Raw genomic sequence first — 142855 nt, forward strand, 5'->3', positions numbered from 1 at the left:
TACGGCCACCACGGGTCTTCCAATTCCAAAGTCAAGGTGGAGACGTCCAGGAGGAGGCGGGCCTTCAGCTCGTTGCCTGCCACCACCATTAGGACTTCGATTAATCCTCCTCGAGACACGTACTTACTCACAATAAAGTTTCCCTCTCTCTCCTGTTGTAAAAGGGTGAGTGCCGCTGAGATGGGCCGTGCGGTCATGCTGAAGATGAATCGCTCGACTCGGCGCGCAGACTCTCTGCCACAGAGATTTATACACACCATTCAACAACCCCCCCCCCCCCCTCCACCAGGAGAACTTCGACGCACCCCCAAAAAATTCCACAACCACGAGCACCCCACCCAGGGATTTATATATCCACCCCCCCCCCCCCCCGCAAAAGAATCGAAATTCTGGATAAACCCCTGTCCTGGCATCTTTAACCGTATCTGCACTAGATAAAAACCAAAATCGGCCAGTCCTAGCCGTTCTAATACCTTCCGGGAAATCTCCTAATATGCGCCAGCACAAGCACACTTTGAACCCCAACGTTTATATCATATAGCCTGTATGCAATAGCGAGGCACGCATGCAGGCCAACAGGCAACAATGTGAGTGCGCCGTCACTGGTTACGTCAGGCTCCGCGGGATGACGGTACTTGTCCGTGCTAAGCGCATGATATGGGTTGGACATTCCAAGCTCTAGCCCGCCGAACGCAAAGTAATGCCTCGACCCCAACGTGAGTGCGATTAATAACAACTCTGCTGACACCACCGTTGAGAATTGGGTTGAAACGGAGCCGACGACGCACGCCCGTGTTATTCTTCGGCGTGCAGCCGCAGTGGCACAAGCCGCGCCATGTCCGTGGCGCTTCGGCCATGTCCGTGGCCAATTCAGTATTGCCAAAAGAATAAATTGACAGCCAAACTTTCCTATGAATACCACCTACATGAGCTACATGTAACGTGCTGTGCGGTGCGTAATACGACCATGATTCAGCTGGGAAGAACACCGCCGTTTATTCCAAAACTGTGCACCTTGGGTGCAGCTCTCCCTATCCCGGGTGCCAACCTACATTTTAACATTGGCTGTTTATGGACACCACATCATCCCCTCAGGGAATAAAAGAAAATGTTACACAAAATCTCAAGTTCAGATGCACAGGTCGTTGATTGCCCTCATAAAAATCTTTACCGAGATTTAAAAAACTTGTTATAGATATTACTCAAAAGAACCCTATAAACATTTTGTCAACATTCTATAGAATATTTCTATTGAGTTTCCATTACAAATTGGCCACCGCGTTTCAATTAAAAGTCTATAGAGCCAAGTCAGTAAGCCTTATCGGTTCTGAATGTAGTTTCTTATGAGTTTCTTATGGGGTTTTTATAAAATATATTCAATAGGTTTTCTATGCTATTCTTACTGAGTACAGTCGCAACAGCCTGTTGCGTGGAAATCAGGTTTGAATACAGTTTCTGACGGATTTTTATAAATTTATGGCAATTAATGTTTTATAAAATTCCTATTGAGTATAGTCGTAACATCGTGTTGCGTGTAAATAAAGTTTGAATAGAATTTTTCATGAGTTTTTATTAAATTTGCCTGGATTCGCTTTTTTAGAATTATTATTGAGTATGGTCGTATCAACCTGTTGCGTTTGAGTCAGCTTTGTATACAGTTTCTGGCGGGTTTCTATTAAATTTATCTGAATTAAATTTCTATAAAATTCTTATTGTGCCCAGTCATCAAAACCTGTTGCATATGAGCTGGGTCTGAACAGAATGTCTGATGAGTTTTTATTAAGTTTCTCTCTATTACCTTTCTATAAAATTCTTATTGAGTATAGTCGTATTATCCTGTTGCCTGTCAGTTAGGTTTTCTGGCAAGTTTTAACAGAGGAGCTTTGCAGGGGCTCGGACTGTCCGGTGGTGATGTCCGCCATCCCAGGCGCAACCGCTACCTAGTGCTCCCAAGACGAAGTGATGGGACGTCCATCGCGCGATCTCGCTTGATGAGGCGGGGCAGGCGGCGCTATAGCACCCTACATATATGCACCGATAAGCTACCAGACCTCTGTGGGTGGGCTATAGAAACGCAATACAGAGTCTATTGCAACTCAACATAATGAAGGTAATAAGATTCTTGCTGCGTGTTCATTATAAAAAGTTTATTGCCTGTCTAATGACCACAGACCACACATTCGGAGTTTAAACGACTTTATAGAAAGGCAGTACAAAGTTTGTTAAAACTCAATATAGTGAAGGCAATAAAATTCATGTTGCATTTTTGCAATAAAAAGTTCATTGATTTTATATTGGCCGCAGTTTTTGAGATGGGAGATTTGGTTTACTCTATAAAAACGCAATATGAAGTGTATTAAAACTCAATATCTTGAGAGCAATAAAATGTTGGTTGAGGTTCTGCAATACAAAGTTTGTTGACTTTTTAACGAGCTCAGTCTATAAACGATGAGTTTTAATTGACTTTTTATTGACTCTATAGAAACACAATAGGGGGTCTATTAAAACTCAACGTCCATTTTCATGAGGGTGTTTCGTTGAGGGTACCGTCTTGAGACAGTCTTTGGAGTTGGCGACAGGGCTGGGCGGCTGCTGCTGTGGCAGCTGCACTGTGGCCTACAAGGTATGTCACTGTTACCTGGCACAGCTTCATCACCCAGATCTGGCATGTCGACCTGGTCTTGTTGTTCTGCCTGAACGGTTCTTGCATCTTTGAAAATTGCTAATCCATTGGGCTTTGCCCGCGTGGGTTCGAATCCCATCCTCGTCGCCATTGTAACGTGTTGTGCGGTGCGTATTACGACCATGATGCAGCTGGGAAGAACACCGCCGTTTATTCCAAAACTATACAGCCATATTGGGTGTGGCCCTGCCGATCCCGGATGCCAACCTATATTTTAACATTGGCTGTTAAAATGTAGCGTGTACATGATGTAGTGTGTACACACTACATGTGCCTACACACCAACATGGTTTACATTCAGGCAAATTAACTCAGGTACAAGTTCAGCACGGCCCGGCCCGCCTTGAGAACGGCTCATGTATTGTATCAGTCCGCCGAAGCGATGGACCCAAGTGCGCGTGAGAAACGAGGTTGCGCTTAATGCGAAACATCTTCCTTTTCACCCCTAGTTTTTTTTTTTTGTTGGCGCCGCAGGAATTTATAAGCAGAATAAGTGCGAGTAATTAGTGAAACGACTCGTGTCGCGTTAAAAATACTCGCAGTAAGGCATGCTTTTTGCGCCTCGCGGAGTAGCAGCCGGCTGCGGGGATGAGGCGCAGGGGCAACTTAATTCCGTGGCGCCGCGGGTGCGCTTGATGTTGGCTGGTTTACCATCATCATTGTCACTTGTGCGGCGCGACTCAGGCACGCGCCGCCTCGTGCGCTTTCGGTGCGTTCCAACCGTTCCAGCGCCGGTCGCCGGAGCCCACGGTTTTAAGCAGCCGCAACGCAGTCTATCCCGGCCTGATCCGTAAGTAAACATTTTTTACTGCTTATAAGCAATCTTTTGCATAAACTGAACGCTAGTGAGAAGGAATATGACCGGCTGATTGTTCGATTTCGATAGCTGCTTCCCACTGAAGTATCGCAGGGGGGAATCGATCATCGAACGCGCCGCACTTATGCCATCGAGCGTGTTTTTTGCAACTGAGCGTCTGTTGCTGTTTTCCTTTCATACCGGGGCGACCGCTAGGGGGCCGAAGCGAGCAGACGTGTGTCACGTTGACTCCGTGACATGCCCATTGTCTCTGGCGGAAAATAATGTGCTCCTAAAAAAGTGCTGTGAGTGTGTTCCGGACGTGCTAAGGAACCTGTGGATACCATTTCAAGCCTGTAAGTGGACTTTGAAGGATTTTATCGCGTATTTGTGTTCGACCAAGCCGGACGCCTCGCTAAGCCTAAAATTAGGCCTGGCACGGCGGCCGAAGGGCCCAGCATTGGCTCACGGGAAGTCTCTGGCGGCACCCTGACGATGGAAGTGAGCGTAATCCGGCAGAACTGGAAAGCTCGGACTGGGTGACGAAAGTTTCGAAACCTGTCGCGGAGCTTCAGCAGAAGCAAAAACGGGCGCGCCAGGATGGCGCGGCAAAGACGACGACCCTCAGCGGTGGAGATAGGGAAGCCGGCAAGATGGCATCGGCTGGCTACAATGGCAACAACTATGGCGTCAGCGGGGGACGCTCGCTGAAAGTGAAAGGAAGAAAGCTCGCGGATCACTCGGTGGCGTCGCACCTGCCTCGCCTTCCAAGCGCGGATCACAAGAAATGTTATCAGGCCCAGGGAAGGGCTGACCCTCACCAAGCTCTCGGTGCCCGTGGTTGGGGGAGCAATAAGGATGGCGGCGGCCATTCCGTGGCGAAAAGGTCAAGAGGACGACAGGATCGTTGTGAACGATAGGCAGGGAACACTAATATACAGCACGCCAAACGCGGATGATGCCAAGAAAATGTTGGCGTTGAAGTCCGTAAAGCTTGACGGGAAGGAGTACGAGGTGTCCACCTACATGGCGGCACCAGAAAGCTGTGGCAAGGGAGTAGCGCACGGACTCGATCCGAGGCTGTCTGAGAAAGAACTGGAATTGGCCTTCTCACACCGGCAGAATCCTCCCATTCTTGGTGTGCGGAGGATGGGCAACTCAAACTCAGTGATCATCACTTTTGCTGGCGACTGTGCTGAGATGGATGATCTGTTTCGGGGAGCCGATGAAGTGTTTTCTCTACAAGAAGAGATATGAAGTGTGTTATAAATGTGGTCAGCTGGGACACCGTTCCGACGTGTGCGACAGTCCGCATGAAAAGTGCAGAAGATGTGGGGAGACCTCCCCGACGAATAAACACACGTGTGTCCCGAAGTGCCGACTGTGTGGCAAGGATCACGTAACCGGAGACAAGAAATGCAAGTCACTTTTCCGAATGCCCTACATTGTGAAGAAGCGACAGTGGGAAATGAAGCTGGAAGAGGAAGCAAGGAAGCAAGAAGAAGGTTTCAAGGCCGACGCGGAAAATCAACGGCGCAGCAGAAAGGACTGGTTTCGAGATCGTTCGTCGAGTAAATCCAAGAATCGCAGCCATTCGAGAGGGCGTTCGGAATCCTTCCCTCGACTGCCATTGCTTGAGACACAGTGGGTCCACAGCAAGGAACCCCAGGACAGTGGTTGCGGCACCCAAGTAAAGCCGAAGTCTGTTGGATCAAAGGTGGGTTGGGTAGATAAGGTCTCCCAGGATGCCAATGCAGAAATGATTAATGCTCTTAAAGAGCAAAACAGAATTCTACAAGAGCAAAATGCGGAATTACACAAACAACTTGATGAGATTAAAACACAACTAGCAAGTAAAGCCGAGCCGGAACCGACAACACCCCGGGCAAGTAGCCATCCACCCTCAAAGAAGAAGAGGGCGAAGGAAACAGCAGACGGGGAAAATCACGGAGCGAGAAATGTAGCGCTGGAGGCTGAAACACACTCGTTGCATGGAATGCTTCAGACGGTACTTGAACAGCTGAAACAAGTAGGCAATGTTATTGAGCAGATGAGGGGTGAATTTGACTTTAGGGACAAGCAGATACAATGGCTTTACGAAGAGGCTCATAAACGCAAACAAGATGGCTCTGCACCACTGTAACAACACTGTTTGGCAGTGGAACTGTAGAGGTTTCTCACGTAAACGGGCGGTTCTACAGTCCTTTTTGAACAATGGCGATTGACCGGAATCTATTGCGGTCCAGGAGTGCGGGAAAAATGCTAAATTAGCGGGTTGCAAATACTATACGGGGTCAACTAACGGTACCCAAGTGGCAACCTTTGTAAAGAGAAACATTACAACGCTGCAGCACGAGACGGGGAATGCATAGATCGATCATGTTTTGGTAGAACTCATACCTCGCAAGCGCAAAGACAAGAATCTCTTCATCCTAAACGTGTATAGTTCACCCAAACAGCGTAAATGTGACTTTGGCGATATTTTTTACGAAAACCAAGGTAATTACAAAAAACAGTCCGCTTTTGATGGTGGGCGATTTTAATACGCACCATCCGGCATGGGGTTATAAATTCGCGCAGGTTAAGGGCAGAAATCTATGGAATACAATTCAACAGCATGGACTAATCCTCATTACAGACCCGATGAAGCCGTCGAGTCAGGGAAATAGCGTATCCGCAGACACGACACCAGATCTAACCTTTGTCGGTAGTGGCATCAAGGCCACGTGGTGCTTTGGATTCTAGAGGTCATAGTTGAGAATGGCCCACCGGTGGTCAGTAAGAGGAGATTCAAGGCCACAAATTGGAATACATTTAGAAGAATAAGGACGGCACAGGACCCGATAAATAATATTAACGATTGGAGTAAGGGGGTTATTCAATCTGTTCAGGACGCCACCGAAGAGATTGAACTTGAAGATGATCAGGACGTGGTTGATAGCCATCTTGTGAGTTTATGGAAGAAAAAGAAAGAGTTGGAGCAAAAGATCAGCAAGAAAAGACGTGACCGGAATCTCCGAGAACCTTACTCGAGAACCTTAGCGTGCTAAACGTAGGCGTGAAGACGTATAACTACGTAAGGGATTTTCTCTCCAATCGGACTGCAACCATCAGTTTGGGAGGAGAGTCGTCCGAAAATATTAAATTGGGGAATAGAGGGACACCGCAAAGGTCTGTCCTCTCTCCGACCTTGTTTAATGTAGCGATGATCGGGCTTCCAGGGCGGCTGGATGAAATAACAAACCTGAATTACACCATATATGCGGACGATTTGACGCTGTGGGTGAACAGGGGTAACGACGGTCAAATTGAAAGTACACTTCAGAAGGCCATAGATACAATAAAGAAATATCTTGAGCCGATCGGAATGAAATGCTCGGCAGAAAAATCAGAGGCTCTTTTTCTACCATCTCCAAAGAGGAAAAGGAACAGTGCCCCTTGCAAGAGCTACGACATTGCTTTACGAGTGAATGGAAATGCCATTCCGACCGTAGGCAGTATTAGAGGGCTGCGCATACAAACAAATGGCAAAAACACTAAAACTATCAGGAGACTTGAAGCGAGTACCAGCCACACGTGCCGGTTACTTAAGCGCATTTCTAACAAGCATGTGGGGATGAAGGAGGCCAAACTCTTGAGATTGGTTCAGGCTTTCGTCATAAGTCGTGTACTATTCGTTGCACCCTATCTGAAACTTTGTAAAACAGAGAAAGATAAAATTGAAATCATACTCAGGAAAGGGATCAAAACCGCACTAGGTCTTCCTCCGAACACCCCGACGGTAAAGCTTCTAAGACTAGGTGTATCAAACACTCTGGATGAGCTCATAGAAGCCGCCACGGTGTCTCAGCATCAAAGAATTTTGAGAAGTAAAACTGGAAGGAACATCATGGAGCGCCTGGGATTCGAACCGTCTCAGTGTTCCAAGCAGACTGATATCATACCTAGATCAACTAGGAATAGACTCATGATTATACCGCTGCCTAAAAACATGCACCCGGTATTTCATGAAGGCAGACGAAAACGAAAAAATAGAGCTATCGCCTTGCAGGCTAAATTTGAAGGGAGGTCTGATGTGCTGTACACGGACGTTACCGCATACGACACAAACAAGACCGCACACACAGCGGTAGTAGTACGGGAGAGTGGAGACCCGGTCTCGTGCTGAGAAGAAGTTGCTGAGGCAGAAGAAGTTGCTATTGCTCTAGCAATAGCACAAACCGGTACAAGGTTGGTTTTTAGTGACTCTAAGGCAGCCATTAAGAATTATGATATGGGCAGGGTCTCTGCTGCAGCCGCCAAAATTCTCAGAGAAGGTCAAGTATCAGCAGATCAAATTTCACTGATATGGTGCCCAGCCCACCAGGGTCTGCGGGGGAACGAAAAGGCGCATGCGACCGCCAGAGGCCTCACTTACCGGTCGATCGCAGCTGACTCCCCGCCTCCACGCGAGGAACCCCTTCCTTCAGGTGACGAACTAAGGACATTCCATGAAATAATGTCTCATTATAAGCTCGGTCGTAAGACCTATCCAGCGGCGGATAAACAGCTCAGCAAAAAAGGGAAGTTATGTGGAGGAAATTGCGAACCGGGGTGTTTCCGAACCCTCAACTATACTGCAAATGGCATCCGGAAGTCTTTACTCCTAAGTGCACTCACTGCAATAGCATTGCGGACCTAGTCCACATGGTCTGGACATGCCCTTTCTATAACGACCCGAACAGAAATGTGGATCCTGGGAGACCTTATTACTCAACCATAAAGCAGAAGAGCAACGCGAAGTCATCGCTGTGGCCCTGACCACCGCCGAATCTCAAGGGATTCGGCGGGTCTAGGCTAATTCCCTCTCCCTCGTCATTTTAGACAGGTGCAAATAAAAGATAATTCTCTCTCTCTCTTTCTCTCTCTCCTTTCATACCATGCTGACTTGTTGTGGCTAATTGTATTGGTAATTTAGTTTGTTTCTGTCGCCTTTCCCGCGCGGCGTGCGCCGCTCCAGCATGTAAAGGCGGGTGCGCTTGATGTGGGGGAAATTTTCACAAATCAAAAGTTAAATCCAGGTCTTCCCACTGTGAAATGTGTGTACGTGGTTCTCTTGTGTCGGCTCGAACGTAAACGGGCGCTCTTCTGAGAACGGCAGCGCTGTCGCCGCACAATTCTACGGATCACGTAAAGAAATGGAAGGCTCCCTCCCCTCTCCCTTCCCTAGCGTGAATTGAATGAAGAACCCGCTGCGAGACCATTGAGGTTTTTTGGTCGTACCCGTGTGTGACGCACGATTTACAGCAGCCGGACGAAAAGGCTCGACCTACAACAGCTCCACTTTTGATAGGCCCGTTCTTCTGGCCCTGTACATAAGATTCACGTGGCAACAACGTGTTCAATTGCATGCACGTACCAACGCACATGGTGACAGCTCAGGCATGCGGACCGAACGTCAATGTTTTGCTCAACCGTGGGCACAACGCTTGGGCAGCCATGGCAGTGTATGCACGCACTATAAAAGCACTTATACAGCACTTGCGCAGATTCACCGACCGTGTAGAGGGATACCGGGAGAGCGTGAACCCAACACGCATGGAGCGTTTTCTGCTCGCGAAAACGCGCCGCGCACGCCACAGGCGCGCTGCCGCTGCCGCGGAGCCACCCGCACGCTGCGCGCGGCGCGGCAGGCGGTGGAAACATGGCGGCGGCTTCGGCCGCGTAGTGGCGTCGGGAGCTCGAGCGACCGCTTCTGAGCGCTCACTAAAATGCCGCTCAAGACACGCACGAAGTTGGTTGAGCGGTAAAGGAGCTTATAATGTGGGTGAAAACGGTACTATAAAACATCATCCGCGCCGCTTCTGAATGCGCCCAAGCAATATCTGCCGGGGTGGTAAGCCTAAAGATCCCCGGCGGAGCCAGCCGGCTGTCTCGAGTGCTTTGAAACCGCCGCCATGAGGCGCGCGCCTCCCCATTGGCGCAAGTCGCCAGGCTCCTCCCACTGCTGCGCGCGACGCGCGCCAAAATCTAGCCAAGGCAGATGCTGCCGCGGGCGCGGAATCGTCGACGCGGGCGTCGAAAAAACGCACGCGCAATGCCGACGCGCGCAAATCGCGTGAAAAAACGCTCCATGATGACCGTCACCTCACTTTAAGCGCGCACCTCTACACTCGTCTGTACAGCGCTGTCTGGGGTTACAAATAGACTCCCTCAAACTGCCCTCATGCCGCGATTTTAAAAACATTCCACGATTTATAAATAAAATACGAGAATTGAGAAACTCTGTCCATAGCTTTTGGATGCAAAACTCCTGTTTGTGTTCTTGACGCTTATTTCATTGCCGCTCGTGCTCCTAAAACTCTTGGGGTCAACCACATGCTCTATACGTCGTTCTATGCTCGCGGCTAACAAGCATGCATCTCATGGTTTACTGAGACCACCTCCAAATCCCACGTGAGCACGTGAGTGCTGTTTTTCTAGCAGGGGGAACAATAGGGCGAGTTAATCTAAGCGAGTAACAGGGCTATTTTGTTGCTCAAACCATTGAATGGTAAAATGGCTTTCATTGCAAGTGCATGATTGCTTCCCCGAATGGGTTACAACACAATTGCGATACAGAGTAAATGTGCGCTGGGACCCGGTGGAACCAGCTGATAATTCAACCGTACACCAGTTGGTCCCAGCTCACATTTAGCTCTTATGGAATGTCCGAGGTATACGCTGAAACGACAAAAATGACAAAAATTCGGTCCCACTACTGGCCATCCCAAAGTGAATTTTTCTAAGGGCGACAGTACTTGCATGCAGGCCGAAGAGTAGCAGTGACCCCTGTCGGGAGAAGGAGATTTTGTGAAATGGACTTGTGCCCTTTCTTGCAGATTCTGCTGTAGCCATGGCCTCCAGTTCCGGACATGTGTTGAAACTTCCAGACAAGCCCAAAAGGTCGAATAGGTCAGTAACTCCTATGACCATGCAGGCAGTTGCATGCTGTAATTAAAGTGCCTTCATCTGCCGATCGAGGGACAGTGAACACGAAAAGGAGACATTGTTTTACTGGCGTGTAACCAGTACCTTAACCGTAAGAACACTGGGTGTCGTCTGACACATTTGCCCTGTAATGGTGGGGTGCCTGTTCCCTGTCCTCAGGCGTAGGAAGCGCGGAAGCGGCCTGGTCCCACTAAAGCCGATGACCCTGGCTTCATACTCGAACTGGTTGGTGCACGTTGACCCATCCGAGATGCTGTCAGCCGATAATCTACAGCTAGACATGCGCTCCCTGCGCACTCCTTTCACCCATCGCTACTTCAGGTTTCCTCTCAACTGTGCTACGGTAAGTTGAGGTGCTTCGATTCTCACACGCTTGCTCTCTGACATGGTGCTGCCCGTACACCAAAGCAAGACACAAGACAGGAGAGGAAGCTTTTTGCTTCCTATAGGGCGGCCACCTAACGTCACAAGCGCTCGCGTTAACGGATGGATCCCTCTATGCTAAAACTCTCTATTATAGAGAGTTTTGGCATAGCGGGCTCCGTCCGCTAGCGCTACGGCGGCGGGTAGCGGGGCCCAACTGGGCAGGCGCAAATTCGTTCCGGTAGGGGGATTAGTTCCGCGAGCCAGCCTTCGCACTGCCCGCGCATTCCTCCTCATCCTCCTCTGCCTCCTCACCCTCCCCGCGCGCGCATGCGCAGTAGGGTCCCCCTATCCCGCCGCCGTAGTGTGAGCCTCCGCTAGCCGCTATGCTAACACTCTCTACTCTCTAATGCCAGAGTAGCGCGCGCCGTCATGCGTTCGCTGATGACGCGTTCACTAACTGGGACAAAGGAAGTGCTTTGTCTGCTGCTGCACCTAAACGAGCTGCCCCAGCAGATGCTCAGCGCCACTTGAACCAGAATCCAGAGGTGCGGGCCGCCGAAACAGCAGCTATGTGCCGTCGCCGAAAAGACCCTGCAGTTCACGCCGCACTCGAACTTCGCATTAGGGAGTTGAAAAAAAAAAAAAAAAACGCAGGAAATATTGAAAAACATCAATATTTATAAGTGACATAATATGAGCAGGAGTGACATATATAATTAGTCATATTTAGAGGAACAATAGACAAAACATTGTTGGTCGTAAAACTGTAATCTTTACATTTTCCAATATATGAACCATGGTGAATGCAACAAGAGAAGCAGTTTTTTGATGCACCGCTTGGAACTAAATTTACAGCTCATTAAACTTTGGTGCTTGAAATGGGCACTCAAAATGGTTCCTTGCCACTGGTGCCACCAAAGTTTAATGAGCTGTAAAATTAGTGCCTAGCGGTGCATGAAAAAAACCAATTCTCTTATTGCATTCGCCAACGTTCATAGTATTGGAAAATGTAAAGATTACAGTTTTTTGACTAACACTGTTTTGTCTATTGTTCCTCCAAAAATGGCTAATCATCTCCAAATATCTTGGGAACTAATTGACCAACGGAAAAAATAATGGTATATATTTGAAATCAGTGGAGGAAAAGCAGCAAGACTGACAAGTATCACACAGTTTACTTAAATATTAAAGGAAGTTGTTTTGAGACCAAACTTATTTTGTCCTTGCTCCTCCGCAGTGTCTGGCTCGGCCCCCCCAAACCTGCCGAGTCATCCTGGACCAGCTGGCGGACTTGAACGAGTGGTTCTGGCTGCTCGCGACCGAGATCCGAGAGGTGGAGCCGGGTCTGCTGGCCTTCACCGACCTCGACGAAGAGGAGATGTACGGGGGGGACCCGGGCCTGTTGCGCCTGGCCACCGTCCTGCTTCACTGCCTGCTAACCCGTCACCGCTGCCTCAAGGTGGGTGGCAGCCAGCATTCAACGTGACAGCTTCTCAAAAAAATCTCTGCAGATTGCATAACCTAACCTGAAGTAGCAGCAGGCACATCCGCCGACTGTCTGTCTTGCAGCGTGAGCCCATACGTTCTCTGGCAAAAAAATTCTTCAGGGCATTTAAGTCTGCTTGCGTGCTATAAAGGCAAAAGCCCGGGCATACTAAACTGCTACATGGTATTTGTGTCTCTGTCTTTGCTTTTGTTTCGTTGCCTTACGGCGCAAATCAAGAAAGCAGATTGGCAGATGCAAGTTTCCCTAGAGTCAGGGTTTTGCGTGGCTGGTGTGCTCCTGTTTTACTCATGTGCCAGCACGCTCAGCTGTCACGCAACACGCGCTATTCTTCGAGAGAATTTCCTGGACACAATAGCCCCAGGAACTTTAATTTTAAGGCCTCTAACACTGCCTGGTAATCGCAAAGACCACTTTCCCATCTATGAGAGACACATACATCCCTACGTCCCTGAAAAGCCAAAAAGGACTTTAAAGCCGCTAGTTCCACGCCTATGAAATCTGCTGAAACAGCAGAGATGATTTCGACATGCTGGCGGCCACATCTTGCAGAGGCAGGGGTTGATCGCCGCGGTATGTACGTACTCAAAGCTGACCCATGGAGGAAGTTAATCGGTGCATATACAGCGGCTCTGGTGCAAGAGCCAAGATTGCGCACTGGACGGTGGTCGAGGCGGTGACACATGAGGCGTCACAGACCAACGTGTTTCTTTGTTAAGCTTCCCACACAGAAATGCGTACGCATTAAAAAAAATGCTATAAAAACCGTTCGGTTTTTAAGAACTTAAAGCAGGTGTGTTTTTTGGAATAAATAAAATGTAAATGGAATAACCGTCAAGTCAGGTGTGTCCGGTGGCTACAAAAAGTAAAATAAAAAATTATTCTAAAGACAGAAATTTTAAACAAATGTAAGAACAAGTAACTATCATTATGAAGAGACCTAAAAGGCCATTTTTACATACGTTCCTCTTCTGAAAGGAACATGAAAATACTACTTTTATGGTTCCTCTTCCCTCAATTTTTAATGACAGGGAGAAATTTGCTCTTAGAAAAAAATGTGAGCAGTTTGCCAGGGCGTTCTTTTCCACTATAATACAATCATAAAACTGGTTTGAACAACTCTACAAAATAAACCACGACTACATTCCTGACACACATCCTTGTTGCCATCGTATGATAGTAGCACTAAATTTTTTTCTTTAAAAAAATGGCGCAGCTTGCACTACTGGTGCAAGGCTGGAGGAACAGCGGAGCTGGAAGCCCCTGTCCTTTCGTAGGAGAACCGGCTGTTGTACCTCACATTTATTTACATACTTGCCGCTGAAAGTTCCCCATGACTTGCAGGCCTGGGTCGTTTTGTCCGCAGCATTGGCCAAATCGTTGGCGGAAAAGCAGCAAGCCACTCTGGCAACACTGTGCACCCGCTGCGCCGCCATTAGAAAGAAAGCGAAAAGGCTGCGAGCACAGAGTTTCTATGGAGTAGCTACCGTCCACCGTCCACGTAATTGCATATTCGTCGTGGGGAAACAGACTCGTGAAGCCGTGGGCGAAAACGTGCAACCGCAACGGCGTTGCTACGACCTTACGACCTGCTACCTTTCTAATGGCGTCGTCGCGTTCACCACCAGTGTTACCACCGCTGAATTCTCAGTGCTGTCCGCCTTTTTGCAAAGGGTCTATAGAGCCCACGGCAACCGGCTCCACAAATTCGGCATCTTTGGTGCGAACTCGGAGTCTGTGCTCCCCACGTCAGGCACAAATATGCGTGAACTGACGAGGAGAACATCACGTGAGAGATCACGCCACGAACGCAAACGCATAGAAGCTGGTTTCAAATGCGAGGAACCGAGGCTAGATTCTGGCCTATGAATTTTTTTTTTCCTGATCCGTCCGTTTGTTTTATACTGCAGCAATCTTTAATTGTTTTTGTTGTGCCTAATTTGGTGGGTTAGGTTGTCGTTTTTTATTATTTTATTACTTATTTCCAACCTGCCAAACACGTGTGCATTTATTTGCCTTCCCGTCTCATAATGAAACGGCCTGGGAAGGCAAGATGGCATGGGCACCTAAATCTATTGTTAGGTTTAATTATTTTTTTTCTGTTTCAGAATTAACCCATTTGGCTCTAATACTTGTTAAAATATTTATCTGGCCTTCTTTCCCTGTAGGTGTTTGTGCCAACACAACCTTTTTTTTTTCTTTCCAATTGGCTGCATATGTTATTGTCTCCCGCCGCTGCTAACCCCATACCCCTCAAGCTTTTAGGTTGGCCCCGTGGTTAAGTTGCCGGTTCAGCGACGTAAAGGTTCCGGGTTGGACTCCCAGGACCACCCTAACCACATTTGTTTCCCGAGGCATGCACTCCCAACACCTCCTCGTGGGCTCCCTGCCTCCTCGTCACTTTTCCCTCACACTTTGAGGCTTTTTGGTGCGACGAATGGATAACGCTTATGGTCTACACAGCTCTGCTGTTAAAAGTTTACAGAGCGTAACAGAAAAGCCGCGCAACTCCCTGGCAAATTTAGAAGCCCACCGACGGCGGATTTGTTGTCTTTGTCCGGCAAGACTCAAGTGCGTGTAAGCACCACAATTGTTGCATGGCTGTCCAAGCAGGCAGCTAAGATAGCTGGAAGGTGGAAGAGGCAAGGATTTGGTATGTCAGGGGCGCACTGAAGAAGCCGAGACTTTTATGCAGGTTGCTGATTGGTTGATTATGCAGGTGTCGACTGTTGATTGGTGGCCGCTCCCTCACGCGCAGGTCCTTGCTGGCCTGCGCAATGTGCTGCCCCGCGAGCACAGGCTGCTTTGTGATGGAATCCGGCACAGCACCACACTGACCGCGCTCCGGCTGAAAGGCTGCCAGCTCCAAAGCCACCAGGTCCGCGGTCTCGTCACTGCAATCAGGCGCATGGGCCGTCTTGAGGAGTTCTCCTGGGACCATTGCACCTTCAAGGGCACTCTGCGTTCCGCCCAAGATGCCTTTGCTGCCTACATCACCAGCACCACTTCACTGAGCACTTTCCGGATGACATACGTCCCACTGTTCGCCAACCCGCGCACCCTTATCGGTGCCCTGGACAAAAACGAAAGCATCCGTGCGCTGCACCTGGACTCGTCATACATGTCGGTTGGAGTGGGGGAAGCCTTCCACAAGTACCTCAGGAAGAACAAGACGGTTGCTGAGCTGACGCTGGTGAGGGACGTGTTCCAGTGGTCGCCCAACGTCGACGAACTCTTCCGCTCCCTCATGGTGAACGTGATGCTCGAGAGGCTCTCCCTCGAGCACTTTGAGATGGATGCGGTAACTGCCATGAAGTTTGCCAGGGTGTTCCACAGGCCGGGCAGCCGGCTGCGGGAGGCCAGCTTCCTCTTTTGTGACTACTGGGACTTCGTGCAGCTGAGCAGTGCCCAGAAGCTCGAGCAGCACTGGGAGATCCACAGCCTGGTGTCGCAAATGGGGCCCGCCTGGCGCACCCTCCCCTTCATGAGGGCTGCGGGAGGCCGCAGCCGCCTCACGAGGCTCACTCTGCACGCGAGCCCGAATGACGTGGAGAGCTGGCGGCTGCTGGCCGCAGCCGACCAAACCCGCTGTGTGGAGCAACTCCGCTTCGACGCGGTTTCGGAGGACGCGCTGAAGCCAGTCGATGCGGGCCACGAGGCCGGCATGTCGGTAAAGGTGTCGCTTGACGAAGGCGACAGGGCATCTGTGTATTTCCTGGCCACCCATTGGGATCGCTACGGCCTGGACGGCAGGGTGGAACACGAGGGCAACTACCGCTTCTACGACACGAACACGCTGACGTTCCGGGAAGTCTGCATGGTGCTGCCGAGGTACGACATCATCACGACGCTGCAGCTGCAGGTCGATGCGTGGAAGGACAACTGCTTCAAGGACAGCGCGACAACCATCGCCCACTTTGCGTCTCACACAAAGCAGCTGAAGGAGCTGTGCCTGCAGTTCAGCGTCTGCGAGCAGTCGGCGCACATCATAATACAGGGGCTCAGCAACAACATGACGATAGAAAAGCTCTGCATCGAGAACTGGTCCGTGAGCAACGAAGACATCGATGTACTGTGCAGGTGGGTGGCAGCCAGCAAGACCGTCTACCATCTCGTCTACAACTGCAACAGCTACAGGTCCAGCCAGGCTCTCCTGGAACGTGCGGAAGAGTTCCTCTCCCACAGCTACGGCTTGACCTACATGCACATCATGGACTACGGGCCCTTCTTCAAGTCCTGGCTGAATGTAAAAAATTTCTTACGCCGCAACAAGGCACTAGTCGACTGCGCTGCCCACTGTGTACTGGGCACGCACGTGAAGCGGGCGGCAGCGGCGCTCGAACGTGTATCGTGGCATCCGCAGCTGGCGTACTCGCTCAAGAATATGACTTCGCTGAGCATGTCGGAGGTCAAGCAAAAGATCAAGACAAGCCTGAAGCAAGTGCAGATGAGTTTCTGGCAGATGAGTGGTGTCGTGAAGGAAGAGTTGACCTGCTACGAACGGCACGACGGTCAGAAGCAAATCGACAATTTGGGTATCGATGTCTGGCTGCTCATCCGCTCGTATCTCAACGTTGGGGATGTGCTCGACTCAAAGGTGCCAAAGAAAAGGCCTCGCAAGAGGAGGCGATGCTGACTTCGTAAAGTTCTGGGGGGAAAATTGTTTTACTGGCCTGTGTTTTTCCCCTTCCTCTTATTCTCTTCGTGTGGCTTCATGCAATAAAGGTTTGTTTACCATGGCTAGCTTCGAGCAACTTCACCTTTTCTTCACCCATGATGGCCACTCTACTGGAAAAGGCTGGCAACCACCGCATACAAAAAAAAAAAAAAAAGCCCACAGACTGCTAACACAGTGAACACTTTTTTCCCGGTTTTTCCCTGGGCCCCTTCGAATCTTAAAGATGGGGACATTCCGTTTCGGTGTAAGTACAAGCCCGGAACTTCTGGCACAATTCAGAAAGCAAAAGTGGTTATAGCTACAGGCTGTGCAGCACACCTAAGCCGACCCAAAGGAATTCATCAAACTCAAAACACCCTTATTTACGAAAATACCGTGTTGAATCGAGCGAAGAAAAAATTATTACAAAAAACTATCTCCCTTCCCTCCAAAAACGGGTGCACGTGAAGCTTGATCTAAGTGAAAATGAAAACGGCCAAAATAGAAATGCAATGACCGCAAAACAAAAACACTCCTGCCAAAATCGAAAGGCAATGACTTAAAACACAACCATCGATTGACTCAAATGAAATTCTTTCATTTCACTGAGCTTTACCCAAACGTAAATGTTTGGTATGTGTTATTGTCGATCATTTTTTTGAAATTATAAGGTGCCTTTACATTCTTCAATAGCTACCCGCTCTTCCATAGAGTGAACCACGTGTGGCCTACCCACGCCGCCCCAGAAGGTAAGCTGCCAGACAAGAGCGAGTGACTACACCTGCGCTGTGGCGTGATGTGAGCGCGACACTGATTGGCTTCCATTGTGGCGTGATATAGCGCGACACTTGTGCACATGCGTCCACGCCAGCTGCGAATGGCGAGTGAGAGCCGCGTCTGAGAAGGGGAATTACTGGGACGGTTTCAGTCTATAATTCAATCTATAAGCTGCAACGGGGCATAAGTCAGCCAGTACAAGCTTCGCTTGAAAAATTGAAACCATTTGGATTTGAATGCAGGCTGTTAGCATTACAACCTTGCGACACTGCCCTGGAGCCACAAGAAGGAACGACGGCTTTATTTTAGCTGCTGCTCAACAGAATAGCGCGAGTGTTCAAAGCGAGCCAGTAGATGGTGCTAGCTGTATGCAGGAAGCATCTCACTTGTACCCACAAGGGACGTCTCACTTGTACCCACAAGAGAAAGAATGTGGCCTTAAAGAAATACCCCAAAAAGGGGGCCACACAAGTGCAGTACTAGGTAGATCAAAACAGTGCTTTTCACTAGAATGCAATTCGAGAAAATTTGTCCAAACAATTACCACCAAAAACCGCAACACATCTGGTAACACCGTTATGGAGTTTCACGGTGTCTCACATTAGACAAATTGAAAAAATATGTGCCGCTATGTCTAGTGCAGAGATACTTCCAGCAGAGCATTCTAGCACCACTACTGTATGTGTTACAACAAGCATGCCTAGGACACTGGTGTGGCACCTATAGAGCCCCGAGGCCCCGTCACTTATTTATTGCGCTGACTGGCACTTGGTTAACACGTTACACTTGATTGTACAAGGTTGAAGTACAGCCAGCACCGCCGTCCATCAAGGGGAGAAGTGCAGTGCACTACATGCACTGCGTGAACCTGTTCAGTGAACTTAGCTGCAATATTGGGAAACGTTACCCTGATCATGAATAAGGATACCAGACATCTCTATGTCAGGCAGACCAGTCCTGCTGCTTTTACTGTGTTGGTCCTAGTCACGAACGTTCCCCCCTCTCCTTCTCCTCCACAATGCAGCGGGTTTTCCCTCCTCAAGACAAAATCCTGCCAACGCTCATTGTCCTAGTGCCCTGCATTTGCTCGTGCATGTCTTTTGTACTGCTTTTGCTGCTGTGTCCATGAAGGAGGGGCCATGGTAAAAGCAGACAAGCCAACTGCAGCTTCGTCTCTGTCTTCATTCATTTATCTTTCTCATGTTGTTTGCAAAAAACACTGGGGTTATGGCTAGCACTATTATGGGCCATAGCTCCATGCTATTCCTGGCTGTCTCCAAGCCCAACGTACCCACCGAGGCAGATTGACCAGTGTCGATGACAGCAGCTGTCAGAATTTTATGTCCATGCGATTCACCAATTTCCATTTAACGAACATCAACATACCCGCTCGGCACAAATCACAAGTACCCACTCAAGGGGATGGGTCAATGACAATGTCAGTTGCCGTGAGGTGCTCACGGTCAACTAACGATTGTTAGTTTGGCAACCAAGTCTACATACCAACCCCAATTTACCATACTCAGTGGCCAGTGGCAGGCCCACAACTCAACAAGAAGTGATGCTAATGCATTCCGATGCCACAAGAGAACACCTGGGTGCCCCTGTAACTATTTTCTTTTTAATTGCATGATGTAAGTTGTGCGACAGGTGTTTGCGCCAGTGTCAGTTCTGGTAGAAGAGGTCGCATGCTTTCTGAACGCTGCTTTTGGGGACACCAGCTGCGCACGTGCTTTTGCCAACCCAGCAGAGTAACGCGCTTGCGTTAAAACTGATTTCAGTCGTACAAAGCCTTTTCGCGTCAATGTTTTGTCTATCTGTTCATCCATTGCGAGAGCACACGGCCTCTTCAACCGCATGCACCCTATAGCACTGAAGTGTGCTAAGTCATCACTAGACATTCTCCCATTTCATTCAATTGTTGCCACCTTCCTGAAACCCTGCTCTCAGCCAATCAGAAGGGTTCTTTTTAACACCATCTTGGTGTGCTGGCGTTAAGCTAAATCCGACCAGAAAGCCACGCACCTTATGGGCAGGGCTTACCATCGGCTACGCTTTCCCCTGATCATCACCCAGGACGTGCTGATACCAGGCAGCAGGTGTTGAAAACACACATGCAGTTCTACGGCCATGTTGGAGCGCGTTTGCAGGGTCTTCACAAGAGGCCTTGTTCCTGCCTGCATAGGGTAACCAGATGCCCAGTCTTTTTGTCCCTATAAACAATTATGTCCTGCTTTCGCAGGACTGCAGTTTCAAAACTGGCGCCAAGCAATTTTATCAAACCAAAAGTGTGCCGACCCGTTACAAGCACATTTTTGAAATATGATGTTGAGTACTTTAAAATGGTTACCAAGAGTGTACAATTTAGATCTCCTCTTACCAAACAACGGCACGAAGTTTCTTGCCGAAGGCAAGTTTGATGAGGCATTATTTTGACCACTGTCAAAAAAACGCCGAAAAGAAGCTAGAAGATTAAAACTCCAAGTATTTCAGTCTATGAGGGATGCAAGTCTTTAAAAAAATGACAACAGGATGTACGCTGCGCTGCGATTTCATGCGTCGCAAAACTGGCCCTGTATTTTCCTGGAACCACGGCTGTAGTGGAGCGCATGTTTTTTTTTTTCCATTGTGAACTCAGCGTGGACATCAACCTTCTGTAGGCATTGCGTGCTGCGTTTCTTGTGCGGTGGAACTTTCCGTACTTGCAAAGAGAATTTTGCAACCTAGTGTTGCGGGATAAAATCTTGCCTAAAGAAGTTCAGTCAGCTAAGTACACCAACAAAGGACCTGAAGCGGCACCTTCGAAATAAATGCATGCAATTGAACCGTTGGTGAAATTGTTCCCTCGGCCTGAAATGGGGCGTAGTGCAAAATGTAACATTTTAAACAAGAGCAGTTCTCGCATTAAAATGTTTTTCCCGAATCTAAACCTTTCGTTTCTTGGACGCCCCTCCAACACCCTTTCCACTGAAGTGCCCCGTTTTCTACCTCCAGGAATATGGCCACCCTATGCCTGTGGCATTATGAAACCTTCAGGAAGCGCAACACTGAAAAAACGCGAGAAGAAGAAAGGGAACACAGGACGAGCGCGTACTCACAACTAAAGTTTAATCAGAAAAGACGAAGAACACACCCTCCCAGTTGTCAGACCACGCATGCGTCTCCTATAATCAGATGGGAACACAAAAACCACAAACAACAATAAAAAACCCACAAAACAAAACCAAACACCTACATCATCAACTGCACAGGGTGTACAACTCAATGACTACCAAGAAGCGCAATCTCTTTCTCGTGTAAAGATGCCTAACACAATCATCCCCTCTCTGGGTTATCTGGAACGCTTCAGCTACTTGCCTCATCAACTGCTGCACATGCCTGAACACAATCTTTGTATCGCAGAAAAGCGGCCTGCAACCACCACGATGCCGGCATTTGCTGCAATGTTCCGCAAGATGCGACGATATAGCCCCTTTCAGGGACGGTTCATGCTCTCCGAGGTGCCTGTGAGGTGCCTGTGGCTGCTGCAACGAGCTGGCGCTACGGGCCCACCCTAACCCAATTGACACGCGTTTCCCCTTTCGTCCAATTTCAAGTATTAATTGTGCTAATAACATCAACTGCTTTTGCCATTGGCTGTTTCATACATAGCAGTATGCGCTAGTGGCCAGTAGGTACGGTAGGCTCTCGTACTCACCCACATGAAGGCATCTTTTGACAACGTTGGTACGCAAGATGTAACCTTTCAATGAAATAGAAACTGAAACAAAGCTGGACTGAAGCATCGCACTTTATAATGCTTACTAGCCGAGGTTTGAGTCTTTTTAAAACCGCGAGACCATAAAAAGTTCCCGCATAGATTTATTTTACATTTGCATATCCTTGCTACCTCAGTGTTTGTTTTAGAAAAACACCCAGGCAAACTCCCCCGATCCTGTTTCAACACCCACTCACAATTTGTGATGTCACAAATTGTAGTGCAGGAAAGTGTGCGAGGCGCTGTCACCTGTTTTTTTCTCGTGGCATTTTTTGTGCTAATAAGCAACTGCTACTGCTGCGTGCGTATATTTGCATTCACAACACTAATACATTGATATAAGCCTACTTGCTTTTACACTATGGGTACCTTTAAGGTAAAGTTAACAGAACGCTCGCTGGTGTCCCTGCCACGATTTAAAATACCATGACCTTTTTAAAACCGCTCAACTGAAAAAAATTCTTTGTATTTTCTCCCCACTTTTTTCCCTCCTGCCTAATTCCTGGAGAGTAGCGATGTTGGCGTAGGCATGCTGGCAGAGATGTCTGTTCCTCTTCAAAAAAAGGAACTCTTTCTCTAGGGATGAATTTCTCTCGGTAGTTTTTATTCTTCCAGGATATATAAAATAAATACTGTCGTATTGCCCCGATAAATTATGAAAAGGGTGTTTATTTGAGCCAGTCTAAGCAGTACAAGCAAAAATAGGAGGATGACAAATTCACTCGTGTCCCTTTAAATATCAATCTAGAGCAACTTCCTTCAGTGTCGTTTAAACTACTTTGAGTTCATCAGCGTAGTTTATGACAAATTGTGAAAGAACCCCGCCCCACTCGCGAAGGCAGGAAGTGTTCACTGGGCATAAGCGGCTGTTTAACGATGTCCATACCGCATGACATAGCACTGAGACCAGGCAGGTTTACGGAGAAGTTACAGAACCTAATTATTGCAACCGAGTTACATAACCACTTGACGCACACAGAATGAACTCTCAAGATTGTGCATTTAGCTTCAAATTATCAGTTGCAAGTCATTAAGGGGAAAGCCTATGTCTCATGCGAAGGTGCCCTTGAACGCTTTTGAAAACGTTGGGCCGAAAGTTGAACTGAAACTGGGGCCCTGAAACATACTGAAAATACCACGTGACTGCAAGAGCCATGCACAAGATTTATTAATCACATTGTGCCCCAGACACCCGCCCCCGGCTGACAGAACGCCCGCGGCATCTTTCTCTTGAAGAACTGCTAGAACAAGCTTTCCCCGGAGTCTTCCTGTTAGGGTACATGCACATCCCCGTTTTGACCTTAGCCACCCCAATCAGGCCTGGCAGTGCATACATGTCAAGGCTTCCGCCCTTGCATCTCCTGCACGATACCCGAGGACACCTGGGAGTTTTTCAGAACTGTGTATTGCAGTGCGGTGCAATTTTGCAAAATGAGCAAGACAAGAATGCAGACATCGCATTCGGTTTCACTTTTATTGTTACTATAGCACAGGAAATGCACGCCCACATGGTTCACTGCCACATAGGTGGCACCAAAACAGCGCTGATTATATAACTGATATACAAGGCCAGGGTAATTTCACAATATACCGATCAGTTAAAAAAAAAAAAAGGTTTGCTGCATCAAAAAGCCCTTGTATAAAATTTGCTATCTATAAAAATGCTATACAAAGTTGTTTCTACCAAAAAAAAACACATATTGCTCAAAATTGGAACAGTTTTCTTTTACTATGTGTGTCACCCGCTCCGCCAGTCTCGAGGCAAAAATGACCCGAGACCGGAGCGTGAGGTCATACAAAATCTCGCAAACTGCCTGTTCCTAGACAAGGCACACACGGGGGTGGTTAAAAATTTTCAAGGGAATGCAGCATCTGCACTGCTCATGAACCTGAGATCACCGCCAAGAAACTCTTGCACGCTTCGCAAAGCCCACAAGAGCACCCACATGAACAGACGGCATACTGCACATTTGGGGCACTTGTGGGTAGGTACTATCGAGACGAGACGCACCAGGTAGGGAGAGTATTTTAAATATTGGAAGCCCATGTGCCCCCTCTTTTCTTTGGTTCTTTTCTCTTTTGTACGTAGTAATATTGCAGCTTTCCGAACAACAATATTCAAGCGCAGGTACAGGCTTTTGCGTGAGCAACAGTACTCTTGGCACCTGTGTACAGGAAGATGGTTGACCACGCTCTCCCTCTGGAAAAGGTGTTGCACTCTAACAGTTACACCTCCGCTATTGCAACTTGGAAGAATCTGCATTCCTCCAATATCAATTCTATGGCACACGGAACAGGACTAGCTGTTACTTAAATAGTTAATATTTTCTTTTGATCTTCTGAACTGCACTACTAGAGTAAAATGTAGCGCAAAAAACGGTATCACAAGACTGCCTCCCCGAACGTTTGATTGTCACGCAGCGTAGGGGGATAAGTAGTGGACGCCACAGTAACTATTTTAAACGAGAGCAGAGAATGGGTCACACTGCTCGCTCCAATCACAGACGGGGCTGCACTCTGAGCCATTAACAGGAACACTGATCATCACAGACGGCACATTGCACCCCAAATACAACTTTGGATACATGAGAGAAAAATGGGGAAGGGGGGGATAAATATAGGTTCTGCGGGCAAAACTTCCACCACATACATAACTTGGTGTCCTCGTAATGCCCGCTGCCAAAGCAATCATAAGAAAAAGCTGCTACAAGCTTGGCATTACCGAATGCCACATCACCACCCCGAGCCTGGTCGGTGCAGATTCTTCCTCCTTCAGGTACTCTGGGCGAACCATTAGTTTGGTCTGCTGAATTCTGTAAATCTCAGTTCTTTGGGGTAGACATGAGTGAGCCGACGCGTCGTCTCGCACTTAGCATGTTTACAGCTGGGTCGTGCTAAACTAACATTTCACGTTGGCACTACCGAAGGCAACTCAGGCTACCACCTTTTTAAGTATCTCTGCAAACACGTGGGAACTGATGATGAGCTGACAGGTACTCAGCGGCACTACACAAGCTGGACAATGCTCCCAAAAATCCAGAATGTGGCTGCACAACATGAAACGACAAAAATGTTCAGAAAATTTCTGGGAGGAGGACAATTGCGGGTTAAAGTCAGTTGCTGAGCATTTGGAAACACCAGACCGCTTGCACACGATGTTGAAACGGGCAATAGAAAAAAGGCATAAAAAAAAGTGACCGCTTTTGTTGCGCAGGGAAGGAACGTACTGGGAAGGACAGTGAGCGCACCAGCTCCGGCATCACCGATGGTTAATACTGATACATTTTGTACACGCCACAAGTGCCGCGAAGCTGTGCGTGAAATAAATTAAAGTTGGTATGGAGAGGTGGTGTGCCGCTTGCTACATCAACAGCTGCGCTGTTCGGCAGTCCTCCAGCACTGTAGAACTGCGCGAAGTGAAGATGACGGGAACAGAGAAATTAGAGCCCTAGCTAGCATAAGGACTGAAGAATTGTATCCTGAAAAAACTCGACACCAATTGTTCTCAATGGTGCAGTTGCAAGGTGCTAACTTGGGGGGAGTTACCCAGCAAAAACTCTGAAAAGTTGCTCTCGCTACGTGTATGAGCTACTGTCATATTGATACAAAGCAGAGCTTGCCAGGGTAGTAGCTACTACACCTTGTTAAGGTACTGGCCCCCGTGCAAGTTGCATGACACTTGACGGGTTGTGCACCTGAAAGTTTGCAAGGCCGTGACACTTGTGGACGTGAGAAAGAAAAAAAAAGGGGGGGTGGGGAGGGGGAAGGATAGAGATGAGCGAAGAGGACAGATTGAGCATCTCGATGTCGTAACAAGAGTAATGCCACAAGAGGGCCTTGCCAGAAGAAATAGAGCCAACCAGAGAAAGGAAGAAACGCCTATGCTGACAGATAGGAGACAGGTAAAAGGAAGTGGCCAGTGAGGATAACAAGAAAGACTGCCAGTTGGAATCCACAACAGGCCGCAATCTGGCACTCAGTTGCTGTTTCCAGACACAAGAAGCATGGCTCTGGAGAGAGAAAGCAGAAAACACCCAGAGTAGTGGGAAGCAGAGAGAGAGGGAAGAGTGCTGAAATCTGGGGGCGCAGAGTGTTCACGGCGCTGAGTGGCGGCACTGCTGCCGCTGCCAGTCGGGGGTGCCAGGAGGGGGGGAGGCCACGGAGGAAACGGCCACGTCAGGGGCACTGAGAGCGAACGGCGGCAGGCGTGGGTGGCGTGCCGAAGAGACAGTCACGCCAACTGGCCCCGGGGTGGCCGCCACGTTTGGCAGGCTCGCAGAGTTCGGCGTGGCCAGCAGGGAGATCCCGTTCACCACCTGCGCACGCCAAAACGCACCACACGGGTGGGTCTCTTACCGTTTGTCTTCTCACCATAGACAATGATGTGTGCCCTTCTTGAAGAAAAAATGATTCCGCACTAGTGTACGTCACGGCATCCAACTGCAATCACCATTACTTTACTCACCACAGTAGAAGGAACCCCCCAAAAGAGGAGGAGGAGGCTTTTTCTGAATTGTAAGCACCCTGCATTATGTTTTACAGTTCGAGGTTCTAAAGCTACGAGCGATGTTTGAGGAGAGGCCAAGTGAATGCTGAACAGTACAGCAGGGCACAAGAGCAGTGAGAAGGAAGAAAAACCTCCCACCAGCTTCTCATAAGGTGTGTGCGGACAGGCATCTGCATGCACAAAAATAACATTTCATGATACAGTGGAATCTCGGTGATACGATTTCAGTTGATGTGAATTTCGTTGCGATGCGAATTTTCAAAATTCCCCTACAAAAATACATTGCATATGATGTAAAAAAAATTCGGATGATCTATACACATTTATCACTCCGGTGCAGGTGATACGAACATGCGAGCCGTGAACAGCCGACCGCGGCATGTATGGGAGACAGGAGTTTTGGTGCAGCCTTGCGGCCTTGGTTGCGCGTGGGCACACAAAAGCATCAATGCTCCCCCGCCAGCGGTATCCCTCCTTATGGGGTGCTTACAAGAGCAGCAGAAGAGGTGCTGATGATTGATTGTAGGGTTTGACGCGCCGACGCAACGCAGGCGATGAGGCGCGCCGTAGTGGAGGGCTCCGGATTAATTTCGACCACCTGGGGATCCTTTACGTGCGCCGAAATCTCGTACACACGGGCGTTTTTGCTTTTCGCCTCCATCAGAAAAGCGGCCGCCGCGGCCGGGAATCGAACCCGCGACCTCGTGCTCAGCAGCGCAACGCCTTAGCCACTGAGCCACCGCGGCGGGTAGAAGAGGTGCTGCTCCGAACAAACAGAAAATTTCACCCTCTCTACTCCTGTTCTTTATCCCTTGTGAAAAAAAATTACTCGAGAGGATGCTCTCTCCAATGAGAAGCAGAGGGCAAGAAAATGTACTCCAGGGTACACCCTGCGCACTGCAACATTTATTCCTGTATAATGCTGCCACCACTAAAGGGAAATCAGAGCATCAAAACAAAATGTTTAAGCATCAGCCAGTAAGTAGCTCTTCACAATAGATAGGATGGCCCCACATTTAATGCATCGAAGCTTGCTCTTAGTGCCTTGAAGCTCGCCCCGCGGGCAGCCCAATGTCAAGCACATAAGCCGCCCGGCACAAAAATAATGCATCTTCCTTCTTCAGTGTTCACTTTCTGCTATGCCTCTGCTCAACATTCTTGGTGTCGATGCCCCGGACCTGCTCAGAGCATCCAAGCAGCTGAGCCACCATAAAGAAGCCCAAGAGCCACCATAAAGAAGTCCAGGATGGCATCAAGACGGGCACAGAACACCACGATAACCAGCGAGGCAAGTGCCGCCACGATGGGCATCTCACAACGGGTGACCAGCTAGACTTTTTACGAGGCGCAAGGAGAACAACAAGCCACACAGAATCAACAAAGATCCCCAGACTTACAACCAGGATCTAGGGGCACCTAAGGCCGAACACAAAGCAACATGCGTACTTGCTGAGCTGAAAGAGAAAGAGCCACTGGCTATCCCAGGCAGCAAGCATGCTAGAACCTGCAACGAACGTCATGCCCCCCGCTATGATGCGCAGCAGGGGCAGTGCGGAGTAATACCCACCCTGGGCACAGTCCTCAAGGGAGAGGAGGGCGTCGGGGGGCGCGGTATAGCGCCGTTGACGAGGCCCGAGCTCCCGTGGGCGGCGGGCGAGCTGCGCCGGCGGTGGTGAGCCCCCCGGGGGGTGGAAGAGTGCGGGTGGTGGTGGCGAGCCCGGAAGGGCACTGGAGTGGGGGGAAAGGGCCTCGGTCCGGGCGCCGGCAGAAGCGGCGGGAGGGCTAGAGCAGGAGCTGGCCCCCGGGGAGCAAGCTCCCTTGGTCCCTGCCGCACACACGGGGCAAGAGAGGAGGGAGGGGATTACAACCAGCCCGTTTCAATCAAAGGGGACACAAGACACACTACAACGCTGTTCAATTCGAACCAACTAGCTTTCTTTGGTAGCTCACTCAGGTCCATTCCAGCCACAAAAGATACTTTTTAAACTGGGAAAAAAAAGAAAAAGAAAGCAGGTAGTATTGAAACATTTTCAAATTTTGTGACAATATGGGCAGGAGTGATAACATTTTTATAACTGCATGATCGTATTCAAGTGATATGATCAAACGGAACTAGAGACCCCACTACAATTGCCCAGTCATGTTTCTTGGCGGTGTTTTACACGCACATTCACCAATTGTACAAACAAGATTCCGCGGATTCGTTAGAAAATTGCCGTAAAGTGGCTCGAGTCGCCACTGCCTCACATGTTTTCTTTAATATTTCAGTTACTTGTTTGAAGTTAATGATAAAATGGTAATTGTGAGAAAGCAGTCCTTTTAGTGAACCAAGCTCTGAATTCCTGCAATCTGAACTAGTACTACGCAAGAATGAGTTTTGTTGAGTAATTTCTAGCAGGTACACACAACATGCGCCTGACATGCCTGCACGCTACACTCTAAAAGGAAGCTTTGTCTTCGGGACACTACAGCGGCCCAACTGTGGAGATGGACGAGTTCTGCGCTTTTCTGATGGAGGCGAAAAGCAGAGACGCCCGTGTGTTCGAGATTTCGGCGCACGTTAAAGGTCCCCAGGTGGTCAAAATTAATCCGGAGCCCTCCACTATGGCGTGCCGCATAACCTGCGTAGTTTTGGCGCATTAAAACCCCACAACAAATCAATGGACGACTTCCGCAGCTGGTTGCCAGAGTACCCGATCTGTTTGGTGGCCTGCTAAAAGTTTGAAAGCCTCAAGTGAGATGCGTGGTCATAATCACAATATGGTCGTACATACCAACTAATACATAAAACCATAAGCGCAAATTGAAACACAGACGAGGAAGGAAGGCGACACTGGCTTCCTACCTTGCCTGTGTTTCTGTTCGCGCTTAATTTTCAACGATGAATGTACACCAAGTCTCCATTTTACTTCATAAAATGATACTGAATGCTGCTTTATTCTGGGTAGTAGTGCTGCAAGTCCTCTTTAACTCTTCTAGGGTCAATGACGTACACGTACGTCCCCTGCAAACACCTCCAAAATGGTCAATGACGTACATGTACGCCATCACTTGTATGTTTAAAAAGCGCGCCTTTTTCAATCATTTCTCTCAGTTGGCATATGCTGCCACACTGCGGAAATGTGCGAAATTTCCTTCTTGCACCGATGCCTCTTTTTTTATGCTTTACTACAGCAGTGCGCCAGCTATCACTTGCACATCTGGTCACGTGCGGGCGCACAGCGGCTAGTTTCGGTTTCGTCCTCGGGCTTACCACTTCTTGCGCCTCTCCCCCTTCTTGTGCTCACGAAACTTTTCTTGAATTTTTCTTGTGTTACTCATGAATGAACCATGTGTACGTAACAACACAAACGATTTTCTGTCACTTGATGGTCACCGTAAAAAAATTACAATTTTTTCTCGAAATAAATTCGCCCAAAAAATATAATTCAGCAATAAAAAAAAATCGACCCTGGCGGGTCACATTTGGTGAAAAAAAAATTTGACCCTCAAAGGTTTCTTATTGTACACTTGTATCTGGGTTTTTTCAACCAAACTTCTCATCTCGCGCCGAATATAGCATGGTGCAGCCCCCAGAATCAGGTGTTACCATTCTGAGGACGTGCACCAAGGGTAGCTTACGCACCATGCGGCAACGGCAGAGACAGCCCTGGAAAATTGGGGGCTTAAAACCTCAACACAGCTGCTCTGTCCACATATCCTCAACACATTGACCTCTTTCATAGTCATTTTTCTGTACGCCTCATGGATTCATACAACCCAAGCTGGGAAACGGCTGCTGGACCGGTTTACTTGGTAAAGACGCCAACAGGCTATCGTGCAGCTTCTTGGGTAACTTTAACGATGCTGCCTACATCATCGTCACCTCAACCAAAAACACAGAGGACACAAAGGCAAGCCTTGCTGCAGCAATTCGTCTAGACCAAAGCGATAGATGCTAAATTTTGACTGCTAGAATAACTAAGACTAGATGACTAAATTACAACTAAGCATATTTATAACAATTCAAAACTTTTCAAACTGACTACACTGTTAAGCATACAAGCACACACAGCACTTCAACAAGCACGTGCATAAACACACACACACATGTACACCAACACACTGGCCCATTGATGGTGCTAGTGGGACCTCAAAATTCTCTACACCTTTGCAGTTGAAGAGGGAAGCAAAGGAATAATTCTGCATTCGAAGAAAAAATGTGGTTGATCCTTCTTGCATAGGAATCGGTAAAGCACGAAAGTGAAATGTGCCTTCACAGGAGCATTTGAATGTTTAATGTGCATCGATATGAACTTGCACATCGCTATTTATATTTCGCTGGTATGGCACTGTTAGGCACATCAACATTAGACACTGGATTACACGCACCGGAGCACTCCGTAAATCCGACTGAAACCACGGCCCCTGGAAAACCGTGCGAACGGAACCGGACCGAAACCGAAAGCAGTAGGTGGCGGAGGGTGCCTCAATTCACCCGCGTCCCGCATACATGAAGACGCTGGCATCGAGGCGCCAACTGTTCGTGCTCATTAGTGTCATGATGAATTACTTCGTTTTGCCTCTCCTAGGCGGCAGCAACATCTGAATAAAGAAAGTAGTGGGAAAGATACAAGGCGCGTTCGTAGGCCTACTTGCGCTTGAATCCATAGTGCATTCGAAAGAGCGCTGCGTACCTCCCGTTGCGGCGACAGAGGTCGTAGCTCGAATCCAGGCGCCACCGCTTCATTGGAACTTTTTCTGGCGATGTCATTTCCGTGACATATGACGCTGGCGAGATCTTGGTTTACCCGAGCATAAAACACTTTCGTGTTAAAAAGGAAGCATCACGTCTGTACACGGCAGACGACAGAAATGAGCTCGCTCCAGTCAAACTCAGACGGTTGCAATACAGCCACAGTACCAAAAATGGCCCTTGAAGGATAGACTTATGGACACTCACGAAGACAACTAGGTGGATGGGAAAACTACACGCTCGACACAAAAATAACCACTGGAGTCAGAGCGATTGCATTCATGCGACAATATCAGTGAGAGTGACCCAAACACAAAACAGTGCTGCACCAGATATGGTAGAACATCCCACGAAGCCAGAGCTTTCCCAGAAAACACATGCAGCTTTGACAGACCAGCTGTCTGTGTGTTACTGATTAGTCCACACCACAAAACGAGAACAGACCCTGAAACTAACAAACCAGGGGAGGTAGGCAGTGTTACTGATTAGTCCACACCACAAAACAAGAGAGCCTGAAACTTACAAACCAGGGGAGGCAGGCCAGAGGGCACTTGTCACAATCAAGAGAACAATGACATAAGGTCTGTAACGGTCACACACGTTACGTTTCACTGATGAACAAGGCCCAAAACATGACAGCCAAGCCAAACTACTTCAAGCCCATGCTAACAGGCAGGAATGTCCAGATTTTAAGGAATTTGGACCCACTGCAGAAGCTTTACTGAAACAAAGAGGACAACAGACAAATAAGAGGACGGTTGCAAAACCGGCACCGCGGTCCACACAGGATGGTAGAAACTGAGGACTGACACGGCATACTGAACAATTACACTCAATACAGTGGAGACGACGACAACGATGACGACGACAACGACGACGAACCGTGCGGGAGGGGCCCTGAAGGGCTTGACTCACAGAAACTGCTCAACGACGTCGATGTGGAGGCCAGGAAGGAGGAAGGCGTCGGAGAAGTCCCGCCACCGTCGTCTTGCTTGCGGGCCAGCACAGCCAGGCTGGCGGCACCTACCTCAGAGCCGGTCTCCACGATGGCCGGGTCGTGGTACTCCTGGCCCTCCACACTGGGCACCTGGTTCAGGCCGGGGTTCATTACGGCAGGGTAGAAGTAGGCGGGCTGGCTGGCAGCAGGGTGGCTGGCAGCCTGCAGGGCGTGTCAGTGTGGGAACGCCGTGCTCTCTGAAGAAACGCATTCATCCTCGACTGAGCTGTAGCCCCTGTCCCCCCTCTTACACGCTGCGTGTTGAAGAAAATGGGGACTACTGCTTAGGCTTACTGGGTGAACAACCGCGGTATGTTTCTCTCCAGACTGACAGTCCGTTGGCACAATACTTGGTGCGTGCAAATATTGCAATTTTCTCACGAATTCGTGAATACGAATAGAGCACAAAACTGTCTTTGAATATCGAATATATGTGCAGTATTAAAAAGATACAGAACAAGAGGCAACAGCAGTTTTAGTACCCTCTTAAAATAGGTTGCTGAAACAGCAGTTTAGGACATTGCAGCAAGTTACTAATTAGGCTTGTAGCTACACACCCATTGCAAATTATAATGGAGAATAAAAAATCAACTGCTCGACACATGTTCAGAAAGTACGCACTCCGTAAGCACCGTAACATTTACGCCAAAAGAAAGAAAAAGAGAAGTGCAACAGCTTTCACAGGACAAGCCGTTTACAGGTGCAAGTTGTGACACGGTACGGCCGCCTTTACATGGCTGCGACAGGAGTGCAGCGAACCCAGATTCTATCGAGTCTTTATGAAGAGCACACGGCGCTTGGAAGACGCAATAGAGTCACAGGGTCCGCAGGCTTGAACCTGCAATCTCTCCACTGCGCTAGCTCGCTGCGATGCACTTCCGCGCAATGCAGCCATGTAAATATGGTCTACGGCAAACCATGCATTAGGGCTGTCCTTCAAAATTGAAGTCTCCAAAACTCGGAAAAATAGAAACAATCGGTGAGAGGCCGCCATGGGGCAGCAATCCTTTTACCTGTAGAAAGGGGTACACTGCCCGGTACTAGCTGTTCTTTATAATTCGTCTGGGAGAAGCAGGGGCTCTCCTATCTGCAGGCCGTCTTTATCTTTTACGTCGCAAGGACCTAGGGAGTCTCCACCCTGGCTGCACACGACCATTGCACGTTGCAGATGACATGCCAGCACCAACGTGGAAGATCTTTTGTGGCGCATCTTTGTTGGTGCGAGCGTACATGGGTGGGTGCACACACCTTGGCACTGCTGCAATGCACAATACCTTGCATGCAGTACATTCATTCGTCGTAAAAAGATAACATTGGTGGCAATTTTTGCCATTTTTTAAGGCTGCTGCAGGCTGCGTATTCTTCAACGCATTGCTCACACAAACAGGCAATCATGGTTGCGCCGTAACTCTGATAGTGATGAGCAACCTAGCTTTGTTACAGCTGGTACTCCGTTCAAACGCACATGCGATTATGGTGCGTACCTTCCGAGAGAGGAGAAAAAAAAAAAAAAAAAGAAAGGAATAAAGAGCCTTAAAATAAATTACACATATGCTCAGCAGAATGCATGCCACACATATAACAGATTACTTGCTCGACATTGCCAAAATATTTGGACGTGGCACAATATTCTGGAATTTCAAATATGCATTTCCCGCATCAAATACGCCTAGAATAAAAAGCATATTTGATTCGTATTCGAAATTTCAAACATCCTCACACCCCTACACAATACCCAACCTCTAGCTTCTGAAATCATGATGGCAACCGATAGTCTGGCCCAGAAAGCTATAAAGATCACAACTCTCCACTCTCTCCTTGCTTCACAAGGGACGGTGTCGGCGATAACTGCTTTCTCCACTATTTTGGTCAAAAGAAAGGGGGGGAGGGGTGACTTCCTCCCTACAGAGTAGAACTTAACTTGTATTCCAAGGGTAGTAGTACAACTATTGTACCGGGCAGACTGCCAGACACGCTTCCCTCAGCTGGAAAGACAGACTAACTCCTTTTGGCCTCGTGTGACCAGCAAGGTCACCTTAATACCCAATCCTTCTCCCAATGCCCTAGGATCTACACAGGCGGTGTCATCTCTGCTTTGGCTCGAAGTTTTCTGCATTTTGCTACTTGCACCTGCAGCCTTTCAGCCCAAACGAGCCTCTGACCTCACTCCCCGTACGACTAGTTTAGGCCACCACTTATGCCGCCACATTCCAGAGCACTGGAACTGTACGGAAGATTTTACTGGTCACACGCTCTTTTTTTTTATTTTACTGGTCACACGCTCGTGCCTCCCTCCACTCGGGACCTTGGAAGGTTAATGACAATAAAGTAGCCCACTGGCAGGAAGGAAGAGAGAGAGAGAGAAGAGCAGAAGGAGTTCAGACCTGCGAAGTGCGTCCAGTGGTCCCGTAGAGTGATCAAAAGAGGGCAACAGAGCAGTGCTAGGAAATGAAGCACCAAGGGCAGCAGAAGTGGCACCGGTGCAGAGGGAGAGAGAAATCAGTGGGGTGGACAGAGAGGATGAAAAGGGGCCAGGAAAAGAGAGAGACAGAGAAAGAGAGGAAGAACGGAGGGAGGGAGGGAGGGAGGAAGAGCGCAGACACCGTCTCTGCTCAGAAGGTTCGGTCCCGCACCAGGTAAGGCTGTGGCGGCGTTGAGTGCACCACACCCTCGGGCTCCACAGGCGAGGTCGACGGAGCCAGCGCACAGGGCGAAGGGGGCGTCCCACCACTGCCACCCTACAAGCCGGCAACGGCTGGGTAAGCTTACTACGGGGGCCACAAAAACCCCGCATCAACTTCGTCCACACTAAAGCAAAGAAAGTGCAGCTCTCCAAAAACCAAGTCCCATTTGAATCCATCAAACGACTCCCCAAAGTGGTGAACAAGCGATGCTTTCATCATCAGACTGCCGAGAGTCAGTGCCACGACCATGTGTGAACTGTTGCTACGAATGGAGCATATAACGTATGCAGTACCTAACTGCTGTGCATTTTTTATTTCTTGTACTTCTCACTGACTAGACAAATGTTTAGCGAAGTGCGCGACTTTTAAATTGTTCCCGTACTGTAAAATATGTCACTACTTTGCAGGTCTCGCGGCTGGCTCAAATACCCTGTAAATTTGATGACCAGGAGGGCTTTTTCTTTCCCACAATAAAGGCAGTCAACCTGCATTCGCAGTGTTCCGAGCAACTTGTTGAAACATACGTAGCATGGCAGAATATATTCAAGGCCAATGGAGAAGAACTTGCGATACGGCTTTGTAGCCTGCCTGAAAAAAATCTGACCTCACAAAAATGCTGCAAGCCCTCGCACGCAGTGTATTTCAAAGTGATGTTTTGCCGACAAGAGCCACAACTGAGCGGTACAAAGACGATGCAACTACTCACAGGTGGGGCCCACCTCCACTGCCCGTTGGGTGCACTCCACTGTAATGTAAGCATACAAAAAAGAAGAGCAGCGTTTTTAGTGGCTAGCCCCCAGCAAGGACACCGCATGCAGCCACATCCTCAAAGGCTACCGATGAAAGCACAGGGGACAACAGTCTTGCAGCTGCCAACACACTAGAACACCATCTTGTTTCCCTCGCACACCCAGCAATGAACGAATCCACACTATGGTCTCTACGCTCCTGTTTGCTTTTCCTTCGCTGCAGACTGTACGTATTATGAGCAAGAAGAAGCACTCCACATGCTCACAACTCTGAATGAATTCGCAATAAACTGCAGTTTCATGCACTTGAGTTACACGTGGCACAAATCAGTCGAAAGCTACGGAGTAACTTATGTGTGCGTGTGACGATGTGAATTCACAATCTATTTCGCAACTTTCACTTATTATTAGAAACTGGAGATTACAATTTTTTGCATTCCAAAAACTTCAAAACGCAAACTGGTTCAGAGATGTTTGTTCCACTCCGCTCTTCAAGATAAACGACCTAGCGAGAACTGGGCGAATACAGGCAACAGAGCAATACTAAATGTCTCCATACCGCATTAGGGTACTGGAAGGCTTGCTGTGGGTAATATGGCTGGTACAGAATGGGGTAGCCAGTTGTCGTAGCTGCTGGAGAGCTGGTGGTTGCCACGGCAGCACTCGAAGCCTGCAAGTTCTGCACAGCACGTCAAACAATACGCTGGCACCTTTACAAGGGCAGAACCCCAAAAAGCATTTCAAAAACTGGGCAGCCAAATGTAGGCTTTACGGCAGTCAAACGATGAGTTTACAACTCCCCAATTTTTTCAATAACACAGCAGCACACAGCTCAAGTGATACCTTTGCAAGTTCTTTGAAAAGGTGCGTCGAATCCTTCAGAGCTTGTTTTGAGCAATTAAAGACGACAAAAATCCACAAATATTTCTAGTTTACAAAAAGACATCCCTGTGTACTTAGTCCACAAATGGTTACAGTTAAGATGTTTTCAATACTTTTTTTAACCAAATTTTTGCTTGCTGAGGTTGAGCTTGAGTGAACATTTTAAAACGTGGCACAGTCAAAATACAACCTTTACTCTCAAGTGAACTGGGTGCCAAGTGCGAAACCAAGGCCCATTGGTTAAAAATTGGTCAAACAGGTTCTCTAGGTCTGTATGATTAAAAGCACCTGGTTTCAAATGATAAGCTCAATTCAATTTTGTGCAAAATGCCTGTACAAAAAGAGAGAGAGAGAGAGAGAGAGAGAGAGAGAGAGAGAGAGAGAGAGAGAGAGAGAGAGAGAGAGAGAGAGAGAGAGAGAGAGAGAGAGAGAGAGAGAGAGAGAGAGAGAGAGAGAGAGAGAGAGAGAGAGAGAGAGAACCTGGTTGCCCAATAAATGAGAAAATGAAGTGAAACGTAGTGTACAAGGCCCAGACACTCGGCAGGAGCAGGGACAAATTAAATAGGAACATTAACGAAGCTCTGGCTGTAACATGCTCCTTCAACCCTTTGCCTATCGTAGACTAGCTGAGCACGTCCACACAGGTTGTACCACTCCCACCGAAGACTAGCTACATTAATCCACGCTAAAACGAGCGTTTGCGCGCTACCACAGTCGAGTTACCCTACCTGCAAATATGTCAGTCTACCACGTTAGTTATGTTCAGCACGTTGTTTATCATGTTAGTTTATTTTGAACCGGTTTTATTCATTATACACTTGTTTTTTTGACCATCATTTGACAGCTTAACGACAGCCCAAGTTCCTAAGGTGCTTCGCCCCAAGAAAACGTCGTTTAACCTTTTCACTCCTGTTGATGAGTATAGTAGTGATGAGATTTTGTACCGAAATGACCGATGACGAATACAGTCGTCATCCGTCAGGATGACTACACTCGTCATCGGTCATTTTGGAGTCCTGGTGGCGCTTTATTGCCAGACACTATGGCCATGTGGTGAAGCGACTTTCGAGCAATCATTTTTTACACAATTAAAGAAATAAAGGAACGTCATTTCATCGAAACAATGGTGCCGTGTGAAGCCACCTTAGAGCAATCTTTTTTTGCAGAGTTAGCGAAATAAAGGAACATTATTGAAATAATGGTGCCACTTCATTCAGAAGAAAGCTCTACAAATTGAGCAAAAACCTTTTTTCGGTAAATTCGGTACTTCTTTTTACTTTTTTACGGTACAAGAAGGGTTAACTTTTCATTTACCATTAGTGGCCTCGCTAATGCTTTTAGCAGGCAACGCAAAACAGCGGTGGCAGGTTTCCCAGCATAGGCAACAGCATTGTGGTCGCATGACCAGCTGCACCTGCCAAGACTTGGGCGCATCAGCAGGACATGCAAACATGCTGCTGCTTCAGAGCTAAATGCTCTTGCAGCTCGCTACTCACCTGGGCAGCAGCCTGCGGGGCGTACTGGTAGAATGTGTCCGGGTGGTGGAAGAAAGCGGTGCCATTGTGGTACATGTAGGGCACCCCGTTCTGGTGGTACACCACAGTCCCAGTCGGCGTCGCCTGCTGCACCGACTCTGCGTGGTGGGGTGCTATTTGGGATCCCACAATGTGTCAGTTAGTCTGGAAGCTAACCAGTTGGGCCACCGGTTAGAGGGACACTGAACCGGTTATCTCACCAGTTATAGGGACACCGAAGTGATTTGTGAACATCCGTGAACAAAGCACCCGTACGGGAGCCGAAACGTCTTTCTTTGGATTTTAAACATTCTTGGTCGGTGCCAGTTTTTATTGTCATGTGTTTTCCTGACCAGACAAGTTTCCGTCCAACCCTCAATTTCATTTGATTTGTGAACACTGCACGATTACTAGTGCAAATTGTTGTCTGGAGCATCCAGGCTATGTTTCGCCCACCCTCGCTGCGTTTACGCAACTTTATTCAGTAGAAAAATGAATTCGAAAATGCTGTCCTCCTCTCTGCCTCCTCCTTGCCGACTTCTGTGACGTTTCGTATGACGTCAAAACAAGACGGCTTGGCTTGACCGTGCTACTGCACAGCTCACCGACCCTCTGACAGAATCGGTCAGCCAGGCGTTTAGTCGGCCGGCCGCCGGCAGGTCCTCCCAATTCGTTTGCTCTCACTTGAAACTAAGCCACGACATGTTTGTGCCTGGAAAAACGTGCTTTTAGCTTGTTACTTTGTAAACTGTATCAAGCTCAAGTCCAAGTCGCTCCACACAAGCGCACATGCAACGCTTTGCTGACTGGTACGAGCTAGCGTCACTAAATAAGCTACGCTTAAGAGTACCGCCACTTCGTGCACCCGGAAGCGTCTCGGGGCCATTTTGTTTATGGCTTACAGTGTTGCCATCTCTCCCAACGAAACCACCGCCGGTTATGACGGGCGCAGTGCGACCGGCCGCTCTAGCGTCCGCGCAGCAGAGAGAGAGAGAAGAGGCGCCCAAAAACAAAATGGCTGCGCCCATATGTAAACAAATATCACGTGGTGCCGACCGACCAATGAAAATCCTGGCGGCACATAACAATGAGAGAAAAGAGTGTCGATACTCTAAAAGCCTTTATTTAGTGACGCTAGTACGAGCGTAAGTTGAAAAGGGGGCGTGGCCGCGTCTTCGCCGCGCCGCGGCACTCGCCACCCATGCATCAGATATTCCGCGGCAGCGTGGCACAAGCGATAAAACACGCAAATTGAGTCTAGCAGCCAGCTCTAAACTGACAAGGGTAAGACAAAAACCAACTATTTGATTATTGTTAACTTACTAATATTAGGTAGGGGTGTGCGAATACTCAAATATTCGAATACGAATCGAATAGTACCTCCGCGAATAATTCGATTCGCGAATCGAATATCCACTATTCGATTTTTTGAATAGTCGAGTGGAGTTTCCGAACGTTCCCTATCTTTGCGAAAGCGAGAGATGTCGGCGCACGCTAACGCACTGCTGCTACACCGTCTACCCGGCAAGTTTCATCGTAACCGCGCTTTCGACGAGCGCGCCTTGCAGAGGCAGTAAATTTTATCCCGCTGCATGGAGTAATCTGCGCTTGCGTCGATAAGATATTTTTTTCGAGCCGTCGCCGTCGACTCTGGCCGCCATTTTGAATCGTGCGACCGGATGTTTACATGTTAGGGCAGCTTCCAATAAAGACCGCCGCCGTTCTGACAGTGCTTCCACTAATTTAAATTGAAAAAAAAAAAAAAAAAAGCAGTTCTGGCTGTTTTTAGTGTAGTTGGTGTACGGTTACTGCGTGTTTACTTGTTTTATAGACCACAGTGGATAGCGCAGGCTTGTCCACGGCGACTGTAGCGCGAGCTTTCCTTCTACTACATATTATTCACGCTTCCCAAGAAGTGCCTTATCGTGGTCCATGATTGCTTTCGCGTCCCATTGTTCATGCCTGCAAAGTGCTCGCTTCTGAGTTACGAGGCTCTGAATAGTCATTGCCTATGATTGCAGTACAGCAACTCCAATGCAAGTCTTTTTTTTTTTCTCCCCCAAATGCGTATTGTGCCCGCTCCGGATTCCTGGAGTACCGCCAATGCGAGTTGAAAAGTGCGTTCTCCAGGTTGAAAAAGAATGCCACGTCTCCCGAACATGCGAAGTAGCTTCTGCTTTTGCAGAAAAACCTATAAAAAATCGAGGCCTGTAAAAAAAAAAAAAAAAAAAAAAAAAAACATTCGATATTCGATTCGATATTCGCACACCCCTAATATTAGGCCCCTGAATATAAAATTAGGCAGCGATCACGCGCAGTCTGTTTTTGCACTCTGCAACAGTTTCACATTGGTTTTTTATATATACATTTTTTAAATATGCCAATGTCTATACACACGCAGTACACCTGAGAAGCTCCTTACTTCCTCGCCTGACACATTATCTACACAGGTGGTGCCCCGCATAAATATCCGCAGCATAAATACAATTTCATAAATGGTTCAGCCACAAGGTTGTTGCTGGTTGGAATGCATGTCACGATAGCTTTTTTCTCGCGGTTTTTTAATAAAGGCAGTCTTGGAAAATCGTAGGCTCGCAAGTCAATCTGCTAAGTCCACTATATTTTTGTTTTCGTAAAATCATTTTTATATTTTTGCATTTTTAAATTCCATTCGACCAATTATCTCCCTTTATGCTATATTACTGCAAAAAATTCTGTTGATGTTTTTCTGCAAATGCAGGGCACCGTTGATCCGTCTTCAGGAGGTGTTTTCAAGAAAAAACAGAAGCTTCTGCCATGGCTCACCACTTTGCGGTGACTGACAGAAACCGTCTATGGAGCAACTTACAAAATACTCGATGCTTTTTGCACACTATTGACCCAGAATTAAAGTTGCGACTCCCGACACAGCTTCGTGACCTGGAAACGTTGTACCATCGTCTACGCCTGAACCGTGCCTTCACAAATAGCTATCTATTTAGCCTTCGAGCGACGCCAAATCCGCACTGCGACAATTGTGCTTGTGTCGAAACAATTGAACACATTTTATTAGAAGGTGCGGCCTACATGGAACCGAGATCCCGCTTCCTTCAAAGCCTGGAACGTCTAGAACAGGGACCAATTACTCTCCGAATTATTTCAGGACCATGCATTCATCCGTCAAAGCAGCGCCAAGCTCTACGGAGTTTATTCTCTTATTTGGATGAAATTGGCCTAATTTCAAAATTTTAAATTATGTGGCCCAAGCTCAGAACAAAAATTTGCATGCAAGTCCGCTAACGTGCCAAGTCCACGACAGTTTTTTTTTTTCTTTTTCTTTTCTGCCCAGCTCTTCTTTGGGCCTTTTCTTCCCCCATCCCCAACCCACAGCAGAGAAGCATGTAGGTGTCTGTAAATGCCGGTAAACCTCTCTGCTTTTCCAATAAAGAGCCTTCTCTCTCTCTCTCTGTTCGTATTTCCGTGGTTAATGATTTTCAGGGCTTTTTTTTAGGGGGGGGGGGGCTTCGTTTTGTGCGGAAATGTACAGGATGCCTATTTTTGATTTCGTAACTTTACTTTCATAAAATTTCCATTTCCTAGGTTCTGTTCAAGGATGGTTCAGAAATCGGAGTTGTCTTTGAACCTTCCTGACAATGCTCCACATATCAACGACCAGTGCCTATGTGAAAACTCAGACCGTGCCTGCAGCTAACTGGAACAGGAACTCTAAACGATTACGTCATGTGATTATTTGTAATATGGGTCTTCCCCTTTCCTTTTCCCCTAACCCACACCAGGGCCTCAGGCCTCTTCCTAAACAAGGTCATTCATTCATTCATTCTAGGTTCTGTATTTTTTTCTTTTTTTAAGATTCCGTTCGACCAATCATCTCTATTTATGCAATTATGACAATTAAATTTGTTAAATCCGCAATTATATATATTTCTGTGCGAATGCAGGGTGCCACACCGTTGATCCGTTTTTCACAATTCTTTTATTCGCATTTGTGTCATTCTTTTTGTGGCTGCTATTTTTGTCTTTGTTTTGCGGACGAACTGTATCCCATGCGTATTTGTGATTCCGTTAGTTCACTTCTCTACTTTCTGCAGTTTGCTTTTTAAAATTACACCCGACGAATTATCTATAATAATTGTAGCAATTAGTTATGCAAACTTCGTCAGGTATGCATTTCTGTGGAAATTCAGGGCGTTACTGTACTGTTTTGGCCGTAGAAGAACTCGCGAAATACAGCTACGCATTAAAAGCCCAAACATTCTGAGATGTCCTAGCTGTGTACATCCGCTCTGGGAGCAAACAAGCACAATAGGCTGCTTTCTTTTAATTGCGATTTTATGCCTTATGGCATAAAACGTGTATTACAGGTGTATGCTGGCTCTTGTTTCATGGAGAAATGCAAAAAGAGTGGTGATGGGGCCCCCCATATCCACCGATGTAAAAGAGGGGGAGGGGGCAGTGCCTCGAAGGTGTCAAGTTCTCGCCTCTTCCTATGAAGGGCATGCCCATAACAGGTGTTCTGAATCAGCACCGTCAACAATGTACGGCAAACAAACTTTTCATAAATACACTCATGGCAAGATGAGAAAAACGGCAGCATAGGTATGCCGCAAAACGCCGCATACACAGCAGCCCAAGAGGCTGGACGTTGCATTAATGCACAAGTGCGCACTGCCACCTTGTGGAGTCTGAAGGAACCAGTGCGCTTGTGTTTTGCTGGGGCGCACAGCGATTGGGACAGCCGGAGCAAAACACGCACAGGGTGATCTCTGAGGCCATGAACTATGTTTAATTTGCGTTGAATTTTCTTGGCCTCTGCCAATTGTAACGAGCTGCCCATGACATTACACAAGTTCAGTGTAGAAAAAGCAGCTCGGGTTTCGCATGCCTATTCTCTGTTTTCCTCATTATATAGCTTATTTGAGTGAAGTGTGCGTTAAAAGCGGTCAGTGTTATTCTAACAAGACAATCTTTCGAACGAACCAAACGTGCATGTTGTCTTTATAGCCCATTTAATCTAGTTGGTGATTGATTGATTGTAGGGTTTAACGCGCTAACGCAACGCAGGCGATGAGGCGCGCCGTAGTGGAGAGCTCCGGGTTAATTTTGACCACCTGGGGATCTTTATCGTGCGCCGAAATCTCGTACACACGGGCGTTTTTGCTTTTCGCCTCCATCAGAAAAGCGGCCGCCGCGGCCGGGAATCGAATCCGCGACCTTGTGCTCAGCAGCGCAACGCCTTAGCCACTGAGCCACCGCGGCGGATTTTAATCTAGTTGGTGTGTGACAGATATGTTCTGAAGCTTCAGTGCTCTGTTTTGCTACTGTTGACTGCACCTCTGTTGCTGTGCGGTTATAATGTAATCCACCTCTCTTAACATTCTATCTGCACCATGCAAACACAACATTGAAACATAAAAAGAACCAATTCACACGCACCAAGAAAAGCAAGCATAGGAAAAAAAAAAAAAAAACTCGCATGCATGTTATAAAGGCAAGATTTATCCTAACCTACTGCAGACTGAATTCACAGTCTTTAGTTTTGAATTTCAATAATTAAAAATTTACTAGCAAAACGCACATCTCTTTGGTTTGCACACGTCAGACAAAATTGTTGATTGTGTAAAGTCAGTGGTGGCCAACAGTCTGCAGTTAAAGAGAGGTGCAGCGACGGCAGACATACTTATGCATGCACAAGCACTATACTCAGAGATACACGTCACAGAATCCGACTCACCATATGCCCTGGAGGTGAATGGCTGGAAAAGGAAAGTAGGGCACAAATAAACACTTCGCATATATTACGCACGGCCAAGCGAGGGGCAGGGTAATATACCTGCTTCTTGATGGCAGGTGCTACGTTGAGTCTCCTGTCCCGCAGCATCAAATTGTTGTTCCCCTGAAGAGAGATCGAGATCGGAAAAACTTTGAAACTTTGAAAGAACAGCAAATAAAAGCTGTGGAAAAGAGCCCCCCAAATTTCCGTCAGTGGCTATGCACCGCACCTGATGTTTTGACAAAAGCAAGAGAGAAGCCCCTTATACTCACAAAAATGTCCATCCCCCACAGAAGCTTGCGTACACAGACAAAAAAATCAAGGAAAGTGTTAGCCACGCAGTTTTCTAATCCTTGTAGCCACACCAGTTTCTACAAGTATTAAGACCCCTCTTTATATGACAAACAACACTTTAAGCCCGCAACACATTAGCTGTTTTAAAAATGCTGATACAGATGTTTATAACAGGATTCAACCTTGCAATGGCAGCAATACCAACTCCTGGTTACTAAAAGAACAACACTTCTCAGTGACACTTTATAAAATAACACTCCCCATATTCAAGGTTAATGAATAGTGCTTATGATAATGAACAAAGTTAAGGGAGCGGCGCACGCATTGCTCGCATGTTCCTCCGTCTTCATACCTGCTCCTTTGCACTACGACTACTCCCTCATTATGGATCCCCAACGAGCCAGTACCGTTGCAGTGCACACGACACATACTAAGAAAATTATGGAAAATCGTTACACAAATATGTTTCGCATGCCTATGTTCATGACACTGCGTAATATTAGACGAGAACTCGGCCCACCACCCTCGCATGATGTTGACTTCTACCGAACTGCACAAGTGCTTGCACCACCAGTTGGGAGCCCAGCCAAGTGTGCGTTCACACAAAACCTGTCAGCCAATCAGCATTGAAAGTTTAGGCCGTGTTGTCTTCAGCTTCAGCTTAACGAATTATTGGACAAGCAGCCTAAAAACTCTCCACGTTAAAATTTACAAAAGCAATGAGCCAATGCATGAGGCAGCGAACAAAAGCTGCCTGATTCTGCCGCCAGCCTCTGGAATGTTTACAACCTGGCAATGTTTTCAACTTTTGCAACATTTTCAACCCTGCGATGTCCTTTACCTTTGTGCGATGAATTTTCGCAACAGTTAAGCTGTACACCACTCATCGGAGCAGGTTTATTACAAAGCAGCACAGTTTTACTAGGCACAAATCGCAAGCAAAGGCAAAGCCGGGAAAGTCCACTCACCGCTGCCTGTGCCCTCTGAGCCCCTTCGGGAGTATCGAAGGTGACAAAGCCGTACCTGTACAGGGAGAAAGGAAGCTGGGTTATAGTCATGAAAAAAAAAAAGCTTTTTTTTACAGTTTTGTGTCAACACAACCCCGCTCTATACAGCTCGGTCTAGGCATGTTCTCTGTCTAGGCAGCTCTGGCTAGCCATGCAGTGCACATAGAAATGCACACTGGTTTATTTAATCGTACTGTTTTCAGTTTTTCAGTGCTCTTCCCTTTCGGCTGAGTGTTTTCTCGAATAAGAATTGAAAGGACCACTACGAGCAAACGCACGTTCATACAGGATCTGCGGGCAGTGTTAGGGACAGTAGAAGAGTAGAGCTTCTCGTTTAGTGAACTCTTCCCGGTACCACAAACCAGATGAAGTGTACGACTTGGGGAAATAAGCTTGAACCAGACGATGTGACTGGGCAGGTATGCGTTTGTGGCTTGTGGCAGAGAGGAAGCTCAGCCATCAATGTGCTCAGATGCTCATGCTCAACACTGAAAACACAAACAGTAGCTGTGGCATTACTATCAAGCACCACTGCAGAATGCACACCCCTTGGAAACAGAAAAAAAAAAAGTACAAAATCAACGTGCATCCCCTTACCAATACCTGAACTTGGGCCAGTTTTATTTTTTGTCAGAGTGCGCGGCTACGCTATCAGCACTCAAGTGAAGAAGTGTGGGCAATTGAGTAACACCCTCCAAATATCATTCCTACCAACTACTTTAAAAGAGGAATAAACCGCAATTTTTTTTTTACCCTGTGTGTCCAGGCTGTGTGACTAGCACTTGACATTAGGCTAGCTTATGATTACCATGAACTAAATTTTCAGCCCATAACTTTGCTAGTACACATCCAAGAGGTGGTGCCAAATTAAAGTTATGGCAGAAACCAGGCCGTTTGCACATAAACCTAATGCTTCAAACAAAGCTTACACAAGGCTTGACTTCCTGTAAGGTACTTAACAAGCACCGGCTTTACTTGTTCTTTTTTAAGCAACAAGCAAACCTTTTCGGCATCCTCAACAGCCTTGGTTTAGTATACATGCAACAAAGCCTAGAAAACAACCATTTCACACAATGTTTTGTCGCGGAGCTGTTTTAGTCAGTACAATAATTTTAATAGAGAATGCAACCTTCTCTTGCGCTTACCCTTTGGATACACCAGCTCTGTCAACGATTATCTTTGTGTTCGTGACGTGTCCATAGAGTGAAAAGAGTTCCTGGAGCTCTGCTTCTGTGGTCTGGAGATAAAAGACAGGGTGGAATAATTCAGTGGAAATTCCATGTTGTTCACACAGCACTGAAAAAAAGAAATTTAGGCATCGTGCACATGCAACTCCAGCCCTGACACACAAGTGCATGTTTGGCGACAGAAAGCACCATTACCGCAGAGGAGGCAGTAGCAGACGGTTTTCTGCAAAGTCGGCCAGGTGGCTTATGTGAAGCCATCTATAGTGACCCGGTTGTTTTTACACTAGCGCCAAACATATACAGTGAAACCTCATTAATTCGACCCCCGTTAGTTCGGAAAATCGGTTAATTTGACCTGCACACACCGTCCCTACAATTATATACATGAGTCTATGGAGCGGAACTCTCATTAATTCAGCAAAATTTTAGTGTGCATCGGTGAATTCAAACTAGCATAGCAGCCTGCGAGCTCACCCAGTCAATGCACAGAAAACAAAAACAAAACAAAAAAAAAAGCCTAGAGCAACGCTACTGAACAGTTGAAAAAAAAAAAAAAAATCGCGATAATTCACCCTGTGAATGTGGTTGGAAAGCAAAGCTGTAAACGGCACCCACAATGTTTACCCATGCGACGTCACGTAAATTCACTCACGTCGCTCTACAAATAGGGAAACCAGAGAGAAGGGAAATGCACTTCAAGCCTTTATTACTTCAGAGAGATATTCTTGGTCAGGTTAAATCAAGGTATGATGCATGAAGGGTGGTTAGTTGAACTGTATTGGTGTAGCACATGAGTGGAAACTCGTTTTATAAAATTAAAGGAAGCTCAAACCCGGTGTTGGACGATCTCACTTCTCCGTCTCCGCCGCCGGGGACGGAGGCGACGAGATCGGCCGCTAAAACGGAAGAGGAGGAGCGGGAGGAAGAGGGGGAGGAGGAGAGGGATGAGGACGAGGAGGAAATACTTCTATTCAGTTTTTTTAATGGCCCAGAGTGCGGCCCGGGGGAGTGGTTCCTTCTTCACTGGAGCCCATATGCAGCCCGCGCTGCCTGTGCTGTGTCCACCAGCTGAAGCAGGGTAGGCAGAGGGTGGCTGGAAAGCAGAATCTCCCATTGCTTTTGTTGGGTGCTTGACGGAAAGAGAGGAGGGTGATCAGGGCTGAAGTCGCACACCCGCTTATGTGGCGGATTGTTCCTACTTCAGAGCAAAATGTATACATTCAGCGTCGTAGCGATTCGGGTGCAATAAGTGAAGACGCGACCGGTATGGGAATGCGCCAGATTGTATGAGCCGTAGGGTAGTTTGTTGTTCTCTGGAAAGGCCAGGGTAAGGAGGATGTAGGGTCTGTCTCTGAAGGCGATAATGCTGGGTTATGTCCCTGAACGAGACAACCGGGTGACTGTCCTCGTGCAGTTCCATAACATGGGGGCCCAAGCGCGCGCTTGTTGGTGGGCGTATTCGTTGCCCTTCATGGAGGAGTGAGCGGGTGTCCAGATGGCTGAATGGAACCATTTTGGTCGTGGGTTTTCAACAGACGCAGTGCCGGTCGGGAAATCCAACCCGACTGGTAATTCCGGTAGGCTTGTTGGGAATCGGTGACTACCTTCCGAACCCCTGGTTGAGAGAGAGCCAAGGCTATGGCTGCCTCTTCTGCTGCCGTTATGTCTTCGGTCTTGAGTGAGGCACACGCAAGAAGGTTGGTTCTGGAGGTAGCCACAATGATGGCGTACTGCTGCCCTCGACGTTGGGAAGTGTGTCGATAACTGCGTGATCACCACCGAGGGTGGTGATGAGCTCTTGAGCCCGTGCTTTTCGGCAGCCCTCGTTGTGTGAGGAGTTCATATTTATCAGCAAAGGGAGCATCTTTAGTTCTTGTCGCCAAGAATCCGGGAGTACATCAAGCGGGGTGACATTCTGTGCGGCCCAGCCAATCTGGTGAAGGATGCGGCGACCCACCGCAGTTCTGCTCAGTCGCAGCTTCTGGTTAGAAATATGCCCCTCCATCAGCTCTTCCACCGTGTTGTGGAGCCCCGGGCTAAGCAGATTCACTGTTGACGCACTCATGAGAAGACCAATGGCCTGTTCGACCGCCTTTCTAATCATTATATAAAGCATCTTTATGTCCTCTTTGCCGAGAAGAAGACAGGGGTTGACGTATAAGTGATTTTCAAGAGGACAAAAGCTTGACTTAATCGAAAGGTATCGGATTCCTTGAGGCCTCGCTTCTTGGTGGCAACTCGCCTGATCATGTGTATGTATGATTTGATTGATACTGTGTTTGAGGCGCTGCAAGGAATCGTCACTCCTGGTGTTGGCCTGGAGATGTAGGGCCAAGATATTGATGATGGGGCTTGGAATGATGGCCTGGCCATCAAGGAGTATTTGAATGTGTTACTTGGTGTGGCGTTTGGCGTGAGGTCGGACGACAAAGCACTGTGATTTTTTCCGCGTGAGCACTGGAGGCCACAGGGTTTAGCACATTGGCATACTAGAAGTGAGATGCCATGGATGCGTTGCTGTGGGCTTCCTTTAATTTTTGTAACTCCTAGCACACGCGCAAGGCTCGCACAGGGCTGCTAGACGTGCCGTGGGCGGAGCGCACTGCGGCGTGAGAAATTGCGTGACTCTATCACGTGGCATTCTGGGAGAATGCAGGGGTAGACCCGAAGATGTGCTGGTGAGAGCACCAACTTTCTTCCCTGTTTCCGCGTGGGCTCGTAGCTAAATCGGTAAGACAACTGGATCTCGCTTTATTACTCTATTAGTTGCAGGTGCGATTCCTGGCGGTGCCAGTAAATTCTTTTATTTGTTCGCGGGAGTTTTCTGATGACACCAACGGTCGCGAAAGAACCCTTGGGGGGTAGAGGTAAAAAGCTTTGCTTTAAAAAGAAAAAAGAAATAAATGCGGCATAGGCCAACCGCATGGTCATCGCCATCATCTGAAATGGGTAGATGTACAGGCTAGGGGCCCTATTCCCGACTGCACAAATTGCCGGCAACTCAGGCAATTTGCCGGAAGTCTTTTCTGATTGGCTTTCAGTTTTAGTCACGTGCTTCCGGTTGACAAAGCAGTGTGTGTGCTGTCATCATTTTGACGTTTCATGTCGTTTACGGACACCAGTTCTAAAGTTTGCCTTATTTCTCATTACTAAAGGCGCATAATTCTTGGCCGGCAATGAAAAACCAGACTAAATGCAGCAGACATGACAACGTAAGCTTGTCTTTGCTATTCAACAACAATACTGCTTGTAATACACACCCCCTATGTGATTGGCTGAGAAGGCGTGACGTAATTTAAACAGTTGGCGGGAACGATTACGTCATGCATTGGCAACTTCAGCCTGCTTAAAGGTGACGTAATGCTACGTAACAGCTTGAAAATGGCGGCTGTTTTTGTCGCAAAATACAAGCAAAATAGGGCAAAAAATTGCCCCGGCTTACGGCGCCGCGAAATGTGCGGCAATTTGCAGAAGGCGCAGTTTCGCATGCGCGCTGTTTAAAGCATGTTTCCTACCGAAACAAATTATAGTTTCAACTGCTTCCAAGTCAGCGATCATGGAGCATAAAAATAACGTGCAGTATTTTGCTTTTATGTTTGGCAATAAAATAAAAATTATTTGTTTGGTGTAACCGCAACATAAGAGGGCAGTACAAGCCTCTTCCATGACAAAGAGAACCCAATGCATGGCATTTGTCCATACTTGTCCTAGTAAGCTGTTGGGTCACATGATTGAACTCAAGAGAAAAATAACAATGAAAAGTGACTATTTAGTTCATTACAGCGCTGATTGCAGTCGAGCTTGACGAATGAGTGAATCGGCGACATCGGTGCGCTCCGCGGTTATCAGGCGTAGCGCTTCGCTGCTCTTATGTGTCATAGAAGCGATGGTCTCGGCCGTCTTTTTCTGTGTTCACGCCAAGTTGGTCATATGTGAAAGAGAATCCAAAAGGGGAACTGAGAGCGGGGCTCTACAATATAGTACCATGCACAGTTGTCACGACACATTTTCTTTCAGGACCCTCCGTAGCAGCGGCCGTGACTAGCTCACTCACGGTGGTTGCGATGCCCCCGACGAAGACCCGATTAGGGACCATGGTTCCGTAGCGTGGGGCGTTCAGGCCTGCCGGGGACGAGGAGCTCGAGCTGTCGGTGCTGCTGCTGGTGGTTGTCTGGACAAATAACGAGGAGCAAGAGCGAGATTTGACTGAAAAGAATAATCTGGTGGCCAATGGCTTTTTGGTGAAAGTCTCGTGAAGAGCAGAGTACTACACTGCAAAAAATGATTGTGGACCTTTGTAGCAGGAAGATGCGTTCGCGTAGCCAATGACGATTGCAAAACCTGGGAATTTGATGCCCCCACAGTGAACGGGCTGCTCCAATGGGTTTCGGGGCGATAGAGCGGGCGCAGTCGGTTACACAGGAGGCTTTGGTTGGATATTAGACTTCCAAATTGCATTTCCACGTTTAAAGGTCTGACTGAGTCTGTGGTCTAAATATTGATAGGGACGTCACAAGCAGCATGTTAAAATTTTAAAAATCTCGGGATTACAAACCTGGAAAAAAAAAAAAAAAAACTCGCCTGCATTTTGCTTTGAAGTGGTGAAAGCTACGGGACTATTAGGGCTTCCTTCAATCCTAACGTGGGACTGTCTGCGTAGAGAGATTTTTGCCTTCACGCCCTTCACAAATGCAGCCACCACAGCAAACTGTTGTATCAGCGTGCAATCCACCGCAGTACCCACACTGCCTACACGATCACATGTCCTTGCGAGAAACTTGCCAAGCCAGACATGGCTGTCGAATATAAACACGTTCTGTGCTTCCTAACATTTGTCAGCAAGACCAGGATTGCTTCTTAAACCCTTGTTTTACCCTCCTTCAATACAAGCCATCACAGCTAAACGGTCAAACTGGGGTGCTTTATTAGCTTCTTAGCACAGGAGTGTCCTCGCCAAGGAGAGAGTGCCCAAAGTGGAGTTAAAATTTGGCACAAAAATGTTGCGAAACAAAGACAGTTTACATTTCAAAGGATATTTTTTTTTCACCCATTTAGTGGCACCTATCGTGCGTCTAAAACTAAACCATGTTTTTGCAGGTGTTTACTAGGGAGTTGTTTTGTGAAGGTTACAATTGGGTACAGGCCAGGCAATGCAGTACATGCAACCCTTCTGCATCACCACCTAAATGTTCTAGAAGGCACTTCATTCTAAGCCCCTCACACTGCCTGAAATCAACAAATAATTGGCGCATGAAAAAAAAAAAAATCCCAGAATTGTGAAATTTCCACGTTTTTTTTTCCCCTGTGCGTCGTTTTTTTTTGTTTTTTCAGAAGTTGTATAGGTAGCTTGCAGGGACTACAGGGCATACAACAGTGGATGCCCTGAAATAGGCAAAGCCTGTCGTGTTTTCATTTCGACTGAAACCTTTGTACACACATATTCCTGCTGCTCCCTTTATGAAATTTCAGGCTGCTACAGATTGCATACTCGGGTACGCAATCGCACATGCATCATGAAGAGCCCAGAACGTGCCCCTCTAAATCGGCGGCACTCTTTCTTTGCTATCATAATTGCGCTTACAGCTAGCGATTCTGCAACTCTAAAAATCACCTAAGAGTAAAAATACTTTAGTTCACTTTTCAGTGCATATATTCTTGGGCGGTCTATATGACACAAGTGCAAAGTTTAAGTGTAGAAAATTTAGGTTCTCAATGTGGCAGAAATTCAAAATACTCGGAATATTTTACAGAAAAGCTACTATCAATGGCCATCAGCTAGAGCCACTAAATCAGCTTGTGAGCTATTGTGTGGAAAGGCTCTGTATAATATGCTATTATAATTGTGCACATCACCTTAGGAAAATTACGCAAATCAAGGCACCATAAATTCGGCACTGACATTTCCTTCGTACGTCGACTGTTAGAATAAAGCACGACTTTTCTTCATAAATACAAATTTGATACGTGGACGGGTTTTGGCGCCAAAATGTAACGAATACGGTCATGAGAAGCAGTGCCCACGACTTGCTTTCAATTTAGGTGCGTGCCTGAGCACGGGGGTTACACAGTAACCTGTTGACCGCTGTAGGTTTTACCATTCCCTATTCACTCCCTTGAGCAAAGTAGTCATGCAACACAATCGCCCTATTCCCTCCCATTCGCGAATGAGTCATTCAGCACAATCGAGCTAACTTTTAACGCTTCCGGGCACGTTTAAAACTAATGCGTAACATGCTTCGTCTATAAATGCCAATGAGGAGCAATGAATCACGTCAGAATACCAGCACTAACTGTCACGCCTACATAGTTGCAGCAGCGGATAAACCAAGCACCCACGAAACGCACGTTAGAACCGATATATTGCAGCGAAAAAAATAAATGTCAACGCAAGTAAGTGACGTGAAATCATAAAATGCATCTCGCAAGCTGAATCGAGGCGACTCTCGTCAGTGCGAGACTCTTTAGTGGTCATGAGCATTGTTAGCGCGGCCTACCGCACGAAATTTGACACTTCGAGGGAACGCTCGCAGCGTCCGCAAACCTAAACCTAACCAACCAATGCCTCAAAAAAAACACCTGTCCGAAAAGAGCTACAAGATTTCGACGTTGACACCACCGATAACAAGCGCCAGTACTTACCTGCCGTGCCGTTGTTTTAAATCACCGCCGATCAACCCTCGCATAAAAATGACCACCACGCGGAACTCAAAAGACAAAAGCCGTTTACGACGGCAGGGAAGAGTTGCAACCAGACAGGGACAACGCCTCCCTAAGTTTTCCCTAGATGGCACAATGCCCACTGTGCCGCTCAATCCGAAACGTCAAGTTAGGGGCACATCGCCAATAAACTATCAGTTTGTTTAGCAGGCACGACAACATCCAGCAACGCAAAACAATCAGGGCGAATTCACCAGAATTCACCAGGTACAGCGCCTGTTATGCACTCCACCCACAATTCGCAGTACATTTAACCAGCAGTGCAAGCTGGCCTGCTTACCCGTAAACTGCCGCCAAACCGGCACGTAGTGTGTCATCCAGATTAGGCTTATACCACTGATGCTATCAACTCGACTGGGTGCCGCAAGCTGTGGCGGGTAGCGGCACGTGCACGCAAACTGTGAGACAAAATACTTCTGCGCCTTTGAGCGCAATGGTAATATGAAGTAGCTAAACTTCGCTCGCCTACACGCAAACTGAACCCTGCCGCTCTCTACGCCAAGGCTACGCTGAGCGGCTGAATACGCAACTAATAACCCTAATGACTGAATCACCTAAATCAGCTTCAAGTTACGAAACTGACAATCGCCAATCGTAACTGTCGTAACGTTGTGCGGCCGAGTAGAAGTTTTATTTGCCCGTCCAAAATAGCTCAGAGCAGTTCGTGGACAGTCAAGGACTGCGCCCGAATAAATATTCTGTAGGCAAATGAGTATCCATAAACGTGGGGCAAATAATTGCCCTGGAGCAGTTCCGGACAGTCCAAAATGACAAATCGAAGAGACCTACAAACACATAGCGCGTACTCGCTCGACAAGCAGGCCAGCCGGGCGGGCAGCAGCCCGAGCAGACACTCCCCGGCGGTCTATTTATACCGTACTTCACAGATAATAATAGGCGCTACAAACTAACGGTTGCACTCCGTCGTGGAGCATCGCGGAACAATTTCACTTACCATGGTGTGTTACTGGTTGTTTCTTGTATCTTACAGTCGCGCGCTGACGCAACACCACCACAACACAACCCGCCCGGGTGCCCACCCGCCAAACTTCCACCAAATTAACTTTCACCTGAATTTTCGGAGTGCTGCGCGCGACTGCGCCCACTGCGCTGCTGGCCTGCGCAGCGCCGTCGAAGACGCCGCTCGGTGACGAGGTTAGCCTGCGCCCCTGGAAAAAATACCAACGCTGTGCAGCGCTCGCGAAGAAAGACTGAAAACCTTTGAATGGAGCGCGGGTCAAAAAGTTGCTGGCTTCGACGTCGGCGACAATGCCGAGGCTCAGGTGCCTTCGATTTTACTTTCAGCTCACGTTTTTGTGCAACGGCACTGGTCTGCGGGTGTTAATTGCCAAAGCCGAAGGCTAGTCTTGTCGATCCTTGTGTGCAATCAAAAACGGCACAGAAACTCGCTGAACGTGCACGTGCGCCCTGACGGATCTGGCGATCGATAGTGAAGGGAATGCGCGCTAGCCGGGTAATTTACAGCTGGAGTAAAAACAGCTGCTGAGTTCGTTAATGTTTGTTGCAGTAAATTAAAGTTTGCGTAATGGCTATCACATGTGTTTTGTTCTACATGATTACATTACAGAATTACATGTACATTACATAATTAGGTTGCGCAATGGCTGATTAGAACAAAATTACATGTTTTGTTATACATAATTACACGTACATAATTATACTACATAATTACATCTACATTACATAATTACATGCACAAATTTCGCAACAACAAATCTACAGCTTTCGCGCCTCCTGCGCGAACGCTGTAGATTTGTTACCGTGAAATTTACAGCTTTGTTGCCACGAAAGCTTTTCCGCTTTCATATCGTAGTCCAACATTTTGGGGCATTTGGCCTAGCTGCAGTAGTTTCCAGACCGATAAACGCAACACAGCTTTTTTCCACCCTAGAAAGCCGTCGATATGCATAAAATGCGAAAGTGACCCGTCTGGACCACCAAGCCAGGAGGAAAAAAAAAGAGCGAGCAAACCAGTGAGCTTGTAAGTGCAGCATCTGTCTCTGGACACAGGAGAACTTCAGGAGAGAGAGAGAGAGAGGGTGTTAACAGCTGTGGGTGGTGTTAGCAGCTGCTAACACCGCCCACAGTGCTGCCGCACCGTTTCTATCGGCTCAATCTGCGGAACAGCTTAACTGAAAGCAACCGATGGAGTCAATCAGTTGTGTCGCTAGCACAGCTCGCTGATAAAATGGTAGCTCCCAGGCCTGCCACTTTTCAGTCCGGTTGAGGAAACTGTACAAACCACGGCAATTTACTCTGGACTGCATAGTCGTAAAATTTCACTTACAACGGAGGTAGTAATTGTAGCCGCACACACAAAATGAAAGGAAAAACTGTGGTGACCGCGGTTGGTTGGAGCTTCAAACCCCATGGTTTAGAACATGCAAGCTAAAGTTGGTACCTAAATAATAAAAAAGGCGTGGGTGAAAAAAACAGTAGTGGAACATAATCACGATTTCCGCTCTGAAACCTGTGTGGTCTGGGTTCAAACACCAGTACTCAAGTACGCTTTATTTTTTCATATCTTAGTTGAATCAGTGTTCACGTACGCACACAAGCTCAAATACCAAATTTGCCAAGGCATTTTGCGCCTAAAAAGTACAGGGTCGTTTCATGAAGCGAACCCGTACTTAGCATGAGTACTTGTTCTCACTGCTACGGCGGCCGTTTATCTAATTATTCTCTTGCTGCTAGTCAAATTATTCTGTTTTTTAGCCCACTTCAAGACAGCGCAATTATGCACATTATTCCACCGTGACAGCTGACACGCTGACCTAACTCTTGGCGTTGTACCAGCTTTTATCACCAAGCCTCATAAACCCGCAACACAAATCTTCAAGGGCGAGGCATCTAGAATTGGCAGCTGTTCCCCTAAGATTAGTGCGAGTGGTAGTGCACGAGCATGGAGAGCACCGCTTGGTTATGCACAGTAGCAGACGATGCACTTTGTTGAATGATCCCGCTTGCAGTGCCGCACACCATCCATCCGCATTTTCTTGCGCACACGGCATTCATTCTCTTTGCGAGTTTCGATTGAGAGGCTTCAAACTCCGACACAACGACATTGCCTGGCAACGCTTTCTCGGCTGCCACTGGTGGCTTGAAATATCGGCTTACTCATTTTCAAATGGCACAAGCCCCAGCACATTTATTGTGATTGATTGGTTGAAGCTGTTGACTGAACAAAATAACTGTGTTTGATTAGCAGCTTTATGAATAGGCTTGTCCAGTACACTTCTGTGGGCATGTAACACTGTGCCAAGATTAAAACACAGGCATGTTTGTTTTCCAAAGACACGCACCCATGATTGACAAGATTCATGCCCTGCAACGGGAAGCTTGTAGAGTAGGAATGTACGCTCACGCACATTAAAAAAAAAAAAAGGCAGTGATGCACAAAAGAAAAAAAAAAGTTTGTCAGTAGCCTTCATCGTCTTTCATCATTCACCATTAAAAGGTAAGATTTGAGATTATTTTTTTCCTTTTGTTTCTTGCAGCCAGTTTCTTGCAGCCATAGCCTGGCATTTTCCCCTCTCGTTTCTCTTTCCCGAGTAGGATTGCACCCTACCAGTAGGTTGAGTTGGGCCAAGCGGCTGAGGCCGCTTCACGGTGCTTTACACTTGCTCTACGGAGTCAAGGAAGCGACTAGGAAAGTAAAAGAGCTTTTCCATGCGCATGCACGCATAGACTCCCTTAGGTGTTGGCTTCTTAAAATTATGGATGTACAAACGTGGCAACAGGACAAGTAGCAGCAGGTATTTATAACATGACGACACACATGGCGTAAGTCCCAAATCATGTTCTTTTTTTTCCTTCCTCTCGCTCGCTTACAATGAAACAGTGCAAGAAATTGTACACAGCTGAATGATGAAACAAATACATCGTCAGCGCCTTATGCACAGTAATGTAAGGAAAAAGCTCGAAAAATATCTCTCCAACACATTTGCACAGCAAGGAGTGTGGGCAAGCGTGGGGAAAACAAAATGGATGGGCCATTGTCACTGAACACAGGGAGTGCGAGGAGGCAGCACAATAGGCGTCGCAGTCTGCTCTTTGGTGGGGGGAGGGGGAGAGCGAGTGGCATGAAGGCTGGACAGTGGCCGTACCTATTGAACAATGGTTAAAACATAAGTTGTTTTAATGCGGTACTCCTAGGAGCTCTGAACAAGCCTGCTGGCCAGACGTGTTGGGAAGCCATAAATAAAAAAAGATTTCATCCGTACAGTCGCAGAAAGCCAGCGGGTACGTTAAAACATTCAAACATCGCAGATGAGAGCGCGTGTGGTGTGAATCATATCTACACTGGGTAACAAGTGAACGAACACCTAAAGGCCTCTCAATGACAGACGATACGGAAATTACTTTTGCGTTCTATGCAGCCACCTCATTTGCCACCCCTGGTAAAGCGAAACTGAGCTCAATGCGTTTTCTAACACGCCAATTTTCCCTCGCCCTTTTTCCTGTGCCTATCATTTACACAGGGCGCCATCATCCAACCCAGTGCTTTCACTGTACAGCCTCAACTTCAGCAAAAAAGTATAAATCCAAAATACATTCACCAGATGAGTAAAAGAACATCGAAAAAAAAAAAAACCTAATATATTTTTTTCTCTCCGCGAGTCTCGAAAAACTATACACATGTGGCACATGCTGTTGAAAGCCATTGAAAATGCACGCTGCCCTTCAACACACTTCCGCCGCAATTCATTCCCATGGTGTGATGCAGCGTAAATACATTTAAGAAACCTCCTATCCCTTTCCTTGCCTCCCGTAACCCACGGTGCTACGACTGGACACGTCCCCACAAATTTCCCCAACGATAACCAACAAATTCAACAACAAAAAATATATATCAATTGCAGGAAGAGGGTGGGGGGAGAAAAACCAAAGGGATAGTAGCGCGCACGGGGCACACAGCGGCAGTGGCACAGAACAGGAGCACAGTTTTCCACCGCGTATGTACACAACACTCCAAGGCACCCGTTGCCGCGGCGACGTGTCCCGGTGCGCGCGGGGCCGGGCGTTTGTGGTGCACAACAGAGTGAAACCAAGGGCAATGCCCTCCACCTCGTCTCAAGACGGATCAATCATCTCGTCCACCTGCTCCTCTTTGACCTCCGCCATCTGAACGGTTGCGTTGACACCCCCAGAGTCCGATGTGGCGGCGGTGAGGGCGGTGGCAGGCTGGTGCAAGTGCGCTGCCGCCGTGGACGATGTTGGCGTCGAGAAGATGCCCTTCATTGCGACGCCAGTGGGTTGTGCCATTGTGACCACAACCACCTTGGTGAGGGGCCCCGCTGTCGACGTGACGCCCTTGTTTTGGAGCGCGTTGCCCTGCGCCGTGGGTGCCGCCGTCACGATCTTGACGAGCGTGGGCGTGGCACCCACGGTGCTGCTCACGGTGCCACCACCGATGGCGTTGTTGATGACACTGGTGGTTGCGTTGGCAAGTGGACTGGGGGGCGCCGCCGGGCGCGGAGGGGGATTGGAGGTGACGATGACGTACTTCTGCGGCGGGCCCGTCAGCGTGGCCGTGGGAACCCGAGGCGCCGACACCAGAGACGACGTGCGTGGTGCCGCTTGGAGGAGACGGGAGGGCTGCGAAAATCACCGTCACAGAACAATAAACATTCGTTCCTTTCCACTGCTACCAAGCTTGACAAAATTTTCAGCATCATGCTTGCATACAGCATATAATGGCGTGTTTAAAACCAATAAGTGGACAATGCGAAGGAATATCACTTTTTGGTTAAGCAGCATAGTACAGTCGAGTCCACTTATAACGATACCGTTTATAACAATATATCGGATATAACGATGAACAGCTATGGCACCGTCCGCTTTTGTATGCCTTCCACGGGAAAATAAACCGCTCATTACAATGCTCCAGTGCCGCGATATCGGATATAACGATTGAATCTGGTTACAGCAAGCACCGAAAATGCAAGGTGCCACCGGCTCTTCACGCCGACCCCATGCGCCGCGATGTGCCTAACGTCCCGTCCACCCCTCAGAAAACGAGTCAACTGCGCAGCTTACGAGGATGCGAGAGGAGGGGAACAGTTCTCCTTCCAAGCACCCCTTCTGATGCCGCCGCTTTGGCCCCGTCCTCGTGCCAGCTGCTTTGAATTTGACTGGGTGCCACTTCAACACAACTCCGTTTTTCCGCGGATCAGACGTCAGGGCCGGTGTTTTGGAAACGTCTGAGTGCCTCACTGAAGAGGCGATCGTTGCGCGGATACGTGCTGCGGACAGCGGCGTCAGTGACAACTCTGACGACGCAGTTGCACAGCCTATTTGGGTAGGACCCTCGCTCAGCTAGGTGAAGCGCCTATAGATGCTCTTGAAAAGGATGTGCGCCAGCTTCATGTGCAGCCAACAAAGCTGACCGAGTATGGCTTCTTTTCCCCAAATAGGCAGAAGTACAACCTTGCTTGCCTGCGAATAAAATGTTTTGAGCTCTGCTACGCCTTTTTATTTAGCAACCCGCACATAACAATCATCGGTTATAACGATGGGATTTCCTTGGCACTTAGATATTGTTATAAGTGGACTAGACTGTATACACCAATTTGCTCGTTCCCATAACCGTAAAGCAGCCAGAAACAAATGAGAAAGGCCACTTCTTTGTTTTTGTTTTTTTTTATGGTGGGAGAAGAAATTTTTACCCAGTCAATTTTAAGTGCGAATGCACTTTATAAGCGACCCCAAACCATCCACCGCCGTCGGCGGCGGCGTCCGCAGTGCTCCTCTATATTTAAAAAAGAAACAGCATCCGGCGCCAGGTTTCGATCCGAGGACTTTGCGGCCGCAGTGCGACGCTCTACCAACCAAGCCACGGACGCGACGCTGATATCAGTGTTAGTGACGCGCGTTATATCTTTAACGCATTCAAACTACGTCGTCAGCGGCGTGCGTTGGCGACTCAGCGGCGTTATAGCGGCTTGATAACTGCGTGGTGTACACGTGATACTACAAACCCGATGGAAGAGATGGAAGAGAAGGCGGCGAGGCGGTGGGCTGCGGGGGCCGAGCGCAAGCGCCGCAAGCGGGCCGACAACCGTGCATTCGCACTTTCACATTCTCCCCCTCGGGGAAATGCGGGAGAATTTTTTTCAGATGGCACTAAAGACAAATTCTGAACAGGGCCCCAAACCAGAATAAAATTTCAATTAATTCAAAATAAGCCAATCCAATCAAGAGTCTTAAGGGGAGCACAGCGGTGTACTGAAACTTGCCTACAATATTGAATACGATACAAGAAACGGATTAGTCAAAGCGAAATATCGCTGGAGTGAAGCAGGCTGAAGAGGCCCGCTATCAATAAAAAATACATTAACACTTTGTGCCTCTATTCAAGATTTCAGGGATATTTGTGCTACTTAAAACCTCAAATGAGCAACATTTCCTGTGGGTGTACATTTAACCGGCACTTGAGGGATGTGCCCACCACAGCTGAGATCTTGTACATGAGAGCTGCTTAGACGTTACTGGTTGTTGGAAGGCTGTACCAAGGTCCACACAACTACTTACTTACCCTTAATGAGTGTTGGTTCATCTGCCTAAGCTCCTCCCCACAATGCCATTTTTTGTGGCCAAAGCCATTCACTTCATTGATAGGTACTGTACCGTGTTCACACGATTGTAGGTCGACTCGAATGTAGGTCGACACCCCCAAAATTGCATCTCTCAAAAAGAAAAAAATGTGAGCGGCGCCGCCCAGAAAATCGTATCCCAAAGAGAAGCTCTTCCATCAACTACCAAAACCCCATATACGGCGGCTGTTCCATCAAAGATCGATGCTCCCACAAGAGCTGTGCACTCGTGGTGCACACAGTAAATGTTACACAAAAAAAAAAAAAAAACTCAACCCACAGCATGGAATAACTATGTACTGTCGGTTGAGCGGGAAGAACACATTTGCTGCGAGATGACAACCATCGGAGCAACCGGCAGCGGCCACTGCCGCTTGATACCAAAACAAACAACATGGCGGCTGACGGAAGCGGCCTCGCGCGATTTCCTTTTATTAGTGAGCACATTACTCATATTCAAGAAACGTTTTGTTCATCTCTAATAAACAAAATGAGTACTAGCGAATCCCTTGATTCAATGTATGGCGCTAACGCAGCCACAATCATATCACATTGTTTAGTCACTTCCGAAGGCGATGGTGGGAGGTTAGTTGCTCTGAGTACGGTGGACAAAGGGCACAGATCGAGAATGCCAACTTTCAAAGTCGGCATCACCTTTTATTTACGCCAGAATGTATGCAATAGTAAATTAACACGCTACGCTTTGACCATAACCCTGGAAACAAGGGTGCAAAGCTGTCCTTACCTCTTAGCACCCCCGACTTCTCGTTTCGCTCGCCGTTACTAGCGGTTCATGGTTCGATTTCAATTCTAAGTCAATCCCCCAACATTGGATTGTCAAGAAAGAAAGAAAAAAAAAAAAACAGGGTCGACCAACAATCGTGTAAATACGGTAATTATCGTGCTGGGTCATCGCCAGTGTTGCGGCTCTCCCCGTGATGTCTCCTCCCCCAGTGATTTTCACTTGGTCAAATTCCCGACGGGGCTTTGAATGCTTTTGCCCCCAGTGGCGCACCTGTGTGACGGTGAGGGTGGTGCGTGCCACGGAGGCCGTGGTGGTGGGCTGCATGCGAGCCCTCACCACCTGGGCGTGCAGCAGCTGGCCCAGGTAGCCGTACTCGGCACGGTACTCCTCCGCGTTGTCGGGCGGCGTCCGGGTCGCCTTCAGCACGGGCGCCAACACCCGCTGCGCAGGGACAAAACGTTAGGCACACTTCGACCGCACATTTCGAGAAATCGCTCTGCCCCTTGGCAGACCTGGAAATGAACCTGATGGGGGATGAGGTTCCCGCAATGGTGACCAGCTTCAAGGGCTGCACAACCTAAACGACAACCTGGGTTATAGGATGATTTGTGGCCACTCTAGGAGCTTCCGATCAAGTCAAAGGAGCAAACACAGTGAGTTGAGCATCTCGTTCCAAATAATGGGGTCTACTTTTCTTGCTTTGATCTATGGTCATCGGCCTAGCAATTTGGAAACTGCAGTTTAAATACATGAATGCACAGTAAATAGTTAGCTACAGTATAGCCCACTTCTAGCAAACCCGGTTTTATCGAAATAGCAGCTGTAACGAACAAATCTTCGTTTCCCGTTACCATTTGTATACATAGATTTTGTGTACCGATATAGTGAAAAGCAGATATAACGAACTGATTTCCGTTTCCCGATGTGTTGAAGTGGGCTCAAATGTATAACGTGACGAAAATCACTAGTTTTGGTTTCGATCACCTTGAGCCCCAAGGGTGCCGGTATGGCACAGATGTCAAAATACCATGTCTGCGTTGTTTTGACACCCCTGCCTCCACAGGATTGCATCTCGGTGACGGTTTTTGCCTTAGCAGGGTGATGCCCGACTTCTTACAGAGTAAAACCTCATTGCAAGAGACACTCAAGGAACCCGGAAAACATGTGTCTTGTAACCACTCTTGCATGCAATGTTTGGAACATAGGAAAACCAACCAAATCACTTTCATTCAGATGTCTCTTATAACCAAGTGTCTCTTGTAACAGTGTCTCTCGTAACGAGGTTTTACTGTACCAATAAGGAAAAGCGCACCATGGTGCAGGCTCCAAAGTATTCATAACAGGTAAGTTCTGTCAGGTTGGGCCGACTAAAGAGGTTTGGGATTAGCATCGTGGCAGATTTTTGAAGACCCCTTTCCCTGCTGGCACAAATGACAAGTTCTAGTGAAATTTTTGCCCGTACCAGCAGCCATTTCTCACAAGTGGAGCTTTCTATTTGCCAAAAGCCCCATTCTGGTGACAAGTAACGACCACATGCATCGGCCAATGATATCTGCCAGCACCTTGTCACCCCTTGCCAAATCCTGCGAGTTGCGTGAAGTCACACATTCCCGACATACGTTGGAGACCCTCGTCTATGTCGCTTTGCTTTCACTGATACGACGGAACGCCACGTGGTTGTGCAGGTACAGTCAAGTCTCAACTGACTGATCTGCTGGCACAATAATTAAAATCAAATCAAAATGTTTTGCAAGCACGCCATGCGACGGCATCAACCCCAAAAGGGAGAGCATCAATCAGCGACGGGACTGTACCAGCAGCAGCTGCTTGATGTGCTCGGCGGCCTTTTTGTCGACGGGCGAGACGCCGGGCTCCTCCAGGCCCTGGCGCAGCTTGTCGCCCAGGGCGCGCACGCGCGGAAGCACGAACGAGCGCACCACCTCGGGCCCCAGCTCGGCAAGGCCCGAGACGGCCCCGTAGTGCGACGCCAGCGGCATCTTGTCGTTCTGCAGCGCCCGGCTGAACATGCGCGTCACCCGCGTCTGCACGTTGTTCGTGCTCGTGTTGAAGTTCCTGCGACATAGCAGGAGGGGGAGTAAAGGGGAATGTTAAAAGCAGGCCGCGGCCGATAACCCGGCAAATTTTTAAAATCTTGGTACCCGACAAGTTGTCGATGAAAAGCAATGTTGCATAACTACCTCGATAACTTCCTTTTCAGACATGCTTCCTTTACAGTTGACTGCTTTGCAAAGCCCTCAAGAAATACAGATCCTTGGCAGAGTTTGTGCATCAAGTTTAGTACACTGCTCTACCTCAGCAGGTAAAAAAATGAAGTGTGTATGAGATTTCGGCGTACATTAAAGATCCCCAGGTGGTCAAAAATAATCCGGAGCTCTCCACTACGACATGCCTCATTGCCTGCGTTGCGTCGGCGCGTTAAAACCTAGAATCAATCAACAACAAAAAAAAAGAAGGGAGACAGAAAGAGAGAGGGTGAGCACAGGAACGACAGCAGCAACCACTCACTTGCAAATTTGCGCCATCAGCCGAGAGGCAAAGTCTCGCAGCGCCCAATGGTTGTCCACGTCGGGCCTTGTGCACAATTGTCGGCTAACAATGCACGTTGCGACAGACGGTATCAGCTCGTGAAGCTGGAACGGGCCAGGGGCATTTATTCAGTATGCATCACAGCATCCATTTGGAGATAAGAAGGGAGGCAGAAATTAAACTTCAATTAAATTAAAGTTTGCGGTAAAGACATGTTAGGGGGAATCAACAAGTACAAAGAAAAAAAAAGGGGGCAACTCACAAATGAAACTGCCCCCCGACAGGCACTGCTGCTCGCAAATGCAAAACACTTTACGCAGTAACTGACAACCGCTGCACACCCAATGCACAAGGTATAGCAGCAGAGCATTGAAAAGAATTTTCCATTTTGAGTTGTCCTTGAGGAACTCGTGAGCCTTCACTGTTTAGGAAAAGATCTTAAGAGTCAGTTTGCCTTAAAGAGCTGACGACGTAACTAGGAGCCATTACCAACAGGGAATTTCTTGCTTGCTTCCATCTAGCAACAACGTTGTCGATACAAATTTTTTTTTGAAGAACACTAAACTTCTGAACAACGCTTGCTTCAAGTGGGATCATTGACAGACAATATATGTTATTGCTTGTCCTTCTTCACACAGATCTTCCCCTACATACAACTTCCCCACAATCTGTAATGCTTTGAGCATACAGCACCCATATTACTCCCGACACAAAGGCTTCTGCACCCCTCCCTCTTCTGACAAGAGAAGGTTGCTGGTGTACTCACATATTTTTCTAGGTACAGCGTCTGGTTATCCAGCAGTGCTTTAACCATTCGTATGAGATAAATAAGGAATGCCAGATTGTTCTGCACAACGTTCACCTTCACCTGAAATCAGAATGACAGGAGAGACACCACTCAGTACAGCAAGCTTAACGACAGGATACAGACGGCCACAACCTCATTTAACAAAACATGGCAGAAGACAAGCTACGAATGAGACGCTGACTTCAGTCGTGCAGTTTTCACAGCAATTGATAGCAACCCTGAAACAAGTACTGCAGGGGGACTATTTCAGACTTCCCGGGACAACCAAGAATATTTCCAGGAATTCGACATCACCAAAAAAAAGTGTCATAGAGGTTCCCTGGACCTCTCAGCGGCTCACCTCTGCATGTACACTCCATGTCAGGAGGGACGTGGCTATCTACGCTATTACTCCGCATCCATGGCTTGCTCTCTCCCAGGAGGCATCGCACATCCCACATCCACATTACACCCCACCATCCCACACACTGGACAAACCTGACTGCCATGTTATCACGTGCTGTGGCGTGGTGCGACAATGCCCATTCTTACGGCCCGTGTTGCCCACGCATACCCACGAAGTGCCTTGTGCTACGTGTTACCGATGGGCAGACAGACTTCAGCGAGGGGAAACAACAGCATAAGAATGCTTTCACATTAAAAATTAGTTTTTGATTTTTCTCTGTTGCTTGTCACAAGTCAACCACAGAATTTTGCAGGGACATCAAATTCGTCACGAAAATCGCACATCATATGGAAAAAAAAAAAAAAAAAAAGCTCGCCTGACATGACCAAGCTGACTGACGCACCTGTGCCTACAAACTTTGTGCTCTCAAATAACACTGTCAGAAGAGTTCCTGAATAGTAAAACTTTCAAGTTCGCAACACATGGTTGCTCACCTGTTATTACTGCTTCACTGTGTGCTTATTTTCAGCCCTATCTTCAGCGCACTAACCTATCAATTTAAGCACTGCAGCGACTTCTCTGCACAACAAAGATAAAACAATGAACGCAAGTGATAAAATATAGGATGAAGCAGCCACTGCACTGCGTTTCTACAGTTCCCCTGTACTTGAATGCACAGAACACACGCCCCAATACAGGATGGCCAAGATGCTGAAATCTTGAAAATCCCCAAATGCAAGACATAAATTTCCCTAAGTCCCTAGAAGAACCCAAAGTCTCCACACCTACAAATATATTTCTAGGCTTTTTATCAGTGTAGGAGCCAGAAATTGTTTTGTTCAATGAGGAATTTTGTTATATGCCCAACTGCTTCACACAGAGGCTGAAAAATTATAATTTGCTCATTAAACTTGAAAACCCTAGAGGTATACATTGTTTGAAATAATTTGCCCACTCCGTTCCAGATTTCAGAAGGGCCACTAGCCAAAAGCCTAATTAAATTCTGCGCATACCCCTTCCGAGATGAAAGTGCACAGTCGTGGTAGCATCTGGTGTAACCCTGGATCTGAGGCCAAGCTCTGCAGCGCTTCCTGCAAAAACAAAAGGTGGCGACTAATTACCTCAACGTTCTCGAAACTTTCAGGGGACATGGACATGCAAACAAGTCTGTTACACAAGCTTTAAGGGGGGACACTGCTCTTAAAACAGCTTCCTTTCATTGTTCAGTAACCTCTGTGAAACCTGCCAGTCTTGCCACCTTTTTCCCACTGATTTCAAATATGCCATTATTTTTTGAGTAAGACAATTGGTTTCCAAGATAATTAGAGATAATTAGCCATTTCTGGAGGAACAGTAGACAAAACAGAGTTGGTCATAAAACTGTAAACTTTATATTTTGTAATACTATGAACGTTAATGAGTACAATAAGAGAATCGGTTTTTTCATGCACCGCTTGGAACTAATTTTACAGCTCATTAAACCTTGGTGGCACCAGCAATATCGAACCATTTTGAATGCCCATTTCAAACACCAAAGTTTAATGAGCTGTAAAATTAGTTCCAAGCAGTGCATCAATAAACCGATTCACTTATTGCACTCATTAACGTTCATAGTATTACAAAATATAAAGATTACAGTTTTATGACCAACACTGTTTTGTCTACTGTTCCTCCAGAAATGACTAATTATCTCTGCTTATTTTGCTAACTAACTGACTTCCTCAAGAAATATTGGCATATTTGAAATCAGTGGAAAAAAGGCAGCAAGACTGATAAGTTTCACAGAGTTTACTTAAAAATTAAAAAATTGTTTTAAGAGCCATGTCCCCCCTTAAATGGTTACCAGAAGAAAAAAAAAACACAGAGTTGGAGTAAATAAAACAGGCTAGATATAGATAGTCTTCAGTAAACAGTGTAATAAAAATTTAAGCAAGCCTTCTTTCATAAAGCCCATTTAAAGGGACAGACAACTGATTTTTGTGGAGTGCATGTTGTCTAGCTCACATGAAAGCCAGCAACCGCAAGGGAACTTCTAAATAAACAGGTGGAAATGGTTTTAATATTGCACTCAAATTTATGAAGTCTGCAAGGTGGCGAAACGTAGTGTCTAAGCATGACACTACATTACGTGCACAAACAACTCTGTCGATTTCAACACGTGACTCGAAAACCACATGAAGGAATAGCAAAGGTAGCATATTATTGTTGTTTTAGCCGGGAACGAGTTTTTAGATACTTCTTTTAACCTCACGTGCAGTTAAAAGTATGTTGCCACACGGATCACTGTCACGGTTGCAAGCATTCCTTGTTGGTGGGACACCTATAGCTGGTAGATCTAAAAATTCCCATTTCAAAAGTTCTAGGGCGCTATCAGCAAAACTGCTTCAGGTTAAGGTGTTTTAAACGATGCCCTTTCATTTGGGATAAAGAAAATATAATCGAAAAAAATCAGTTGTCTGTCCCTTTAAGGGAAATTATGGACCAAATTTAATCAAACAGAAGCCTTCATGTAGTTAACCATTCTTACAACAAAACTGAAATCAGTTCAAGGATAGCCTTTACACTTTTTGAGTAACAAAGCTATGCCTTCATAAGGCCACCCCAAAATTAATTAATTAGGCAAAAACTGTACAATATTTTCATGTTAGTGTTATCAAAGTGGCCCGTTCTATGTAAGTACATAGAATGGACCACTCTGAAGACTTTATACGTTAAAGAATAAAGAGAAAAGTTTCACCTTCATTTCGACACAGAACACATATTATCATTTTTTTTATGTGGGTTATTTTCCGAAAATAAACTCCTGCCAGCTAGCCCAACTCCCTATTCGAGCCCCCCGTTTCAACCTAGCAAAAGAAGGAGCAAAAACCCTCTCTTAGCACTTACCGCTCTCCTCGAGTCATCAGATCCAACGCAAGCCTCTGTAATTTCCTTGTAGTAAAGCTGCTGCTCCTGTTCCAAAAAGAGACAACAGTGGGTATTCAGAATCGAGTGCGGCCCATCCCATACCATGAGCTGAGAAAACAAAACAGTTGCCAGGCATGCCCTGCCTACATAGCCGCTATAGAGTAGCTGTGATGAATTCAAACATAGACCTTAGGCAAGCTGTAACAGTCTTCTATGCTTTCTGCATGTTTTTTTAATCTATGCAGCCGGGAGAGTGGAAGGCACCGAGTGCCAGGTTAGCATAAAAGAAATTGACAGTCCGCATCGAAAAGCCTGCAAAACACAACAAACAGAAGCTCACAGTTTGGCTGACCCTCTCAGAGTGCATTCGCAACCTGGCAGCTGATGCAAGGAACTGAGCTTTTAGGATCAGTTGCTTTCTTTTCTGCAATGCGTCATTGGTGCTACGCTTGCCATGTTCGTTTCTGATCACAGCTTTCCAACTATCGAAAACATAGTTCTCCAACTATGGAAGCTGTCACACAAGGACTTAGGAATAAAGAAGTGGACGTCTACAGAGGCTTGTTGTGTCCCCTTTCAGGGGCAGTCCAGATGGAAACACACGAGCATGAGCGTGCGTTTTCCCCAGTTTCAGCAAGTAGATGACGGGTCCTTGAGTGAGTGACGGAGTAGGAACTTAAAAATCGGAAGTATGTGGCAGTGAGCATGGTAGTTCGCTGCAACTGTTTCGCTCTGGACCTAAATTCTTCCTCAAAATCATATGCAGCACACAAAACTAGTGTTATTGGTTTGCTTTGCCCTTGCATGCCTGATGGTGATCACTTTATCCTTTTTTTGTTTTGTTTTCACAATTGCTACATGGTGATTTTTCGTAAATGCTCTGAAAGGCTGATTAGGAATGACACACGAGATTTTAACATTTTCAGTGGAGCGTGGGAATGCGTCCGAGAGCTAGCTGACATGCTTGTAATTGAGAACTGGAAATCAGCAGATGGATAGCTCGTGCGCAACCTACATTCGGTGCGAAGCTTGCGAGCTTGGGACAGTGCTGTACCCCGTTTGTTCCACTCTGCTCACATGAAGGGATCGTCTGCATTTCTTGTTAGCGCAAAGTGCGCACGGCTAGTTTAGTCATTACCCACTAAACGTGCTGTATGCATTTAACACCCACTGTATTGGCAAGTAAATGCCTTCTGCCTCAATGAGACATCGCGATTAAACACTGCAACAAAAAATCCCAGTCCGGGAGCCAGGAAAAGTTGTACATTGAAGCTGCTCCACAAGCTCGGAGTCGCGAACAGCGGCCGTCTCTCGGCCAATAGAAGACGCCACCCACCACGGACAGCTCGTGTGTGGCGAGCTGCTTGACGCGGACCGTCTCGACGTGCTTGGTGCGCTCCTGCTTGCTGGGTAGGCCGGGCACCTTGGAACCAGGCACCACCACCTTGCTCAACTTGGTCACCGGGTCGATGCTCTCCACTCGCTGGAGGTCCTTGGAAACTGCATGGCAATAACGGAAGAGGCATGTGTCACCTCGTCACCTCGTTTCTTCCCCTTTCAGCCACCCCAGGTGCATTGGGACAATGAAATGTAGAGCTGAAGATGGTGGCACAACACCTTTGCCCACCAGTCCACGTTGAAGTTAAATTCTTTCTCCCCGACGTCAGCGATCGTTTTACAAAAAAGACAACGCCGTATAGCATCACTGCTCCAGTTTTAAAGGGACACTGAAGTGATATGTAAACATTGCGGGATTACTTGCGCAAATTGTAGTCCGGAGTCCCCAGGCCATGTTTCGACCACTCTGGGCTCGTTTACGCGATTTTATTTAGTAGAAAAATTAATTCGAAAATGCTGTCCTCCTCTCTTTACGCTCGCCCATTTTCTGCGGCGTTTTCGTGTGACGTCAGGAGGGGATAAGCTGGTAATTGGCTGCGCTACTGCACGGCTCCCCGGCCTTCAGACAGAGTCAGTCGGCCCAGCGTTTCATCCGCCGGCCGCCGACGGGTCGTCGAAATTCGTTCGCTCAGTTGAAACGAAGCCAGGACACGTTTGTGAATGGTAGAATTTGCCTTTCTTTACTTGGTTAGTTTGTACACTGTATCTAGCTCCAAGTCAAGGTCGCTTCACACAAGCGCTGCACAAGCGCACATGCGACGCTTCGCTGACTGGTATGCCAGTAGGAAAATATAAGACCTCTTGAAGGCGGGAGAAGAGTCAGCGAAGTCAATATAGGTACTAAGGAAATAAAATCAAGTGATATTTTTACCGTACAGCGTAAAACTAGGGTGCGGGAAGCACTTTTTTGCGCTGGGCGAACAAGCACAGCGGTCAGCAGCACGACTACGCATCTGCGAACGCTTTTCCGTCTACGAAATGCAATTGCTAGACGTGAGCTATTGTGGAAACTCGGGCGACGCTTACTGCACGAGCGCAATACAACAAATAGTCACCCAAGCTGCTTGAAATGCCAAAACTAAAGAAAAGTGTAAACTGGTTGTACAATATATATCCTATATTACCCAAGCCAGCGGAGCCCGCTCCGTGGCCGAGCGGTCTGGGTTGCTAGGTGTGCCACCGCAAGTATTTTGCAAGTCACGAGTTCGAATCCCCACGGGTACGTGCTTTTTTTTTTTTTTTTTGTAAGTTAACTTTTCTGTTTTCCGCCGATGTTTTCTATATTGAGTTCACCTTTTTTTAGGCCGCAACGTTCATGGCTCCACGAACTAGTTCACAAAACGCGCGCAGGCTGGCACTGGCGCGCTAGTGAGTTCTCGTTGGCGTGCTGTTGCCATAAGCACCGACTGCTTGCAGGCAGTGGGCACAGGACAGAATGAACAGACCCTTGGCCTGGTGCGAACACGCTTTTTACGACACAGGCATGAGGGAGGCAAGCTCCAAATATGGGGGAAAAGCGCATGACATTTGGGCGTCTGCGGGTACGCGGAGGGCGTTCATGCACTGCGTAGGTTTCGGCTAGTGAATGCTACGATTCCAATCCGTCCTAGGAGGCTTATCTTTATGCATTTTTACAGCTGACAACATGGCAGAAGCGCGGTACGATGATTACTGAGTTATTGAGAATGCCCATCCAACAACGCCAACGGTTGCGTTTTACAGAACCGAAACCGAAACCGAAACTTGTTTGGTTGCTCACCTTGGGCATCGTCCAATCACGGTGCCCGCTCCTCCTAACGTCACAGCTTTAGTTGGTGCGGCCGCCGCAAACCGCGCATGGTAGTTTTTCTTCTTTCGCGCTTTGTAAAATAATTACCGATTTGTCAACCGGATAAACGATGAAAAGTGTGCTAATTTGAGCCAGTCTACGCAGTGCAAGCAAAAACGGGAGCTTGACAAATTCTGAACCTGTGGCGCAAGTCTGAGGCAGGAAGCACGACACTGTCGATAACTGTATATTAGGGTTTAAAAAACACATGTTCGCATTAGGTCTTTAGCCCTGAGATGTTGCATTTGTGCTGAAGTTGGCTACAATCCAGTGCTTTTAGGCAACACTACTGCACAAACTTTACGCTTCTCCCGCAATGCAGAGGTCAAACTGGGCCTGTCTCGAGTCCTGAATTATTCTAAGTGAGACAAAAAATTTTCATTGACCTGCTACACTTTCTAGGTATTCTGAAGCCATTCTATTTATGAGGCTTTTTTTTTCCCTGCTCTCCTACAACTTTTTAACACACAGAAAAAGATTTGTGTGTCCACCAGAAGCCTGGTAATCCAAAAAATGTGTTAAGGCTAATGGAAAGCACCAGCTACTTTAGTTAACAACATCACACCAGTTTATGATGTGTTTTCATGATACTTAGGTCTTCAAAACATTAGCTGACGTTAGCAAATGGGTAGAAAGGATGCTATGATGAGGGAAACGGCACTTTTGAACAAACTGTGTCGTAAAATTCACCCGTAAATTGGCCGAAAAAACTCACAATGTGGCCTGCGAATTCAGGACTTCAATCTGGGAGAGCAATTTGACAGCATTTACAGATTTCTTCAGTGTCCCATTTAAGAAACAAGTTCTCCGAGCGGCACATGCATTTTGGGACTGCTCGTGTGTACACACTTCAGGCTGGTTCATGGCAAAGCAGCCTAACCAAAAAATGTGCCGAGGTTTTCATAGAATGTTGATGCTACAAAACAGGCAATGCCGTTCTTACCAGGAGGTGGGTTCTCGGGGACAGTGGGCTGGATTCCTTCTATACTAAGCCAGTGAGCTGTAGAGAGAGAGCAAGTGCATATGTTCAGGTATCGAGCTAATAGCACCAGCATAAACTGTGAGTTCATACATCGCAGTCGCAACAACTCACTTTGCATTTAATTTCCAACATGCTACGAATATCAACCAATGAGGTTAAGCGCAGATCCCTTAAAAATTATGCTTGCAATGTTTCACGATGTGCAATTCTGTTACAAGAATTTATTTTCAGTCAAACTAAACCGGTACTTTGTTTTTATTACTGATGTCGTATGCAACAAAAATACTGATGCATTCAGCTGTACTCAGACACAATGAATATTCATCATCTTCAGACATGCTGCATGATTCGTGAGAAATTTGAGTATCATACCAAAAACAAACGAAAGGGGAAAATGCCAAATATTAGCCCTGACCCTGCCTCTTGCTCTGTTTAAGGCCTAATGCTTACGCCCCTTTCAGAACACTCGCACTTGCAAATGCTCGCTACCAGCTTAGTTTTAATTAAAAAATTGAAGCCCCTTCTCCTGGTGAATGTACTGGCAGTGCACATGTGCAACAGGTGCACACGTACAACAGCAGCGAGCACAGACAGCTGAACAAGGTGTAAGAAAGAGAAATGAAAAAAAAAAACCAAGATGGCAAAGGAGAAGGAAGCATCTCCGTCTGTTCCAGGTAAGCCGCCCTGTGCACGGCCAGTGTGCCTGGGTGTTGAACAGAGACCAGTCCCCATTTGTATTGCTGGCATTCTTTCACTCAGGAGGATTAAAAATTGAGGCTTTTTCAGGAACAACGAATTTAACGCTCTTGCACTTACAAAAAAAAAAGGACAGGAACAGGCTAGTGACGACAAATAAAGAACATTCGCGAGAAAGCCGAATGCTGCACTGTAGGCGCTTCTTACCTTTTATAGAGACGTCCAAGGGGAGCTTTGGAATCTGCGAACTAATGACCTCGTTAAGCTCGAGCTCCTTCTCCTCGACAAAGAAGAGCTCGCGGCCACCACCACTGGCGTATCGGAAAGGCACATAGTCTGGACAGTGGAACCCGTACAGGGGCTGGGGAGAACAAATACGAGAAAGGAGTCAGTGAAGTGGCCCACGCTAAGTGAGCCAACAGGTTTTCAAATTGCCCAATGCAATGACAATGCACAGACAATCTGGCACAATGCACCAACAAAGTGACATAAAATATGGGTCTCCTGCTGTCGGCATCCAGTGGTGACAACTGAAATCTTCTCTGACAATTGCAGAAATGCGTGTTCGCCAGAGCTGCGCGAGTGCCCGCTGGAAAGATGGCGCAGTTGGATGGAATGGGACCAATCTGCCGAAATGCCTTTCAGCAACCATCAGCTCTGTCACCTTGCATTGAAGTGAATTTAAGTGTAATACCCCTGCTACACTAGGGTCCAAATGTCATTTCAACCAAATGTCATTTGACTCAAATGCCAAGTTGTGCTGCTACACTAGGTTTTCAAATGCCATTTGGCTCAAATGACATTCGAGCCAAATGAGCACCGAGAGAGACATTTAAGATTTCAAATGCCATTTCAAGCACTCTCGGACGAAGCGTCTTTGATCGGCAATAAAAAATATAATACTTCCGTATGTAAAACAAACAAAATATTGTTGTTTGTGGAACTTTGTTCACTGTTTATTTACTTAAAATATGAAATCAACATATTTAATTTTCATACTCTCAAAACCAGTGGGTCAGTGTAGTGGGCTACACAAACCAGTGTAGCCAGACAGCACAAAACATGCGGCTAAATGGATGAAAAAACAAATTTCAATTCAAAATTACGCAAACAGCCACCGCGTTAGAGTCAAAACTGGTGTCTCTTCTAATTTGATATTATTTTACTGCCTCAGACTGCTCTTAAGTTTGATTGTTGTATTAGTGTACGAAAACGGAACGGGGCAACGACAGCGCCACTACAGCACAGCGAACAGTTGTGAAAGCTTTCAAATGCCATCGAAATTGTAGTGTAGCATGGCGGATTCTGAATGGCATTCAGAACCCATTTGAGTCAAATGACATTTGGTTCAAATGACATTTGGACCCTAGTGAAGCAGGGGTATAACATACAGTTGTGTATTCCAAGGGGTTCTACAGAAATAGGTCATCCACATTTGCTCTGCTTAGCGAATGCTGAGACATTAGCAATAGCAATAACAATATTCAGAAGAATACAAGTTAGCTTTGCCACAAGGCAGGCATACCCTCCTTGTGTTGCCAAATGCCTGCAAGCGTGTGCCGGCTTCCCTGTACGACACCACAGCTGAGCAGAAGAGCCCACAAAAACTGGTGCGGAACGTGTACAACAGTTCAGGTGCAAAGATAAACTGAGAACATCTTTTCGCACGGACACAAATTGTGACCAAACAAACCAACTATGTGAATTTCACTAAAACTGGACAAGCAATTAAAAAACCTCACTAGTATTAGCGTAACTAACACCCCCTTCTTCGGAAAAGATGCACAGATTTTGAGGCACAACGAAGTTAAAAAGTTATCTGCAGCACAAGTACCTTTCCCATTGAGTTAAACATCCAGGTAAACGAAGGGACATCAACCGAGAGTCCCTCTCCACCCAAACCCCGCAGGAAAGCTCACATTTATGACAACAGCTTCTACATTTTCTAGTTACATTCTTTTGTCAACCTTGTCTTTACCCTTTTTCCCTCCGATTTATCCCCTTACCCCATCTTAATTCTCGTTACGTTTTCTTGCAGTGCTCTGCTTACCTAGCTTCAATCATTATTTCCAACTTTCTTCTAAGTGCAAACATGTGAGAAAAGAAAGTCCTAAAAAAGAATAAAAAGTGCAAGCATAAAAGAATATGACCAATCAAAGCTAAATTCACAATAAAAAGGTGAACATAGATTCCTGCTAATTTCAACAAATGGCATTAAAAACATTGGGGACAGCAAATCCGCAAAGCCCAAGGACAAGTCTGACTTTCCATCCCACCTTTTACAGGTTTAGAAAAGCTTTACTAGGTTTCCACCCACTTGTCAAGGAAAACAACACATTAAAGTCCAGGAAAATACAACAGTGATCCCGACTCCAAAAACGCCTTTCAAAATGACTATACATACGAGAAAAACCTGAAAATTTGAGCGGCTGCTAAAAGATTACTATGGATAAAAGATAACAAACGCTAAAAAAAATCTGGTGGTGAAACAGTCGTACAGAATGATCAGCAGGTGTTGGGGAAGTGGAGGGCCCGGGACCTCGTAGGTCTGCCCTTCTACCCTACATTTTGCTAAACTATTTTATCCTCTGAATCGTTCCTCATTATCCATACCCGTTTTTATCGTTATCTTGTTCAACCTCTCATTCTTTTTATTTTGCTTGCACACCACAAGAAACACGTATTAAAGTCACACGGAGCACAATCACTACAGAAAGGAATCTGTTTGAAGAAAATACTAGTAGTAACGGCTTGCAGGGGTAAAAAGGCTAAGGAAGTCAGATGCTTATACCAAAAAACACTGAAAAAAAAAAAAAAGCTAAGTAAATGAAGCAAACAAACAAAACCAATAAATTCTGTAACGACTGGTGAAGGCTTCCGGAATCAAAGCTTCAAAAACAGTATGACAACAAATATAGGAACACAACTGGCTTCACTTCTGGCATATTGTAACATAGCCTTAAGTGTGATAGCATTCAGTAGAACAGGGAAGGGAGAGGTCCAGATTTCCTGGACACAGAATGTGCAAATGGATTTCTTTGCCGTGGGCATTGGTTACAGGCATCAGTTTGAGAAAGACAACATTAAGGTTGCATCATAGTGACTTTTTAAATGCCTTTCCACGCCTTAAAACAAATTTAAAAAGGATAGGAACTAGCAGTTGCAAGGGCGGGTAGCATTACTGCGCTCTACTTGTATGGAGAGAGTTCATGAACTTAACTTGTTTTGCTTCAAGAACCTGCCTTTATTAGCCACGAGTTGGCCCGAAATCTCACGCATTAACGCATAGTCGCAAGAAATGAACATTTTTTTTAACATTTTCACGAACGGGGTCTAATGTGAAAATGAAACATCCCGCAGAACGTAAGTTTACGTCACGTCAGATTAAAACCAGTTTACGTGACATTACGTTACGAGGGGACCACTTTACGGTACACTTTGTACACGATGCTAATACTGTGCATGTGGCGAACTTAGCATTACAAAGGGTTAGATCCGAGGGAATATCTTGGGTAGCTCCCCCCACAAGCAGCGAAACACAATTTTCCTTTGAAAAGACGCAACAGGTGACGTTTATCTTGTGCAAAGAAGAGTTGCTAACGCAAACGGAGGTCCGCTGCTCCGTCAGCAAAGAGCTCCACAACGCGCGTGTTGCGACTGGGCGGGCAGTCCCGTTTACGACAGCGGTAACGCGAGCACAAGGAGCCGACGACGAGAGATCGGCGGCAACACTACCCCAAAATTCGTCGCTTACCTCAACATTTTTCATCTTGAGCGCGTTGTCGAAGTCCGACGTGGATAGTTTTCTTCGCTTCGCGTGGCCCATAAATTTGCTGGCATCCTGGAAAAGACGACGAAGAGGTTGCAGAATATCGTCGTCCGCTTTTACCGCGCAGAAAAAAAATTGCCGCCTCGACCTACAGGAAACAGCAAAGAAACAATCGCAAAGCGCCGCGAGTTAGGCGGATGTGGATGCGGCGAAGGAGAAATGTTTCATTTACGTGCTCTTTCAGTGCGCATGCCTGGCGTTGGATTTCAAATCGGGACCGCTTGGCGCGCGAATGCGCGTGCCGAGCGCTCGGCGGGGTCGCAGCGCTGTCAAGACACACGTTCAAAAAGCGCCTTTCCGCCGGCAAACTTGAACAGCGGCCGTGAGAACAGCTCGCACACTTCGTGGAGACCGCGAACAGCTCGGCCACGGCGCCCAGAAGCGCGGAATCGGACACATACCTGCGCTATAACTTTGAGACGGTACGTGATTTCGTCCGCGAGTTCTTTGGCCGCTTCATCGGGTAAATTCGAAATTCCGATTGATTCAGCGATAACCTTCATGGACTCCGGCGAAAGGTTGCTGACTGTTTTGGACTCTTTTGAGGCCATGTTGAAGAGTGCTTTACTAGTTTAGGTGCCGATGCGGTGCCCGAACACGGAGAAACAATCATCCTGCAGCCTTCCGAACAACGCCACGATCACCCAGCGCCATTTTAGTTGGGGCCTCCGTAAAGTCCAAGCCTGCTCTTTACCGCAATATGTCGGTGGCGCTGTTCGTTGTGTGAAATGTGGCGTTATAAACAAGTTGTATTTTTATAGCTTAACAAACGTACTTTTATGCTGTAAAAATTTGCTAATTTTGTAGTTAACATGATGTAACTTAAATTTTTTACGCAAAATTGTTTTGTTTTTGAATGTTAAAAATATTGAAACTGTTTATGATGAGAACCAATGATTCAGTGGATCCGTTTGTGTCGGTCTAAGCCGAATTATTCCACTCCTCGCCTTCTTTATGCATATTATCAATATTTCTGTGCTAATCTATAATCATCGCTTCGCACGTAGCATTCATGTTTCACTGCTAATCTCGAATCAAGCCTCGCAGTGTACTTCACCATGGAGGAAAGAGGAAATTTTCTTCCTCCATGACTAGTACTAGCACTCTAACCCGAGCCCGTCACTCTGACTTTCTGTGAGATCCTGATAAATCAACGTTGACTATCCAACGTCGATTCGGGAAGATTGTCCGTCCGGATCTTGTTGATTACGGATTTTGCGTATTTGGTAGCAGCTCGGTGTCTGCTGTGCGTTTCAACAGCACCTAGGTACCCAAGGGCCCAAGGGCTTTCCATATCTTGCTGTGATGCATATTGCAGTCAGCTGACATCTTTTGGTTTCGGCTATATTTTAAACCACCCCAATCAAGATCCACTAGAAAGGATGTCTAGTCTTTTTTTTTTTTCTTTCTTTCTGGCACAGATAATTTGCGTCCCTTAAATTAAGCTGATTTTCAGTCATGCAAACAGCATAATATTGAATTATATGCAAACCCAATGCCGGTTGTGCTTTGCACCTGTTCATTTACACTTGTGAATGTGTTCATTCTGTACCAGTTGACTGTGACACAGATTTGTACGTGCTGTACAATTTTCATTTCTCGTAGGACCATAACCCCAATGACATGAACCCATGTCCCCAGTGCATACCTGAAAATACATGTGCTCTGAAATAGATTGTTTTCGGGGGCTTCGTTACATGGTTTTAGGAGCTGTACCTGCTCCAATTCCGGTTTATTTTTCACGTACTGCTCGTCTCCACCTAAATAAACCATAGCATATGCTCTCCCAAAGTATCACAAAAAGGTTTATTTTCAAGTTGTTTAGTGTGAAAGTACTATTTATTTTTCGTGTCTGGAAGGCTCCCGCGGTCGAGGCACTTTTACGCGCACAACGTGCACATTGTGTGCCGTACATAACTTGACAGTCAACAATTAAAACTCGGTCCAATGGACAAGCAATCTACCCAAAGTGATTGGTATGTAGCATTATATCCTATGGGGCATCCTAGAGCCACTAAGTAAGGTGTAAGACATATTCAAACTTTATCACGAGTGACGGGCCCAAATCAAGGTCAAATACTGAGAGCAATGCAGAGCGTCTCTTCCCATCGTTTCATGTATATCACTTGGCGATTAAATTGATGAACATTTTGGCCATCTTATATTTTAACTATATATGACGGAGTGACTGATTGATTGAAATCCCAAGGTCTGTTGCTCGGAAGCTTTTTAAAACTGAAGAACCAACATAAAAAAAAAATACGAAGACACCTAAGCTCTTATTGTGCCGTGGATGCGAAGGCATTAGTGAGCAATTACCAAATGCACCCTCTCATTATCATCACTTCCTCTTTGATTCTTTCTGTGACTCAAAGCTAGAGGACATTCAGGAAGAGTAGTGTGCTTCTCGCCTAGCTAATATGGTACTTATAGAGAATACTAAAATAACTTTATGTAAGCCTCAGTAAGCCGAACGCCGCAGAGGCACCGGGTTCGATTCCCTACCAGACAAAAATTTACCCAGCTTTCTTTGCAGCTCAGTTACTTTAATTCGTTTAGACGAGTTTCCGTGAGAAATGTGGCGTCAGCCCGAGCATTCCGTCGCATCTTATTTTTTTCTATTAGTATTCCTGAAACCGTAGGCCCTTTTTTTTACGGGGGGTGCATCCGGTGGTTATAGTTTTGTATGCCATCTCTTGTCCACGACAACGCCGGATTTTTTATCTACCGAGCGAACTCATGATCGATCACGGGACAAAATAAGTGGTTTTAATGTTTTGAAGAAATTCATTTAATGTGAACTTATGAGGTCAGCTCCGCTGCCTTCAGCGCTTAGTGTTATAACGGGAGCCGGAATCATAAGCGGTAAAAAGAACGTCAAACGCAACGCGTACTCCCATGCGAAAAAACACAGCCTTCAAATTTTCGCGCCAGACGTCCGTAGCCATGATGTCATGTTTTTCTGCGCGCAGATGGCGACATAAAACTAAGCTTTTTCAGCATTTTTCAGACCCGCAAGCTCCTAAGAAAGTCTCGCTATCATTTATGAATGTATATTTTCCACTGTGTTTCAAAAAGTATCAACCGAAAATAAAGGTCACTTCCTTGGTTTTCCGTAGACGGCGACACCAGCGACACCATTGACCGCGGCCTTTTGATAATTTCGCTGGGGGTTATTAACCTCGGACGTCACAGATTGGGGTGGATAAGGTGTTTTGGTCGGCTGTGATAATCTCGTCGACGTCTGGAGCACTGTTTGGGTACTTTAGGAGCCTTTTCGGGTTTGCAGCGCGCTAGGGCTCCGAAGCAGCCGGCGCTACGCGTCGTCTGCTTCAGCGACTGGGGGCAGTCAAAAGATCGGTGTGACCAGTGACCAGTTCATGGAGGAAAGAATGGACCAGTTTGATCAGCTACGGTGCGCCATTTTTACTACCATTACCGGACTCGCTGTGGTAATGCCCGGGAAGCCGAAATGCATTCCATCAGCCCTCTGCTAAAAAAAAAGTTGGAAGTGCGTTTTGGCGCGCTTGCAAAAAAAAAAAAAAAAAAAAAAAAAAAAAGTGGGACATTCATAATAGGCCGTAGAAGCTTGGTAAGTAAATTATCACACCGCGCACGTCAGAAGACGCGAAGTACGAAAAAATTATTTCCCTGCGTGCGTAAAAAAAAAAAAAAAAAAGAGCTCTTTCGACGAAAATTGTGCTACAGTCGTCTGCTTCGACCGCAGTCTCGCCGGCCGCCGACGACTTTGTGCTTATTGTTTTCATGTTCACCGTGGCGTTCTTTCAAAAGTGTCCAGTGTCTCCTAATAATATTGAACAAATGGCTCCTCGCGCACATTTTTGAGCAAAAAGGGTCCAAGTTCTGTGGGGCGCTTTACGGATTTACCGGCGGGGTTGCCTGCTCCTGCGTTCTCACGTGATTGGCTCTGCGTTATTGGCTCTGCGCGTAGCCAATCACGTGAGACCGCATGGGAATTCAGCCGCGCCAGACGTTCCGGCGATAGGCTGCTAAGGGATTTCATTTTGAAGTAACACGTTGCAGTTACTGCCACATGCTGTACTTTCGTTGAGTTAAATTTCATGCATATATAGCGCTGCATTCATTGTATGAGTTCATGCATGTTTAGTGTGGCATTTATAAATTTATTTGAATTTTCCTCCACTGCGATGCTTTTATTTACGCGCAACAAATTTATGCGTATGCTATTGCTATATGGTCAAATTTTATTGCATCTGCATTCACTGATGCTTCTACATGGTGTTGAGGCTCTCTCAAGCTACCAGATGCAGATTTTTTTCTTCAGCCTCCTCAGTTTTTGAGATGGAAACAAATAAAAAGATAAGCATACTGCCACAAGCAAGTTTTTTGGCAATGAAAAGGTTGACCCTCTTGCAACGACCATCCAATTTCTCAGGAGAAAGACACAACCGTGACATGGAGAAAGAAATACTAACCGTGATGTCAGTGTAGCTGGCTTTCACAAATTGTGCAAATCAAATAGTACATGGCAAGCTTGGTCGGTTTCAAGGTACAATCGCTACCATGCTCTTTTAAATCTTGCGGGTACGACGAGCAACGTAAGCAACGGCCAGGAATTTATTTGTATTTGTTTTTTTTTACCAGTTGTGCTCAGTGGTTTATATGGCACAAATGTGAATCAACTTCCATTTGAAGTCAATGCTATAGAGTCATTCCTCTATCGCCCTTGTCTGGTTGCTCCTTTATTTTTCCCTCTTCAGTGAGGCAAAGTTGTTCTGGGATGTAAAAATGTTATGTTTCCAAATAAAAATTGCCAGTACAAGGACACCTAAGCACTTCTTGCAAGTTGTGAATGCAAAAGCATTAATGCCCAATTGAACACAGCAGTGTGCTGCTTCAAGTACGCTAAAAAGTCACAGCCAAACAGGAGGGAATAGGTGAATTAGTTATGAGCCACTGATGGCAGTGGTCATTAGCCAATCCCATCGAGTGGGTATGGGAGAATTGCGCGGACGCTGATACTGCAGCGCAATTGGAATTGGTGTAGCTATGAACTTGTACTGACCAATGTACCCGAGTGGGTATGCTGTTAGGCCTATATTAAGCCCGAACATTTGGACATGCTAAGGAATGCCAGTACACAGAGCTGCACGTTCCGGTTGCAGAAATTGTCCCATAGTCAAAGGCCTCAATGCATTCACTTGGTCCATTTTGAGTCAGCTGTTGCCACGAAGCTGCAACGTCAAGGATGCACCCTCGACTCTCATTTTGAAGGCCTTGGGTTCAATGCCCATCCAGTTGCAATTACTTTTCTCATCACTTTGTCAGCCATTTTAGGAGCCGTTCCACAAATGCTAGACAGTGACCTTTACGCTCAGGGGCCCATTTAACGCTTTCATGTGCAGTGAATACTGAGCTGCTCCTAGAGCAACAAATTTTTGAAGCGAGATGGAACATGATGCTCACGTGTTGTGTACGGACGTCTAAACGTGCACCCAAAGCAACCATTTGAATTTTTCACTGCAAGCTTATTGGCAGCGCTGTTGATGGGTAGAGAAAATGTCTAGCACTAGGAACTGTGCAGAAAACTGCCCTTTTTTTTCCCTCTAAACGACCATTCAGTCAACCTTTACTTCACTGTTTAACCAGCATCACACTCATGCCAACTTGTAGTGTCAAATATGGCTGAGAGGCAGAAGCAGCTTTAGAATGTGTAAGGGTACAGAGGGGGCAAGGAAACAGATAAGTAGCTTCTGCCTTCTTCCCACCACTGCACCAGCTGCAAACAGTTCACCACAGTGTCCTACACTTCCTCGACAAATACGCTTATGGCCTCCCTTCTGAAGATCATGTGGAAATGTGAACAATGCTGAGAGAAAAACAGACACAGGGGTGCAGTACAAAACGTTTATATAAAGTCTCGTTCGGTAAAGCTCTAGTGTTGAATCTACGGGAAAATATCACAGACACATGTTACCCCAACGACACATATTGCTTCGATTGTGTGCACACTCGCAGTGTGGTGTGCGCGTAGCAGAGGTGTGGTGGCATTCTCACTGCACAGCGCTTGCTCGCACAACAGCTTTCAGCACCGAATCTCACAATCTCAAGGCGTGGTACAGTTCTGCTGAGGCAAGCAGACCCATGGCAAGAAGCGCCTCGAGTACCCCTCACAGACGGGAATGCATACCGGAGCCAAGGTGCGCTTTCCTTGCCACATTCTTCCACGCAATCTAAATTACAGCGCAGGCTGTCTCATGAACCGGCAGCCGCTTTGGTTGACTTAAGATGGATGCAGAATCCCGAGGTTACGCATGCTGCGTGAAAAAATTTGGTGGTGCCTACGCTGTCGTAGAAACGCGACGTTAAAAGCGCTAAAATTGAAATAAAAACACCTCTTAAAAATTTTTGGCATCGGGTGCACCCTTAGAGTTCCTGTCAGTACTTGAACGCGCCGTACAGCGCTGCCTTGGTGATGAAAGTCTTCACGGCGGACTCTTCGAGCTTGTGGAATGCATCTGTCTGCACCACTGCTGTCAGGTGGTTCAAGGCAAACCGGAAGCAGAATTCTTCCAGGTCCTGGAATGCACCAAACCATACAGGGCTGTAAGCACTACAGAAGTTCGCTGAGTAAAACAAAAATGGTAGGGTACTTCATTAAAAGCGGCAATGATCTTTTTCTTTCTGAACTGCAGTTGGGAACGTGAAAAATTTGTAGTAAAGCGAGAATTTGCATAAAGCAACTTTGCTGAAACGAGGGTTTACTGTATTTGATTTGCCGATATGCTTTGCATGCAGGTACGCAGTGAACGAGACATTCAGCTGCAACTTTTGCAGCACTGTGCAACTTCAGCACTCAGTTTCTTCTAGGAAAAAGGGGACGCCCCCTGCATGCTGCTTTTCGAGTGTGCACATCTGAAGGGGATGATTCCCATTGCTGAATTAAGCTGCACTTGTGTGCGACTGCTACCGAACAACTTCAAACTAAATATCACCTAGCTTTATTGTGATGCAGACGGATAACGCCGAGCAATTTTCGTTTAACCAATCAGAAAGGAGTGACAACAATTTGTAAAACTCATTTGAAGTTCAGCTTAACACAACAAAATTAAAACATTTTTTACACCTACGAAAATTAATGGAAGTCCTAAAAAAAAAAAAAAAAAAAAAAGGAACTTTGCTGGAATGTTCCCCAGCCAGTCACTGTGCACACCTTTGCCTAAAAAACTTTCGCAAGTCGAGAATCAACAATCTTAGGGGCTCAGTCAGACAGAGCAGAGTAAATCTCGCAAGATGTCAGAAGAGTTTTGGACCAACCAACATTTGGAAGTTGGACGGCAAGATTAGAGAGAATCCTTGCGCACATTACTGTGGTATGGGGAGTCAACCAATGGCATCGCGCTCGTTCACCTGGCTCGGGAGTTCGGCTCCAAGTAAACATGAGAGGTTGCCGCATTACTCTTCATAGTAGATAGCCCTCACTATCATTTCACCACTATCATCATCCATACGGAGCCTCCCCAAATCCACGCATCAACTACGGGGACCGACCTTCGCCTCGAACTTGATGGCGGCGGCATACAGCATGGCGACGTTGTCGACGAGAACCCCGTGCATGATGATGCGCTCGCAGTGGCGCTTGAGCTGGGCCTCGCAGTACGAGTTGGCCAGGTCCAGCAGCCCAATGGCATCCTCCGGTGGCAAGTCCACCCGGTCCGTGTACAGGTACTCCAGGAACGCCTTGTACACCGCGTACGGAAACGTCGTCACGTCCACCGTGCTGCGTTTGCCCACAGAGTGGCCATGAGCCTCAAGCCTAAATTGGAGGTATCACATGATGGGACAATATCTGGCTCATAAAGCACACCTCGGTGCAGCAACTGTAACCGCGTAGGCATCGGGGTGAACTCTCGTGCTGGAAAGAACTATGGAATGCGATCACCAAGAACAGATGAAGTAAAACAAAAGTCAGCTAGTTGAAGAGGGGCTGTATTCAGCAAGAAGAGAAGACGCCGTCATCGTTGCAGGTGACTTTAATGTGGATATGCGTTTAAGGCAGTCAGTGCGTGGTTCTCGTCATTTGTCGGAGTGTGACTGCAAATGTTAGAAGAGGTGCCAATGTTAAAACAACCCGAATGCATCCACCACAGCCAACAGAGCCTGAATAGATTCTGTGTTCGCTGAAAATATGGCGCGTGTTACCACAATGATTACAAGGCCATTGTTGTAACGGTTCCAACCAAACAATAAAACTCTTGGAACATGCATTTGTCTGTGTGTGGGATCGAATTTCCCTTTCATTTGCTTTGGTTAGCTCAACAGCTTTACTGGTCAGAATGGCTCCCCAATTTTTTTGTCTTTCCACCCAGGCATACACCAAGAAAACTCGTGCAACGGCTCAGTGTAACTCCTCAAAGGTCTTCAATACCTCTCTGCCCTGGCCACCATGCCTTTGAGGTCTTAGAGGGACTTTTTTGTAATGTCTGTACAGGGACGCTTTTTTTTTTTTTTGCTGTAGCCAGGCATGCACTGAATTCTGTTAATAACAATAGGGAAACCCAGCTTGCTATACGGAGCGGGAGGCAATGCATGCAACTGAAACTTGTGGGGAGAGAGAGGGAAGATCCTGGCACCACGTAGCTGCTGGAGCAACAAAGACACAGAGGAAAAACGTGAGAAGCTTTGCAGCCCTTGCTTGCTGCCCCACTTACTCTTTCTCGTCCTCATCCCAGGGTGCCTGAAACATGGACCGAAAGTGCTCGCACCTAAAACAGACAAGCAGGACATCGCATTGACACGGATGCTCCAACAAAGGGTCACAAAACACGCATGCGGTGTCAGCTATTCGATGCGAAGGAAACTTGGGAACAGAAAAAAGCAGATTGAAGTCTGCACAAGGTAATGAGCGTACAGAGAACTTGTGCAGTTTATGCCCATAGAAATAAGAAAAAGGGAAAAAAAAATTAAAGCTGTTCCACTTAATGTGAAAGCTGTCGGAAGTGCAGAGCAGCGATTCGCCATAATGGGCTGTAGCGCCGTTATCCGCTCACTGCTACCACCCCTGCAATTCGAATTTCCTGCTTTTGCAGTGCTCGCTCGCCCCCTGCCTGAAACTGCGCCATAGCGAGTTCTGTTCTTATTGTTCTTGCTTTCCCTCCCGCACGTGCCGGCATTGCCCTGCCACTTTTTTTCGCTTACTATCGTAAAAACCAACCCAACGAGCCAAACTAAATGAATGCGGGCACTGCCAGTTAATTACATATATTTTGCCTCAAATGCACCTACAGTTTTCTTTGCGCTAAACAACGGGGAGATGTATGAAAAGCGTCAGCGGTTCAAGAGTTTGGAACGCTTACGACTACATAAACCACTTGGCTTCCAAAGCCTCTGGATTTTGCCGCAACGACAACAACTACGACGGAACGCCATGTGGCTCTACTTGGGCCCAGTGAGCGGGCTACGACGACAAGGTGAGCCCTTAAAGTGCTCTGCACTTAATTAAAACAAACACAAAAGCTGGCTACGCCAGTGTGTACACCACAGCAGGCAGGCAGTCGAGTGAGATGTGTGCACTCATTGCTTTTTTTGCCACGCAGAGACGGCAAGAACCCCGAAGTTGGTTGCCTCACGTATGAGACAGAACAATTACCCCACTGCTTTTATAAAAGGCAGTTATTTATTGTACATGGATGCTCCAAGGCCCTTTGTAGCACTTGTCTGCCTTCATTCTGCCTGCGATTGTGCCACGAGCAGCGAGACAGCTCAAAGCATGCGCATTTATCGCAGAGACAACAACACTTGCCTCGGTGTTTCTTTCCCAGTGTGCTGCTTTTTGTCACTCAAGGACAAATGCAAGACAACCCCAAAGAAGGCTGAGAGCCACCAAAGTAACTCTTTCACAACTGCAATGTGAGAGAACCTCCAAGCTGCCAAAAGAAGCCAGCAGTCAAAGCAAGACAAGATGGAAGAGAACCAAGAGCAGGGAACTAGCAGCAGAGAGCCACCACATCCTTCCCGTGCAGCTTTCAGGAGAATGGCAACTCAGCAACGATACATGCAAATGGTTTGGTTGCACAACTGATTTTAGCTTCAAACGGCTGTAATTGTCCAGTTTGGCAGATTGGGTGCACACGAACAGAGATAAAAGAAGTGACAAAATTTTTTGAAACCGATACCCCACAATTAAATTTAACTTTACAAGTGAGCGATACAAGCTGCTTTCAGATGTATGTTGTATAGAAGGGTGTACAAACAGTGAAAAGGCGCATAGTATAGTAGCGACTGCTTTTAGCCCTGGCTTTGCTTTCGCGTGTGTGCTTTGCCAACTAAAACGTGGCAAAGCACTTGCCTAATGAGTCCGTGAAAAGCTAAGGCAGGGAAGGGAGTGGCAAATGGGCATGGCAAAAGACAATTACGTAGAATCAGGGCAGCACAAACGCTTGTCCCACTGTCTCCCTTTCTTTGTCTTTATCTGCACTCATATCAATGTACAGACGTCCTTTTCAACGCACCTAATCTTCAGTATGGCCTTGTGCACGTGGATCATGCGGCCTTCCACGCAGAACTTCAGGTCGCTAGTGCTCTGAAAAACAGAACACAAGGATGCTGTACAGAGAACAACTTTCAACATGCAAGCTACTAAGGAAAAGAAGACACTCGTGGCAAGAAAGCCCTCGTTTCTGCTTTAAGCATTATTGACGCTGCATGCGACTATCGAAATAAAGCATCAGGGCCTGCAAAAATCTGCCTTAAGGGCAGCTCACGGAAAAGGGTTCGCAGATGCGCAGTCGTGCTGCTGACTGCCGTGCTTGTTCACCCAGTGCAAAAAAGTCCTTCCTGCTACCTAGCTTTGCACTGTACGGTAAAAGTTTCAGTTGATTTTATTTCCTTAGTACCTATATTGGCTTCGCTGACTTCTCCCGCCATCAAGTGGCCTTAGATTTTTCGACTAGCGAACCATTCAGCGAAGCGTTGCCTGTGCGCTTGTGCAGCGCTTGTGTGGAGTGACCTTGACTTGGAGCTAGATACGGTGTACAGACTAACAAAGTAAAGAAAGGCACATTCTTCCATTCACAAACGTGTCGTGGCTTTGTTTCAACTGAGCGAACGAATTGCGACAACCCGTCGGCGGCCGGCGGACTAAACGCTGGGCCGACTGATTCTGCCAGAACATCGGCGAGCCATGCAGTACCTCAGTCAAGCCAAGTCATCTCTTCCTGATGTCACACGAAAACGCCACAGAAAATGGGCGAGGATGCAGAAAGGAGGACAGCATTTTCGAATTGATTTTTCTACTACATAAATTCGCTAAACGCGCTCACAATGGTCAAAACATGACCTATGGACTCCGGGCTACAATTCGTGCTAGTAATTCCGCAATGTTTACAAATCACTTCAGTGTCTCTTTAAAGAGGCCTTCATTTGAGTGGTGATAAATAATGGCTGAAAGGTAGGTTGCGATGTGGTTGGATTCGCGCAAGTTTTGTTTACAGTGCAATACAGCTTACAAGTTTTGTGGCTCACACGATGTACGTTACAAGCGGTCTACACTGTACCAAAAGAAGCATCATTTGCTGCACGTTCCGAAAATACCTTTGGAATCTGTAACTGCATAGGTGAATAACCATGCCAGAGGAATCTGGCTGCGTTTGCTACATGGGACTGGGCTTGTGTGAGAAAAGCAGTGTTGCCAGCACAGTACGAATTCTACAATGGGCCACGCAGAGGGCGAGAGGTCTGATGCAGATCCAACACAGGAGCTCACCCAAAACAGGTCATGCAGCACCGGTCGACTGCGGCGGCCTTTACTCAGCTAAACAACATCGAACATTATGTAGCCAAAAGACAAGCGCTACATGATCTCTATCTCTCCTTCTTTCCTCCTTTCATAAAATTAAAACTTGCTGCATCAACCTCAAGGTGCAACTTACGGGGTCATTGAATGCCAGCTTGAGGCTGTCGCCAACTTTGTTGTGGTTGCAGATATCTGAAAGGGTAACAATGCAAGGAGTAATCAGGAGGTGCTGATGGGACTGCAAAAATCTCCGGGAGCGTGCAATGGAAAGCAGGGGCAGTGCAGGTGACAAAAATTATTCAAATGCCTCACAAACCTCATCTTGCCAATCTAAATGCTGGTAGTGCAGTCAAACTACTTGGTTCAGGGCTGCAGCAAATCGAAGCAATTGTTGCGGCCATAGAAAAACAAGCATGTCATTTGCTCAGATGATTTAGAAAAGGGGGCAGACTGGTCTTAGAGCTATTTTTTTTATTTACCAACCAATTTTAGTAAAACTACACTGCATTTTATAGTTTTTTGAGTTGGTTTCAAATCTGCCATTATATTTTTTGTAAGTTGATTATATTTTGAGTTAATTAATGATTAATTGCCATTATTTTGGGTCACAGTTACCACATAACCACTCCATACAGAATGGCAATGACCACGTGGCTAGGCATACAAATGACTAAAGAATACAACATAGGAAGGACTTTTTTGATTCAGCTATTTTTGGTCGTTTTACAACACAATGAACTTCGCTTCTCCCGCGCTCTGCCAGAAATGGCTCGCAGGTAGTGCCAATTGAACACAATAATAATTTCTCAAAGCCTCCATTTGAAAAATTTGTTGCCAACATTGTATTCTCCACACATTTCGGTATCAGAAGCAAAAAGAATTACAGTTGTACCTGCTCTAGGTGCCGAGATATCTGTGAATGAAATGCTAGCTTTGCATTGCAAGAAAAGTGCCGTTTCACCATCGAATTCTGTGCTAACTGAGCTGTACAGTGCACTTTAAAATGCTATCATAATATAATAACAAAATATGGTGCCTTTTGATGAGGAAATTTACAGACTGATAGAAAAATGGCCGTGGAGGCCCAAAATGCCATTTTTCAGAAAACGCTTTTTTTGACCGTTTTTCGGCCCCAAAGACCCAACTTCCCCCTTAACAACACACATTCACAAAACAATGGATACAACCCTCCAATTTTATGACAGGCTAATTTTTGAAAAATGTTCGCTCATATGGTAAGCATAAGAAATAGATGGAGGTAGAGAAAAGGCGTGAGAATGCCTCTTAGATTGCAAATGTAGCAGTTTCTTCAACAGGTAGGCATTTTTGGCAACCTTCGTGTAAGTAAAGTGTAGAATATCCATTATGGCAACGATTTATGCTGCAAAGACATCACTCATCTGACAAATGCTTGCGCAAGCAGATATACTGCTGTGGAGCCCACACACACTTCCCCCTATCTCACAGTGGTTCTGAACATTCGTAGTAGCACTAAATGTAGCGGGCCTAAACACAATTCCATACCTGCCAGGTTTGCCGGGATGGCATTAGGGAGATCTGAGCGGGGCGGGAAGGGGGGGGGGTGTTGTAGCAACAACAGAATGGGTAACCTTACAGACTTTTTTTTTTTATTTACTTACAACATAGCAGGAAATGAACTGTTTCTTTGTCCAAACTACCAACAAGCTACACCACTTAAATGTTCCACGTGGCTACCGCCGCCCCTTTCAGAAAGTCCTGGAAATAGTACTGCAAGCGCAATACAAAACAGCAGGAACTGCACTGTTTTGTTCTTTCGTCTAAACTAACAACAAGCTACACCACTGAAGACTTGCTAAATCTTCAGAACTGCCGTCCAGAACGGCCGTGCTCGTGCAAAAATGAAAGCAGCAGTGGCGCTGCGCTTCTATCAACAGTAAACTAACAATGGAACGAACAGGTTCACCGTCTGCGCATGGCCGACTACGCTTTTTAAGCACTTCACTGATAACAATGCCGAATGGTGTCGGGTTCAGGTATACCTCCGGCGCATTGTGGCCAGACTGGGAAAAAGATTTGGCCAAAGACGGGTGCGTTTCCGGGAGATTTTTGTTTCGGCCGTACAATCTTACAAAACCATGAAAATTCGGGAAACCTGGCAGGTATGCAATTCGAAAGTAACTGCAACAAGCCCAGCATACTGCCCCATCATGCAATGCACATCACCGCAGAGCATTTGGCATTCTAAAGTTTGCTAATTCTAATGCTTGCTGCCGCTCTTTGTAACAGAAGCCAGCTGGGCAGTTTGTTAAAAAAAAAAAATGAAAAGGAACGATGAAACGTGCACTTACACTGCAGATTAGAAAATGGAAACTTAAGCAATAACTGCTGCTTCATACCGCAATTCTCCTCTCAACTGTCGACAAGACAAATTTAAGAGAATGTTCAGGGTTAAAACACAGCTTGAGCATAAGCGAAGGAAAATTGGATCCTACGCTCGCCACAGGGAGGCATGAGCGCATTCAATTGCCAAATGATGCCCTTCGCAAAGGTTTCAGTGTCACACCACCATTTCTTTCGCTCTTAATAAACGGCACGAACTACTGATTGATTGTAGGGTTTTAACGTGCCGACGCAACGCAGGCAATGAGGCGCGCCGTAGTGTAGGGCTCTGAATTAATTTTGACCACCTGGGGATCTTTAACGTACACCGAAATCTCCTACACACGGGCGTTTTTGCTTTTCTGCTCCATCAGAAAAGCGGCCGCCGCAGCCGGGAATCGAACCCGCGACCTCGTACTCAGCAGCACAACGCCTTAGCCACTGAGTCACCGCGGCGGGTAAACGGCACAAACTAATTGCACAGATAGTTGGAACCGGCTACAATGGCAGCCATAAAACATTCTCGCATAACTTGACAGGTGGCACGCTAGCTGTGCACTCAAACTGATTCAGGCCTTACTACGCACGACGATTCCAGCATTTGCTTGGCCAGATTGTTGTGCAATAGTGCAACCAAAGCACCGCGCAGACGAGTGGAGAGGAATACAGGGGCCAGTGCACACAAAGAATGGCGAGAAGCGGCATCTTTGTTCGTGAGAGGGGACGCACCGACAATCATGGGCTTCCAGGAGACGGTGGGGCAAGCGAAGCAGGCGAAGACATCGTGGATCGAGTGGAAGGGGGTCTCCGTCGGGGTGGTCACCGACTGGCCCCTGCACTGGCCCCACATGTACACGCGCGACGTCTGCGTCATCAGGGCCGAGATGTGGTTGTAGTGCGACGCCGCTATCTCCACGATCCTGCAAGGCGGGGAAGGAAGGCGCCACCAACAATGCTGGGTTCCCATTGCCCGTAACTTGAGGGAACATATGCATCCCAAAGGTGAGTACGTCTACAACTTTTTCTTTGCAAACCGACTAAAAATTTGTTTTGGCCAAATGAAATTTAAGTGCTTAAATTCGTTGCTTTATGTCCATAGTTACATCACTTGAAAGCACATTCATGGAGCAGCATTTTTGTATGTAAAATCGCATTTTCAGCCCAACAGTTGCTGCAAAAGATGTGCGCCAAATCAGCCATTCTTCTTTTAAGAAGAAAAAAAAAAAAAAAAATCGCCATTTTTTTAAGTGCAAACTTTCGGTTGCAGACAAGTGGTGCAGACAACGAACCACGAACTGAGTTTAACACCTTACGGTGCAGTGAAGTCAAGTGCTAACATAAAAATGCTCCATTGGCCCGTGTTGCTTCACAGACACCAAGACAGAGCAAAGAAACTGCCAAGCACAGCTGAGCTCACACTGCACTTTTTAAAAATCACACCACAGGCAGTGTAACATGCAGTGTAACACTGGACAGTGTACAGTGTAACACCACAGGCACTATAACACTGGCAGTGTAACATGCTTTCTTGAGCAAGCCTGCAGCACGACACTACCTCTTTCTTTTTTTTTCTGCAACGGTGCAGATAACACGGCCATTGCAAAACTTGACTCAGCTGCTGGCCATTTCACACGGCAACCGACCCGAGCCACATTGGAATGAAAGCAGGCATAGAAAGATGAACAGGAGCACACATACAAGACAAAGAGAGGAGGAGGAGAGGGGGCCGCACCTGCCGATGTCTGTCGGCATCCGGAAGGGGCTGACCTGGTTGGCCTTGTTGCCCGTGCCCAGCTGGCCATACGAGTTGGCGCCCCACGTGTAGAGCACGCCTTCATCCGACAGGGCCATGGTGTGGGCGTAACCACAAACAACCTGCACCCAGCCAACAAACAACGCCGGCACACCACTCCTTGACAACTCTGGGACGCTTGACAACTCTACGGGGCGGCACTCTCTAGGGTGGAGAGTGCCGCCCCGCTCTAGGGTGGAATTCCACTCTAGGGTGGAATTCAGAAACGGCTTGAAGGGTTCTGTTGTCATCGTGGCCACTATTTCTCTTTCTGCAACAGATCATTGCAGGAACCCCGGAAGCCTACGACAGCCCGCAGCAATTCCGGGAAAAATAGAGGATCCTAATGTTTGCAAGATAAGAGTCTTTTTTAAAAAATGTGCTCAAGTTGCCAGATACATTTATTTTAGTTACATAACAATACCTCACTTTATTTTTTGCCGCAGAGCTGTATTAGGCTAACCACTCCCAGATTTTTCATGTCTGCCTCAAAACTCCCAGCGCCCAGAGAGAAAACAAAAAGCATGTTTGGGTTTGAATGAGAGTTGAACCCAGGTGTCCAGATTGGGAGCAATGTGCTTTACCACAATGATACCCTGCAAGGTTGCCAAGTAGTGAAACGACAGTTAAGGCTACTGCGTGTCACACGACAGGTTAACGTGATGGAACGCGAGTCGAACAAGTGCACGCCAGCCTTTATCGAGAAGCTGCCACTTGAAGTGTGGCCAGTTGGCCCATCAAAGTTATTTACACCGAAGAATAAGAAAGAAAAGCGAACACAGAGGTTCAAACGCAATGCAGCAGAAAAGAAGTCTTTGGTGCGTGCCAGTTATTGTCTTCAAAATACTTAAAAGGAGTTTCTTATGTCAGTGGCTCAAGGCTCCAAGCACCTTCTATGAGGAGGCAAGCAAACCAGAAAGGCATGTGCTGACACCTTGATGCGCGAGGTGGCGTTGGACGGAGAATATGTCATTTACCAGACGCCTGTTGGTGACCATTGTCAGTATGTGCGCTTGCTGGAGGAGATTTCAACCTGAAGAACTGCTGCATCTGTGTTGCAGAGGCCAGGCCAAAGTTATTGCGGAATAAAGTGTATTCATTTCATAGTTCCTTGCAGAAGTTTTCTCCCATACAGCTCCGCTGGTGTCCCACCTTATTAGAGGGAAATGGCTGAAATTTTTTTTATTAACGGAGAACACGTAGAAAAATGCTGCCAATCATCACATTTTCCCATGGGGGCACCACAAACCATTTTCACACTTTTGGCACTCTCCTGCATTACTAAACAACTGCTGCAGCCATGAATGGTATACTACATGTTTTCGCAACATTGATATGCTGATATTAACTAACCAGCTTTTACGCGTTTGTATCCCTTTGCTACAATTAGAAGTTCAAAGCACAATTTTATCCAAAACAATTAAGCCTTGTGAACAATCAACACACTTAACCCTTTGTGGCCTGTTGTCGCGCCCTGCCCGAAAACGCAACACGGCCGTAGCAATCCGGTGTCGGGGTACGCTCGAGTTCGGTATTCAAGGCTAAATTTCGCAGTTTTTCTCTTTTTTTTTCACACATGTGGGTAAAATGTGTGGCCGCTCCGGTCTGCACCTTTTATTCACTTTCTAGACCAAAACAGAAGGAATGTGGGTAAAAGGTCCAGACCGGAAAGAGTTAAACGAGCAGACCCAGTGGAAAACCCACATAAAAAAAAAATTAGCCTATTATTTACTTGGGACCAAAGAAGGCAAGGCTGTTGCCAAAATATAAATTTATACTTTGAGGTACACACAAAAAGTTAAAGCAATTCCACTCAACGTGAAGGCTGTCAAGTGTGGAGCAGTGAATTGCCAGAGGGGCTGTAGCGCTGTTCCCCGCTCTTTGCTACTACTCCTCATGCTCTTTCCCTGCCTCTCTCACTCCCCTGTTCATGAATTGAACAGCGGTTTGTTCAACGCAATTAAATTTTCCCGCCTTCGCAGTGCTTGCGCGCTTTCTCTGGGACAGCTCGCGTCATGGGCGTCGGCAGGATTTTGTCTTGAAGGGTGGCAAGCCCTTTGTATTGAGGGAAAAGAGGGAGAGGGTTCGGGGGCAGGGCAATAGCGCTGGGCTGTCCCTTGGGGGGGGGGGGGAACAAGTGCCCCTTTTGCACTCCCCTGCCGACGCCCATGGCTCGCGTCCTTCTCTTTATCTTCCGTTTCTTATTTTGCCTGGAACAGCACGAGCGGGAGTTCTGTTCTTTTTGTGCTTGCTTTCATCTTGCCCGTGCTGGAGCCTTTCTGGGCCATTTTGAAAGTGTGAAAGTGTCATTTATTTCTACAGCCACTTTTTTTTCGCTTACTAACTGAACGCGCAGACTGCCGGTTAAGTACATATATTTTGCCTCAAATGTACCTGCAGTTTTCTTTGCATTAAATAATGGGGCTATGTATGACCAGTGCCACTGGTTCCAGGAGTTTCAAACTGTTCCGCCTATAAGGCTGACAAGCGGGTACATTTTTGAAGCCTCTGTTTGGGTGCGTGACGCCGTGCGATGGCGGTGGCTAGGTACCGCAACCGCGGACGAGTTACAGCGACAAGCCGAGCCCCTAAAGTGCTTTGCACTTAAAAAAAGGGAACCTTCGCAGCCATCCCAATTTTAACTAGCACCAGGGGAAAAGGAAGGGTGCATAGAGTCGGCCCAGAGCCTGCACTCACCTTCTGGATGACCACACCCTGCAGGTTAGTGACGCGACAGGGACTGGTTTGGTTGACGTTGTTCCCGAGGCCCAGTTGCCCGTTGCCATTGTAGCCCCAGCCAAACACCTGGAGGGCAGCAGCAACAACAGGGCCACCAGGTTGCACACCAATGGGAGCAGAGTAAGCAAAGCGTATCCCCTGCTACCGCACGAAGCACCAGCACATAGAAGTTTGCGCCTACCACATACGCTCGACGCAGCTATTAACTCCGACGTTCTAAATTACAATCTTGCAAGCAACTTGTAGCAGGCAAGCAGTTTTCGGAGTGCGTGCAAAAGTTTCGTCAGGGCAGGCTGGGCAAATGGAGGAGGATTAAAACTTGGCAGTGCAATCTGCTCCACCCACCTCCCCATTCTCCAAGACGGCCATGGAAGATGTTTGGCCACAGGCTACACCGATGCAACGTCTTCCACCTGGGCAATGCGTGCGCAACGGTTAGCGAATTCAATCGGCACACTTCAACATCATGGGATGCTGCGTAGTTCACAAAATTATCTGGCTACAAAACAATGGTCACACCGAATGCTGGTCACTACATGAATGCGGCACACGCCTTGAAAGAAGACAGTGTTGAAAATGAATGATTTATTAAGAAGCATGCTGTCATTGCATTACAGTATCGATAGCTTAATTCCACGTTCACAACTGAAGTGGAAGCTTGAATGTATCACCCAGAGAAATATCCCACTGTGCGAAACAGTTTGTCCCAAAGTACTGCTGGGCAGGAGGCAAGCAGTGGAAGACAGTGTACAGAAGGGGCCATTGCAGCAACAGCACTGTACAATACGATGCACTGGCTATGAACATGACTGGAGCTCGCAACAGCCTAGAACACACCGAAGCAGTGCTACACTAAACTCGGCAGGGTGCGAGGGGTGGCACTCACCAATTCCCGAGCTCACTTTGCGGGGTGTAGGCTGATTTGTGGTCGAGCCCGAACCCACCTGGCCACAATTGTTCTGGCCCCAGGCATAAACCTGGAAATTGAAGAAAAGAGGGCGAGAATCAGTCAACTGCAACAACAACAAGGGACAAATAAGGGTCTCCTGGCAAGGAATTTCATGCCCAGCTAGTTCAGCAACTTCAGACAGATCCAGAACACCCTTTAGTGCAGCTTGCAAAGGTTGTTTATCATGTAGTATGCATGCAGCTGTAAAAATAAAAACTTCAAGTAGACCACTCATCTATTTTTTGTGTTCTCATAAAAATGACTAGGATAACAAACAAAGGCAGAGTGAGATCCGAGATTTCCCCAAGCTACACATTCTCCAATGATCCACACGTGTGAGAGTGCGGATACGTGGATGGGTGGTGTTGCGACAGATGGCTTACGCCGGCCCTGACACGGCCACAATAGGGTCGGGGCCTTCCCCTGACATCCCCGGAGATCACGAAAACTGACATGGCAAGCGAACTTCGTGCTGTGCTTCGTTTTTCACAGAGAGCTACTTTCCCTACTGAAATATCAAAAAATAGCTGACCAGAGGTCAAGACAAGCTGAGGATGAACACTGATTGAGCGGACTGGCACAGGTTATCAAGGTTTTCTTTAAAGGGGCCATGACGAAGAAAAAAAAAAGTGTGTTCAATTTGAAACAACTAGACTTTGGTAACTTGCTCAGCCCCATTCCAACCACGGTAACCAGAAAAATGAAAGAAATGCCGGAGGACTTCAACTGTAACACTACAGTGACATGACATGCTAGTATTAACAGGCGTGACACAAGAAGGGCCAGCACTAAGAACACAGCTGTGCGTGTGTTAACTGCACACTAGCATTCAAATAGTACCACCAAACGACACTAGAGGCTTCAGCAAATCGCTCAGTCATGTCCCTTGGCGGCTGCCAACTGCACAAGCAAGACCCTTTCCACTGCTTCTTGTTTTCCTCGACATCTAAATTAATTGTTTGAAGTTTGCGACAAAGTCAATATCATTGTTATCGGGACAAAGCAGCGTTTTTTTGAATGACCCGACTGGTATTTTGACTCCTTCATGGCCCCCCTTTAACTATTGGTAGCTTAAAATTTTAGTGAATAAATTTATCCCCGCTTATTACATGCACCATCCACAGACTCCCGACATCACATTTTAACAATGCCTTCAGCAAAGCGGACAATGACACAACCTTTTTTTTTTTCCCCCCACTCCATACCTATACACCATAGAAACCTGTATCGTCACTATGGCAAAGTGAGGCTCGCAGCCTGCAGCCTTGATGTTTGCCCACCCTTCTTCAGCAGGACATGAAGAGCATGGTCAGGCAATGTAAGACAGGTTTCCCCATAAACTCGGTTCGTGTAGATTGGGGCTAAACCGGACGGAGGCACGAGCGAAGCTGGTTTCCAGACTAGCAATGCAATACCGCAGTAAGCACAGGTAAAGAGAAATCCACCCTAACATAGGCAGCAATTTTTAGGTGGCAATATTCCCGAACCAAGTTACCAAGAAAGAACTGCAAGCAAAGCGAACTGCACATGCTGCCTCCCCCGGGCCCCGTGGAGTGGTGGCGGCTGCTCACCTCGCCGTTGGTGGTGAGCGCAAGCGAGTGGTGCGACCCGCAGGCCACCTGGGCCACCCGGTGCGCCAGGCCGGCCGAGATGGAGGAGGGCACGAGGCCCTGGGTGTTGCAGTTGTTGCCCAGCTGGCAGTAGCCGTTGTGGCCCCAGCTGAGCAGCTCCCCAGCCTCCGTCACTGCCAGCACGTGGGGGCCGCTGCCGTACGCCACGCTGTGCAGGCCACGCCGGCATAGGGAATCCACTGGGGAGGGCAGAGGGGGAAAGTCAGCGCCACACTCTTTCACAAATTAGAACAACCCCACATTGGTTTGCGGATGTGGGCAAAACCTCATCGCATTTCAGGTGACACACTTAAAACATTGCTTAAAAAAAAAAAAAAAAAAACTTTCAGGTGTCCTCAGCTAACGCCTAAGAGACGTGAAGGCGAACGCCTCCACACGTATACACTGACAGGCCTTTTTTGGAGCAACTGAGGTAAAAATGGGATGTGCGCTCAGGACTTGCAGGATGACACCCGCAAAAACTGTCGTTCCAGCAGTTCTTCAAGAGGACGATACCTGCGGGTGTTCCATCAGTCAGGAGTAGGCATCTGGGGCCTACCGCTGATTAATGACCACCTTTACATGGCTGGTATGCTTCCTTCGTACTGCCAGAGCTCTCGTGGTCACATGGTAGTTTTGGTACTTTTTGTCTCCCCACGGTTTCGATCAACCTAACCAACCTGAAACCTTCATGGCGTACATTATGGAAGATGCATCCTTTGCAAACGACGTCAATGCAAATGCAATGCGGTGGTGTGTGGCGAGCTGACAGATGAGGACATGATTTCTCAGGTCAGAAGAGCGGAACCTGCCACTTCCAGTGATGACGAGGAGGAGAAGGATGCAACACCAGTGTGGCCATACACTTGGAAGTGATGGTCAGATGGAATGCCGCCCGTGTCTACTTCAGTTTTCAAGAAGGTGAATAGTAGGCCATCAGCTAAATTCACTAATTAGGGCAAAATATAGTACTGGATATTGCCTTCAAGAACTAAAGGCACACTGCAATCCCATAATTTGTAAAGCATCTGATTGTTTATATGCCCTACTGCTACTGCTGTTATTCTTCTCTTTCATTAGTTTGATCTGGCTTTCCCTTTTCCTGAGATGGCTTTCAAGATGGCCTTCCCTTTCATTTCGGATTTACCAGCTCTTACTGCATTTGTATGTAGGCCAACCTACTTTTACACTCTAGTGTCCCTGTAAAGGAACCAATACTGTCCCCACAGACCATTTGATTACCAACGTTGACTCTCCACCCCCCCCTTGTAGCAGGAGGGCACCTTTGCGAGGCTCCAGGCTCCCGTGGGTGTCCCCGAGGCCGAGGCATCCGCTCGAGTTGGAGCCCAGGGCGTAGACGTCGTCGTCCTGGGTAACCATGAGGGCCTCGTTGCCCGAGCTGCCAAAGACGCATGCCAGGCGCAGCTTGGACACAAATGCCTTGTCCAGGTTGCTGAAGATCAGCCACTTGTCCAAGTCCGTCGTGGTGCCCAAGTCCAGCGCCGGAAGCGACGCTGACCGCTCTGCCATGTTTAGTTCTCCCTCTCCGTCCTCCCACAGCACCCTGCAATGCACACATGCATTACAGTGCATGCAAAGAACAAAAATTTCCTTTCCTCTTTTCAGAGATGCATTGGTTACGATAAAGGGGCCATGCAGCAACGTATGTCGCCTTTTCACAATAATACCAGCAAACACAAGGAGTCACGGGGTGGTTGCTAATAGGCTAGGCACACGTCACGTGTTCAGCAAGCTGTGATTAGCTGCAAATAAGGCAGCTATGACACAGCTCCTGGACGGGAAGTTACATAATGGTCCAGCGGACGAAACAACTCCAAGCTGCTCTCCCATCTGCCAGATGCTCTTCCCAAGCAGCAAGAGCAGCTTGGGCAGGTGTGGGCTGCTCCGTGGAGCAAAGGAATATGATTGGCCAGTTCCGGGACTGGTGGGTAAAGCCATCGCAGAGCTGTTCAGAGCAGGCAAGTAAGAGAGGCCAATAGTTCGGCTATCCACAGTTTGCAAATATTTGTTCCACCAGCCATTTACTGATACCAGATACGCACGAGCCCAGCCAGCACAATGATCCTCCGAGACTGCTATCACTATGATCCAAGACAAGATCACCCACATGGGCCAAAGTATGACGAGTTCGCTTGGCAGCTTACTTCTAGAACAACGGGAAAACGCATACAAAAGTCCAAATTGGCGCTTTTTTCCCGAAAAGGTCCCAACAACGCCAGACATTTGCCATGACATTTCACGTAGATTACATATATGAAGCAAAATACATTGACCATAGAAACAACCATCTAAACAAGCAAACCGCCCAAAAAAGTAGAAAAAAATTACCTTACACTTTGTTTAGACACATCCGACAACTACTTATCTTTACAACACGACACACGCAGCTCCGGATACAATCAATGACCGAATGCTCGCGGCAGCGCCTTGCGTTGGCTGCATCAGCTGTCACAGAGAATGCAACCAGTCATGCAACCCCTTTTGTTGTCATTCACGTAGCCTCCAGTCTTAGACGCGCGCTATTTGGAATACTTAATATTCCAAACTGCACAAAGAATTCACAACGTACGAAGGGTGGAGGCCACGGGAAGGACAACGAAATGGTTGCATCCCCTAGGAATAAAAGCGCCGACAGCCAAAGCAGCTGCCGTACCCAACGTAGGTAGCTGTGAACACAACGTCAGCCCAGTCACGCTTAGCAGCGCGACAGAAAAGGACAAAATCTAAAATACGACGTCGCAATGTAACTTTGAACGCTAGCCTCGTGTTACGAGACATTGCCGAATTTGATACCGAGCATTAGAAAAACTTTAAGAAACTCTCCCAGAAATGCCGACGCTTGGTTATCTGCTTGGTTGGCTTGGTTATAGTAGTAGAAAACATTTGAACCAGTTTATCTACTCGCGCTGCGGACAAGAGCACCACTATAAGGGGAAGGTTCGCAATTCGCGAGCAACTGAAAAATTTTGCGCAGGTCCGTGAACGGGCTCAAAACGAACAAAGACCAAAATACGGACCTGTCAACAGCCGGAGTTGCAGAAAAGGCCGACGTGGTTAGACCTTTTGTCTCTGTTCCGTTGAATTGGAAACTTGACAAGGAACGCCTGACTGAGGATTTGTAGTTTCCCGTAGTTCTAATGGTACGCAGGGGTATTCACGAGGTGCTAAGCGAGCAAAACACAGCGGCAATTTTGACTCATTGTAGGGTGATAAAGGATTTTACACAACAGCTGAACGGGTGACAAGTGCGGCGGCGACGCCTTCCGGCGATGGCGCTAAGCTCTGGAAACAGGAAACCCGCCTTTCACGCCTTTCATTCCGACCACGATTCCGACAACCGTGGCTTCACCAGCTTCACCGATGAACGCCGACGAAGAGGCTTTCGATGAAGCGATAATGCCGCGCAATATATCCCTACTCATGCACGCGCTGACGAGTTCTTTTGGCGCTTTTAGTGGCGCACGAATATTCGAAATTTCGAATACCGCCTTAAAATTCCGTCTTGTTGTACCGCCTTAAAATTCCGGCTTAAAAATACCGCCTTAAAATTCCGGCTGGTTGTAGAAAGTTTACGCTATGTAGCCAGCTGATAAGCATGACTCTACACTCCGGAAAGCATGCCAGTGTCTAGAGTCACACACAGGTGATAGTGGAAATGCAAACATGCATTCCTTTGTCTCTCCCCGGGAGTTCGCGCATTTTACATGGGCAACCATGATTTGAAATATGAAAACACTGCACATGCAGTGTATATTAGTATGAAACTCTATGACGTAAACATTCTTTCAAGCCGCTCTGCTGTAGATCGAGCCACTGTAAAGTTGGCTTAACCCTACACCCAAATGCAGTGCTGAGATAACACCTTACCGGTGGAATTGTATAGTTTGAAGGCCCTTTTGCAGACGGTGTCACTACCACACACATTGCTAGCGCATCGTATCCTGCATTTTTGTTTTACTTCAAAAGTATTAAATGCCCACTACGCGACGATCACACGCCAGCGTTATCGAGCAATGGTACTAGAAGTGGACGATGGCACAAAGAACAAGAGGAAAGAGAGGAAAACTTACGTTGCGGCCCTTCATTTAGAGAGAGAGAGAGAACTTTTATTTGAGCCACGGTTACTGAGGGTTGGTGGTGGTTGGGTGAAGGCCAGCTGCGACTTCGGTAGCTCTACGTACCAGGGCCTTCTGAATCTCCTGGCTAGAGCTACCCAACTCCTCTCTCCATAGCTCGCTGCTAGACATCTGTGGGAAGGGGTCGTACGGGCAAGCCCACATGGAATGTTCTAGAGTGGCTCGTTGGCCGCATTGGGGACAGTTGGGATGCGGGAATGAAGAGGGCTGGTAGACGAGCTCTGCATGGAAAGGAGCCCGTTTGCAACAGTCGCCAATAGCGGGTTCGGTGAGGAATGAGGGAGGAAGGTGCAGGGGAGAAAGTATGACAAGAGAGTCGGTAGTGCTCCACGATGTCATTGAACGTGACAAGACGTTCTGTGAGACGTGTGTTAGAGAGCATGCTAATTACAGATGTGGCAAAGCACGTTTGTGCTAATAGCATATATAGGGCTATCAATCACAATTGGCCAAGCCTCGCAGTCAGTAGCAGAGACAAGAGAACAATGCAATTGGTAAATGATAATGACGATGGTAATGAGAAGGCACCACTGTGTGTGCGATATCTCTACTGCGGTGGGATCTAAAACTCAGTGGCAACTGTGAAACGTGGCTGCCCTTGGAAGTACACCTCAGAAGATGCCATGGATCCCGCTGATGACGACACTGTCCCAACGGAAGATGACAATCACGACAGACGTACCAATATGCATAGGGGATCCAATGCTTGTGCATACCAGCACATAAGCAGTCTTAAGTGCCTCTGTGATTTTATTTTTCAATTCTTTTTAGATTCCAAAGGTACTGATTATGCACATCTGCACCACTACAAAATGTACGTTTTCATAAATTATGTGCTTGTTTCACAGGTATATGGAATCAAGTTAACGCACAAATACCCCATGTATGCTTCTATACTAAGGTACAAGTTAAGAACGGCAATAGCTCAGGCAGTGTATTACTCCGCCAAAGTGACGGCCCCAGATGTCAGCGCGGCCACGCGTTTCGAAAGGAGATTGCACTTCATGCACGAAATCGCCTGCTTTTTCTCACGTAGTTTGCTTGTCGTCGCTGCAGTTTTTTATAATTAAAGTCTAAAAAATCATTGAAACGACTTGCGTCATGCCCAAAACATTCCCAGTAAGACGTGCTTTGCATCACGCGGAGGCACAGCCAGCTGCGGCAATGAGGCGCAGTGGCAACTTCCGTTGTCATTCTTAAGTTGCACCCGAGTATAGAACGTATTTGTCCCACGTTCTTAATTTTTTTTATCATTCTATTCATCTTTATCAATTCTGAAGGCACAAGTAATATCAGCATCAGCCTATCTATGCCCACTGCAAGGCAAAGGCCTCTCCCATAGATTTCCAATTATTCCGGTCCTCTGCTAACCGCGACCAATTTACCCCCGCAAACTTCTTAATCTCATCTGTCCACATAACTTTCTGCTGCCCCCTGCCACGCTTGCCTTCTCTAGGAATCCACTCTGTAAAATGACAAACGGTTATCTTGCCTTCTTTAAACATGCTTGTTCCCTGACCCGCTCCGCTCTCTTCTTGTCCCTTAACATAACACCTATCATCTTCTGTTCCATTGCTCGCTAAGCCGTCCTCAATTTAAGTTAAACCCTTTAGGTGAGCCTTCAAGTTTCTGCCCCAAGGTGAGTACAGGTAAGATGGAGCTGTCATACACTCTCTTCTTCAGGGACAATGGTAGGCTGCCATTCATTATGTGAAAATGCTTGCTGAGTAATATACACTATTGAGGCACTATTGCACGAGTCCACCACCTTCGTATTTCTTCTGCAGGTATAACACTTCCCAGCTTTTGGTGCGGTACTCGCCAAAGAATGCTTAGGAATGAATAAAGTGCTGACTTTAAAAACAGTGTCAATCAACTGTAGTTGTGAAACCATGCATAATGTCAAATGCAGGTACTTTTGTATAGCATGAAATTTTTCTGCCAATTGAAGCTATGCCGTTTCGAACTGGCATTCATGCATAGCAAAACACACAACATGCTCACCTAAAGGCACACAATTATACGTCGTATAAGGTGTTTTTAATCATTGTGGCAAGCAGTACATTTTATGCAGCCCCAGTGAGCAGAGTTTTAGCGAGTCTGGGTGCAGCCAAGCACAAACATATTTTGCCTATATTGCTCCCATGGCTGCTCCTGCTCTTCACATTAGGCACATAATGTCAGCATACATAAGGAACTTACAAAACCAGAAAAGAGATTGTACCATGTTTAGCACCTTGGGAGCTTAGCAAACTTTATAAACTCGTATTGAACATAAGATTGCCTCATGATGCCGTCTGGCCTCAGCCGAGACCCTTCACAGTTACCACGGTTTCCGTTCAGTAAAGCACCGTGGAAGAGGCAAAGGCACTGACAAGTAATCATTTCGACATCGTGCTTTGAGGCTCCAGGTAGATGTTGCTTGAGCGAATTTGAGCAAGAGCAGCGGCTCGCCTGTCTGTGTTCTGGAAGAGAGCTCGGATCAACTTCTTCAGTTCATCGGCAGCGAAGCACGACGCCAGAGGTCCCCTACCGTCAGCCCACCGGTCCATCACTTCCCTCAAATTAAAACATAGGAGCTGCTTGAGCTCGCAGAATTTCCTCCACTTGCCGACGCTGTCGGCGGCGAGAACCCTGGCATCCGTCGGATAGCCTGGGATGTCGAAAATGCCAACCGCTTGGTCGGCAACCTTCTCGAACACCTGCGCCAGTTCCTCCGAAAGAGTCGACGCAATGTCCTCCATGCTCACCACGGTTTTGACAACGTGCTCAAGCACCGAGTTGAGAAGGCTGCCCACAGCTTCCAGGTAGCTTGTGACCGGAAGGACATCCACCCAGACACTCTTGAGCTGCTCAATGTGGAACAGGCACCGTCGAAGCGCGCCGTCCAGGCCTTGGCTCTCTTCCGACAGCGACACCTCGCTCAAGAAATCCACCAGGTGCTGCCGCTGGCGGTCCACCTGCTGGCTCAGAGCGATCCTCCCGATCCAGCGGATCTTGGCCGCCAGGTCGACCAGAGTGGTGCGGCCGTGGAACCACACTCCCAGGCAGAGCAGCTCGTGTGCCAAGTACATGCAGTTGTTGTGGTGTATCGCCGTCTGCAGAGGGATGGTCTCGATGAGGTACTGGTGGTGCAACGGTGTGACGCAGCAGTAGAGCTCGCAGATGTGGCGCACCGTGCCAACCTGCCACGCCTGCTCGGGGCAGCTGCCGTCGGAAGCGTCCTTGGCCTCGTCTATTATCGTCTTCAGAAGGTCCACCAGCTCCTCCATGAACTTGCTCACTTGGCATTTGGGAAACTTGAACGGGCTACCGTCCAGGCAGTGCTCCAAAGACGACATCTGCTTTTTCGCCAACGGCGGCTCTCCGACCACAACAGTGTCGTGCAACTCCCGTTTCATCATGGCCCGTGCCTGCAGAAGAATGCTCTGGCTCTGCTTGCTTATGCACAGCGCCTCCAGGTTGGAGACCAGGCCAGAGAAGCCCGTCTTCTCCGACGACAGAAAGTTGGCGGCGATAAGCTGGTTGTGGAAGTCGAGCAGGGCGCTGGCCGGATAGCTGTGCAGGCGGCTGCCGTCACTCGGCACGGCCGGCTCGAGGCAACACTTGGCGACGGTGTCCGAGAACTCGGTGCCGATAACGCTACCCATCACCTGCAACAGGTCCACGCTGACAGCGTTGTGCGCGCGCAGGCGTGTCGTCAGGAAAGTGAACAGCGTCGACAGGTTCACGAGCACGTCCTTGATAAACGGCGCTTTAGACTCGTTGAACTCGACGCGGAACGTGGAGGAGTCCGGCGGCGTCACGATGACCGACTCGTACTTCACCATGGGCGTGACGATGTCGGCCAGGAGCGAGCGGCCGAATCGGGCCATCTTCTCCCGGAGCTGTCCCTGCTTCTCGGCGGCCTCCACGAGATTGGCGAACGCCTTCGCGCCCTCTTCTTCGACTGTGGCGAGCGTCAACTCCGTAACGTGCGGCGTCCTGCCCACTTTCCAGATGACGTAGCGCTTCCAGAGTTCGGAGAGCTTATAGATAAGCCGTTCGCACCGGATGCAGTGTTCCGTGTGAAGCGGCCATACGAGCTGCACGTCGGGGCCGCCTTCTAGCTCATCCACGACTTTGCGCACCTCCTCCAGCAGCTTCGAACACGCCAGCAGGTCCTCGGCGGCGAAATGCTTTTCGGCCTCTTCCAGCAGATCGTGAAGGCGCGCGTACCGACGTACTTGCGCCGACTGCTGCTCGATCGTGTCGAGCTCACGCGACAGCAGCTCGAACTCCGTAGTGGACTGCGCCAGCATTGGCTTGACGTGGTCCTCGATCTTTTTGGACACTTCCTCCACTTCGTCCACGGCAGCTCGAAGGCAGCGCGACAAGTACTCGGCGTCTCTGTAGTAGGGCAAGAACATATCGTACTTTAATGCCAGTTCCTTCTGCATGTCTGCCTTCAAATCATCCACTTTGCGCGACAGACGGGAGACGGCAGCCTTGAGGTTGCCTTTTTCAAGGGGATCCTTCGGCTGCAGTACTTCGGCCACGAGCGACATGCTGGCGACGCTAACAGGAAGCGGCACGATTGACAATCAAGGAAGCCGCCACGGTTTGCCCACGTTTCGCGCTCGATCAAGCACAACGGCAAAATAATTGTTGTGCCAACTTCGCCTTCCAACACGTTACGAATACAGTGCGCATTGGAACCTACCTCCAACCGCTCAACCGTCGCTATTTAGGACCACCTTCCCAACTCCGAGAATTTCTCAGGAAATACAAGTAAAAAAAAAAACTCCTCATAATTTATGAGTTACAAAAGTAAAAAAAAAAAATTAGACCATAAACAGGTGTTTGGCGGGTCTTCAAAACACAACAAACTAAACAGGGCATAACTGTGTGGCCAGTGTCCCCGATTCCAGGGGGGTAAAGCGAGCTCCGAGACCGTACGAATCGTGGGCGCTGACATGATACAATTTCCATGGTTGCCAGATTAATTGTATTCAGTCTTCTAAAAAGTTGTTCCGTAATTATTTAACTAAAACAAAAAATTGAAGCAAAATAGTTACAAATAATTGCTTCAGTACTTACAACTAGCTTTATAAAAAACTTTTAGTGTAATTAAGCTCTTATTAGCGGTGAAAGAGTAACTGTGTAGTTCAGTTTTGGTTTCGATTTTCTTTAAGTGTGCTATGAAGTGGCGAGGCCCTTGCGCCCGACTTGCGTAGTGTGTGTGTGTGCAGTCTTCAGCTCAGATCTGCGTGCGTGCAAAACGAGTACAACTGGTACAACTCGGATGCACGCGCTGAGCAAGTGCGTCCCCGGGCGCTTGCGAGGCTGTCATTCTTTTTTCACGTAAGCACCCTATCTATTGCCCCTGAACTGACGCCGGAACAGCGATTCTGATCTGACCTTGACTACCGCAAGTTCACTACAGGCTACGGAGTGGCAGCCAGCGATCGTTCCCGTTGGAAGAGAAATAAAAGGAGCTTTTATAATCGTTCGGTTCCAGTTGTTTTATTCATGGAACTTCTTACACCACTTCGTGCTTCGAACTTTCGCGCAAACGTTCGTGAAGGTAGAACGAAAAAATAGGTAACGAAATGCGGTTTCTTTTTTAATCAGTCAATGTTCTCTCCTCGCGCGCTCTGTGAGGTAAATTACTGCCATTCAATACTGCGCATTCAGTCCCGCAAGCTTTCCCTTTGAAGTGGTGGAAAGCAGCTAGAACTTGACTAATACAGACAGAAAGGAAAACGGGACATGCCGCGGACTATATTTCGCATACTCCCTTGGCATGCATTCTTCCACTCCGTTGGCATGCGATCGACGGCGCTCTTTCGTTCCTGTGCTTCAAAGCGCCGCGACTCACCGGAAATATCAGCGTTGGCCCATGCGATGTCTTTTGTGTGTGTGTCAATATAGGTTTTACATTGAGCTAAAGCCACAGTCAGTTCACTACACTTCGTTTGAAAAGCATTGAGCGACTCGCAAAATGTTACAGAACGGCAAATAAAGCGGCACAGCGCAAAAATGCACGGAGATCATACGGAGATTCATTTTCTGTGCACCCAGTACGGATCAGCTGACTCCTTGGCGTCCTCGCGCATGCGATCAGTCGCATTCGAGCTTGCGCGCAAGTGTTGCGTGAGCGTTGCCACATCTTGCTCAAATAGTCTCAGTACATACAAGTCGCACGTACGCTAAACCGAAAACACGTCGGTTACCTACCCACAGGAGATAAACTACGCAATGCTGTCGACGCCGCCTACACAAAATCCGCCTGGCCAGCGGTCCGCCATGTTACAATTTCTCCCGGCATGCTTCGCTAGCCGGACGCGGAAACACCGCAGTAGCACGTTGCCAGATTACAACCCATCGCTTTCGCCGTTTTTAGTAAGCAAAAGCTCATCTGGCAACATTCAAATCGTTGTATCATGTCTGCCACCGTGTGTCGTACGGTTCCAATGCATTGGCTCAGCGGCGCGCTTTCCCTCTAGAGTCAGTATATTATCTCTATGCCCGATTCAAAGGGGAGGCCTTTGATCATCATCATCATCATCATGGCGGCTTGGTCGGCTTCATTAGAGTGAACTAGAATATTCTCTAGTTCACTGTAGCTTCATGGAGAAAAAAAAAGCAAGAAAAGGTTGCGGTGGCGGTAGCGGTAACTTCGTAACGAAGAGACACTAGCGCGGAAGTTTTGGCAGTTTTGGTTTAGCACGCGAAAACGTGCATGAACAATGAGCGGTGGCTCTGCTGATCGTCAGATAATGGACCTTTTTCCAGTAGCGATCTGCGCATGCGCGGGCTGCCGGTCCGCCATTCTTGGCAGGCGCCTCCGGCAAAATAAACAAAAGGGCGCCCCCCAGCTTTCTGGTTGGGGAGAGGCTATACTGTCCAGCGCTGCACGTTTTTATTTTTTCTTTTTCAACAGCTCGAAGTGGGTTCGTAAGTGCACACAAAAAGGGCTTTCTAGGAAAAGGGGCAAAGTCATTTGAGGCTGACCACGCTGGAAGTACATGCAAGCCAGTGAGGGAGTAGCAAAAATGAAAAAAAAAAGTAAAGAAAAAGGGGCGCTTCGACCACTGCAAATTAGTCACGGGAACGACGCCGGCTACCGTGACATTCACGCGAAAGGCATGGGTGACCGGTTGGTGCGGAAGGGGCTACAGTACCAAGATACTTTTTGTGGACGAGTTCTACGAAAGCTCGACTTTTTGTGGGCGTGCATTGCTGCCAATTTTAGTTCGCCGTGGCGGCCGCTAGGAGGATCGGTACTGGAAAAAGGTCCATTGTTTTGGAGAAGTACTTGCAAGGACTGCACCAGGAAGACGGCTACTGGCATGGCTACTTGAAGTCACACGACGAGGTTCAGCGGTTTGAAAGGTCCTTGGCTGCCGTGAACGTAAAGTACTCCGTGCGAACGTCAAAAGGTGCCAGCAACTCGCTTAAAGGTAAGTATAATGATGGACCGGGCAGCTGGATGGGTGGCGCCACCATTCGGCGCTCCGCTCGTCAGTGGAATGAGCCGGTGCATTGGACTACACAGCCTCCCGTTGTTTTTGTCGTGTTTGCTTCGGTGCTTTGTATGTTTTGGTGGCGTTGTGAGCAGACATGTGAGATGAAACGAAGTCTAGACAGGTGTGTTGGGTTCTTAGATGCATTAATGACTACGTTAACTTGTCGGACGCGTCTAAAGTTGGGTATCGGCTGCAATAGCACGAGCGCTTTTTGCAGCATTCTGCGCTTGGCTACACCCGTTCTGAGTACGAATAAAACTACTATTATTACTATTATTTTCTTCTTAAATGCACTAACGGCTACGCAAACTTATTGGATGCTTGTAAAGTTGGGGAAGGGCTACATTGACACGAGCGCTTTTTGCAGCGATCTGCGCCTGGCTCCGCGCGATCTGAGTAGGAATAAAACTATTAGTAATATTAGAATTCATTTCTACCACTTTAAATCATCTTCACTGGTTTCAATGACTACGGTTTTCACGCCAGCCTTAGCGCTGGGATACCTCGATACGTGTGCTTTAAATAGAAAGGCACCTGCATACGAGATGGATTACCGTGTAGCCGTAGAAATGTTGCGGTAGTTTACACTTTCTGTAAACGTAAGCTTTGTACCTTTCGTTTTGGTGAGCGACACTGTGACAGCATGGGAGCCTGAAAGCCGAAGTGGAAATCCCACGTTTTTGGTGGTCATTTTATCAAGAGCCAAAGTTATTCAAAAACTCAAAAGCCCAAGCTACAAACCATCCCTCCTCCCCTTCCCGTTTTACCACCTGCGTAGAATAAAGGCTGGCACCGATAGTTAAAAAATCTGGCAGTGTCAACGTCAGCCGGTGTTTTTTAATGCTTAATTATTCTTTACAAAGTACCTAAAAAAAATCGTGTAATTCCTGGTGAAGACACCAAAAACGCGCGATTGGTTGCCTCAAATATGGGTGCATCAGCCCGAGTCCTCCACCACAGACACATTTCCGACACGCTGGAAAAAGTTTAGATTTGAAGAGGGGGCATGGAAGTTCAAAATTAAACAGAAAAAATCATCTAGCCCTCCGTCTAATGATTACGATGGTTGAACACAAAGCTTTCTTCGTGCGAAATCGAATGGGAAATGGTCAAAGTCAAAGACGCTGCGATCAAAAGACCAAACTGCGTGCTGGTCAAATTCGACGCTTAACTAGTCAAAGTTTAAATCCAGAAGGCAACCAAGGAAACCCATACGATAGAGCTTTGCGATAAACCATCATCGTCGTTCGACGGAGGTGTGCATGATTTTCCAATCGTAGGTGGCAGCTTGTAAACCGACCGCAGCATTCAGTTGTGAAGCTGAGTACAGGTTTCGGGCACCCTCCTGTCTTGCGTCCTTCAGCCACGCAGGAATTGGTTTTTGAAAAACCATTTACCAACTAGCCAGCAACCATTGCAATTCTTGTAAAGCAATGCTTCTCCACGACAAGCAATAATGTTCTACTATCATGCGGTATTTATTATATCAATGATTACCGATGACTGTAGTAAGAGCATTTCTGTGAAATTAAACACGTTTCAGCCGTAGGTAATGAAGTTACGGAAGTGTCGTCCGTCACAATTTCTGTTTTGAGGTTATCTTCGAAAACACCCCCCAACTTTGTCTTTCGCTTGTGCACGACGTCGACGCCGTTTCGTCATCAACTGCCAAAGGCCAGCGCCGGAGCATTCCTAGATCGGTTGCACACACCGGCTTTGTGGGAGCATTTAGCGGCAATATACTTCTCGATTCGCGAAACTGCATGCAGGCATGAAAAAAATTGCATGAAGCAACAAACTTTCACTTCCAGCTTGACTTCTGCAGCTTGGCGCATCGAGCGTCGTCTGCTATTTGTAAATACTGAGTATGGGCGTAAATAACTCACATGGCATGCCTCGTAAACGTCACATCCACGCTAAAGATTTACCGATCTGAAAAATGCCTGTTGGGTTACGTACGCTTTGCAAGCCGCACCGCAGAAAAACGACAGAAAGCCATGCACAACTACGCTTCGCTGACCGCCACCTGCATTCCACTGACGAGCGGTTCGCCACGGGCGGCGCTGTTCGCTGAAACGACGGTGGTGCCATACAACGGCCGCCCGGTCCCTATAGCGCTTTTGCTGTGCGCCTAGCCGAGTACTAGCCGTCTTGTTGCGTGGTGTCGTTCTTGCGATATTTGCTTTTACATAAATGGACAAAATACGATATCCGAGCTCAATGTGCACATAAACATGCGAGCTTAATTATTTGTAGAGCCAACTCACAAACTGTCATTCAGAAATAATTTGGGGATATATGTTCAACCGCCCTTTTTATAGGCACTTCACGTTATTTGACACATTGGCATTAAATTGTGGTTTATTATTTGCATAATAATTATAATAAATTATAATTTACTGACAACTTAAACATATTAAATTATAATTTATTAGCATTATCGCAATACTCGGTATGTTTATGTTTATTTCGTTCTATGTTTATTAGGTTTTCTCGTGAACACAAAACGAGGCGTATAAAAAATCTCCTATTGCGCTTTCTTTTCAGGCAATGTTGTTTTCTCAATGATCCAATGTGGCCATCGAATCTCAGTTGACAATGCACCGTTCCGAGTGGTCAAAATGACTGCGAAAGTATGCACCTTTGGAGAGGAATACTACAAGAAAACTGAGCAGCAAAAGGACCAGGCATGTATTATACATACTAACGAATGTGAATACTTCCTGCGTACACATTTGTGCTCGTTCCACTCAAAGCATAATTTTTGCATGGCGTAACAAGCGAACTTAAAGGAGCCATGAAGAGAAAACACAAGTTTGGTTCATTCGAAAGATTGCCTCGTTAGAACCATAACGACCCCACTTATAACGCAAACTTCGCTCAAATAAGCTACATAATTAGGAAAAACGGGAATGGTCATGCGACCCACCAGCTCATTTCCCGCAACAGAACCTATGCCGTCACATGGGCTAAGCTCTGCGATTGGCGGAGGCCGGCAAAAGCAAACGCATGTTAGGCAGGGCTTAGTTTCCATAGCGAGCTAAATGCCCGTGAAACATACTGCACATTCTTTTTATGACAAAGAACGGTGGAGTAAACGGTTGAAGTTCCGAACGAACACGCAAGCGTGTGCGCCAATGCGTACGAAACAACCGCCTGGCCGAGCTCGACATCTCGCCGTCGCGCAGACGAATTTTCGGGTTCGAGGCGCTCTGACCTTGGAGGAAAAATGCCGTAAACACCGCGCATTGACGCTCGTATCTTTCTGGTCGAAGCAGAGAGCTCGCGCGAACGGCTTTCCATACACGACACCGGCCAACTGGCATAAGCGATACTGCTACTGAAGTTGAACTATTATTAACCGTAATAAAAGTACGGCACATACGTACCAGTCTGTATTCGTCCGTGGCGACGGCGCTGACGAGGCAGCGGTGCCGACGGCAGGGCGTTCGTCTGTTGTGGCTATCGCGGAATGGTCGCTTTCCCGTCCACCGCGTATCCCACAACTCTTGCCGCTCGTGCACTTAGAAGCGTTGAGCGTTCAAGTGGTGTGAGGTTGTTAAATGCAAGCCGGAGCTCCTCGGCGAGAGTTTTGTTCTCCGGATCAGGCGATTCCATGACTAGGGCTGCGGGTGCACTAGGTTTTACTAGCATTTTTAAAATGGCCGCCGTCTCGGTCGACTCCCGCGTGTGGGTGCTATATGGAGTCGACATACTAAGTATCTGTTTCATGGACCGGCCCGTGTGACACCATTGCTCACGTCACCAAATGTGCAATTTTAGCGGGAGATTTAAAATTTTGGCTTAAATTGCCTTATTTCTCAGTGAATAAAGCATCGTTTGCTTCCGGGAAAGCGCTTGGGGTACTATGAAACACCTAATCTTTCGAATAAAACAAACTTTTGTTTTCTCTTCATGGCTCCTTTAAGGGTGTGACTTTTAGTGCAACAAGTAGTCGCAGCAACCTAAACTCATGATGAATGCCTACGATCAGCTTGGAAATGCCAATGTGATCGTAGGCATTCATCAAAGCAACGTTTATTAAATGTTGCTTTGCTACTCCAGCTTTGTTCACACATTCCATCTTACTTCTTGTGTGTTAGCTTTACCGGAACTGCAAAATGGCACTACCACGAAAACGGTTCTCTTGCCACTTGTTGCCGTGGGAATGGGCTTAGCGGACTTCTTTGTAAAGTCAAAGCTGTTTCAATAGTGAAGAGGGAGAGCAGTTGCGTTGGTTTAGCCATTTCGGTTCCTTGTGACCTGATAGTGTTGTGACAGTTTGTGCAGACGCAAAAGAGAAAAAGGATGGCAGGAATGAGAGTATGTGATTTCACCATGCCCTGGGTTCAGCTTTGAACTGACCAGCTTTGAACAGTGATCCAGTGTGCAGTGGTGGTGCCACAAGATTGTCGTATTCCTCGTGCAACTGAACACTAATTCTTTCATATTTACTACATCACAAAGAGTGCTGAGGTGTCCGAATAATGCTTAGGAAAAAAGTAAAAAAAAAAAACTGGGGTTGATTCCTCTGTCGTAGGAATTGGTAAAACACGATAGTGAAAGGTACAACAAAATCTACACCTGAGCATGATTTGCGGGTTGGCGGCTGTCTTGTGGGTGTGCTTTGCGAGCGACATCCTGCTGGCGGGTCGCTTCGGCAAAGGTGTACTGGCGTCATTTCTGTGACAAATATGACATCAGTGAAATCTGTGCATTCCAGCATAAAACACTTTCATGTTAAAATATAAACCCCGAAAACGAAAAACCCGAAGTATAACGTACTTTTTAGTACTAAAGGTTCTTCCCCGCAAGACACTGTGTGCAGGGGTGCACCCTTTACAGGCCACTTGCTTCGTTGTATTGGCATCATTTTCGTGACGGATATGACGTCAGCGAAATCTTGGTGTATCCCGGAAGAAAAAACTTTCGTGTTAAAAAAAAGAACCCTGGGAGCATTGAAACCTCTTCCCTCCCCCCCCCCCCCATTTTTTTATGCGTGAAGTCACGGGATGCCATACTCAACGTATTTGGGACCTGGTCATTTGGCACATTGTTGCATAATGAACAGACATATATTTCTTACTTGAATTTACAGGACCCAACAGCTACAGACGGGCCTAAAGAAGTCAGCCAGAAGAAGAGAAGACGCCTCAAAGGGACAAAGAAAAAAGGATGCACAGCAACCCTAAATTTCAAGTACATTGAACTTTTTCCTGACTTCAAGGTAACTATGCAATTATTGGTGTAAAAATTTTCAACTGAAGTGCTTTTTTCAGCCACAGCCGTCTTTTTCTCTTTCAATGTTTGCTTGCAAAAGTTTCAGCTATAATGGTTACTTGTGCATTGTTTGTATTTGATTTAGGGAAGCTTGGTGCGAGCACTTTTACGTAATCAATCTCTGACTGATGTGCAAAACCTTGGTTGAGAGCTGCATAAACACGGCCTACAAATGAATCAATCAATTTTTCATAAGGAAGTTATAAAGCGCCTCAAATGCAGCAAAGGACTGTCCACAGCTGTTTACTTCCAAATAGTTGTTCCTAGTGCCACCATTTGTTCCGTGTTCAGTGAATTTTATGGCCTCTTTCAGATGCTAGTTGACAAGGTTTTATCGTATTCTCATTCTCTTAATGGGCCCTGCTGCACAAGAAATACGTTTTCGACGTCTGTTGCATTACCTTTCATCACTCGCAACCTACTCCAGATAATAATGAATTATAGACTATTTTGCACATAATTATATTTCATAGAATGTCGTCATAAGTGTTTTAGACACCAATTCTTTTTTGCTGTTATTTCTTTCTAGTTTATTCCTCCTGTTATAAATGAAATGTTAACCTCACTTATTGGTTTTGTTGGTCAGTAAGGCTGTCTTTACCTGCGTTGTAATAGAATTGGCTCTTTTAAGTTGTCTGAAAGCATTTGCTACAAGCGTCTGTCATAATTTGAGAAACTGCTGCTAAGTTAATATTGTTGGCACTATATGAAGTCTTTTTTGCACTCGTTGTCTAGTGCCCATGTTATGAAAGCCACTGGATGTATACATGTTATAAGCAATAATGCTTAACTTTCAGGCGGACATACCACAGCCGTGTGGCCGAAACAAGACAGAGCAGCTCAGGTCGGACAAGGCCAAACAGCTGAATGAGGCACTGCAAGCAAAAGAGGCCGTGACTATGGAACACAGAGTATACGTTGCAGTTTCTGACTGGCACTCTCATTGTAATCATGATTTCGATAGAATTGAGGTCTCCAGTCGGCGTAAAAACAAGGACATTGTTGAGAGGCTGGAAATGTTTGTAAAGGAAGAAATTATGTCTGCGCCAGAAATTACGTTGGGCAGCTGTCCACCACCAGAAACACGTCCCGATGTTCCCGATGCCGTAGAGCTGATAGTTTTGGGGGCCCCTGCGGAAACATGTCCCGATGTTCCTGATGCCGTAGAGGAGATAGTTTTGGGGGACTCTCAGCGGGCTCCGAGTCCTGAGGGAAATCCGGCAGCATCGGTGCTGAAAAAGACCATAGCTGAAGAATTGGAAAAGTGCGGCTCCCTTCTTCATCATTGCCATGACGTTGATGCTCTGTTGGAAACCAGGGCGATAGTTGAATCTGCCTTCCGTAGGTTAGCTGAAGGTGTGCGACACAGTTCAGGTCTCCAAATTGGAGGCTCATTAACAAACGGATGCTCATCTTTGAAACCCCCTCCAAAACGGAAATGCCTTCTGTAATGGAAATGCCTGTAGTGTGCCATCCTTTTACTGTTGGCTAGCTGACTTGCGAGTGTGGTGTAAAGCCGCCACATTAAAGCATGTTGTTAGGCTAGTTGGTTCTTCATACTTAGACATAAAACTGTGCATGTGTATGAGACAGTGACAAAAAAAAAAAGAAAAAGACGAGCGCAGAGTCCTGCGCTCGTCCTGTCTTTTCTTTTTCGTTGTTTCATGCCTAAATCGTCACAAGTTGTCCACAAAATGCCCTGCACACAAAGGGGCAATGAAGACAAAATACAAGTTCGTTTATTTGAAGTATTTGGTGTTTTATAGTTCGCCCAGCACTTGTCCGGCAGTAAACGATGCTTTATTCACTGATCAATTTAAAAATTTAAGCAAAACACGCGATGCTTGCTGCATCGTGTGTTTCGTGATGTCAGCGAGGACGTATTCACAGCAGGTACAAAATTTACACCATCTTCCCGCGAGGGGAACCATTGGGTAGATGCGACGCATCGGGGGTTGCCGTTGCGTTATTCAAATCATCGGACGATGTCATCGGAGCGCCGGCGGCGGAACGACTGAGCGGAGCGGCGCACTTACCGCATTTATATGCAGCGGAATGAGAGAGAGCAGCGCATAGCAGCGCATAGCAGCGCATGCGCATGTGTTAACCGAGCGCAAGCGCGAGCACAAGCTGCGCGCTAACGCACAGCTGGCACGGCAACGGGAGCGAGCTGACCGCGCTGACGCACAGATGGCGCTGCGGTGAGAGCGGCGGTAGAGTTCCTGTATATGCTCGGAGCATATACAGGAACTCTTAAGCGGCGGAGCGCACAGCTGCCGCGCCGAGGATGCGGACTACGCCGCGACAACGACGCGGGACAAGGCGAGTAAAAGAGATGTGTCGCATCTAAAAGTTAGTATGTTGACTAAGGCTGCCGCTATCAGTGACACGTGTCTTTTGTTGCCTTGTTTACTGTCCGCCTTCCTAGATGGCGCAACGATACCGCTCAAGCTAGGGACCTTAGCTCAAGCGCCGCTGTCCACACTCACTTTGTTTTTGATTGGATTTGTACCTGGCTTGTTGTTGCGGTTGATAGTAACCGTTTTGTGAAACATTGGGTATGCTCGACAAACATTCACGTAAGCGGCAATGTCACTTATGCCAGTTGGCCAGTGTTGTGTCACACAAGCCCATCTTGCCTGAAGGCTGTGCAGCTTTGACCAGCGTAGTGTGCCGTACACACCGGTTCGTCTATGTTTACCTGTTAGTTTGTAACTTTCATTGTTTACCCCACCATTCCAATTTATATGAAAAGAATGTGCATTAAATTTAAGCACAGATAGCTAGCTTGTTCTGCAAGCTTATAATTCCTGTTATAATTATATAATTATAATCCCTGTTTAATTTGCGTTTGATTTTGTCGGCCTCAGCCAATCATGACGAGCTGCCGATAATACGTCACGTTCAGTACAGAAAAGTAGCTAGGTTGTTGAATGCCTATTCACCAGTTTCTCCATTATATAGCCTATTTAAAGGGACACTGAAGTGATATGCAAACATTGCGGGATTACTAGTGCAAATTGTAGTCCGGAGTCCCCAGGCCATGTTTCGACCACTCTGGGCGCGTTTACGCGATTTTATTTAGCAGAAAAAAAAATTCGAAAATGCTGTCCTCCTCTCTTTACGCTCGCCCATTTTCTGTGGCGTTTTCGTGTGATGTCGGGAGGAGCCGAGCTCGCAATTGGCTGCGCTACTGCACGGCTCCCTGGCCTTCAGACAGAGTCAGTCGGCCCAGCGTTTCGTGTGCCGGCCGCCGACGGGTCGTCGTAATTCGTTCGCTCAGTTGAAACGAAGCCAGGACACGTTTGTGAATGGAAGAATGTGCCTTTCTTTATTTGGTTAGTTTGTACACTGTATCTAGCTCCAAGTAAAGGTCGCTTCACACAAGCGCTGCACAAGCGCACATGCGACGCTTCGCTGACTGGTACGCCAGTAGGAAAATATAAGGCCTCTTGAAGGCGGGAGAAGAGTCAGCGAAGTCAATATAGGTACTAAGGAAATAAAATCAACTGATATTTTTACCGTACAGCGTAAAACTAGTGTGCGGGAAGCACTTTTTTGCGCTGGGAGAACAAGCACAGCGGCCAGCAGCACGACTACGCATCTGCGAACGCTTTTCCGTCTAAGAAATGCAATTGCTAGACGTGAGATATTGTGGAAACTTGGGGGATGCTTACTGCACTAGCGCAAAACAACAAATAGTCACCTAAGCTGCTTGGAATGCTAAAACAAAATAAAAGTGTAAACTGGTTATACATTATATACCTTATATTTCCAATGTCCGCAGCGCTCGCCCGTGGCCGAGTGGTTTGAAGGTATAGGTCTGTCAGCGCAAGTGTTTTGCAAGTCTCAAGTTCGAATCCCCGCGGGTACGTGCTTTTTTTTTATAAGTTAACTTTTTCGTTTTCCGCCGCTGTTTTCTATACAGAGTTCACCTTTTTTTTTGGGGGGGGGGGGGGGGCCGCAACGTTCATTGCTCCACGAACTAGTTCACAGAACACGCGCAGGCTGGCACTGGCGCGCTAGCGAGTTCTCGTTGGCGTGCTGTCGCCATAAAGCACCGACTGCTTGCATGCAGTGGGCACAGGCCAGAATCAACAGACCCTTGGCCTGATGCGAACACGCTTTTTACGATACAGGCATGAGTGAGGCAAGCTCAAATATAGGGGAAAAGCGCATGGCTTCTGAGTGTCTGCGGGGACGCAGAGGGCGTTCATGCACTGCGTAGGCTTTGGCTAGTGAATGCTACGATTCCAAGCCGTCCTGGGAGGCTTATCTTATGCATTTTACAGCCGAAAACATGGCAGAAGCGCGGTACGATGATTACTGAGATATTGAGGATGCCCATCCAACAACGCCATTGGTCGTGTTTTACAGAACCGAAACCGAAACCGAAACTTGTTTGATTGCTACCCTTGGGCATCGTCCAATCACGGTGCCCCCTCCTCCCAACGTCACAGCCTTAGTTGGTGCGGCCGCCGCAAACCGCGCATGGTAGTTTTTCTTCTTTCGCACTTTGTAAAATAATTACCGATTTGTCAACCGGATAAACAATGAAAAGTGTGCTAATTTGAGCCAGTCTACGCAGTGCAAGCAAAAACGGAAGCTTGAGAAATTCACTTCAGTGTCCCTTTAAGTGAAGCTTGTGTCAGTGTTATTCTAACAAGGCAGTCTTTTGAATGAACCAAACTTGCATTTTGTCCTCATGGCCCCTTTAAAGGAGCCATGAAGAGAAAATGCAAGTTGGTTTTATTCGAAAGATTTCGTGTTTTATAGTGCCCCCAGCGCTTGTCCGGATACAAACGGTGCTTTATTCACTGAGAAATTAAACAATTTAGGTTAAAATTCTGATTTTCCCGCTCAATCGTGCGTTTTTGTGGTCCCAAATGACATCACAGGAACCGACCGCTCTGCAGCCTAGAGTACCTTCATTCACGCATCCGCCGTACAGGGTAGAGACACGTATACGCTGGCGCCGCCATTTTCGGTTGCTCGCTCGCCGCCGAAGCAAGTCATTGTGTCAAAACCGCGCTAAAATTATCATATGATAACGGATCCAACATTACCTCTTCACTCCGTCTGTTTGCCGACGACATTGTCATCTACAAGGGCATCACTAAACCAAACAACATAGCCATCTTGCAGTCGGACCTGACAAAATTATTGGAATGGTGCCGTTTATGGCAAATGGAAATGAATGTTAACAAAGCCAAGCACATACATTTCTCATCTGTTGCAGATTTTTTGCCTAACGCGTATGCCACAAACAACACAGTAATTTAAACGGTTCCATCCATAAAGTGTCTGGGCATTTTTTTTACATTTCTGTTTATCTTGGACTAGCCATGTAGAGTACATAACCGGGAAAGCATTAAAAGAAAGCTCGGCCTTCTTAAATGTCGCTTGAAACTTGCGAGCAAAGATGCCAAACTTCACGCATATAATGCTGTAATCAGGCTAACCCTAGAACATGCTTCAATAGGATGGCACCCGCACACAGCAGTCCTTACTAAAATGCTTGAATCTATTCAAAACAAAGCCACACGCCTTATTTTGTCATGCCATTCCCATTATGAAAGTGTGTCATCCATTAAGCGACGTTTAAATCTTTCCCCACTTGCCATGCGCAGAAAAATTTTCCACTTATCCTTTTTCACAGGTCATACCACTGATTCGCCATTTCATTGAACCATCATTCACCCTGCTTTGTACATTTCCACGCATATCGACCATGCTCATAAGATAGAACCAGTATTTCCTAGCACAAAGAAATGCTAATTTTCGCCTCTTGCTTTGTCTAGAAATGATTGGGATTCACTGCCTACTAGCATTGTCGCACAGTCACAGCAATCATCTTTCCAAACTGCGTTACTTGCTTTTATCTTGAAACTGATAAACAATCTTAGTCATTGTAATCTTTTGCTTGTGTATAAATGACGAGTGCTGCTTTTTCAATGTGTCTACTCTGTGAATCTTTGTTGCGGTCTTTTCTGTATGTTTTTGATGTCCGACTGATTATTTTGTTACAGCCTGCATACCTATTTGAAACAATCTTCGTTATTGTTATTTGTGTAATGCCCTGTTGGGCCCTTGAAGGGGCCATGCAGACAAAATGCAAGTTTGTTTTATTCGAAAGACTTCGTGTTTTATAGTGCCCCCAGCGCTTGTCTGGAAGCAAACAATGCTTTATTCACTAAGAAATTAATCAATTTAAGTTGAAATTTTGGTTCTGCCACCAAGTTGTGTGCTTTCATGACGTTTGCAATGACATCACATCTTTAAGCTGTTGCAGAGCCTTGTTTATCATTGGTCAACCTGAATGGCACCACCATACCATTGGGGGCCGTTTTCTGCCTTTGTTTTGTTATTGACCGTATTTGTACCTGGCTTGTTTTTGTAAGGCAGAAAATAATCATTTCGTTAAACATGGTGTTCGCTCGACAAATATGGTCACATAAGGCACCGCCGCTTACGTGAATCGGCCAGTGTCGTCTGAGGCAACCCCAAAGCTCCGCAGTGCTGTGCAGCTAAAACAAGCATAGTGCGCGCAGTACCAACAGGAGTATCCATCGGTACTTCTCGTAACTTCCACTATTTACCCCACCATTCTTACTGCTATAAAAAGAACGATGGATACGATGGATAATGCAAAATTATATGCAGGAATCACCACATGACAAAGAATTTACTGCTGGGTCGTTTTGTCGCGAAGTGAGCTAGCTAGCACTACTCGCAAACATTCATAATCTGCTATGTATATAATCCGCTTATATATCCGCGGCAGCGATTAACCGCTTCCTTAAAGCATCATCATATGACATAGGAAGCCTGCCGAATCTAGCGAAAAAGTGAAATCAGAGGGCCTTATCAAACTACACACTCTTTCAACTACACCTTTTATTGCTTGTGACTACGTATATTCCTATACATACTTCGAAAAGTGCGTCCGCTGAGTGATTAGCTGTTCGTTAAAGTCGGAAAAACTAAATAAAAGTGAACGCGCAGCTTGTGTGTGAATGATTACTAAAACGTCTATTTCTTGATTTTGCGCCGCAGTTGAACACAACAATCATTAGGCGTCCCCCTCCCGTCATATATGTGCAATGAAATAGCAGTGCATTTCGCATATAGTGGACTGGTAAGTTTTGCCTGGCTTAAGTAGACGAGCTTCTTTAGCATTTCTGGAGCTACACTGTTTTTTTTTTTTCTAATTCCCGTAAGAGCTATTTCGTTTCTCCAGGAGTTGCAGACCATTTATTTTTCCGTGGTTGCATTAACCCACCTTGGTTTTTTTTTAATGGGCACATATTTCACGATGCAGAGATTTGTAATATGCTTAACTTTTTCGCGCGGCCTCTATTCCCATAAAATGCACAAGTTATTGCCAGGTATTAGGTAATCACATCCCCGAACCATGTTTTTTCTACGACGTATATATTCGAAAAAAGCCGCATTCGTTCTCCGTGCTGCAAAACAAAACCAACCTTTCACTGCACCAGTACCAGGTCTAAATGAGGCGACGGAAGAATTCGCTTCCGCCTGACGTATTCGGATGTGACAGTGGTGATATGCTGTTGCCGTCGCCGACGTCCGAGAGCAGCGAAGAAGCGCGCACTACCGCGTCCCCGGATAGCTCCTCCACCGTGATCAGGACGCATCTGTTTTTTGAAGAGCCCTAAACGTACTGTTCGCTTACAGACATCACCATTACAAGTTGTTTATGGCGCCGAAAGGCAAAAGGAAGCGAAAGAGAACCAAAACACTGCATGAGCCGCTACCAGTTGCGCAGCGGGCATCCCGTAAGCGCCGCGGGGAAGCGGCGGCAGGCGGCGCAGCGATCGCGAAGCTCGAGGCGTTAGCCTGGCTTCCATGTTGGAATGGACTATAAGCGAGCTGTGTTACTAAGTAAGGGATGGAGAAAATTCAATCCCATTCCACGTCTGTGAAATCTGCTGTAACAACGGGGCTGACTTCGGCCCGCTGGCACCTCCCGAAGAGGCGGGGTTTGCTCACAACGCCACTCGCCGCGGTATGTACAGGGGCGTCCACTCTTGGTGAGAACACGGCGCAGCGTGGCCGTGCTTCGCGGAGCGCCAGGGCGCCGGCGCACAAGCCTTGGCCGCGCATCGAAGCTAAGCGGGCTTGGAGGCGGGGCTTCGTGTCGTCTGCTAGCGCGGAAGTCCCCTCATCTGCTTTAGCTGATCAAGGGACTTTAGCTACCACCTGGCGCCTTGCTTGCTTTGCTGTGAAGCACGCTCTCGGCATGCCTGTAGGTAAGGGGCCTACCTGTAGGCGTCTTAGGGCGCCACGACCGCGTTGCGGGAAAGCGCACTTCACTCACTGCTGCTCGTTGTGCATTTCCTCTTGTGACAACTGAGCGCTTCCTCTTTTCAGTGCCATGATTCCAGTTAAATGCAAACATTTCGGGACTGGCTTGGTTTGGTTCAATGAGAGACGCTGTAGAGGAGGGCCCCGATAATTTCGACCGCCAGGATTTATTTAATGTGCACTGGCATTACGCAGCACATGGGTATCTGTGTATCGTGACTTCGCCTCCATGCAATTTTGGCCGTAGCGGCTGGGTTTCCAGTCCACGACTTTGGTCTTGATGTCTGTTGCCTTTTTTTCATATACTGTATTTTTGCGATTCTAAGCAGTCCCCGATTCCAAGCACGCCCCGGACCCCCCCCCCCCCCCCCGCTACTTTGGGGAAAAAAATGGAAAAAAGAAAGTTTGCATGCGAATCGCGAATCTAAGCACCCCATTTTCTAAGCAATCATCGCAAGGTGGATTTCAGACGCGTAGAAGCGGCCCCAGTTGACGTTGTCGCCAAGTAATTTATGAAGTTTCAATTACAAACCACTTCAACAGGACAAAATACGCCCTCCTGAGAAACTGAGATCGGCGGCCTAAACGGCAAAACGGACTCGAATGGTAATGAGGGTAACAGTAGCAGATATATTCAGTGGGTTCCCTGTTTGTAACTATTTTTTTTTGTGTTTGCCAAATAAAACATTATTCCTTCCGCCCGTCTCGTCAAGATAGCTGCGAAAAACTGCCAGTGTGTGTGTGTGTAGGGGGGGGGGGGTAATATAGGTTTGTCGAATCTAAGCGCACCCCTCACTTTGGGCATCGCAATTGTGTAAAAAAGGGGGTGCTTAGAATCGAGGAAATACGGTATATGAATATTCCGCATCGTCGAGATGGTTCAAGTAGTAGTTTAGGAAGCGGGTCTCACGCACCCAGCACGATAGTCGTACTTCCGGCAGAATCCTGGAATTGCCCCACTATAGCCTGCTGCCTTATAACGCACACATCACTGGTTGCGCCGCCTACCTGGCTAGTTGTTGAAAAACAGAGGCCCTACCGTTTGTTGCCACCTGCTACGCATCCTTCTTTCTGCATGGTCCGTCTCGTACTTGGGACTACGCGAGTAATGAAGCTGTGGTCACCAGTTCCATGCTCCACAATTGTGGAACAGCTTCGCCGTTCTTGAGGTGCACAACTCCTGCATTCTTCTCTTTTCTATCCCCAAAGGCATGGTCTAGCCGAATGCCACGAACAGAAAAATCACCAATATGTTTGTCAATGCATGCATAAATGTGGGCTAGTTGGTTCGAACTGTGAAACATGGTTAAGTAGCGTGGTGTAGTCGGGACAACAAAGAAGAGACCACGCAGGACTAGTGCTGGACATCAACTGAAATTTTTACCACACACAGAAGAAGATATACAGGAACGGCGCATGCGTGAACATGGCCAAAGCAACAAGAAAAAAATCGCGACGAAGTCAAGTGGCTCATTTTGGTATACGCACGTCGCAAGTGTGCATTTAAATAATCTATTTCTTTTTTTGACAGACTCCTCGAAAATCTGCAAAACTTCCTCACCAATCATACGGCAACAATGGGCATCGGCAACCTTCGAGGCGAAAAATTCCACCTACCAAACAAAGGCACGCCTCAAGGTTCGGTAGTCTCCCCGCTGCTTTTCAACATCACCATGCTACACCTGCCAAAGAAACTTAAGACCATCTAAGGACTAAGACATGCTCTTTACGCAGACGACCTCATTCTGTGGGTGAGAGCGCCTACAACGGGGATACAACAGGACGCTCTGCCGGAGGCTATCGACGTGACAGTTACCTATAGACTCTTGCGGCCTCCAGTGCGCTCCGGAGAAGTCCGAACTTCTCGTGCTGAAGGCTCGAACTCGAGGACGGCCACCCAAACTTGTTGATGCGGATCCCAGCGTCACTCTTTACGGAGTGGAAATTCCCAAGGTCAACTCCCTTCGGGTACTGGGTCTTACAATACACAAGGATGGCTCTGGCGCAGCTCATCTTCCCAAGCTACAGCAAACAGTAACACAAGTCACCCACCTCGTTAAAAGAATCACAAATCAACGAAGCGGGCTCAAAGAACAAGACACCTTACGGATCATTCAAGCATTAATAACCAGTAGGATGACGTACGGCACCCCATACTTAGCCTTAAAAAGCGCTGAAATCGCGCGCCTCATCGCCTGCGTTGCGTCGGCGCGTTAAACCCCACAATCAATCAAAAAGCGCTGAAATAAAAAAAAATGGACCTAATGATCAGGAAAGCAACCAAGACTGCTCTGGGAGTCGCATTCATGGCGTCCATCGACAAGCTGCTTAAATTAGGCGTACATAATACGTGGGAGGAGATGGTCGAAGCCCACAAATCCAGCCAACTCGAACGCCTCAAGCTCACTCCTACAGGCAGAGCAGTACTCCGCTATCTCAATTACAGTGAAACATACATCGCGGACACCGACCAAAAAGCAAGACTACCATCGGAACTCCGAGAGGCAATCTTTGTAGCACGCATACCATGTAACATGCACCCCTCTTACCATAAAGAAAGAAGAGAGGCAAGATCGAAGGCACTCCTCCGAAAATATGCTAAAGATCCCAACACAAGATACACAGACGCCGCTCGATACCCAGACCACACTGCTTTCGCAATAAGCGTCACGGACCAACGAGGCAGAGAACTGACGTCGGCAACAATACCCGCTCGTAGCCCGAAACGGCGGAAGAAGCAGCCATCGCCTTGGCAATGACAACCTGCAGCGACCGAGCACTGATATTCACCGACTACTAAGCGACTTGTCGGAACTACCAAAAAGGACGCGTGTCCGCGACAGCACCTAAAATCTTAAAGACGCGCCCCCAACTTCCTGACACCTACGTCACCTAGATCCCGAGGCGTGAAGTGATGGCGGGAAACGAAGCAGCGCACGGTGTAGCCCGAGAACATACCAGCCGGGCCTTCCTGCCGCCCAACATCCGCGCGGCAACGGGCGCAGAAGACGTACCCATTACCTATAGGGCAATATTGGAGCACTACCGACTTGAGCGGAGGAGATATCCCCCACCACACCTCGATCTCACCAAGGAAGAAAGCGTAATCTTTCGTCGCCTCCAAACAAACACATACGCACACGGAATAATCATGCACCGCATTTACTCCACGCAATTTCCGTATCTCTGCCCTTATTGCGACATACCCGACACCTTGCCGCACATGATCCTGGAGTGCCCTTGCGAAGACCGCCGCCCAGACCCACCTGTGGATGGCCAAGCATCATCAACAACCCTGACTGCCGCACCGCAAGATATTGCAAGCACACATACAACCGGTCAACCCGACATTGCTGAAAAGTGGGAGGCACTGCTCGTCTACGAGGATCCGGAGAACCAGAAGAATCCTGGATAATCGGGCGAAGAGTGGTTAATCGGGCGAAGACGGCAGCCACCGCCAGAGGTTTCCTGGACTGAGGAGACCTACCACCTCGGACCGGCAGGGACCAAGTCCTAGCTAGTCTTTTCAGACAATAAACGTTTATTAAAGACGATTGTCTTTCTTGGGCTACTTAAACCCAGAAATTTTGGTCTGTCTGTATGTCTGTCCGTCTGTCTGCCTGTAACTCGATTAAGCCACCCGGCCAAAGTAAAATGCTGACTGCGCAATAGTCTTATATACTCACAGCCAAATGTAAACGTCTAAGCCCGGTTTATATGTTCATACTTGTCAACTTTGTTGAACAAGAACAATACATTATGCAAATATAAGGCAGGAAAGTAGTACACAAGGAATATTTACAGTGTTCCTTTATTAAAAAATTCATGGATGCTTGGTTTTTCGATAGCAAATGATATTCTACATCTACTGCAGAAAACCACCGCCTCCTGGCGGTGGTTTTCACTAACTAACACTAAAGTTCCACTAACTAGGTTCCACGTTCTGCTTGGAACGCACGTGGAGCACGGCAACGCGGTTCTATAAACCTTAAAGTCGGCCGCCTCGATTCACGCGCGTCTCCACCATACTATAGTATACAGCGCTGGCATCGAGGAACTCCGCCTGTAGCAGTGGAAGGCGGTAAATTCAAATCGCTAGAGCAAACCTTTAGTGTGTTTACCTAGGGATGAGCGCGACGGTGCAAGAACAGCATGAGAGGTGAGCGGGAAAGCGAAGGGGGCATTTCCTTGACAAATGTCTACAAAGACTATCGTCTTTTGACGACATTTGCAACGAAAGGAGCAGATACGCGGCCAATTTCTCTCTCTCTCTCTCTCTCTCTCTCTCTCTCTCTCTCTCTCTCTCTCTCTCTCTCTCTCTCTCTCTCTCTCTCTCTCTCTCTCAGATGCCGTGCTTACTCAGTTATCACCGGCTTTCATGATGCACCACGCTTCAAACAATTCACGGATGGCCTGGTCCTTAAAACAGCGCAATATCAGTGTCTTCTCGATACGTGGAACACAGTGTGGAACGCACAGGCAGCGCCCGCGATGGTCAGCTAAGTGGCTGTCTGCAGCGAGCGCTTGAACAGCTGTACGGTGCTCTCAGAGCCTGTCATGAATGCACCTACCAGTCTGCCCGATATAGCATTTTCCACAGATAGAGGTACTTTCTATACAACACAATGTTTGCAACCAATAAACTGTGTGGCATGCACCTTAGCACAGCGGTTGCCCTTTTTCTTGCCGTTCACAGCAGAGCACATTCGTGCTAGTTTTTCTGGGGCGGAAAACAACGTCGGCACCACACTTCCTCGCCTCTTTTTCAAGGCGGTGGAAGAAATTGTGCACGTAAGGGACAGGCCTCCTTTCTTTGCAAATTTCATCTCGCCCCTGACTTCGTGCCCCTGCCTTAACGTCACGCAAAATGCTTTCCACCCCCGATGCTAGTACTTCCGGAGGGAAGCCGCGGCATCTTTCAAACGTGCAACTTGATTGGTGCTAAACGCTAATGGCGACTTGGTGCTGACAGGTCTTCTTGAGGGCACCGCGAAGACAGCTAACGCCAGTAGCCCTTTTCACTGTCTTCGAATGCACTGAACGATCATCCAAAATTGCCTTTTTTTTTATTGCGGCCTATACGCCCAACAGACGCGCTTGCCACTGAAATTGACACATATACATCGAGGAACTGCAAGGAACCTTCAGTCAGTAATCAGTCATAGGCGTGCTTCAGGCATGATTCATAGCCGTGCTTCACAGAAAGCAAGCCCGGCGCGCTCCCGCGCCTGGCGTGTATACGGGACGACGCGGAAACACCCATGTGTGCGACCGCACTTGCAGGGGTGTACCGTCCCATTTGTCCCTTAAGTTGTTTTATTTTCATTTAGTTAACTTTTTTAACGTGAGAGCATTACTAGGCTCATTGAGCGATTTTCCGTGGGCGCTAGTTGTATGCAGTTGCTGTGATTATCAGCCGGGCTTACCAAACGCCCGCAGGAAGACGTGATCATTGCCAACCGGAAACTACGAAGGTGGCATGCAGACATGAAGCGAGCGGGCGCGCCTTCAGATGGAATCGGCCAGAGCGGCAACTGGAGTATGAAAAGGAGAATGCGTAATGGTTGGATTGCCGACAATGATACTACGGCGGAGAATAAAGGAAATACACGTGATTTCAGCCAGCGCCGGGCGTTCGCAGCGGAGTTCATTCTCCCACCGTCCGTGTGCTCCCCCATGGACGCCAGCCGTCCTCGGAAGTGACCCCATCATTACAAAGCGCAGGCTTCTCCCTCCGGAACTGCTTCCGGCTCCATCATTACTTCTCCAAACTACTAAAAGTAACCCAAATTTTACGCTGGGCTCTTAAAATCCAATGGGAGGCTATATTATGAACGGAGACAAACTGGGTCCTGGCTAGAAATTGTGCCCAGTAAATAGCGTCTAATTGCACGCATGTGCATGTTACTTTTCCCGCCTCCCGCGGCCCTGTCACCACCGCAAGCTCTGTCTGGCAAACGATGAATGGCACCATGCGGCCAAGAGTCGGCCCCGCCATGACACGTACTCACAGAACAACAAGAAGCAACAGGAGAAGAACCCATTGCTGCATCGGGGTGTTCGCATTCGCATCAACAATCCGATGCAGTACGCTGTTGTGGCCACATCTTAAGCCACTGAACCGTCGATGTCCTCTGTATTTTTTTATCGAGCTTGCAGGAGGCAGAGAGCGGTCTCCCAGGAATCAGTTGTGGTGGCGGGTACACAGATACGCCGGCTTCTTCTTGTTCTTTTTTTTTTTTTTTTTTGTCGCTTTTGTTCCGGAGTATGCGTGCTATTGTTTTAAAATATGCACTGGTTCGAAAAATCACCAGTCGGACATAATTTTTTTTGGTGTAACTTCCGCTCATATTCTCTTGCACAAGGGCTCATGTAATGCCACATGTCGCACCTACATGACGTACCCCTGTACTTACGTTCCAGCGTAACTTTGCGGACTCCGTCGAAGGTTCCTTCACCTTGCGCCCATGTGCATGGGCTGAAGCCCGCTTTCGAGAGCTAGACGCCGAAACGTAGTCCCGCCCACTGTTCCGTCCGTCCGCTCGTACTCGGCCGTGGGCTAGCTGCCTGCGGAACGGGGTATCACGATGCGATTTCGTGACGAACCGTAACCGCACGCAATGACGCTGAATGTGCGTGCACTGTTGCGGGGACGATTTGACACGGTTTCCTGCGATGCCATGACAGCGAGAACACACAAGTGCCGGCTGCCATATTCCACCCCATTTTACACGATGCGGCCCTGTTCGGCTAGGCGACGAACTCGAATGTGAGGCTTTTCTCTTCATGTCGGGCAACCACTAGCGCCGCCGCGTGCTCCCAAGCGCAGTCGCGTAGTGATTAGGCTGTACGCTGCTGCATGTATGTTGCCGATTCGTTCGCCCTCGAATGGTTTGTTTCCCACGTCGTTATGCAGCACCCAGTCTCATTCACAAATGCGTAGCACTTTGGGTAACGAATTTTGACACGAAAGTGTTTTATTCCCGGACACACAAACACTTCCCTGACGTCGTATCCGTCACGGAAATGACGCCAGTACAACGAAGCATGATGATGATGATGATTGCTATTGGTTTCCCCTTTGTAGCGGGGTGATGACATGTCATCTTACCAAAAAGGACCAATATACCCATGTTTTACACTCTTGGTTTAATACTAGCACTGCTTAGGGCAGGCACAAAAGCTTATTAGGCACAAAATACTTTTTTTTCCTGTTACAGGTGGTAACTGTCTTAGGCAATATTCCCCTCTCTGCTTTTCGCCCACCAGCATTCTAATCTTCTTTTCGTCCCCTCGGCAGCCTTGAAGTTAACTTCCTCTGTGATACCCTTAAATCCTAGTGCTTCCGGAAGCCCAATATTCCCTTCATGTAGATTTGGATGGATACCCTCACATTATAACACTATGTGCCACATAGTTTCTGTTTCTTTTCCGCAGACCACGCATACCCCATCATTTTGTGAATACTTCCCCACAAAACTCTTAGTTCGCAGGCAACTTGCTCTAGCCTCAAAAAGCAAAGCACTGCCCTGGGAATTATCGTAGAAATTTTCCTTTCTGATGTTCACTTTTTCAGCCCTGTACATCTCTAACGACGTTTTAGCTTCCATTTTTTCCCTCCATTTATTCGTTTCAATCTGCCTTGCCTCTTTTTTGGTTACCTTGGCTGTTTTGGATTCTCCACTGTTCTGTAAAGCGACCTGTAAAGGGTGCACCCCTGCACACAGGGTCTTCTTGCGGGGAAGCAACATTTAGTACTAAAGAGTACGTTGTACTTAGGGTTGTTCGCTTGCGGGTTTTATATTTTAACACGAAAGTGTTTTATGCCGGGATACACTAAGATTTCACTGAAGTCATATCCGTCACGGAAATGACGCCAGGACACCTTTGCCGAAGCGACCCGCCAGAAGGACGTCGCTCGCCAAGCACACCCCCAAGACAGCCGCCGATCCGCAAATCATATGCTCAGCTGCAGATTTCGCTGCACATTTCACTGTCGTGTTTTGTCGATTCCTATAACACAGGAATCAACCACAGTTTCTTTTTGGAATGACGATGGTCCACACCCCTCAGTTCCTCAAATACCTGGCAGCCTATTGTCAAAGCACTAAGCCGCTCGGACATTTCTGCCTCGGACCGTACGACCCTTGCGCTTGGCAGCCTACTGGGTTGTAGACTCATGCTCCTTGAACACGCAGAATCTAGCGTCCAGAATTACTTACCTCGGCTTAAAAAGCGGCAGATCGAGGTCGATGAACGGGACTGCGAGAAAACCGCTTTTGTTGCGCCTGATGGATTCTCCGTATTGCCGTTCGGGAATAGTGTTTCGCCCCAGCCACTTTTCAGACTAGTGGACGTGCTGTTGGGCCTAAAGTGGCGAACGTTTTTGGTGTACCTGGACGACATAATCATTTCAAATTTCCCCCACGTTTGAAGAACACCTCGAACGTCTCACGTCCGTCCTCGGCGCGATACGATCCGCCGTACTTACACTAAAGCCTGAGAAGTGCCATTTTGGGTACGAGGAACTCCTTCTTCTCGGCCATATGGTCAGCAGTGATGGAGTTCACCCTGATCCCGCTAAGGTTGAAGCGGTCGCCAAGTTCCCTATGCCAACCAACAAGAAAGCTGTTAGGCGCTTTCTAGGGTTATACTCCTATTACCAACGATTTATAGAGAGCTTCGCCCGCACTGCAGCTCCGCTGATCCAAACTACACAAGGCAATGTCGCGTTCCTTTGGAATGACGAGCAACAGAGTGCATTCGACGAGCCGTGGCAACGGTTCACCACCGGTATTGGCCCATTTCGTCGAAAACGCCACCACTACACTTCATACTGACGCCCGTAATGCTAAAATCGGAGCGGTTGTTCTGCAATGGCAAGACGCCGCCGAAAAGGTGATAGCGTACGCCCGCCCAACATTGCGCCCTACGGAAGGCAATCACTCGGCCACCGAAAAGGAGTGTCTGGCTGTCGTGTGAACAGCGCTTAAATTTGGGCCATACCTATATGGCCGTCCATTTACAGTGGTCAGTGATGATCACTCACTCTCCTGGTCGATGAGCCTAAAAGACCCTTCCCGACAACTACAGCACGGTGGAGCCTTCGGCTTCAAGAATTCGACGTCAGGGTCGTTTTATAAGTCCGGGCAAGAGCATGCCGACGATGATTGCCTCTCGCGCGCACCAGGCCCCTCCACCCCCTGCATCAGTGAATGACTACGGGGATGACGCTTTTATTGGCGTGCTGGACGCATCTTCCGCATCGGAGCAGCAAATAACTATCCGCTGATTGATTTGAAGGGACATGCCCCTACTGTGCCGCGGACGTTTTCAAGAGCACTGTCATCCTTCTGCCTCCGCGGTGGTGTCCTATATAAAGCGAACTTTTCTCCAACTTGCTTGCTGTTCCCACAGTACCTCGCTACTAAGTTCTGCAGGCTTACCACAACGAGCAGACGGCAGGTCACCTCGGCTACATCAGCACTTTGTCTAGGATCCCGCCGTTGTAGTTCAGGACCAAGATTTCTGTAGCCGTGCGACAATTCATGCGCACATGTCGTGAATGCCGACGATGGAACGCGCCACCACTCCAGCCAGCGGGTCTCTTGCGCCCTGTCTAAATCCCTGAGAAACCGTTTGAACAAGTCGGAATGGACCGCTTGGGACCATTTCCGACGTTGTCAGCTGGAAACAAGTGCATTATAGTCGCCACCGACTACGTTACTCGGTACGTGGAAGCAAAAGCTCTCCAACGAGAAACGGCATCCGATAATCCACAGTTTTAGAGCGCAAGTTCTTAAGTGCCCGCTCCTGTGTTCTTGCGGCGCCGACGTCCCTCGATGTCACCGAACGAGTGAAGAGGACACCGAATGTAGAAGAGACAGGCGCGCAGAAGCGGGGGAGGAAAGTATGGCGAAAGTGTGAGGTGAAGGGCAATATACCATGTCAAGAAGACCCTGTGTGCAGGGGTGCACCCTTTACAGGCCGCTTGCTTCGTTAAACTATTGTCATTTCCGTGACGGATATGACGTCATTGAAATATTTGTGTATCCGGGAATAAAACACTATCGTGTTAAAAACGGACGTTGTCAGCATCGGATGGTACAAAACCCCCAGCGCAGTCGACAAGGCTTTTGACCTGCCCAATCCACTATTGTGGCTTTCATCACTGGAAAGCTGCCCGCCGCGGTGGCTCAGTGGCTAAGACGCTGTGCTGGTGAGTCCAAGGACGCGGGTTCGATCACGGCCGTGGTGGCCGCTTTTCTGATGGAGGCGAAAAGCGGAAACGCTATAGTGTGTCCAGATTGCGGCGCACGTTAAAAATCTCCAGGTGGTCAAGATTATTCCAAAGCCCTCCACTACGCCGCGCCTCATAGCACGGTTGTAGCGTCGGATCGTTAAACCCCACAATTAACCAACAGTCACGACATACCTACCATAAGTCAATCAATCGTACAGCTTCAATTAAAATGCGCATACTGCTTTTGCCCTTCCTTATAGGTATTTTACTGCTCTCCATAAGGAGAGCACTAAAATACCTATAAGGAAGGGCGTCAGACAAGGAGACACAATCTCTCCGATGTTATTCACAGCATGTTTACAAGAAGTATTCAGGACATTTGTGGGGACCAGGGTTCTCACGGCGACTAAGCTCGACCCTCGAGACTCGGCCGCAAGGCTAGCTCCACTGAACGCCGCCACGGAACGCCAACTTGGCGCAGCGGCAGCGAACAGCAAGGAACACACAAGACACAGAAAACGCCAACCCCGACGTTTATTGCACTGCAATAAGGAACGTTGGGCGCGTCGCTCTACACCGCCAAGATCACTTTGTTCAGGACGGGAGAGACAGGCGCGAGGACGAACAAAGGAAGGCCAAAAAGGAGCAACACGTACATGCGGCCGCTCCCGATGATGGTTGGGATCCAAAGATAGCCTTCCTCGTTGTCGACCCCAGACCAGCCCGCCCGGAGCTTCTGGGCAAAACCGGTCCCGTCAGGGAGTCGGCAGCACCCTCGCCGTCATCCTCGCGCGGCGGGGAAACGCGCGGTCGCAGGGAGAGAGAGGGACCTTCCCCCTCTCGCCTCCGCGGCGAGCCGAGAGAGATAGGGAAAATGGCGGACCTCCGTAATTCCCACAGATTGGATTGGGAACAGGTGGAAGGAAGGGTTAATGGAGAATACCTCAGTAACCCCAGATTTGCTGATGACGTTGCCTTGTTAAGTAACTTGGGGCACGAATTGCAAAGCATGCTTACTGCACTGGACAAACAGAGTAGAACCGTGGGGCTGAACATTAATATGGGGAAAAGTAAAGTAATGATCAATAACCTCGGGACAGCACAGCGGTTTGAGATAGGTGGTGAGGCAGAATATATCTACTTAGGCCAAATTGTGACCCCGGATCCCAACCATGAGGCAGAGATAATTCTAAGGATAAGAATGGGGCGGAGTGCATTCGGCAGGCATTCCCAGATAATGAATGGCAGCCTACCATTATCCCTGAAGAAAAAAGTGTATGACAGCTGCATCTTACCGGTACTCACCTACGTAGCAGAAACTTGGAGGCTCACTAAGAGGGTTCAACTTAAATTGAGTACGACTCAGCGCGCAATGGAACGGAAGATGATAGGCGTAACATTAAGGGACAAGAAGAGAACGGAGTGCGTCAGGGAACAAACGCGTGTTAAGGACATTAGTAGAAATTAAGAAGAAGAAATGGACGTGGGCAGGGCATGTAATGCGAAGGCAAGATAACCGTTGGTCATTAAGGGTAACAGAGTGGATCCCTAAAGAAGGTAAGCGTGGCAGGGGGCGGCAGAAAGTTAGATGGGCAGATGAGATCAAAAAGTTTGCGGAATAAATTGGTCGCCGTTAGCACAGGACCAGGATAATTGGAGATTAATGGGAGAGGGCTTTGCCTTGCAGTGGGCGTAGATGGGCTGCTGCTGCTGCTGCTGATGATGATGATGATGAATGCTTTTGCAATCCCGCACGTAAGCACTCCAAGTTTATCCCGACTTTTTCGAGGTGATATTTCACCAACAGCTAGGCTGGATTCATGTGGGGGGCATAATTATTATGTAATTTGGGATTTCATCGCCGTACATTTCATTTAAGTTCCTATTTTCTTCTCTGGAAAAATAAATGAAATTCATAAGAACATCACAATCATCATCATTTCCACCACTGCACGCGGAGAATCCCACGCAAACAATGAATGGCAATGAACTCCGAACAGTGTTATCCCAATATGTATCTAGCTGAGAGCCACTCGCGGCCGTTCTGGCTCACAGCATCTGGCATGCCCCGCAACGACACCGACCACGGACCTATTGAGTCGCCGCAGAAGCCCGGAAATCGGGAACAGTGCGAAAATGCTTACACCGGGCCGCAGCAGACCTCTGCGGGACCAAAGAACTGCCAGGTGGACGAAGAGGGGGGTGGTGATGTTCCTTGGGGTGACGTGAGGGCCCTGGTTGACCGCCAACCGTTCACACTGCAGAGGCTCGACACCCCACCGTTCCATCAGGAGAGACGGCGCACCAACCCCACCGGCGTGCCATTAGGCCCCAGAAGCATTGATATATATAGAGACCAGCGGGAGGCCTACCGCCCACCCAAGGTAATGCTGGAGACACTCAAGCAGCCCCACATTCTGCCCCTTCAAAAGAAATCCACACGCCTCCCGCGGGCGGAGTTCTACTGCCATCTCTGCCATCGACACCTTGGCGACGTAGCGTACGCGGAAAAGCACATTCAGCAGTACGTACACCTAAAGAACGCACACGTCTACTTCCGAGTGCCCAAGCTCCGGTCGGGGCCCATGTTCACAATGCTGCCGGGTCCGCCTCACCACAAGGATGACTCAGAGTTCAAGTCTGAATCTGACCAGGAAGAGGACAAGCTTAAAGGCAAGAAGGAAAGGCAGAGCCAGCCGCCGGAACTCTCGGTTTTGACCAGGGTAAACAACGGTGATGATGGCGAGGAAGAGCGAGGGGATGGTGCTAAGGATAACGATAATAAGTATCTCTCGTTTCACGACAATGTTGATGTCGTTAGCAAGCGTCACCTCGTTCCGGACCCGGCCACAAAAGCCAAAGGTCACAAGCCGACAACGCCTCCTCCTCCCCAGCAGTTTGTCAAACCGGGACCACCGATCCGTCACAGGATATTGGACGACCTCGACTTCTGCGGCGTGGGGGACTTCCAGTACAGCTTCTCCCGGGAGACTCACGCCTGCGGAAAGGTGCCTCCGCTCGTATGCTCCTTCTGCCAGAAGAGTGGATATCTGCGCGAGGACTACCCGGACCAGCGCCTTCCCGAATTGAAGAAGCTTCCTGACATGATCCGGAGCTTCACGAAGATACTCAACGACGGCTACCAAGACGTGATGAACGCCTGTGATCTACAGCCGCAAGAAGAGGCAGATCGCCAAGCTGTGCTTCATGAACTGCAGTCCTTGATTCGGGAGTCGCACAAAGAAGCCAGGCTGACCCATTACGGCTCGTCGTGCAACGGCTTTGGCTTGGCACGATGAGATCTCGACATTTGTCTGACCTTTAACAGCAAGACGTCAAGGACATCAGTTACGTCAGAATGATCAAGTATCTTGCGAGGAAGTTCTACAAATACCCAGAGCGTCACAAAGTCGTTGCCATCCCAACGCCAAGCTTTTCCACGCCCCGAGTGGCTTGCAGGCCGACATCTGCTTGTACAACAGGCTGGCGCAGCAAAATAGAAGGCTTCTGAAAACGTACAGTAGCATTGATAACCGCGTCCGAAAACTGACCTACACCGTCAATCGAAAACTGACCTACACCGTCAATCGTCAATCACTGGGAAGCCTGTCCTCCTATGCATACATCCTCATGACACTCTACTACCTCCAGCAGCGCAAGCCCCCAGTCATTCCAGTGCTTCAGGAGCTGTACCCAGACGGGGAGACAAAGCCAGAAGTTATAATCGAAGGTTGGAATGTGTGGTTTTTTGAGGATATCGACCACCGGCAAGGCGTGTGGAGCGAGTTTGGCCAGAACAGCGAGTCCGTGGGGGAGCTATGGCTGCACATGCTGTGGTTCTACACGAAGGATTTCACCATCAAGAAATACGTGGTGTGCATCCGTCAGAAAGCCCCCTAAATAAGACATAACTGTTGTGTCGTGGGCGACGGCGAGCGGCCTCGGCAGCGACGGGAGCGAAGGCCGGCCGCCGGGCCCACCCACAAGCCCAAGAAGAAAGAGTGCGGCCTGCTCGCACCAAGACCAGAACCCAAAGAGAACGTTTATTGTTCGACAAGACGACACCGAGACGCATACGCACGTGACCCGTCACGTGCGTCCGCAGCAACGACATCTAGTTACAATTAATACAACCAAGCGCACACAGTGAGCGGGCGCTCCACTAGAGGGCGCCACTACACCACATCATCTTCCCGTGCAAAAGAAGTTCGCACACTCTGCGAAATACGCCACTACACCACAATAACGAAGGCCTTCATCAAGGGAAGGTCCCTGTTTGGAACGCCCATAGACAAGCTTCCCGCTACCTATTACACGCAGATGGACTATTTCTTCGACTCGCGGCAACTGACCGACGGATGGCGGTCCAACCACCGAGGGTGCCACCGGTGCGGCAAGGCTGACCACCGCTTCACGGAGGCCACCGCCTCAAGGCATCATCGCACAAACGTCATTCAAACAATCAATAGTGACGTCACCGCGGTTGTAAGTGAAGTGTCCGCAAACAGGGTCTAGCGCTCTTTTACTTTATCAATTCTACCACTAAACAATTAGCGTCTACCTCATGCTGAAACTCCATACTGTACGCGCAACATATTGGCGTCATGTATTCTGTTCGACAAATATGATTCAGTGCCCCTTTAAATAAATCTTGCTCTTGTTCTCACCGATCTTTACACAGTCCCATCTGGATTACCATTTTCCTTATATGCGAAGTATATACAGTCGACTCCCGTTATAATATGAAGTCCATGGATCGCAAGAACTTCGAATAACCAAAACTTCCCAAAAAAACACAACACCATTGTTAGTCCGCAACACGACCGCAGAGTGTGTGTGTGAAAACACACACACTCTGCGTCCCGTTAATTTGCGCTGTTTTCCACGTTTTTAACATGCACCAACCAGCCCACTTGTTTTCCGTTCAAAGATAATGAGTTTAATCAAATAGAGTAGCCGACCGATTTTTAGGACCTGGAGGACCTGGAGGGGAACGGAAAATGTTTCGAATAAAAGAGCAGTCCGAAAAATCGCGAGTCGCAAAAACAAACTTTATTTTATGGGACTGAAGAATTCGCCAATGGTTCCTTGCCCTGAATTCCTCTTTCGTTGGGGAACGTGTACTTGCATTTCTTAGAGCGTCACGTTTTTTTCGTAAACATTGGACAACAACGCCAAAGCGTTGGCAATGTCTTGCGTTGGCAGTTGCGGGCGGTCAGGAGTGTCTTCGTCGGAGCTATGTCGCTTTGCGGCAGCGCGATCACTTGGCCCATGATCTCGTCGTCTGTTAGCTCCGCGGTACGACACAGGAAAAACCTGATGATGATGTTGCTTATAGCCAGCCTCACCTGGTGTATAAAAAAAAGTGGTGTTGAAACAACTAGTCACGTATGATCCGTTTCCGGATGTAGAGATTGCTTCCGCCTCTGAATACATGCAAAATTATGGTCTCCAAGATCACAGTTTGTTACCCCGGCGGGAGTCAAGCAATCGCAATGTAATCCGAGGTTAGGCTGGTGGCTTTCAATTCAAAATGGCGACGCCCTGGACTCGCACCGCGGCTCATCCACTTTGAATTATGTCCGAAAAATCGAACTTCTGGCTTTATTTTGTCCGAGATATCTGTTGTTGATATACATTACTTCTTTGGAACAACTGGTGCTTCCTCGGGAAAGTCCGGAATGCCGGCAAGTGCAAATTTTTTTGGGTCCGAAAAAACGGTCGGCTGCTGTATGAAGGTTCAACGGCCAATTATAAAAAATATATTTCCGTATCAGGCTGAAATGACCCATAAAACTTCATACACGCATAGACTGGTTTCCTGATCCAGTCTTCATAAAAATGCCTTAACATTCGAATATTTGAAGCCATTTCGGTAAGGGGGAAGGGGGGGGGGATGAATTCCCAATTTGCACGTGAGCGCGGGAAGCTGCTCCATAGTGATAATTGGGTATTCTTTGTGTAGCTAGATTATGGCTAGTTGCTTAGTTTAGCGACCTTCCCCTTCATTCATGCATAATCATTCACTACACATACGCAGCAACTGAGCAAAGGGCGAACGAGGCAGTGTCAGGATGACTTCAGCTAGCAAGCAAGACACCCCTTATTCCTTGGCTCGGCTTTCGTTCGCTCAGCAGGCGAGTGGCTCCGCGCATGCCCTACGCGTATGGGCGTTGCGGGCCCTTTTCTTTCAGTAAAGTACGTTGTTGGGCTAGTTGGTGCATGTCTCTACTTGAAATAAGGCGCTAAAAAATACACAACACGAGCACGAAGAAGGACGGGACGGATGCGCACTAACAACTGATTTATTGGAAAGGAAAAACAGGAGTATAAGTAGGTTGTCAATAAGCCACACACATAAAAAATAAAATCAGCGATAAAAGAACCAACAAGGCCACGGCAGCAGAAAATTCCACACATCATTACTGCGTGTTGTCGAGGAAGCGAAACTCATTCAAAAACAGTGATAGCGAGGGCTCGCTGATACAATCAGCGCGGAATTTTTGGATTAAATTTTGGATTGGTGCAAACGCATCAACGGAAAAAGAAAAACTAGTTGTTGCGAAAAGAAGCACGGTGTGCAATACGTCCACTGCCGAGTAGGCGTCGTTTACAAGATTCCACTGACATGCGGAAAATTTTACATCGGCCAAACTGGCCGATGTGTTAATGAACGCCTACGTGAGCATGACCTCTCAATGAAGAACGGCACTGGGTCGCACTTGCCCCATCACTGCCGGGAGTGTGGCAAGGAATGTGCACCACGACTAGAAGGTACGCAGATAGTAGGAAAAAGTCGTGACACTGTGGCGAGAGAACTGCGTGAAGCCTATTTAATCCAAAAATTCCGCGCTGATTGTATCAGCGAGCCCTCGCTATCACTGTTTTTGAATGAGTTTCGCTTCCTCGACAACACACAGTAATGATGTGTGGAATTTTCTGCTGCCGTGGCCTTGTTGGTTCTTTTATCGCTGATTTTATTTTTTATGTGTGTGGCTTATTGACAACCTACTTATACTCCTGTTTTTCCTTTCCAATAAATCAGTTGTTAGTGCGCATCCGTCCCGTCCTTCTTCGTGCTCGTGTTGTGTATTTTTTAGCGCCTTATTTCAAGTAGAGCCCTTTTCTTTCTTGCTGGCTTTGCATTCGTTCTTTAGAAGGCGCTACGAGTTTTTCGCTCATGGCATATCAAGTGCAGTCGCGCTAAAAAAACCCACGCAGCTACGTTAAAGAATGCTTTCAAAGGCAAATACATTACAAAATAAGATCCTTTCATGCGCCCTTCCGGAAATTTTTACTTTTCAAGAGCGACTTTTAAGCAGAAATGTCATAAAAATGCGATAGCATGATGTCCCCACGATGCAAAAAAAAAAAAAAAAAAAAACGGGCGTTGTCATCATCGGATGGTACAAAACCCCTAGCGCAGTCGACAAGGCTTTTGACCTGCCCAATCCACTATTGTGGGTACGTAAGAAATACTTCAAATGTCATTATCATTTTCGCCTTCATCACTGGAAAGCCGCCCGCCGCGGTGATTCAGGTGCTAAGGCGCTGTGCTGTTGAATCCAAGGACGCGGGTTCGATCACGGCCGTGGTGGCTTCTTTCCTGATGGAGGCAAAAAGCGGAAACGCTAGTGTGTCCAGATTGCGGCACACGTTAAAGATCTCCAGGTGGCCAAGATTAATCCGGAGCCCTCCACTTACCGCGCGCCTCGTAGCCCGGGTGTAGCGTCGGATCGTTAAACCCGACAGTCAATGAACAGTCACGACAAACGTAACACAATGCAATCAATCGCACAGCTTCAATTAAAATGTACATAGTGCTTTTGCAATCCCACACATAACCACTCTTAAGTTTATCCCGATTTTTTAGCGCTGACATTTCTGCAACGGCTAGGTTGAATTCATATGGAAGCCATAAATATTATGTAATTTAAGATTTAATTACCGTAAATTTTATTTACGTTCCTATTTTCTTCTCTGGAAAAATAAATGAAATTCATAAGAACATCACAATCATCATCATTTCCACCACTGCACGCGGAGAATCCCACGCAAACGAAGAATGGCGATGAACTCCGAACAGTGTTCATCGAACTCCGAACTCAGCGCGCAATGGAACGGAAGATGATAGGCGTAACATTAAGGGACAAGAAGAGAACGGAGTGCGTCAGGGAACAAACGCGTGTTAAGGACATTAGTAGAAATTAAGAATAAGAAATGAACGTGGGCAGGGCATGTAATGCGAAGGCAAGATAACCGTTGGTCATTAAGGGTAACACAGTGGATCCCTAAAGAAGGTAAGCGTGGCAGGGGGCGGCAGAAAGTTAGATGGGCAGATGAGATCAAAAAGTTTGCGGAATAAATTGTTCGCAGTTAGCACAGGACCACAGGACCAGGATAATTGGAGATTAATGGGAGAGGGCTTTGCCTTGCAGTGGGCGTAGATGGGCTGCTGCTGCTGCTGATGATGATGATGATGATGAATGCTTTTGCAATCCCACACGTAAGCACTCCAAGTTTATCCCGACTTTTTCGAGGTGATATTTCACCAACAGCTAGGCTGGATTCATGTGGGGGGCAATAATTATTATGTAATTTGGGATTTCATCGCCGTACATTTCATTTAAGTTCCTATTTTCTTCTCTGGAAAAATAAATGAAATTCATAAGAACATCACAATCATCATCATTTCCACCACTGCACGCGGAGAATCCCACGCAAACGATGAATGGCAATGAACTCCGAACAGTGTTATCCCAATATGTATCTAGCTGAGAGCCACCCGCGGCCGTTCTGGCTCACGGCATCTGGCATGCCCCGCAACGACACCGACCACCGACCTATTGAGTCGCCGCAGAAGCCCGGAAATCGGGAACAGTGCGAAAATGCTTACGCCGGGCCGCAGCAGACCTCTGCGGGACCAAAGAACTGGCAGGTGGACGAAGAGGGGGGTGGTGATGTTCCTTGGGGTGACGTGAGGGCCCTGGTTGACCGCCAACCGTTCACACTGCAGAGGCTCGACACCCCACCGTTCCATCAGGAGAGACGGCGCACCAACCCCACCGGCGTGCCATTAGGCCCCAGAAGCATTGATATATATAAAGACCAGCGGGAGGCCTTCCGCCCACCTAAGGTAATGCTGGAGACACTCAAGCAGCCCCACATTCTGCCCCTTCAAAAGAAATCCACACGCCTCCCGCGGGCGGAGTTCTACTGCCATCTCTGCCATCGACACCTTGGCGACGTAGCGTACGCGGAAAAGCACATTCAGCCGGACGTACACCTTATCAAGAAGGCCGCCAGTGACTTGCGGATGGATGTCAAGAACCTTCCGTACCCTGTCGACATCCAGTGTGGCGCGATCAGCAACTTCGTCAAGTAGATTGCCAAGGAGCATGGTCTGGCGAGAGAGGATATTGAACTGCGCAGGAGAATAGCCGAGGAATTGGAGGCCCTCATCAAGGCAACATTACCGGATGTTAGGCTCATGCTTCACTGGTCGTCGGTGAACGGCTTTGGCCTGAAGACGAGCAAGGTTGACATGGACCTGCCTCCAGTCGGAAAAGCGGGCGCCGTGAAGCTTTTCATCGAAACTGGCTACCTGCTTCTGCAGTGCCCCAAGTATTCGAACGTGCAAAAGGATTTCTCGTTCAAAGTGCCACGAATGCGCTTCAGGGACGTCGGCAGCAACATCTTCTGCGAGATCAGCCTCAACAACTGCAACTCGCTCAAGACCTCGAGGCTTCTAGACTACTACGTGTCGTTGGCCCCGAGGGTACAAACTCGGGGGGTCGCATTCTGGTTTCGGGCCAA

General features: G+C 47.6%; 4 protein-coding genes, 1 long non-coding RNA gene and 2 pseudogenes across 17 annotated transcripts; 4 read left to right on the forward strand and 3 right to left on the reverse strand.

Moving 5' to 3' along the window:
* The first annotated feature begins 4337 nt into the window (after positions 1-4337).
* Positions 4338-8314, forward strand: LOC144168455 (uncharacterized; annotated as a pseudogene).
* A 2031-nt stretch (positions 8315-10345) lies between these two features.
* On the forward strand, positions 10346-17053 carry LOC144167579 (uncharacterized). The gene is made up of 4 exons (XM_077696800.1): positions 10346-10412; positions 10608-10791; positions 12052-12273; positions 15077-17053. The coding sequence occupies exons 1-4, from the start codon at positions 10354-10356 to the stop codon at positions 16952-16954; spliced, it is 2343 nt and encodes a 780-aa protein (XP_077552926.1). The 5' UTR covers positions 10346-10353; the 3' UTR covers positions 16955-17053.
* A 5911-nt stretch (positions 17054-22964) lies between these two features.
* Bol (boule homolog, RNA binding protein) lies at positions 22965-53666 on the reverse strand. Of its 9 annotated transcripts, none has more exons than XM_077698986.1 (13): positions 53508-53666; positions 49890-50006; positions 45794-45885; positions 44610-44664; positions 43408-43470; positions 43309-43330; positions 37560-37696; positions 35741-35860; positions 35139-35177; positions 34382-34486; positions 31667-31910; positions 27584-27841; positions 22965-25825 (listed from the first exon to the last, which is right to left on the reverse strand). In XM_077698986.1, exons 1-13 carry the CDS (start codon positions 53508-53510, stop codon positions 25686-25688), a joined length of 1395 nt encoding a protein of 464 aa, XP_077555112.1. In that variant the 5' UTR covers positions 53511-53666; the 3' UTR covers positions 22965-25685. The 9 variants fall into 9 exon arrangements, with proteins under 9 accessions (XP_077555112.1, XP_077555114.1, XP_077555113.1 ...); XM_077698988.1 differs by having other exon boundaries at positions 31667-31838; positions 37560-37711; XM_077698987.1 differs by having other exon boundaries at positions 31779-31910; positions 37560-37711.
* A 2647-nt stretch (positions 53667-56313) lies between these two features.
* Taf6 (TBP-associated factor 6) lies at positions 56314-76972 on the reverse strand. 2 transcript variants are annotated; one of them, XM_077698995.1, is made up of 12 exons: positions 76695-76972; positions 76219-76305; positions 72672-72825; positions 71730-71786; positions 68897-69060; positions 67540-67605; positions 65667-65744; positions 64227-64328; positions 63440-63564; positions 62728-62986; positions 61184-61354; positions 56314-58171 (listed from the first exon to the last, which is right to left on the reverse strand). In XM_077698995.1, exons 1-12 carry the CDS (start codon positions 76842-76844, stop codon positions 57647-57649), a joined length of 1938 nt encoding a protein of 645 aa, XP_077555121.1. In that variant the 5' UTR covers positions 76845-76972; the 3' UTR covers positions 56314-57646. The 2 variants fall into 2 exon arrangements, with proteins under 2 accessions (XP_077555121.1, XP_077555122.1); XM_077698996.1 differs by lacking the exon at positions 76695-76972 and adding an exon at positions 76386-76519.
* Positions 76973-82168: 5196 nt separating this feature from the next.
* LOC144169696 (RCC1 and BTB domain-containing protein 1-like) lies at positions 82169-106443 on the reverse strand. 4 transcript variants are annotated; one of them, XM_077698998.1, is made up of 13 exons: positions 104428-104651; positions 98804-99084; positions 97482-97720; positions 95848-95938; positions 95307-95374; positions 94920-95027; positions 92163-92305; positions 91160-91350; positions 88206-88261; positions 86787-86857; positions 84987-85040; positions 83827-84055; positions 82169-82854 (listed from the first exon to the last, which is right to left on the reverse strand). In XM_077698998.1, the coding sequence occupies exons 1-13, from the start codon at positions 104505-104507 to the stop codon at positions 82714-82716; spliced, it is 1752 nt and encodes a 583-aa protein (XP_077555124.1). In that variant the 5' UTR covers positions 104508-104651; the 3' UTR covers positions 82169-82713. The 4 variants fall into 4 exon arrangements, with proteins under 4 accessions (XP_077555124.1, XP_077555126.1, XP_077555125.1 ...); XM_077699000.1 differs by lacking the exon at positions 104428-104651 and adding an exon at positions 100559-100893; XM_077698999.1 differs by lacking the exon at positions 84987-85040.
* A 2546-nt stretch (positions 106444-108989) lies between these two features.
* On the forward strand, positions 108990-115389 carry LOC144169698 (uncharacterized). The gene is made up of 4 exons (XR_013322497.1): positions 108990-109122; positions 111736-111875; positions 114287-114387; positions 115266-115389. It is a non-coding gene; the product is annotated as an uncharacterized LOC144169698 (long non-coding RNA).
* A 19662-nt stretch (positions 115390-135051) lies between these two features.
* LOC144168456 (terminal uridylyltransferase 4-like) lies at positions 135052-136939 on the forward strand (annotated as a pseudogene).
* Positions 136940-142855: the final 5916 nt, after the last annotated feature.

Source organism: Haemaphysalis longicornis, unplaced genomic scaffold, assembly GCF_048455015.1.
Source record: "Haemaphysalis longicornis isolate Haplotype H1 unplaced genomic scaffold, Haemaphysalis longicornis Haplotype H1 scaffold_2, whole genome shotgun sequence".
In the NCBI taxonomy this organism is placed as follows: Eukaryota; Metazoa; Arthropoda; class Arachnida; order Ixodida; family Ixodidae; genus Haemaphysalis; species Haemaphysalis longicornis.

What these genes read in the sequence shown, in the direction of transcription:
- LOC144167579 (XM_077696800.1), top strand. Translation starts at nt 10,354, where the DNA reads ATGGCCTCCAGTTCCGGACATGTGTTGAAACTTCCAGACAAGCCCAAA. An exon ending in TTCCTCTCAACTGTGCTACG is followed by an intron (nt 10,792 to 12,051) that starts GTAAGTTGAGGT and finishes GCTCCTCCGCAG; the next exon opens with TGTCTGGCTCGGCCCCCCCA. An exon ending in CCCGTCACCGCTGCCTCAAG is followed by an intron (nt 12,274 to 15,076) that starts GTGGGTGGCAGC and finishes CCTCACGCGCAG; the next exon opens with GTCCTTGCTGGCCTGCGCAA.
- Bol (XM_077698985.1), bottom strand. An exon ending in AGAGCTGGTGTATCCAAAGG is followed by an intron (nt 44,665 to 45,793) that starts GTAAGCGCAAGA and finishes CTCCCTGTACAG; the next exon opens with GTACGGCTTTGTCACCTTCG. An exon ending in CCCCGCAGGCTGCTGCCCAG is followed by an intron (nt 35,861 to 37,559) that starts GTGAGTAGCGAG and finishes CGTGCTGTGCAG; the next exon opens with AACTTGCAGGCTTCGAGTGC.
- Taf6 (XM_077698995.1), bottom strand. Translation starts at nt 76,844, where the DNA reads ATGGCCTCAAAAGAGTCCAAAACAGTCAGCAACCTTTCGCCGGAGTCC. An exon ending in GTCTCAAAGTTATAGCGCAG is followed by an intron (nt 76,306 to 76,694) that starts GTATGTGTCCGA and finishes CGTCTTTTCCAG; the next exon opens with GATGCCAGCAAATTTATGGG. An exon ending in CTGATGGCGCAAATTTGCAA is followed by an intron (nt 62,987 to 63,439) that starts GTGAGTGGTTGC and finishes GCTATGTCGCAG; the next exon opens with GAACTTCAACACGAGCACGA.
- LOC144169696 (XM_077698997.1), bottom strand. Translation starts at nt 106,224, where the DNA reads ATGTCGCTCGTGGCCGAAGTACTGCAGCCGAAGGATCCCCTTGAAAAA. An exon ending in CAAAGTGAGCTCGGGAATTG is followed by an intron (nt 95,375 to 95,847) that starts GTGAGTGCCACC and finishes CGCATTGCCCAG; the next exon opens with GTGGAAGACGTTGCATCGGT. An exon ending in CCGTCTTGGAGAATGGGGAG is followed by an intron (nt 95,028 to 95,306) that starts GTGGGTGGAGCA and finishes GCTGCCCTCCAG; the next exon opens with GTGTTTGGCTGGGGCTACAA.